At 42.3% G+C, this 144,179-nt stretch overlaps 1 protein-coding gene across 2 annotated transcripts; it reads right to left on the bottom strand.

Moving 5' to 3' along the window:
- Positions 1-25,886: 25,886 nt before the first annotated feature.
- On the bottom strand, positions 25,887-136,430 carry fat4 (FAT atypical cadherin 4). 2 transcript variants are annotated; one of them, XM_079671912.1, is made up of 17 exons: positions 130,836-136,429; positions 81,191-81,322; positions 73,546-73,807; positions 72,572-72,922; positions 69,002-69,924; positions 68,554-68,728; positions 54,577-54,757; positions 51,973-52,223; positions 47,331-51,680; positions 45,691-45,795; positions 44,994-45,301; positions 41,196-41,281; positions 40,032-40,211; positions 39,463-39,587; positions 37,115-37,332; positions 30,831-31,092; positions 25,887-28,944 (listed from the first exon to the last, which is right to left on the bottom strand). In XM_079671912.1, the coding sequence occupies exons 1-17, from the start codon at positions 135,936-135,938 to the stop codon at positions 27,038-27,040; spliced, it is 14,919 nt and encodes a 4,972-aa protein (XP_079528038.1). In that variant the 5' UTR covers positions 135,939-136,429; the 3' UTR covers positions 25,887-27,037. The 2 variants fall into 2 exon arrangements, with proteins under 2 accessions (XP_079528038.1, XP_079528039.1); XM_079671913.1 differs by lacking the exon at positions 45,691-45,795 and having other exon boundaries at positions 130,836-136,430.
- Between the last annotated feature and the right edge of the window lie 7,749 nt (positions 136,431-144,179).

The following is a 144,179-nucleotide window of genomic DNA, read 5'->3' as shown; positions in this document are numbered from 1 at the left end:
CGGACAGCCAACTAGCCATAAGAGATTATGCAAGTTATGTTGTTTAACAGCATTGACATTTGTTTTTGGGCCTCAAACCTTGTCATTTCCCACAAAGAAATGCCAAACTCAGCACAGCAAAGAATGGGAAGTGATGATATTAGTTCATTATTGTAGATTGAGACCAACTGTCTGGAATAGCTGTGGGTTCAATTGATTCGTTTTTTGGAAAATACATTTCCCGAACCAGAATAGTCAATTCTCTTAATTTGCTGCTCAAGTCTGCTATTAAGAAGTTCTTTTTGAGAGAGGGGGGGCTAATCCACAATGCAGGATTCTGCTACTTTGGCTATCTATCAAAGCTTCCTTTTTGCCTCCATGTTGACTTGGTGAGTGATTTGGTCATTAAAGAACGCATGGAAAATTGGCTTTTTCACCAGCTTTAAAACGATGCCTGACAAATGACTCTTGATTAGACTGATAATTGTTTGCCAAACATGGGTATCAGCAAATACACTGCAAAAACCAATACAACGGAAAAAAATATGATATTTTAATCTCTGAGAATTGTTAGAAAGCGTACCAAAAAAGCCCCGTTTATGAAGTTTTATCCCAGCAAAAACTATTTCATAACTTGTGTTCAGCGTTTCAATTACTTTTCCATCCTCCCAAGAACAAAATGATTGAGGAAACAATGATTCGCCAGAACTTTTAGGCAAGTTTATGGCAACAATTATACAGAAATTGGGCACAGATTAAAATATGTGGCCTCTTCAAACTGGAAATATCAAGTGTATCATCTTTCAAAAGCCATGGGTTGAATATTTACTCGGCCTGGCCTGAATGTACAACGTTTCTGGCACTCTTTTCTATTTATTTTGATTATTGAAGATGGAAGTTGGAAAAGGACAAGAGTGAGCACATAAGTCCTATTGGCTGATGGCATGAAGGCCTTGCTGACTGAGTTGTGCCACTATTTCAGCTTCCTTAGTGGCAGCACTTCCTGCTATTGTGCGCCAGGAAAACCAAGGCCCTCTTGGGTGATCCCAAATACTCTGCCTTCCTTATCCAGACTGAAACTCCACACAAACGTGGAAGAGAATCACAGAAATACAGACCAACACAACCACACACACTCACACTGAGCTCTCTTGGTAAAGTGCCTCTTACCACTAACTAGATTTGTGAAGAGGGCTCTTGCCTGGACACAGCTAACAAAAGTTCTTTCTCAAGTTGATAAAAACTGACGTTGAAAAGCTTCAAATCAACCCAGTGGCCAAAGGTCGTCGACCAGGAAAGGTTCAGGTTCTCCGAAAGCCACGTGAGACTGTAATTTGGGATCGGAAAGTTTTTCAATTGGGAAAACTCCTGGCTCTGGATATCAGAAGACAGGCAGTGCTGTCGGACACACAAAGGAGGAAGCATTTCATTGCTGCACCTCATCAATGAGTGCGGTTTACAGATTCAGACTCCAGGTTTCTCTCTTTTTCAGCTTTGTTCACATCTCATCCATCTGTTTGAATGGCAGCACAGACTCCTTTTGTCTTTGACGCCAATGACCCGGAGTCGGGAAAATCATAAGGACATTGTAAATCATCTTCGGGGCCGGAGTGTCAGCCAAAGTATCCTCAATTATTCGACCACATCTCTGAGGATAACAGTTGTGGTGGACCTCTGACTGTACACGTCTTTCAACATGTCTCTCATCTATAAGTGGAAGGTTAGGCCTCTTAGCTGGAAAATGTGTTTGTTTTTGGAGATGATCTAATGACTTTCTCAGACAGCTGATACAGACTGCAGAGTGATGAGCCGTAAGGCCTCAGATGACCAGGGAGAGTTTGTTGGTGTTGCTTGAGAATTAACTCAAAATCTACAAGACGAGGAAAGTACAGCTCAAACAAATAGTGAATTGTTGATGACTTCATCAACCGAAAAAATAATCTGAAAATCCTTTAGATAATTGATTATTAATGTTAATCAAAAAATGCCAAACACTCTTTAGTTTGAGCTTCTCAGTGCTTTTTGTCTTTGTCTTAAGGGATGGAATAGTTGATGAATGGAAATGGAATGGGACCGATGGTTGGACAAACATTAGAGCATGTCTCATTGGGCATTAGGGGATTGTGATGGACATGATTCACTATTTTCTGGAATTCCATAGACCAAACTTTAATAAAAAGTGGAGAAATAAGATTTATCAATAAGGAAAATAATCAGCTGCAGCCCCGAGACAAAACAATGGGCCAGTCTCTCAATGTTCTCAAGACACATTTCTCTAAAAACCTTTGAGCAGAGAATGTAAAGAACGAAATAGATTTGGATGTCTCGGTGAAAAAGAGCTCCAGTTTGAGCAACTAGAAATCTTTTTCATTTTTATTTATTCCGTTTATTTTGTCTGGATAAATTGATGACATTAAATACAGAAAAAATGCCCATTATTATTTTATTTAATGTTGATCAACTATTCAATAATCAATTATTCAATATTCAATAATCAAGCTCCCAGTCAAATGTCAACTTATTTTCCAAGTTTTCAATCCGCTGTACAGTAGTTACCATTTCATGTACCTTGGTTGCAAAAAACTGCCTTTGCGATTGATGTAAATACATTAAAATTAATTCATTATTTTAGTTACCGGGTTATTTCCAGAGCTGCACATTGCCATGTTACTGCCGACTATGACACCAGTCCATGCTCAATGCATAAATACTGTAAGTATAGTTGTACAACTTTGGAGTGTCAGTTAAGTATGCATAAAATGTCCTACTATATGAAATTACACATGCGCTTTTGGCTTATCAATTAAACTTGCTAAAGCTGCAAAAATCTTTACTATGCTAAGATAAAGCCACAGAATGCTGGTATGTCAAGTATGGCAACCAGAATCCACCTCAACAAATGTCAAAAATGTAGCATTTAAAGAAAAAAAACGTTTTAGACCGAGGGACTAGAACATTTGAACACAGTGCTGTTTAAGGGGTCAAACAAAGCAAATCCCAAGAGTCTGCAGTTATTCAGCGAACTTGTGGAGTATAATAAGTGTGGATATCTAAAGAGTTGATATTTTGCATCTCAAGCATATCGAGATTGGAGCAGAGATTGGAGATGTGAGATTGCACATTAGAATAAACTTCTCTCCATAAAACCCCAGAACATACAAAGACAGACGCCAACTATTATGTAAAATATACTACAGTATGTGTGGGAGCCAGCGCCAACCACAACCTGACCATTCCCCTGGTAGACAAAGAGACCACAAAGAGCATACACAGTACAGTATTGTCATGTGAGAGTCAAGCCTCCCTGTGGCCAATCCCCAACAACTGCAATCTGAAGAGTATTCATCTTAGAAATCATGGTAATTTGCTTTTATAAGCATGATTACCATTGATTATGAACATAGGAACATCGGTACACTGATATAAAATTAAATTGACAATGAGTGAAGCATCGTGTAGCGGCAGTATAAATATATTAAAAGGCATTTTGGATGCAATTAAAGCAAAGTGAAACATATTAATCTTGTGTTTTACTGGATTTGGTAAATGTCAACAAGATAATATCACATTCTCTGTAGCCTACAACATTAACCTCCACTAGAGACTTTCTTTGAATTTAGCTAATACAAACTCTCCAAAACAAGAACAACAATATTCTACAGACAGTTAACCCATGACACACACAACATTTAAGACAAACATATATATTTCACCATCACTTAACTAAAATCATCATGAAAGCACCCCTCGTAGCATGAGGAAATTAGCTCAACCACATCAGAGCCAGACACAGCTCACACAATGCTAAAATATTACACACAACAAAGAACAGTAGCATAAAAGCCAACAGGCCATACTCACATTAAATGGAGACTATTTACGCTTTAGTAGCCACATTAGTAACATTTCAGCCACGCACATGAACACCAACTGAACACAGCCACTCACAACACGCCTGTTAGCATAACTAGCTAACTTACCTTTATGAAGTGAAGCAGCATTTCAACATCTGAGGAGAAAATAGTCGTGAGCTGCCAACATGGCCACCGGAAACTCCTCCATCTTCTGGGTGTTTTTGAGGTTATTTTAACCAGCAGCATATCCCTCAGCAAAGTGTCCTCTAGCTACATGTCCACACTGTGAACATGAGCAGTTCAGCGTTGCAGGAAACTAGAAGGAAGACAGGGGGGCACTGATGTCCATGTTACTGCACAGGTGCGTTTGATTTGTGTAATAGGTAGTCCAGTCTGTCATGTGGGGGTGAAGCAGCAAGGACAAGTTATCTAAGAAAAATATATAAAAAGTGTGAGCGATGAGACAGAGGGAAGCTAAATTAATTTTGATTTAAAAAAAGAAGCAACAATAAAATGCAGGCATCCATCTTTTTGCTATAGGCCTTAACTATATAAAACAAACATAGCCTATGTCAATAGATATAGGCCTATCACAAAATATTTGGATTACATTATATAGTTTTGAGAAATGTCCCCCTTTTATAAATACATTCTATGGGTTCATCAATATTTTTAAATTGCCAGTTCTTACATAATCTTGAGGCATTTTTACATTTGGAGTTTGTTCGTTTCACCCATAGGACTGATATTGGACATTACATCTATTTCATTTTATTGTATTATTCAGAGTATTTTGTCATAGTTTTCTTCTGTAACTGTGTTTATGTATGCACCATATACACCAAGGAAACTTATTTGTATCTGTAAACCAACTTGGCAATAAACCTGTTTTGATTCTGATATGTAAATCTTCTTTCAACAAAAAAAAAAAATTGGCATAGTCTATCACCTGGAAAGACTAAAATATGTTAATGGTTGACAGTATAGCCTACTCTACATCATAGTATAGTTCTTCCTAACATGTCAAATGATTTAAACTGACCTAAAAAGGGGGGAATGTTATTGATGGGGAGAGCCTGTCATATGTTCAGCCTGTGTTGGGGTTTCCACAGATGGCTAAATTTAAATATATCTACCAGCAGGCCCATGAGTTTTCCTGTGAGATGAAAATATTGTTTGCCTCTGAGGACCTAAACCATAGGACGTCTATTGAATGATTTCTTATCCACTCCTGCTTTTAATAGACAGTAAAGTCTACCAAGGTTGGTTTTATGGAAAACGGTGAAACAGGGTCCAGGTTGGAAATAGATGGATGTAGAAGTCTTGGTGAATAAGGGAGGGTAGTGCATGCTAAGCGAACCCTTTTTACTGGATCATTGAAGATTATGGCTAGAAAAGTTCAGTGTTCTGCAAAACTTGAGGCAGTAATGCTGACACTGGCATCTTCTGTGTCCAACTTTGATTACTTTAATATCTTTTTGTCTCTGATGAACTATTTTGTTTTTGCCAGAAAAAGTAGCTTTCCATGCTTGTAGCCAGAAGAGAGTTTTGAAGAGCAGTAAACCTGTCACTAGTCATTATATGCCCTCAGTCAAGATAATGGCACGAAGTACAAGGAATTTATTGCTTTCTAATAACCTCAGAGCCACCTCCGTTTGCTAAGTCATAAAAACCTAAATGTAGACCATCCTGACTGTGGGACGGATGGAAATTCAGGCGTGTGTGGGTTTCTGCATCTAAGGCATATATCTGATCAGATAATATGTTTGCTGACGCAGTTCAGCAGAGAACCAAGTGAGTCCTTTGAACCATCTCATAAAAATACCTGAACGCAGTCCAAGATCGACTTGTTCAAGTAGTGGGTACAAAGGAAAGATTTAATAGATCCCATAATTGTTGCTATATGTACAGACTGCATGGATTTCTGTTTCATTCAGAACTCTTTTGACAGTCCACACCCTGCTGCCAAATCCCAATAAATCTATTTTCCAAATGGCTCAGAAGGCCGTCCCTCCACCCCAGCTCACCATCCCCAAAGACAGTCTTTAAGCATCAGCAAATATTTTATATCTCAAAGAGCTGAAATCAAATAAGAGGAAGATGCGGTGTCCAAAGAAAGCAGATTGTGAGGATGGAATACAAACCAGGTGCAGAGTTTGGAGCGTCTTCACAAGGCTCTCACCACTGAATTTAATCTCCTGGAAATATCCAGGCAAAGCCCTTTTAGCTGACCTGCCGACATCTCAGATGCTGCCTCTCACTCTATTCTCAGAGCACTTATGGGCCTACTTGACATGCATTTTGTACAGTAGGATATAATTATACTATCATTATGCCTGGATGTTTGTGCAGGTAATTTTAAATCAATCACTGAACACATATGTGCGGCTGCTGGAAAAGAAACAATGTGTTCTGTTTTGTTTTCAGATGGTAATAACTGCCCATCATACGAACTGGAGCTGGAAATGACCTTCAGCTCTGCACACATGCACAGAGAATTCTCAGTTTATGGGCCAATATGTTAGTAATCAAATGTTCTATTCACGAAATTCCTTGTGTCTTGATTTATTACCTTTCTTGCTGCACTTCTTATTCCACATTTTGTATTCCCGCTGCTTTTGTAACTAAATGATTTCTATCTATCTACAGTATATATATATATCTATCTATCCATCTACTGTATCTACCTACCTATCTACCTACCTACCTACCTACCTATCTATCCATCTATCTATCTATCTATCTATCTGCCTACCTACCTACCTACCTACCTACCTACCTACCTACCTACCTACCTACCTACCTATCTACCTACCTATCTATCTATCTATCTATCTACAGTATATATATATCTACTGTATCTACCTACCTACCTACCTACCTACCTACCTACCTACCTACCTACCTACCTATCTACCTACCTATCTATCTATCTATCTATCTACAGTATATATATATCTACTGTATCTACCTACCTACCTACCTACCTACCTACCTACCTACCTACCTACCTACCTACCTACATACCTACCTACCTACCTATCTATCTACAGTATATATATATCTACTGTATCTACCTACCTACCTACCTACCTACCTACCTACCTACCTATCTACAGTATATATCTATCTACTGTATCTACCTACCTACCTACCTACCTACCTACCTACCTACCTACCTACCTATCTATCTATCTATCTATCTATGTAGCACACTAGCCTCATTAGACAAACCTTTAAGCCAATTACCTTTTACCATCTCCTCCAAGTCTGAATGACTAAGGCAGATCAGTATATTGCTACTTGGAGCACAGACCTCCACTCAAAGGTAAGGAACTTTTAAAAAATAAAATAGAAGGAAAAAATATATCATTCTATAACTCGAGACCATTTTGGGAATGATTAAATCAGATGAAAAGTGAACACGGGCCTGGGGCTAATTGACCATTCGCAACTCCTACGCCCTACTTCCTACACCTTTGTTCGGACCTGGCCTAATTGGCCCAGAGCCTTAACAGGGTGGGACAGTGGCCTCTTTTGCACCCTTGCTTGGACCATTCATGTCGTCTAAATCAACCTTTGTTTTGATCTCTAATAAACTCTTTAACCTTTGAGGCTGATTCCTTCGAAGTTGCAAAATCCGTCCTCATCCAGACCGACCGAAATGTGCACACCTGGCAAAACACCCATTATGGCTTCTGTGGTAGTTCTCGTTACTGGAAGTGTCTTCAGGAGCACAACTGACCATGAACACACACACACACACACACACACACACACACACACACACACACACACACACACACACACACACACACACACACACTCACACTCACACTCACACTCACACTCACACTCACACTCACACTCACACACAGACACAGACACAGACACATCTATCTTTCTCTTTCATTTCCCAACAGCTCCGGTTCGCATTTACCTGATGTGAGATGTTGGCCTCCAGGTTTGTAATGAAACATCTCAGAGCTCAACAAATATGTCATGTTAAACTCTGATTACAGCGCTGTATCACATCCTAATTTTGTTTACAGCCCATCTGAATGACTGTGATGACTCCTACGTGTGGACGCATCCTGTGATTATAACTTTACTCCTGAACTTTTGATTTACGAGTTGCTGAACTTTTGGCGGATGAGAAGTATCCAATTGCAGGATTTACAGGAGACTGATACCTTCTTTCAAACTGTAAAACGTGTATTATGGAGCCACGGAGAGATAGGCGGAGAGGGAGGCTTTTATTCCGTGTCATTTTATAGAACTTTCCCAAAGCTTCTCCGCTGTAGGAGTTTAGAGGAGTGAGCTTCCCCAGCTGGAGATATATAGGGCTCAATCCAGCAGGACCTGCAGTATTTCAGCTAAATCTGTTGTGGCAAACTGTGTGGGCTCCATGCTCAGCGGAGGTGAGCGTATCAGCGGAAAACCTGGGTGGTACGCTAAGAGGGAAGAGGAGTGCTTGTTTAGCATGAATTCCATTAGTTATTGACTCTTCCCTCTCTTGAAGTATCACATGCAGGATAGCATTATCATCCCATGCATAAATAAGAGACTGAAAGCGAACCTCCAAGAGGCATCTGCTTACATTGGCAGTGACTGTGAGACGGAGAGGAGAGGTTCAGGGGCAGGTCAGCCATGATAGGAGCTTTTTGGAGAGCAGGCGAAACCTCAGCATCTGTCCAGAGCGCAGATTGTTTTCCCTTTTATGCATGATTTCATGGTGGCTGATGAGAATGGAAAGCAGTGTTTGGTTTTCTTTGATTGATCAACATTGAGATGTGGTCTGGATTCAGTGTCCTGGACAAAGACACACAACTGACCTCCACACAAACTCGCAGTGAAGGAAGGAAGCAGACAAAGACAACTCTCTTTCTTTACTAATAGTATGAAGAAGATGAGTTCTTTAATACTGACTGGTTAAAGAGGCCCTGTTATGCTCATGTCTAGGTTCATATCAGTATGTAGTGTCTCTACTGGGACATGTGTCCATGCTTTAATGTTCAAAAAGCTCTTTATTTTTCTCATACTGCCTGTGCTGCAGCACCTCTTTTCACCCTCTGTCTAAAACCAGAGCCCAGTCTGCTCTGATCGGTTAGCTGGCCGGCTCTGTTAGTTAACCGTTTAGAGATGTCCCGCCCCTTAGCCTGTCATGTACGTGTTGGAGCGCTAGCGTAACATAGTGATGTCACTATTTTGTGAAGGTAAACAAAGGAGTCCAATGGAGGCATTTCAGGCAGGGGGGGGGGAGTGCTCCTTCTGAACTCTTTGAGATGTTATCCTTTGCAGACCAAAGAGAGGCGAAGTCCCACGCATCTACTTCGGACCCATGGGACCTTATTTCGAAAAAAGATTGTATTGAAGTCAATGTGGAGATAAAGATTATCTCTCCATCCCGTTTCAATTGTGCCACGAATTACACATGGTGTTTGTTAATCTTAAAAAATAATTTCCATGTCAAAAAAGTCACAGTTTGTCGTAAAACTGTTGAAATAGAAGACTATGTAAAATACGCAACTAGAAAGACTACAAATCCCAGAATCCCGGTCCCGCATGCTGGCTCTTACGGAGCCGACTAACTCCCCTTGTGTGTATGTACAGCTCTCAACATGCCCACACTTGGAGTGATTTTCACCTCGTTTAATACTTTTCGCCTCATTCTGAAAGAAAGAAGTGAAATGTGCCAACGTGACGGCCATCTTGGTGTGTGGTGCGAGACGGGAGATGTAGCTCATTGAGCGGTTTCACACAAAAAAAAGTTTTTTTTCTTCCAAATTATTTTTTAAGATTGACAAACATCATGTGTAATTCGTGGCACAATTCAAACGGAATCGAAAGATAATCTTTCTCTCCACATTGACTTCAATACATAATTTTTCCGAAATAAGGTCCCATGGAGCTCCCCTATATAACACACTACAGGAAAGGGCCCCTTTAAGAGAATGTATAAAAGTTTCTAAATATGAAAAAAAAGAAGAAAGTTGTTTTTGCATGTTTAATTTCATTATGGTTTTCTATTTGCACTAATTTATGAAGACACATATTGGAAATCAGCATGCTTTCCCTCCACAACTTGGATGTTCATTACAATTAAGTCATTTTTTGGCATTTTAACGGCCGAATGACATTAACAGTGACCAAGGAAAACAATCGAACTCGAGAGAAGTTATGGTTTATTATCGTAACCTTCTGCGCCTCCAACTCAATTATAAATTGGAAATAGATGAATCCGAGCGTGTAGTATATACTAAACTGAAAACCTCAAGAGAACAAAAGATGTCTTAAAAGTCAAATGGCAGGCCGATCCTCCGGCCGACGTGTTGAAAGTGTGTGGGAGAAGAGAGGCGAGTATCACTGGGTGCTTTTTTAACCCAGAGGCGGCAAAGATGGAAAGCTAGTTTTTACATTTGCGTAAGAATGCCATCTTTAAACCTCATTATAATCATGGTCTGCTGGTCGAGATGATATTATAATCAATCAGCACAGATTCAACTCCCAGCAGACAGTGCACTAAATTCCCAGACATACAGATACAATGAAGCTGTCTTAACGTAGACTAAGATTAAATGGTGGAAAAATGTGTATATTGGATTTTGTTTTCTTTTATGCGTATCCTGGTTTGTCTGATTAAAATCAATGTTTCATAGTACGCTCGGAAAGAACTGTGATTTATGATCAAGTGAAATATTACAAATGTGGCCCTGTTATGATCATTTTCAGGTTCATTAGTATGTAGCGTCTCTACTGGGACATGTCTCCATGCTTTAATGTTCAAAAAGATCTTTATTTTTCTCTTACTGCCTGTGCTGCAGCACCTCTTTTCACCCTCTGTCTGAAACCAGAGCCCAGTCTGCTCTGATTGGTTAGCTGGCCGGCTCTGTTGAGATTGGTCAACCGCTTAGAGATGTCCCGCCCCTTAGTGTAGTATGTACAATCTGTTGGAGGGAACACAGGGATTTTAGCCTTTACAAACAATTTACATGCACAAGAAGGTATATAAAAGACACTACAGGAAAGGGAAAACCCCAAAAAGCATAATAGGGCCTCTTTAAAAGTGAATTCATGATCCAAACCAGGCCGAGCGCCATCTTGGAGGATGCCTGGAAAACAAAAAACTTTCAGGCCGTCGTGTGAAACTGATTCTGTCAGCTGTTCCAGGGCTTTCCCTAACTCTGTTTCTAATTTTTTTTTAAATCAATTGAGCTCTAATTTAATTGCTAACTACAAGTCAAAAACAAATGTTAGCAATTAAATATACGCTGCCATTGAAGACTGTGACATTAGAGGTTAACTAAAGTTTGAAACATCGCAGACGCTGCATTGACAGTTTTGTGATATAGATCAAAAACAATCGGTGGTTATTTAGCGTCGGCTCATTTGTGAGATAACATGAAAAATCATTTTTTATTTCCAAACAAAAACACATGTGGACTCAAAAAGCAAATATTCATCCAGGAGTTTTAATTAGCTCTGCAATTTCTCTAATAAATTAAGCATCTCTCTCATAACTCAAACCCTCCAACACAAGCCTGTACACACACAAATATCCACAGAAATGCAAAGAAGAAATGAGGTAAAAATAGCAACAATGTGGGAGCAATTTATGCTAATTAGGCTTTTATTTATGGTCCAATAATTAGGCGCATTTGAATTGTTGATGAAGTTTTTTCTGCTTATTTTTCTCCCCCTGTGTTCCCCCATCGCTCCCCCTCTCAGGGAAGATCAAAGCCCGTGCACTTGAATAGATGTTAATGGTGCATGCCTGTCATTGAGATCTCTCCAGCGAAAGAAAAACAGCCAATTTGGGCTCTACGTGAACACAATTAGCACAACTTATGTGTTCCTTTCACTGCGGTACTCCCGTTTAACCTGCGAGAGGGGCCCCGCATTCATGCCGTAAGTATGATTTTCATAACCTTCACCTCCTTTTTGCCTTTTTCGCTGCGTCTGAGAACTATACATCAAACTGTTGGCAGACGCCGGAGCAGGCCCTGAATTGAAAGTGAAGCTAATTCAAAAATAACGTGTATGATTCGGTAGCGCGGCTGCATGACATGATGAGCTGTGTGATAAATGTTGGCATGAAGGAACTTGTAGCTGAGAAATGACGTTTAGTCTAACACAACAGCAATCACACGCAACTCATCCTTCATAATGTCCTGCTGGTCGGCCCACCCACAGAAAACAGGAAAGCAAATCATTTTTTCCCCCCTGCTTTCTGGTAGTTGCCTCGCATGGCCGCAGCCCGAGGCCTTGCTTTCCTGAATGCGAATGAGACTGAGATGGTGCAGCCCAGACTGAGCGGAGGAAACAAGGTGCATTATGTAGGTGGGAGGTAACCGTGCCATTGAGAGACAATTAGCATGAAGCCCAGACCTTTGGAAATAGCGCGGAGGCTGCCGAGAGCGAGCCTGACAGAATGAAAAGATTAAGACTTGAGAAAAGATAGCAGGGCATGGGAAAATCCAAAGGGAACCGGGCGACTGAAGTAGCCAATGAGCAGAGGGGGAACAATGAGGCAATGAAGGTTTTTTCTTTCTTTTCCTTGTCAAAATTAATGTGCTCCTATTAGCTGCCAAGTGTGCACGCATTCCTCCATACCTAAAAAGTGCCATTGCTTTGTATGTGACTTTTGTTTCCCACTGCATATACACGCGAGGCTGTCAGGAGGCTGAAAGACGCGCAAAGTGGAGGCTATTGCGAACTATTCAACTACAAAAAATTCCACCAGGTGTTAGGAAAAACCCGGGGATCTGTTATGGGATTGCAGCTAAACGGCTGTCATGTGCCAACGAGAAGCCCATATTGTGCTAATGGTTTTAATGAGCCGTCCATTCAGATGTTTCGCTGTTTTGTTTCTGGAATTCCAGTTTGGTGGGGCAGATAAATTCAATCTGCATAGGTCTGTATAATAACAGGCACAGCTCCATCACAACGCTTCCAACTCCCCAAGCCGCCCGGCACATCCAATTTTAAATGTAGGAAACAGATTATCCACCCTGCTGTTGTGGATTGTGACATTTAGCCTTTGCCATTTCCTACAGGCATCATAACTAATAACCATCCACAGTTATGGCGTGGAAAGCAGCACATGAGAGGCAAAAGAGAGGTCAAAAGGAGCGGCTACAGCTGTTTGTGTGCAGTGTATATGTGCAAACACCTGTGTGTGTGAGTTTATGTACGTGCTATACACACACTCACACTCTGGCAGCAGCACGCAGACGAGAACACTAGGGTTTCATAAACATCACAACAGGCAGGCTGCACAGAAATATGTGGTAATTACATACAGTGCAGAGCAGCTGTTTCTGTGTTTCATAATACGGTCGCTGAGAGAAGACATCAGCGTTACATTAGTGCGGCTTGTTGTGCCCGGGCTGTAAAATAAGTGGGGAAAGACACAGTGTGTTCAACGATAACAGAATGTGAAGCTCGAGCTGGTGTCTTTAGAAAGAGGTAGACTTCTTGTTTCGACTGTGCCTTTGTTTTTGCACCATGTATCCCAGTTTGAAATAGAACATCATGGGACAAGAGGTTAGAGTTTGAGCTGACTTTGACCTCAGGGTGAACTGGCAAAGACTTTATTCGATGAGCCCGAAGTTGCAGGTTAGATTGTTGGATCCATCAGCATAACACCATTTCAACAATGGTTGAAAGCTCACTTCCTAACTTTGTTTTGTTCCCACGTTGCCAGAAGATAAGTCCAAAACTGACACAGCGGACATTAAGCACAAATAAATAAAGCTTTACTTGGGTTTGACAGCTATTAGGTGCTGCAATGCTTTTAAGGTCAATGCTAAAATCCCAAAAGTAAAACTGAAGCTGATGGCACTGATTGGTTTTTCCAGATATTTCTCATTAACCAATGTGAAAAAAATGACCTGATTATGGTGCTTCATAGGATTTGGAGGGTCACCAAATGTATTACAAATCATCTTGTGAGGTACATGATTGACTTAACTTGAGCCACAAATCCCTTCAATAGATATCACGGTTTGTAACTCAAAGGGTTTTAAAGTTTTAATATCAACCTCATGATGTTCAAAAGTCAGAGGATAAACAAAGTCTTGAGGGTTCGTCCACTAAGAGCCGGAGATATCCGTATTTCATGGAAATCCATCCAATTGTCCTATTATAGACCGTGCTAATACAATGGCTAAAACTTCACAATACAACAAGTAATATCTGACATTGTTTGCTGTTTGCAATTATTAATGGGATTATCTTTGATAAAAACTATTTCTGGACAGCAGTTTTTTATTTAATCCAATCTGTTTTTGGTCCCAAAGCAACAATGTTAAGTATTTACATAATTTCTAGCTTCCAATTTAAGATGATATGTTCCGTTCTGCGGTTTTTAATGCGACATTACCACCACCAGATGAGTCACCATGCACCATGAGGGCAGCACATCAAGAAATAACAGGATGAATATGAATCTGTAAGCCAGTTTTAACGACGCAGGATTCAAAACATCTTTAATCATTAAAAAGCGTTGCAAATGTTCGATCAGATCGGAAATGGATCAAGGTCTTTGTTCAGCATGAAGGGAACACAGTGTGTGGTTAAGTGAGGAACTTTTGAAGTTGTTTGTTTACAGCGAAAACTCCACTGGGTACCTTTAACAAACATTCGAGTCCCTCCTCGCTGCTGCTGCTTGTGTCTGCACTCTGATGCTCTCAATTTCAATTCGTCTGCATTGTCCCTGAGGGGAAATTCTCCTTGTAGTCAGATGCATTAAAGCTTATAACACAAAAACAGAGCCTAATGCACGACTCAGGAGTGGAACAATTCCGTGTACTTCATCCATAACGCTGCACTGAAGTACAAAAGTATTACCAATGTTCTTTTGTTGTTAAGAAAATAATCCCTGACACAGTTAAAGTTGTCGGAGGAAGGAGAAGGAACAAGAAAGCTTGGTAAGAACACACTGTCTGTTTATAGTGTGTGTAACATGACAGTTACCTTTTGATATGATGTACATTTGGGGGAAGGTATCCCTGCTACATCTGCACAAAAAAGACACTTTTTTCCTTCTGCTGTTGATGGTTTTCTGATTGTGGTTTGGACTGAACAATAACAACCACCTTGAGTTCATCACATATGTTTGTTATGCCGGAGTAAGAACCTGGCAGGAGGACCAGCATTGTTTTCAGTTCTCGGTCGTCTTCTCCCTAACTCAGCACAATAAAATAAATGCTACCGTCCTGACCAAAAATGTGGGACACGAGTCCACAGTAAGCCACAGAAATCCACCGGAAATGTGTGTGTCTTTAGATGGAAACACACAGCTCACCTTTAAAGGGGCCATATTCATTTTCAGAGTTCATATTTGTATGTTGTGTCTCGACTGTGTGCTTTAATGGGAACCTATTATGCAATATCCACTTCTTCATGTCTCTTCTACATCAACATGTGTCCCCTCTTCTTCATGTCTTTTCTACATCAACATGTGTCCCCTCTTCTCCATGTCTCTACTACGTCAACATGTGTCCCCTCTTCTTCATGTCTATTCTACATCAACATGTGTCCCCTCTTCTCCATGTCTCTTCTACATCAACATGTGTCCCCTCTTCTTCATGTCTCTTCTACATCAACATGTGTCCCCTCTTCTTCATGTCTCTTCTACATCAACATGTGTCCCCTCTTCTTCATGTCTCTTCTACTCAACATGTTTCCCCTCTTCTTCATGTCTCTTCTACATCAACATGTGTCCCCTCTTCTTCATGTCTCTTCTACTCAACATGTGTCCCCTCTGTGGAAAGAGACTCTGAAAGTTTCAGGAACAAAGATACTCTCTCTTTTTGATCCATTTCTATAAAAACCTGTCTGAAAATGAGCTGATCAGATTTTGGCCACTTGATGATGTCATAACGATGTTTTGGCTTGTTTAACCATTAGCCAATCAGCAACCAAGGTACCCCCCCCCCCCCCCTTATCACCTGAATCTCCTCCTAGAGCACCATTGTGTTCTTTGTAACCAAATCTCTCTCAGAGGGGCATGGGGAGGGGCTCCTTATTTTCATCTAAAGTAACAGACAGAGAATCAGCACTTTGGAAAGATTACATGTAAGTCACTTTTATCCAAAGCGACTTCCATACTCAATACTGTGGGCAATCCCCACAGGAGCAATTTGGGGTGAATTGTCTCAGGGACACAACGACATGCTGACTGCAGTGGGGTTTGAACCTGTGCACCCCTGATTCCAACACAAACGCACTAGTCCACTGCGCCACACACCTCCTAGAAAGAAACAGGGCTGAAACAGAGGGGATTATGGGATGCTGCAATGATCTGTTTGGTGTTTTGAGCCAAACACTTCAGAGACATGTTATGTATCTGAGACCTTTAATATATTGATGAAAAACAGTATAACAGGGAACCTTTAATGTTCAAAAAGCTATTCATTTTTTTGTGTGGGAGAGAAACTCTCTCTGGAGGGAACTTTGGGATTGTAGCCTTTGCAGACCATTTACATGCACAACAAACTATACAACACACTAAAGGAAAAGGAAAACCCCCCCAAAAAGTATTGAAGGACCCCTTTAATGTAGAAAATAAGAGTTTATCAAAGTGGGTCATAAATGGCGCAAACTTTATTTTTTCGTCATCAAAAGCTACACAATTATTGAAGCATTTATTTTAATGTCCTGCGTTACCACTGCAGTTGAAAACAATCAAAATGTTGATGCAAGTTGCAGAAGTGCAATTAAATAATCCACTTCCTCAATCAAAGACCAATCTGGACTAATCATGGTTACAATATCTCGCACTGCAATCAGGATTATAAACCTTTCAACGAAAAGCTTTAAACATAATTGCTTACCCTCATGGTTTTTAAATTAACTTTCATACATTGTAAAAAAAACGATGTCACTCTTTATTCTTCATTAAACTGCAGCTGAGGTCTTCAAAGTGGCCGTTCCAGCAAAGCAATGGCAGCAGGAACAGTAAACATTTAGAGAGCCAGTCCTCCCACACCAGGCATATTTGGCCACATGGAGGCTTCTGTGTGTGTGTGTGTGTGTGTGTGTGTGTGTGTGTGTGTGTGTGTGTGTGTGTGTGTGTGTGTGTGTGTGTGTGTGTGTTTTTATATTCTGGTCTTGGGGTTTTGGCCCTGCCTGTGTGATTTGCTTGTTGACCATCATTTATGCACTGTTTTTGTCTGCAAAGCCGCGGATCATGAGTAACTCGTAGCAGACCCCTCTTGAAGACGGCTGCATGGAGCTGTGGTCCAAACTGAACTCCAGTGTGATTAAAGAATCGCTGTCACAGAGTTTAAAGGATGAATCCAAATGTCCACCCTCCAGATGTATGAGCTGGACACTGCATGGACAGTATATACATGCTGTGATGTGCCTCAAGTGCCTCTCCATTTTCCTGTCGAGTCAGCTAAAGAGTTGTGTTAAGTGGGGGAAATGCACTTCAAGAAATAATTCCAATCCAAAATCTGACTTTCAAATCAGGTAACAGATAACAGATGTTGCCAAAATAGTGAATTTAGGAGTTAGGACAAGTCCATATTTAGTTTCTGGGGTTTTTGTTTTAAGGGCATTTCCAGAGGAGTTCACAAAAATGCTCAGGGTGCGTGATGATTCAAGAAACCTACACAGGAATGAGGACTCAAATGAGGCAAAAATACACTAATGCGGCAGCTCAAGGGCCAACAACAATGTTTCCCTTGTTCAAAAATAAGATAACAAAAAAACAGGCAAGCAATCATACTTTATATGGCAGAAAGCAGAACACACACAAGGCTGGGAAAGCGGGGCGAAATAAGTATTTCCTCGCTCGGCCGTGTATAAACACAGAGGCTGATGTTGTGACAGGTGAGTGTTCAGGTGATGCTAGAGCAGGAAATACAGCTCACTGAGGACAACCGGTGGCCAGGTGAGGTAAAGCAGGGTTTAAAATGAGAAGAAAGGTTAGTGAAAGTGTGATCAGAAGAATTAAACGCAGATAAAGAGGAATCTGGTGAAACTAAGATAAGGTGGGTCGGATCTAAAGGATTTAAGATGTTTTTATATGAAATCAGGTGTCAATTTTATTTCCAATTGTGTATCTTAAAGCAGGGGTGTCACACTCAAACACACAGTGGGCCAAAATAAAAAAATCGGCACGAGTCGAGGGCCGGACTGGTTCAATGTTTATTGCAAAACGTATTGAAATGAACTTATTGCACATATTAAACCTGGAACTAACAAAGCTTAAATGATTGCCTATAAAAACAACATTAAATAATCAGTTGCTTTCATTTCTTATGGCTCTATCTGCAGCTTTTCCAGAGTCATTTCTTATGATTACATTTTTCCACAGGCCAACAACAGCTTCAAAAAAACTATTTCCATCAAAGAACAAACCAAACATGCCCTGTTGACGTGAGAGAAAAGTGCAGAAGGAAACATCCATTAAACTCAGTGTGCTGCTCTGTGATGCTAGTTCAAATACTTGGCATCTCATCTTGGGTGCAAGGTCATCAATGTTTGGGCTCAGGCTCTGAGCTGAGGAGACCCTCAGGATGGAGTGAAGGTGTGCGTGCAATATACCGGCGGGCCAGATCTAATAGTAATTAGAAATTATCCAGCGGGCCGAAATTAAATCCACCAAGGACCTGATTTGGCCCCCGGGCCTTGAGTTTGACACATGTGATTTAAGCTGTCTTAACATAACAAATTGATTTTTAGACATTGAACATATTTATGTTTAAATGTTTTTTTGTTGTTGGTCACAACCCTATCTTCAGCCATCATCACTGTATAAAGTTCTTTAAGCTCTGTTTCAGGCTTTGCAGACTCTGAGGAAGGCCTCAGGATATTGAGCTGCTAAAGTCGTTGGTATTAGTAAAGTTAGCTTCTAGCTCTAAACCAGCTGGTAGCTAACTTGGCTCTTCCACACTCTAGTGCTGTGCAGGTAAAGTGTACTTGTGGTTATTAGAACATTTCTGGAAAAAGACAGGGTCGATGAGAGCAATGACACTGAAACAGATCACAAAAGTATCAAGCTGCCGTATAATACCAAAACATTGAGCTAAAAGATGCTAAAATGCCCCCGGGTGTTTATTTCCATTAGTTTGTTGCCCCAAGCTACCCCGTACACATTACACGTCATCATTTGATCTGTTGAAATCAGTCTATGGTTGAAATGTGCAGCATTACAGTTTTGTTTTAACACAATTGTGATGAAGAACATGCTCAGAGCCTTAGATTCTGTTTAGCATAATCCACCTATAAGCTAGCTCTTCTGCAAACGTTGCATGCAGGTTATCAAATTCATCCCACTGCATTTTAATTTTCAACGCAGACAATAACAAGATCTGCTTTGTCAACGCAAAAGAAACCAGTGGGATCAACTGGAGAATCCCCTCTTTCCCAGGATAGACACCGTTCTGCTAGTTGCCAAACTCCCAGTGAGCTAACAAGCTCTTTAGTCAGCAGCATCTCCCCAAATTAGAAAACAAAACAAAAGTCAGAAATCGCTGAAGCAGCAGAATGCCACACGTGGGATCAGAACCAGATGTGTTGCCTGACAGAGCGACTCCTTGGGTGACACTCGAGCCAGGGGTCTCATGATGACGCTGTTGTCTGTTTAGCATCCATCATACACTTCTATAAATGTTCTGCTGCTTGTGGCAACCAGAGCCTCGCTTTAACCCGAGCCCCTCCACGCTGGAATAAAAACCGCAGAGTTTAACGTTCGAAGACCAAGAAAGGCGCCTTCCAAAGATGGGACAGCAATCTTTATACACACACACACACACGCACGCACGCACGCACGCACGCACGCACGCACGCACGCACACACACACACACACACACACACACACACACACACACACACACACACACACACACACACACACACACACACACACACACACACACACACACACACAGACACATCTATCTTTCTCTTTCATTTCCCAACAGCTCCGGTTCGCTGAAGCTTTCATGTGCGTTGAAAGGCACCGGCTGGCTGCAGTACACACAGCATTAAGGAACACTTATCGAGGACGAGGCTCGCAGCTTTAATGCAGATGTGAAAATTGAGAGCAGGGTGATAACTTGTGGAGCGTTAATGTTGATTCAAGTGTAAGCCCTCAGACGATGAACTGGCTATTCGTCCATCAAGCTGCAGAGCAATAAGACTTTTCTAATGAGGGGAGACACACTGAAGAGATATACTGCACAGTGGGGAGAGGTGTGAATACTGTGACCCCTGACATCTTAAAAAAAGGGATGTGGGCCATTTGATTTTATGTTCAGAGTGCTGCAAGGTATATGACTGTATGGACGATGACTGTAAGTTGATATTTGTAAAAGGATTGAACGATACTTGAAAGCTTTAGCATTGTCTTTAAGGTCCTCTTGTTGCTTTTATGATTTGAATGGGAAACAGCTGTAAAAGAGAACCCTATTTTATGGATTGAGAATGTTCCATTTATCATTTAAAGGTAAGATGACAAATAAACACAATAAAGTGTGTTGAACATGTAAAGTGACAGAAAATGAACAATACTTTATGTCAAAAAGATGAGCAAACAATCTCCACAAAGGTCTACTAACATCAAAGAGACGTTTTTATTGGCAAAAGCACAAGAAAAAGAGAGCAGTGGACCTTGAGTTGGGATTGTTTTGTAAGGATCTCTGTTACTAAAGGTAAAGAAAGGTCATTTACCAAACTAAAATGCCAAATGTTTATTGGTTGTCAGATTTACTGGGTACCTGTCTAACAATCTTTTTTAAGTCACTTGTTATGTCACATTTTTGAAAAGGCAATAACAGGGTGACAGAGCAAAAGCACATACAAAAGACCTAACTTAATATCTCATAGAAAACTTCCAAAACAAATATAAAAGCTACCACAACTCACCTACTGTCCACAGTCTGCCTCCATATACGTTTGTAAGTTATTCTTAACAAGTGGCATAAGATCTTCTAAACAGTGTTTCAGATACAAAAGAAAAAACAAGTTAATTAGGTGTTGACATTTTTTAACCCTCCTATTGTCTTTGTTTCCCCCCCTTACTTTGGTGTTCGCGGTCAAATTTGACCGGTCCCGTTTTAACTGCTATTACATTAACACAAAAAACATTAATCATCACCACATTTCATTTAACACCCTTTCAAACTGTACATATTGTATCAGACTACTGGCATACATGAAAAACTGCAGTAAATATACAAAGAATAGACACTGAACATGTATTGGGTGTGCCAGGTGTGATCCATGTGGGGGGATGGGCACGTAAGAGCGGGAAATGTGTCAAATTGTTCTGTTTGTGTGTGTGTGTGTGTGTGTGTGTGTGTGTGTGTGTGTGTGTGTGTGTGTGTCAGGTGTGATTCACATGGGGGGATGGGCACATAAGGGGGGGGGGGGGGAAACACACATCTAGAGCTGCCTATGTCTGTGGGTGGGTGTGTGTGTTTGTGTGTTTTATCTTATCCGGATGGCTACTAATTCCTTTTCTTTATGGTGGACCATGGGTGTTACAAAGTTGACTAAATCATCCAAAATTCAATGAAAGTGGTGATCAACAATTTAATATGTTCAAATGTCCACTGTGAAGGATATCATAAAGCCTTCAAACCTCTTAAGCCCCAAGCCTGTTTTTCAGGTTTCAGGCTCGAAAATGACATTCCCAGAACAAATGACTATATCTTCCCTTCTAAGAGGGTTAAATTAATAATATTTTTCTCAAAGTAATGATAAGCCTGTGAGTTGGATGTAGAAAAGTCAGAATCAATATAGATGTTTTTTATTTTAAAGAAAATTCAGATTGAACATGGTAAAAAACTGTAAATTATAGTGTCCGTCCAAAGAATATGTTGTACTTATAGTGAAAACCAGTGGCGAGCCGTGACTTTTATACCTAGGCCCTCTGACCCTCCCTTCCCTCTTAAAAACAAGAGATATTACGTCACAGTGTATACTTCAGCTGAATATCAAAACAGCGGCCCAGGGTGCAAAACGCATCAATGACAGCGACCCTCTACCACACAAAAACAACACCATTTATATAAACACCTATCATGACAGGGCACCCACAGCCAAGTACAAATTACAAATTAATTAAGTCGGCACGGCGGCCCACATTGAAAGTGACTTAGGCCTACCTTTGATGATCAAAAGTTCATCCTCCTGTCCTTTTGGATGAAGCACTTGCGGGTCATTCATCTGATCCTTTGCCACTCCAGTTTATCATTGTAACTCAATCTTGAAAATGACTCGGTTAATAATTTCGCAACGATGTCATCACTATCACTAAAGTGAGCCATCATGAACGAACTTATGCTAATCATAAATCTATCGATCATAAATCTATCAATTAGATTTATGATTAGAAAATAATAAGAGTAGGGTAGACATGTGGATATTATCCGGCTGAACAAAACGTGCATTTATCTAACAGGTTCGTTTTCCACAGACCTTATTTCGAGCTATTTTCCAAAATCCTATGGAGAAATCCCATTAGGGCGACTGTGGCTGTGAGGGAGTGTGGTCGTCTTTCAACCAGAAGGTTGTGGGTTCGATCCCAGCCCATGCGGTCAACATGTCGATGTATCCTTGGGCAAGATACTTAACCCTGAGTTGCTCCCAATGGCATGGCCAACGGTGTGTGAATGTGTGTGAATGTTAGGTCCTAGAGTAAGGTACACTGCTCTGTATGAATGGGTGTGAATGGGTGAATGACATGTAGTATGTAAAGCGCTTTGAGGGGTCTTAAAGACTGGATAAAGCGCTATATAAGTACAGTCCATTTACCATTTACCATTGCTTTCTGTCGAGGGAATCCGGGCGCAGCTTACTTCCGGGTTTAAGGACGCGTCACTGCACCACTTGCATAGACCTCACAGCGGGCGGAACTTGTCATAAAGTCCGCGAAAATAAAGCCCGCCCATTTAGAGGGAAGATATGATTGGTCAATTGTACTGTCATTTGAAATTACTCTCTCATTGAGTTACTATAGCTGGCCCTCTGTGAATGTAGAGAGGGACCAACAAGCTCTTCCGTCTTCACAGTAACTCAGAGAGACGGCATTTAACCCTTCACATTCCAACAGAAACTGAACAGGCAGATTCGAAGGATTTATTTCTTTGGAAATGTTATTTTAAATACAATTAAATCAAGTAATTTTGGTAAAACTAATAAAAAATAATATTTCCTTTTTTTTTTATGTTTTCAAATATTATTTTTTAAAATATATCTTAGGCCCTCACAGAGGGCCCTGACGGCTCGCCACTAAAAACTAACCTTGGATGATAGGTTAGTGGACTAAAAGCTTTAGGAATCCAAAGTACAACATATAATAAGTACCCTGTATCAAGATTGATGCAAACAAGTGATATTTGACCTTTTTAGACAGATTTAGCAAAAAAAACTCTTCTGGGGCCATTTGGGTGGATTTTCCATATCTCTGGCCCCCCTTCTTCGATTTTGACATTTGACATCTCTTTCTGACCGTTAGAGCCAATATACTCGAAGGGAAATCGTCCCGCACACACTCATGTTAAAAAAAAAGATGGCGTCTCTGCGCATTCAATGAAGCTACAGAGCCTAGGAATGGCCTGCTCTACTTTTTTAAAACTGAATTGCAGTTTTATTGCTTATAGATGATCAGAACACTTCAAAGGGGACACAGCCACATTGGATATTAACATATGGATTAACTACATCATCGTTGTTATCATTTTAATGCCATTGAAGACCAGTTTAGACCAGACAAAGACGAAGGTAAGCCATATTAGCGTTGTGGGATACCTAGCGCCACTTGTTTTGATGTACGTTTTTGTTGATAACGTCGCGAGTTTGTATCTTTCAGTGTTGAGGTGGGCACCGTTAGATTCTGTGTCTTTACGATCATACACGATATGTTGGATGTGCAGCTAGGATAAGTAATAAGGGAGCTAGGAGTGATTTTCGGTGCAGTAATAGGTTAACATTTTTCGCTCTGGGCTAATTCAGAGGCTCACTGTTAGCATTGTGTGGTTTTTTTGAAAAGAAAAATGAAAAAGATCAGTTAAATGAGTTTTTTCCCGTTATATGTATATTAAATATTCATAGTTTATTAAATATTAAGGTTCCTTAGACGTTGTTTCCTGCAAATGACGCGATTTCGGCCCCAAGAGGCAATCAAATGTGAAACAAAAAAGTTATGATTGATGAAAGTAGTAAATCGGTCAGATTTGACCCGAATGCAACATGAGGGTTAAGGGTTAAGGTCCCTGACTGATGATTGGCCAGCTCAATGTCTGAAGGAACCAATGAGCAGCATTACAGGACAGGTGGAAACCAGTCCTCTCGTTAGCACCTGAAGAGAAAACAGGGGAGGGAGAGAGAAAGAAAATCAGGAAGTGGCGCCAGGGAAGCCCATCTGTTCAAGCTGAGTTTTGCCCTAAAATCTTATAAAAAACACAGTTTTTGTTTAGAATATCTGGAGTTCATAGTGTTTTTTTAAATTAGTTTCGAAATTTTGATGAAGTTCACTCTGACTGGCTTTTACACACGTGCACCATCAAAAGTCACTTAACACCAACACATGAGAGTAAGAGTGAAACATGATCTTTGTTCCTGGGATGAATGTTTTAATTATGAGTCATTTAAGTGAGACTCGGGGAGGCGCTGCAGCTGTACGAGGACACCGAGGCTCAGAATAATCAATCTCTATAAACAAGCTTTTCAGGAGGATTTTTGTGGGAGGAACTCTCTGTTTCAAGGAAGTCACTCACAGCTCAGTGCCACATCCTTTTATAAATAGTGGGGAAACTCGTAAGTCAACAGGGAAATCATCTTAATGGGAATTATGTTTTGATGACATTTGTGGACCCGGAGGGGAACACGTCAGTGGGAGCTCCATGGGAAAACCAGCGCTGCTTTTTTCACACCTTCATTCAAGATGAATGCATTCAGTGTGTAGATCTGCAGAACACATTATGGCTGACTTATTGGCATCTAACTTTTGGAAATCACTTTGCAAACATCTCCGCGACTTTATGAAGCACACACATGATTACTTTGCTGCAGCATTAGCCGTTTCTTTTGTCATTGCTCACTGAAACAGCACCATTTGCATCGACAGGAATAACACAAGTTGTATTTTTCTAAAGGCCATGTCCTATAATTTAACATGCAGCGTTCGCACTTAAGCTAAACACTGCCATTAATCCTTAAACACATCATAAGCTCCTCTGCCATTCGGTGAAGTCCAGCAGCCGTCTGGACAAGATCCAAAAACAGCACTTGTGGGAAAAAAAGAAACCCTGCCCAGATGAAAATCAGGAAGACAGATTCATGTCAGTCCTCATGAGTGTTTTACATCCTACCCTGATGTAGAACAATGTCCTCTTTATGTATACAAGCCTCTCCTGCTTACCTATAGGGAAGTTGACTGATACTTTTCAGTCACAGCAGACGAGATGCTGTGAGGTTTATTTGAATCCATCTCCTATTTACTCGCCCAACCACCCACACACACTCTCATTATCATTGCTGGTGTTATTATTATCCCAGCATCAGCGTGGTGCGGCCTTCCCAAAGAGGCTCTGGTCAACAGAGCTCTCTGCATGAGCGAGCCCCTCCGCGAGTCCCGACTTAATTTAACCAGATTCGGGCTGTCACTCTGCGCCGGGTTCACGGCTCCCTGCGTTTTCTCTCGTGGCCCCTCTCCCCCCGATGACAGAGAAGATAAGCATGTTGCATACCGAATCACTGAGCTATGACAAAAAAGAGGTTCTGCTCAATAAGCCAGATGTAAATAATTGTTGAAAGCAATATAGGGCCCTGCGTCTCGCAGTCCGCTTGATGTTTAGCTTGGCCGAGACAGAGATGTCTCAGTTTCATTCGGGTCCTGAAATGCCTTGTTTTGCTCAGACCCGGTTTTATTTAAAGACGGCACAGAGTGAGCCTTGAATATTAAATACCTTAGCACCCAAAAGATTAAGGATGGGATATATTCTGAGCCGACCATTTTTAGAAACTGCCAACGCTGACATGCATCTAAATCAGTTGCATACGACTGCAGGAAAGAAAAAGTTAAAAACACGTTTTAAATAAATACTTTTTTTATTCTGTTATTGGCTTTTTACAGGTACAAAGCATACAGCATGTTATAGTTTTATCAAAAGTGGAAAATACTGATGTTACATATGTAACACATGTAAAAAATAAGTCTTCAATCTTACTTTCCCCGAAAGTAAGAACATACATTTCAGCATATGAAAATATCCATAAAAACACAGCTTAAGTAATTTAAGTTAATAAACAGTACAAAAATGTAGAAACCATACATGTCAAAAATAATGGACAACAACAAATGACTCCATGATTTCTCATGAATAAAAAAAAAATGTACACAAGTTCATAGTGTTTTAGTTGGGGTCATGTTTATAGGATTCATACATCATCATTAAACGCTTGGCTGTTCAGAAAATGACAAACACTATCTCGCCAAAATCTCCTCTCCTGAACTCAGGCCAGAAAAACAGAAGAGGAAAAGTCTGAACTGAAATCCTCAAATGTCTGTAAGGCAGGCGACTTTATTAATCCTCACTCTTGGAGTGTTTAGCCAGTCTTCTGTGAGAAAACACACCAGGGCAAAGAGAAAAGGGATCATATATGGAGGGGTCTGCCATACCGTGCGAGCTAACTTACACACCGAGGGCCGTGTCCTGTCACAGGTGCAGTCGGATCAAACACACATGCTTCCTTTTAAGTAAATTAAAAATTGACCGCTGGAATTTTCTTCCCGTGAGTGTTAATATTATCTACCGTCTTATCCCTCAGGTGCGAATGTGACAGACATTTTAGGAAAGGAGAGGCAATGTCGGTAATAAAAAACAGAAATGTTTGATCAAGATAATGTGAACGGAGCTTTGCAGTCACTAAATTGAATTCAGGCATGGGTTTCTTTTTTTTTGAGCCATTCAGGGTCAATGGATACGTTGTAATGAGGTCACAGAGACATGAATGCACAGTTGACTTTGGACCTAGAAAAGACTGGTAAACTAAACCAAGGTGGCTGAAGACAAAATCTGTCATGTTACAGGTGCCATTTTTCTGCCTTACTGCATTGAAAGTCGTCTTGTAATTGTGAATAAAAAAAAAGTAGTCCAATGTTCTCTTGAAATATACAGTCTTCCTTTTTTTTCTTGAATGGAGAACATCACCATATTCTACAACATCGTAATAAATAGTCTCATACATATTGCTCAGCTTCTCCTTCGTTTAGAATGGTCACCGAGCCGTCCCCACTGTTCATCTCAATGTCTCTCGCTGACGCGTTCTCAGGAAGCAAGGCTAAGTCCTTGAACACGTCCACATAATGTCCAAAGCCGGGACCCCAGTTCAACAGATTGTCCCAGTTGAAGCCCCCTGGCTGCTGGCCCAGTCTGTGGGGCAGTGTGTAATGCTGCTCCGTCGGAGGCATCTGGGGAATCCCCGGCCCTCCTTCTGCCCTCCGACTCGAGTACCGCCGCTGCTTCAGCCTCCCGCCGTAGTCCTCGTCGTCAGCGTCGGACTCGTTGACTTGCGAGAGCTTGGGAACTCGGGAGTTGTAAGTCACCGGCTTCTCCCGGTCGTACTCCATCTCCGAGCAGGTGAAGGAGTCGTGTGAGTCGCTCTCTGAAGACGTCTCCGGGGCAGGGATGCCGTCGGCGGGGTTGCGGACCCTCGACAGCGGTCTGCGGCAGTCCTCTTCCGAGCTGGAGCGCCCGTGGTCCGCACTGCAGATGCTGGGGTTACGCGGGCGAGGCGTGTTCAGCCGCTCCACTTCCTCGATGGACAGCCCCACAGGAGGCCCCGTCTCCAGAGGGATCTGCTCAATCGGCTGCTTGAGCCGACTGCCGGGCCTGGAGGTGTGGCCGTGGCCGGCCATGGTCTGCGGACTCTTGCTGCGCCTCCCCAGCCGGGTGGCGTAGTTGAACATGGGCGGGGGCTGGCACATGTCGTTGTGCATGTCCATCGGACTGCCCTCACGCCGGGCCAGGTTGAGCTCTCTGGTCGGGGTGTTCCGGTAAAAGGAGGAGGGCTTGTTGAATGGGGCTGGGGAGTGCCTGGAGAGAGGGTTGGGGGTGGGGCAGGCTGAGTGGGAGTGGCTGAGCGGGGTGGACCTTAGTGCTTGGGTGTACTGAGGCTGGTAGTTGTAGCTCGTGGCTCCGAGGGGTAACGGAGACTGTCTGGCGAAGCCCAGTGGGCTGTGTCTCTGGATGGAGAACTTGGGCGTGTGGCTGCGGAACTGCTTGTAGTGCTGGATGATGTCGGCGTCCGACGGGGCGATGCTGCTGGCGTTGTCTATGTCGTAGTGTTCAATATCTGCCTCTGGGCCGCTACAGGGGGCGCAGGGAGCACTGGGGACGGTCTCATTGTTGTGGGGAATGTCTGTTTCATCATAGATCAGATAGGGGTTCTCCCTCTCAATGATGTCCGGTTTGGGGTTCCCTTCTGGTTGTTTCCGTACCGTCATGTCGTCACCATATGGTGGGATGTTATCCGGGTCATCGAATGCTACGTTCTCGCTGCCCTTCTTCTTTTTCTTCTTCTTCTCCTTGGGTTTCTTCTCCTTGGGTTCCTTTGGCACTTTGGTCTTGTTGCGGCCCCGGCAGTGGTTGCACAGGATCAGACTGAGCACCACCATGGCGAGGACGGTGGCACAGCTGCCAACGATAGCAGGCACCGCCCAGATGGGAAGGACCATCGTCTCCGCGGTGGGGTTAGCGCTGCAGACATACCCTCCGTTGTTGGCTGACTTGCAGACGTTACCCTGAGGGCACTGGACGCCCAGACACGCCACCAGGGTCTCACACATCTTGCCCGTGTAGAACTCGGAGCAGACGCAGGTGAATCCTGAACGGGGGTCCGGCACACAGCTGCCCTGGTTCTGGCAGGGGTTCGAGCTGCAGTCGCCGGGCGGGACACACTGGTAGGTGTACCATTGGTTGACGCACATCAAGCCGTCCCAGCACGGGCTGCTCTCACACAGGTTGGGACCCCTGCAGCCTATCTTAACAGAAGAACTGGTCTTGGTTAAGGTCACCAGGTTGTGATCTCCGGTATACGGCAGGTTCTCCCCATTGTACTTCACATAGGCCATGCAACCGTCGAAACCTGCGAATGAAAGAGGGAAAAAGTTCAGATAACAAGAAGCAGACACCAGCAGCTGAAAAGGACATAACATTGGCCTGGAGGGAGTCATTTCCGATTGCCACCAGACTAATTTTCAAAATGTCTGCCAGAGCTGGATCGCTTCCTCGTAAATAGGAACTGGGAGCTATAATCAGAGCTAAAGCAATTCTGTTTAGTCGGGTAATTGGTTCAAGCTTAGGACAAAAAAAATGCATATTCAAACAATCGATAGCTGGCCAATTTGAAAATAATAAAAAATATTTTCTTGCATCGTCTGAGCTTTGTATTGCTTCGAGACACACATCTGGGTTGGATGAACGTCTGTGTGTCTAATTCAATCTTTTTCTTCGTGTGATGCCCAACAGCACTGCCTCACCGATGTAAATAGATATTTTTATTGAATTTATCCCGGTGCAGATTAAATCCAGTTGTGCCTTTTCATTATCTCTTGAAAAATGTATACAAGACACAACAGTTCAGACACACTGACGTAACGCCACAGATCTGCAGAACCACAGTATTTAATGTATGCCCAGGTCTCTATGGTAAACAATTACCTTTTTTTTATTACATTTGAGCATAGTATTAGTTGAGTGTTCCCTTCCGTGACATCTCTAAAGTGGACTGTGTTTCATTACCTCCCTCTGGAAAGCCTCTCTTTCACCTTTTCCAAACTGTTTCCAGCTCAGGCTCGAGGATATCTGATCTGTGATTTAGGTCTAAACTAAAATAAGAAGTCCGTGGAAATGGGACAAAAAAAGGGCGGGTGTTCCAAGACAAAGTCAAATTAAATCAATTTTGGTCATTTTGTCCATGATATTCTGATAAAGAAACATTTACGTAACTAATGTAAATGCATAGCAGGTAAATCTCAGCAGCGTGGAGAGAAACAGATTTCAGGCCAGGTTTTTTGTTGGACCGCCACCAAATATGGTCTGCAGTTTGAGAAGCACACTATAAATTCATTTGGGGAAAAAATACGGTGTGTCCTGGATTTATAAGCCTGAAACGCTTCTCCGTCACACACTAGTACAGTATGTGCATGTGTACACACTTTAAGATATGTTGAAGAGGTTTCCATACCATATGCTGCTGCATTAGTAATATACAGAAGGTAAGGGGTGGGTGACTTGGTCAAACGCCAGTTTTATGTAAGCTTCGGTATTTGTTTTGACATAGCACGTAAATACACATGTACATTCACACACATACATGTAAATAAGATGTGCAGGTGCAAGTGTTTGACTATCATGGATAGTTTTGAAGAGGGCCACATCTAAACTGTGATTCATTTTTAGGGAACATCATAATATTTTTTTTCACAAGGATCATAATGTATGATAATTCTCATAGTCGTAATACATTATAATCTTTTTATTACGCAGTATACTAACTGTTTTGATACATTATAATATGAGTCATTTTTTAAAAAGATATGTCACCGTCCAGCTTTAAAGAAGTATAATAACACTTGACCATTTTACATGTTGATGAGTGCTTATAACCATACTTATACAGTGCTATAAGCATATTTTAATGATTTTAACCAATAACTCTTATAAAATCTGTAAGGACAATTATTTTGTTCCACTTATTTATCATTAACATACTTAAATATACAAATATGGTAAAAGAAAGTAAGAGGTTAGAATTCATAGTTTGTAAAAAAGGAAATAGCCCTACTGTGTGTCCAATTACATATTTAGGGGCAAAATAACACATACAATTGTTTAGTAGCCACTGCCTCTCTGGGATCAAACTGGCAATCAGGAACAAGTGTCTCAGCACTCAATAATAGAAAAAAAAGACTTGAACCCATGACCTTCTACACTTCTAATCCCCATCCCAGACACATAATGAATCCTCACCTGCTGCAGTCTTCTGCTGCGCGGGTCCGGGTGGGATTCCTCCGAGGGCAAAGGTCAGGACGCCGAGGCCCCCGAAGTCCTGCGTGGGGTGCTGGATGACCCGGGAGTGCGCTCCGTCCACCAGCAGCAGCGTGGCCGAGCCGTTCTTCAGCAGCTGGAGCGTGTGCCACTGACCGTCCGACAGCACGGCGTCGCCCACCGTCCGCTCCACCTTTCCCCCGACGCCCGCATCCGAGATGTAGTGGATGTTCCCGTTCCTCAGCTGGGAGAAGAAGAAACAGATCCATATTAAAGGTCTCCTATTATGCAAAATGAACTTGTTCATGTCTTCTATACATAAACATGTGACCCCTATGTGTAAAGAGAATCTGAACGTTTCAGGAAAAAAACTTTGCTCACATTTTGTCCTGATCCATTTATATAAAAACCTGTCTGAAAATGAGCTAATCAGATTTTGGCCACTTTATGATGTCACACCTTATCACCTGAATCTCCTCCTAGAGCACCATTTTGTTTTGAAAAATAAACAAAAAATAAAACTAGGGATGTCCCGATCACCTTTTTTTGCTCCCGATCCGATTCCGATCATTTGATTTTGACAATTTGCCGATACCGATTTTTCCTGATCCGATCTTTATGCAATGCATTAAGAGAACAAAAGCATTCAAGTTGTCCCTTAAGGTTATGTTTTTATTTAAATTGGATATTCTATCCAACATGGATATAGCTTCTTTTTTTCACAGCAGCATTGGATCAGTTCAGTTGTGCAGCATTGGATCAAAACAAAATAAAGCTTATCAGTACTCGTTAGCTTACTGCTACTATTAGACACTGCGCCCTGCCCACTCTGTTGCCAGATTTGAGAGAAATAAGCAACCAGGTCTATGAAAACAAGCCCCAAAGAAGCAACACATACATGATGTTGTGTCATTTGAAACCAAAACTAAGGCCTCAGGATGACTTTAAGACTTGATCATGGTCATTTTTGTTTTGTAACATTGAATACAAAATAAAAAAAAAAAGTATTTAAACTTTTTTTTTTTTTTAAAAAGAAATCCCGATCCCCGATTTTTTTCTCCCGACTCCGATCTTTTGAAAATCACGTGATCGGCTCCGATCCCCGATCAAGTGATCGGATCGGGACATCTCTAAATAAAACAAATCTCTCTCAGAGGGGCGTGGGGAGGGGCTCCTTATTTTCATCTAAAGTAACAGACAGAGAATCAGCACTTTTGAAACAGGGCTGAAACAGAGGGGTTTATGGGTAATGCTGCAATGATCTGTTTGGTGTTTGGCGCCAAACAGATCAGAGACATGTTTCGTATATATCTGAGACCTATAATATATTGATGAAAAACAGTATGATAGGGGACCTTTAATATCCACTTTAAACTGCACATCATGGCTTAGAGAAGACAGACTGGATAAGACGGTTGATGAATCTGCAGTTTCTTATAAATAATTGCAAGCGTTTGATAGATACATTTCTCTGAGGAGAGACACAGGGTTAAAAATGCAGTGTTTTAATGCAATGACTTATCATGTCAGCACGAATCACGAGCGATGAGAGGAAGCCTTCTCCCTGCAGAACTACAACCACTCTGCGTTCACAATCTGATGCCGAGGTCAGGGATCGAAAACAAAAATGCAGCTTGACGCTCATAAATCTTCCTCCCGGCGGGACGCGCTGCACTAAATCATGTTCTCACAACTCGTGTGCAGCTAATGTTATTCAGCCAGATGATGACCAGAAGCTCACTGACAACAAATTCAGAGGAAACACGCTCATTCAAAACGCCCACTGGTGAAGCCTCTTTCCTGAAGAGTGGACAAGAGAGCGCCTTTAAAAGAAATTAATCAAGCTCACTTTGGCACGGTCAACAAATTTGCGGTTTACCGTGCGTATGGTAATCTCATATGTGTACTCCCCATTCGATGGAAAAGTAATCCCACTCTACTCCCTTTTCAAAGACCCAAAAAATCAGCAATGATAAGTAGCTTCCGGAAGAATTGATTTAAAATGGAAAAGCGGAAAGTCCCCAAAGCCAAAGAAAACCTGCACTAAAGCTGGAAAACCAATCATCAAGTTTATCTATTAAACATCTTTAAACACGGTTGTTTTTTTAATATATCAGTATATATAATCCAGACTCTCGACAAACGTACATTGAGAGTACGTTTTCCCCCGCGTCCCCGCTTTTTTTAGGCGTCATGGTACTTATAATACTTCCTCAGATTGTTTAGGAAGCTGTGATGGAGATTCAGGCTCCGGAAAACAAATTCATAAGAGAGAAAGGCTGATGCTAAAGTGGGAAGGGGTCGCTGGTGATGAGGGCAGAGAGGGTCAAAAAAGAAAAATGTAAGAGGATGAATGAGCGCTTAGGCCTCTTTGGGCAGCTGCCCAAAATGGGTGAGAGGGAAGGGGGGTGAACAGGATGAGAGAAGAAAAAAGAGCCCCACAGAGTTTACGGGTTAGACAGAGTGTGGGTGATAACTGCTGTGATTAAAGGGGTACTAATATGCTCATTTTCCGAGTTCTTATCAGTATGTGTTTACTCTCCTGTGACATGTCTCCATGCTTTAATGTTCAAAAAGCTCTTTATTTTTCTCATACTGCCTGTGCTGCAAACCAGAGCCCAGTCTGCTCTGATTGGTTAGCTGGCTGGCTCTGTTGTGATTGGTCAAAAGCTTACAGATGTCCCGCCCCTTAGCCCATCACGTACAATGTGTTGTATTGCTAGACAGTGTTACATACTGATGTCACTTTGTTCCAGAAGTAAACAAAGGAGGTCAATGGAGTTATTTCAGGCATTGAAATTGAACTGCTCCAGAAGTAAACAAATGCCTAAAAACCTATATAACACACTACAGGAAAGAAGAAACCCCAAAAAGCATTATAGGGCCCCTTTAAAAGTAAGGAGAGTTGAAAACATGCACAGACACATGGGCGGTGGTGGCGAAGTCCATAGAGACTTGGCTTGGCAACTGGAAGGTCACCAGCTCAAGTCCCGGAAAGACCAAGTGCTACCTAGGTGTCCCTGAGCAAGGCACCGTTCCCTACACTGCTCCCTGGGCGCCGTACATAATGGCAGCCCACTGCTCCTAACACTACGATGGGTCAAATGCAGAGAAACAATTTTGTTACATAGTACCTGTACTACGTAATGACAATAAGTTCAATCTTCTTCAAGCAAGGATTCGTTATATTAGTATCAGCTTACTGTATGTTTGCACACAACACACTTTTAAATGCCTTTGGTGATACAACAAATCATCTGGCAGCCATATTGCAGAGCCTCTGCTGTGTAACTTGAAACAAATGGATGAGCCAGAGATGATTTGTGTCCTGGCACCAGAGGCTAATCATGAACTAATTATAGCTCACAAATTCACTAATGAGTCTTTCCAAGTCTGCTAGTACGGCTGCTGGCGAACGCTTACATAAACAGTTGTTGCTCTGGTAAATTAGCGGGCCAATTAGCTGATGCCAAACTAAGCTGAATCTTAATCATGATGTTTTTAATTTAGGGAAATACCACTATCTGCACATGGGGACGTGTGTGGCTGAGTTTGTTTGTGGAGGAATGTTACTTTGGTGTTTTAAAGTGAACGTTTGGATTCACCAAAGTCACACAATAACACAAACAAACCAACTGATGGATGCAAAAGTAAACCAGCAACTCCTGTCTTCTGCCAGGAAACATGATTTATTTTGTCAATGGAGTCTGGTGATTTTGGGCTTTTAAGTTTCCTGATTGAAAAGGCTGTCTCACAGTAAAATAAAGCTGTGAAAACATCCTAAATAAAGCGAGAACTTTAACACAAATTAACTTTTTCCGGTGTCTTAAAAAGGTTTTGCTGCTATTTTTCAGACTTTTTCTCCAAAATCGGGGCAATACTGTAGGTATCACAGTGACTCTGGTTAAATACAAACTCATTTAAAAAAGTCCAAACTATTACTTTAACAGCTAACATATTATTTGTGCTGATTCTCCAAATTAAATAGTTGAAAATGGTTGTGGTTGGATGTGCATGTGAAGTGTTTTTAGGGGCTTCAGTTGTATATCTGGAGGAAAATGGTCTTTTGCTTCACACAACATAAAAAATACTACTATAAAACTATTGGGGTCAAACAGCAGGAACACTGTCAGTCGTTGGCAGGATTGACTTCAACCGAAATAATCTTTATTTATCGTTTAAGTGTATTTTAATGTTTCAGGAGGAAGACTCCCCATTCTTTCATCTGCTCCGGTTGGCTATATTAACTTGCTGTTGTGTGCAGATAATGCAAACTCCAGACTTCCTCCCATGAACACTTGCAACAGTTCAGCGACGTTTACTTCCCTCAAAGGCTTTTATAGTGAAACTACTACCTGGGGTGATGCCTTTCATAATTTAGAGGTATTCACAGCAGTGCTTCTGTTCAAAAAAGGAAGGGTATGGAAATATTGGAAAGTACATAATGATGAAGTAAACATGTGCGATTAAAGCGCAGTACACTCTGTATACTGTTCATCTCAAGTGTCATGGCCATTTCCACTGATCATAATTCCATTGTTGAGTTCTACTAGAATAGATTTATATTGTGCAATTTTCCAAACTCACATTGGTTTCTCAAACAGCATCTCTGTAAACTACGTGTATTCACTGAATTTCACTCTCTGCCTTTAACGGCTCGTTGTAGCTCCAGTAGCTCCAGCCCCCACCCTCCCTGTGAGCACAGTGTGCTCTGATTGGTCGGGACGTTGTGAATCGCGCTGAGCTCCGTGGAGGTGTTGTTTCCTTGTTTAGCGATACACAGCGAAACACAGCCAAACTCACCCTGAGCACACACAAAGTCACAGCCGAAGTAAAAACAATAAGTGTGGCTTGATATTGAGTAAAAAAAAAGTTTGATAAACGCTATGAGAATGGGTCTGCAGAGAGAATGGGTCTGCAGAGAGAATTTCGTCGCGATCCCAACTGTCTGTTATCAGCCTGCAGCCAGGGAGGAGAGATCAGCAGAGCTGCCTGCACTGAGTGTGTGTGTGAGGAAGTCCGTGGATTGGTCAATTCGGACCAATCAGCTGGGGCTTAACGTAACGGCTCCGCGGACGTAACGTAACGGCTCCACGGATTGGTCCATTTCGTTCCGGGTGCGGTTGACATCATGCGTCCCCGGAAGAATCAATGGACAGTGACGTATCTCCAACGAGGCGTTTTGGGTTTTACTCGCTACAGGGTGTACTTTGAGGGTTTTGACTCTGCAGACCATTTACATGCATAAAAACCTTCATAACACAGAAGGGGACGGGTAATAACCGGAAAAGAATGATATGGGACCTTTAAGTTAAAAAAGGAGGTACTTGTACTTTACTTAATTATTTTCAAATTTAGATAATTTATACTTTTACTCCACTACATTTTGTAGGCAATTGTTGTACTTTTTACATTTATTTTACATATTCAGTGACTAATTACTTTGCAGATTTAGATTATAATTAAGCAATAGCTCACGACCGGCCGTGGTATATGCTCATTATATCACAGCTAAGGGGCGTGGTTCGGCCCGACGCGAAGTGTTTCCCCTCCCATCTTGTCTGTTTCTGCTGATTGTGTGCACCTGGTGCCCCGGTGTTGTCTCCTCCCCTCTCACCTGTGTCTTGTTCAGTTGATTAGTTTGTGTGCATTTAGGTTCTGGTTTTTCTGTTGGTCTTTGTGGGATTATTGATGTTGTTAGAAGGTGTTTGTGTTTTGCCATGCCTGATTTTACTTTGTTGCTCGTTCCGCAATAAAAGTATTTGGATTTGGATAGTCTGCATTTGGGTCCTGTGTACCTTGCCCTCCAGCCGTGACAATGACATATACATTACTAAAGGCTAAGTAAAACTAGCCAGTGTGTGTACCAATAGCTTTACCAAGTGCAACATTTAAGTTATGAACACTATATGGTGCTTATTTGTTCCATTCATCACGACCAGTAATTTAACTTTTGGTACTAAAAATATAATTTGATGCGAATACTTTTGTACTTTTACACTGTAGTATCGCTTCTTTTACATACTTGCTGACGTTTTGTTTTTGCAAGGATCATAGTGTATTATAACTCTCATAGTAATATTACCTTATCATCTTTCCATTATGCATTTAAATCACTGTTTTGATTCACATTATAGTGAGTTATTCTTCTAAACAAAATGTCAGTTTCCAGCATTAATGGATCTGATTACTTCCATCACCACTGCTATTCAAACAGGCAGCAATATTTAAATCCTTTGAACATGTCTAACTCTTCCTCCCCTCACCTTCACAGTGGTGTAGTTGCTGCTCTCCTGAACGTGCAGCAGAGTGCCGCTCTTGCTCCGCGTCCTGAACTTGACCTCCAGGCTGCTGGGCCCGGCGGGGTCAGAGGTCGCGCCCTGCAGGGCCTGCTTCAGGAGGACGTCCCGTTTAGGGCCCTGCTTCAGGGAGTAGTCCAGGCGCCCGGTGCCATCCAGGGACAGGGCGGTGTCCGCTGTCATGTCTGCGGGACAGAAAGATGGAGAGTAAACGTAATCCTTTTTCACAGCCGACTGTAAAACTGACATTTTTCCTCTTAAGGCGCAATTTATTTTCCTAGTCCGAGTGCCATAACCACTAACTGGTCCTTACATTCTCACAAGTGGTTGCAAATGTCTTCCCTAAGTGGAAGAGACAATGAAACTACACTCGCTTCAGAGTTTCATATTATTAGTTTAAGTGGAAATGTAATCCAACACATTTCTGGTCATTGCTCGATGAAAATAAGTTTTATACATCTTGGAAGTCACATTCAATCACTCTTTTTCCCCTATTCACAATATCTCTACGAAAATGGTTGTATGGAAATAAAGGCTCTTTTGGTACCAACTCCCAATACAAAATATTTCCCAAATGACCCAATGCACCATCCCTGAAGTGGGCGTAATCATTTTCCAATTGTTTTATTTTTAGGCCATTTATCCCCCCCCCCCTAGCTCTAGACAAATATACTATGAACGGTGCGTATCTATGACCACAATATACAACTCCTGATGGCAAACAGGAAGTGAACTACTTATCAGATTAAATTCAGCCACAAGTTTTTATTTAAGATATTATACAGTACTGTCGATAAATAGTGTATCCAGAAAACAGTCCTTAGAATGTGTCTTTCATATGATGTCAGATTAACCCTAACGAGTATGACATTGGCAGCCATTAAAAATATAAATGAAGAAATAAAACAATTGTATTTTTGAAATGTGAAGACCAGGGGAGAGTCTCAATCAAAAGAGCAGAGCAACTCCCCCTTCAAAGTTGATTTAAATACTCAATTAAAATGAAAATATACGTGTTTTGTTTTTGTAATAATGTAAAATGCTCAATTGAATGTAACTGATGTTAATGAATGCCAGTCTCCTTCTCCCTCCCTTATAATTTCTTGAATAAACGGCACACAGCAGTATAAAGCGAAATCGTACGGTCACTGAGTTTGCGGCTGGTTTCAAGATGACGCCACACCAGCTTTGAAAATGTCAAAGTTCTGTGGCAAAATCTGTTTGGTGAATCAGGGGGTTTTTACATCTGTGGGAATACTTTGGTGGACATCGACACACACATTTGTGCTGCTGAGTATGAGCTTCATATTTGGACAAAACACATTTAAACAGCGCTAATGTGTAAGTATAGGCAGTTCACAAAATGGACCTTTCTGGTGAAGATCCATTTTGGTTGTAGTTTGATTGAGATAGTACTTAACCAACCAGCCCTCCAGAAAGCTGCCAGGCTTCTAGCAGCACACGTTTTGCTGTAATGCAGGGATAAGCTCAGCTAAGACACTGACTGATGGGTAAGATTTACAACATATACTGTAACCACAACATGAAGATGGCTGGTAGGATCTGAGGCACGGCACTGGCTTAACATTTTTTACATTTCTCTAAGACCTCATTGCTTCCTTCTGTGGAGAGGATGTTCCTACTTGTCATTCCCTGCTCTCTTCTTCCCGGTTATATTTTTTCTTTTCTGGAGATGAAACACAAGACTGAGAGAGTACGCTTCAGTTTTGTGAAAGGAAAAGTTCTGTGATCGTCTTTCGTGAGGCAAATCAAACGGTTCACCACAAGCTCAAACCCGATGGTGAACAGAGACAAATGAAGTGCAGAGGTAACCAGACTTACCGGTAATAATAAGGTTTCAACATAAGTGTGGTATTGATGATATGCAACGTTGCTTAACCTAATGTAACACCTACACAGTAGCGTACTTAGATTAGTGTAAGTTCTCTGATGTAGAGTATTTATACATTTATTAAATATATATTTCTTTTTTTTGCTTTTGGATTAAAGGCATACAATAACGCATATTTCTTTGTCTTGTTTTTTTACACTGTAAGTCAAAAAACGTTTGTATTTTGAGCAAAGTACATGTATGGTCCAGTGAACTCATTCAATAATTAAAAAAGTAGAAAACAATTTGTAGTGGTTACAAAAGGAAATACACAAATATTTAAATAAAGCTGCAGTGATGTGGTCTATATTATGCTAAATGGTGCAGTTTGATGACTCATGAGGGAAGGATCATAAATAATCATGATATAATATTCCTTAGTAAGTGCAGACTCAGCAGTAAAACTTCAAAGGGATGTACTTACATTTCTCACAGAATTTGCCGGTGAAGCCATCCACGCACTGGCACTGCTGCCAGGACCAGCGATCCAAGCAGGTTCCCCCGTGTCTGCAGGGGCTGGCGGTGCAGGCTCCTTCCAGTCTCGGACATCTGCACACACAACGACACACACAACGTCAGTTTGACAAGTCAGACGCTCAGTCTGCAGCCGGGGGGTCCGCCGAAAGAAGAAGCTCAGAAAGAGAAACGGGGCAGATGAGCTTTGATTTCTCTCCCTGTGCGGCAAAACATAAAGAACCCCGGGGTAATTTGCATATTAAAAGATCTGTTCTCGCCTCAGTATTCACCAGCGGGACAGAAAAGAAGAAAAAAGAAATCTCCGGAATTCTGCAATTGGTTTCCCCCGTCAAAAATGTGCATTATGAAAAAAAACGTTTTAAAAACTCTTGAGAGGGTTTGGGAGTGTGAACAGATGTCCCACAGCGAGAGTCGACAAGGTTAGAGAAGACGGACAGATGGGAAGAAGAGGGGGATGATGGAGGGGGTGAACGGGAGTAAAAGGGCGGGGGGGGGGGGGGGGGGGGTTATGCCGACCTGTCAAGGATGCCCTGCGATGCCAGCGCCTGACTGGGTTCCAGCGGGCGGCCGTTGACGTTGAACTCCATGATGCAGCCCACAAAGTCGTGGGTGGCGACTTGACCGCGCCGATGAAGGACGGGCTCTATTGACCTGACGCCTCCAACAGAGAGCCGGTTGGGCTGCACGTCCAGGATCCTGCACACACACACACACACACACACACACACACACACACACACACACACACACACACACACACACACATGAACAGAGGTACAGAGACTTAAATGCACGCAGACACAAAATTACGTATGCACAAGAATCCAATGCATTCAAGTATGCACGCACGCACACTAACAGACACACACACACTTCCACAGAAAGACACTGTGGGTCAGCGAGTTTCACCGTCTGTAGACCTCTGTGCCCTTTCTTCATCTGCCAAATCTCTCTTTCTCTCACACACACGCACGCACCCATATACACGCAAAACACATGTACAGCGTTTCAGAGTAGAGAGTGTAGAAGCATTGATCTTCCAGTCATTTATTGAACGTTTACAACATAAATGGATCAAGATATGAATCAGTGGGGCAGCCAGATGATTACCGGTATAGTACAGAATTTTTGTATAACTAAATAGTTTGACCTTTACAAGCCCCCAAAATGTTCATATAAAAGCTTATCTTTTCTCAACATTTCGACTTTGTGCTTGACACTTCAATTTCATTCTCGAAATGCAAAATAGAAACAACTCTTCCTCCTCTCATTTTCTGCTCTACTTGCCTTACTTCTCTTCCATTAACATTGTCTTATGCTACAACATGGGGTAAACTAAAACCACATCTTCAACAGAAAAACAATTGTTTCTGTCATACTTTCCATTATTTTGCCAGACACGGACAATTTCATTATGCATTGACTTTTCCAAGCCTAGGACCTTAAACTGTCAACGCTCTTTCAATGTATACATTAGGATCCTAGAGACAGAACATCTGTGTCATGCATGCGGTGTGTGTGTGTGTGTGTGTGTGTGTGTGTGTGTGTGTGTGTGTGTGTGTGTGTGTGTGTGTGTGTGTGTGTGTGTGTGTGTGTGTGTGTGTGTGTGTGTGTGTGTGTGTGTGTGTGTGTGTGTGTGTGTGTGTGTGTGTGTGTGTGTGTGTGTGTTTGAATTCTTACCAGTCCGTGTGCACTGCCACATTGCTCACAGCACAGTAGCCTGGTTCCTGGTCATCACCACACTGGTCCACAGTCAGCGATGCAGCCTATATGATGATAGAAACACACACGCATGTCACATGTCAGAAAAACAGCTGTGAAGTCACAATGCTTCAGTCAATTACTCCTTTTTAAAACAACTATTTCTGGTAGACTGTGGTTGACAGTCTCTCTGTTTCTCCATCTTTATAATCAGGTGCATGTGTGTGTGTGTGTGTGTCACTTGTGCTGGTTTAGTTCAAACATTGTCATGGTAGCCTACTACTCCAGATGTTCCCTAGAAAATAGTATAACTGGAAAGTCAATACTTTTGAGGAATGATGTAGAACATGCTCATTAATCAAAGCAAAGAAAAACACCCACATCTAACGGTGTAGGTGGGTGGGTTTAGTTACTGTTGGTATTAGCTATGCTAGCTGTTTCCCCCTGTTTCCAGTCTTTGTGCTAAGCTAAGTTAGCTGTGACTGCTAGAATCAGCGTACAGACATGAGAGTGGTAGTAAAGCAAAGAAGAACCAATATATCTAACAGTGATGGTCGCTGGAGTTTGTTATCTTTGAATGAAACCATGCTAGCTGTTCCCCCTTGCATCCGCTCTTTGGGCCAAGCTAAGTTAGCTGCTAGTGGTAGCTTTGTACTTAGCATAAAACATGAGAGTGATATCAATCTTCTAATGTTACTCTGCCAGAAAAGCAAATGCGGATCGCTCAAAAAATATTGAAATGTTCCATAAACATTGAAAACGGTCTGGAAAAGACAACAAAGCGTGCATTTAGCCACATTCTGTAAATGTCACAATGAATGACGGTCACAGGATTTGCACACATGTTCATGTCAATGCTTATTTTGCTGAGGTTGTGACAGCAAGACTAGATTTAAAAATCCTTTGAAAAATGTTTTGTTTTTTGTGTGCACATCTTTTATGACTGAAAACCTTTTTCCAGACTGAACATCTTCGTATGCACGGCAGCATGACTCTCACTCCAGGGTTCGGCTTCAGCCCAGTAGGGGCTACTTTAACCGCTACAATTATTTCTCCCTGAGAATGTGTGTAACTAAGCCCTTTTGTTAGCTTGAGCCTAGCCCACCAAACGGCAAGTAGGCCAATTATATTTCACCAATTCATAACAGGGGTTGATGGGAGAATGGCATAAGAAAATGCCATACACTACAGCAAAACATTTCCCATTTCCCGTTAATGGCACAAAGCTTTTGTCCAGATGTGGGTTATTCTCTTGCTCCCTCTGTGCTCTGAGAGGGAACGACCCTACGAGGAAGAAAATAAATGGGCTGGTGAGGAAAAAGTCCGGAGAAGTGTGTGAAAGTGTTGAAAAACCGGGGCAATCATGCTCAACCTCTCCTGGATCTTAAGTAAACACGGACCACACCAGCCCGGATCTCCAACACAAATCATCCAGGGGAGCACGACCCCACCAAGCACACACAGACACACACACACACTTTCCCTCACAGTACACTTGAGTCACACTTGAATCAGACACATGGACACGTCTACAGAAAAAGAATAAAGCACATACTGTGACAAAAGCAAGGCGAGGAACAACCAGACATATTTGCTTTAAACACTGGAGGATTTTGAAAGTGCCATAAAGAACGTCACATCCACATAAACATCTTATTAATGTCTCTCCCTGTGATCAAAGGGACTCCATCCACAACTTAAATACAGTGCAGTTACTGTCAAGTGTCTCACTGTTGTGGAGAAAACATGAATCTCAAGGATTCCTCTTGGAAATGAATACGAATGTACGAAAAGATGAGGAGCGTGCTTTTGTGCTTGGCTAACATCTGAGGAAATATGAAGAAAGCGCCACTGGATTGTTTTCGCCATGACTAATATCATGGACAGACCATAGCATTGCTCTTTGTTGTGGTGCAGGCATTGAGTAATGACTTTAAGGCATTAGTTTTCAGCTTGTTTCTGGGAAGAATAATAAAAAGGGTTGATGATTAGCTGCCAATGCTAATAAGCTACGCCGAGTCCTAATCTGTCAAACTACATTTCACAAACTTCATTCAAAGAAGAGGTTGTTGTTTGTTCCTCCTTAACACGGATTTAAAATCAACAAGCAGCTGTGTTCTTGCTTGTAAGTTCTCATCTGTGATCTTTTCCAGTCCGTTACTGTCACATGTTTGTTGTTACTCTACCACTAATTGATGTTAATCTAATTTCGCACAAATGTCATTTACAGTACTCCTCTCTTTCTCTCCTCTCCAGCTTTGCAGAGTAGACATCTTGAGGCTTCTGCCTTTTTTATGTTATTTACAGTCTTGCTTTATTCTGCACGTATTTCTATCTTGAGATAATACCTTATTATGTATGATGTATATATACATGTATTTAGCAGATGGGGATGAAATTGTAGTTTACTTTGAGTCGTGTTGAACCAATGAAATTCCAATATTCACCATCGTTTTTGCTCAGTTTTGGTCTCCACCACCGACTAACGTAAAGTGCTATTTAAAGAGTTTATTTTCCATTTCAGTCATTTGTATCTTGAGATAATATTATTTCAAGATACAAATGATACAAAGGTCATCCCCATCTGTTAAATATAGACAACTGTTTGCTTACAAAATCATCATATCAACTTCTCTAATGCGATCAATGGTGCTGCTTTACTCCTGAATTCATCCAGGTTCAAATCGAAAACGGATTTTTTTGCATTAAAACCAGGAATGATGTCACAATGTTATTGGCATTCATATCAGTCTACATATTGAACCCATCCATTATTTGATACTTTGGCAAACTGCTTTATTATTCCTACTGCTGTGAAACTCATTGTGCCGAGGAAAATTGTGTGTCATTTATTGCATTTGACAATTAAACGGATTTGGACGCTGATTATAATTCCAATTGTAACAGTATCTGTTAACTTTTCTGCTCCCTCTGATTACTTGGAGCCTTCGCAGTGAAGCAGTGCATGACCGTGTCTGTGGTTTCTGTCTGCTTTTGACATTGGCTCAGAATTCAGGAGTCAGGAACTGAGAGCAGACCTCAAGCCTGACCACCGAAATGACCCACAGCACCTTCTGCAAACACAGTGATCAGGTTCACTTACAACGCCTGAGGGACTCGCCACTTGAGTCGACTCGCGACACACTCACATTTCTGTCTCGCTCTTCAAGAGCCCTTACATGCCCACCACTGCGTTTGATTTGCAGGGCAATAGACGCAGACAGTCTCCGCGTTTGCTGTATTCCTTTCCATCCCGTCACTCTGCACCTTCTCAAAGCTGACAATTTAACGATTTTACCAGCTTCCTATGAAAGCCTCGGTGCATGGTGGGAAATGACAGATTTGAAGTCCAGCAGGAGAGTTACATTATAGAAGCTTTGACAGGGTCTGCTTGGATTTTTTCCCCCTCTTTGCTTGCCACTGCATTGCTGGCAGGACGAAGCCTCTCATTCAGAGCACAGGAGACAGAGTTTCAACCTTCAGGGCCATTTTGGATCCTCGAATTGTAAATCACAACGAGCAATAAAATTTAATTACAAACCTTGAAAACCATAAGCTGAGCTACCCACGGTTTGGGGGAAGTTTAATTATCATCTGATGGTGTAAAAGAGAATTTAAGGCCAAATGTCGATGCAGGTTTTTAGCAATAAAACACAGGACATAAATGCTATAGATAGTGCAGCACACGTTGTCAGTCCATACCATGTGGTGTTTTTTCAAGAATGCACGATTAAAAACCTGTAAGCTAATATCTACCATAAAAATAGACGTTCTTACCATCCCAGCTCTCCTGGCGATGACTGTGTGGAACTGCCCATCCGAAACTTTTATCATAGTCATCAGTTTATAAGTTCCACTTCCCAAGTTGAAGGAGAAGCGCATCCGTCCCTCGAAGATCTCCAGAGCCAGGAACTCCGCCTTGTCTCCGGTCTGGTTATCGTGGTTGTACATAAGCAGCGCGTTGCTCTTCAGGGTAGCAAACTTGATATATATGTAGTTATTGTTGGGATCCAGAGACGGAAATTCCATGTAGGAGAGCTCCTCAAAGCCGTAGCTGTTAAGTTCACAGTGTTTGCCGAAAACCCCTGAGGACAGAAACCAAAAGAGGAATCAGAGAGGAAGCCAATGAATGATTTACGGTGAGATGAAAATATCTACACATAAAACAGAATCTTTATCGAGCGATAATATTAAGGTTTGTATTTAGTAGTACCAAAGCAGATATCATTGATGTTGGATCATAATCTTGCATCCTTACATTTTTTTTTTTGCCCATATTGGAGGCTTATGATGACAGAAGAAATAATAATCATGACAAATGGAGACACAAAACGAAATGACAGTAGCCCCTTTTAAGTAATGGGATTATTATAGCATGACTTTTGGAGCACGGGAGATTGCTTGTCTTAAACATCTTGCTTTTCAATTTACCCAGGCTCGCTAATACCCTAAAAAGTTTCCTACTATTACTTACCAAATGGACAATGACAGAGATATTCATCCACCAGATTCTGACAGGACCCGCCATTAAAACACGGGTTACACTCACAGTGATTGATGATGGAATCACACGTTTTGCCTGGGTTCACAGAACAACACAAATTAAAATGGATGGGGTGGCAGACAACACAGGAAAACCTCGAGGGGAACTCAGTTCACTTTCATGCAGGCCTTTCATCACATCACAGATGAGAAATGCACTGCAAAAAAAAGGAAGAATCTGGGCTCCAACACTTCATTTAGAGTTGTAGCGAGTCTTAAAATCAAATGTTTGTCGGAACAACCATAAAATACATAATTAGAAGATGTAATTTCATCTGTTTTAGTGAAGTTTCACTCTATCCAAACTTCAGAGATGCTATTGAGGAATACACATTGCTTGTCCAAGATGACATCACTTGATCCAAAACATCTTGAAACTTTCTTTGGAAAAAAAACATGATCTCACTCAATTGGCGGATTATTCTCACTAAGAATAATCAGATTTTCAAATTACATTTGGAAAAGGCTTTTTTTTGCAGTGCAGAAAGAGAAACAGTCGCAAATGTACATAAATCACTGTCACATATATATGTCAACATGAAAATGAGTTGGTGCAACTGTACATCATGATAAGAAATGTGACACGGATAATAAAAATAAAGGGGCAAGGCAATATATGGTCCAGACATGGCACAATACAAAAACACTGACATTCTGCAAATATATTTTAGTCTGTAAATCCCGACACAAGCTGCTTAATGGAGATTGATTCCAGTGCCAAAAACCAGGCGGTGAAAACAGGAAGTTGAGAGTTCACTGTGAAGGCATGCAAACTACTGTAAGTCAATAGGTGCATTTATTCACAAGGGTAATTCATCTTGATGAAACGTTAGAGATTTGTGGTAATATTTTATCGTCATAATAAAAAGGGGCAGTAATGACTTGACTTGAGGTTAATAGCCTGCTTTGAAAATGTATTTCAGATGCAGTCAGCGGCAGGACAACATGCAGAACTCAAATGACTTTTCGAAGTAAATCCACTTAAAATCTACTCCCCTCGTATCAAGGGGTAATGATTCAGTGTTTTCATTAAGTTCCCAAATCAAAAGGCCTGATCGGATTTGTTATAAAGCTTCTCATTTATCAAACAACTCAAAACTGAGGTAAATGTGTGAAATGTTGATTATAAAATCCATCTGTGTACAGTTAGATCAGGAGTGTATCTGTGTGTGGTCATAGCTGCAAGCACATGAAGGCACACAATGAAAAGTGATACTGGTGAAATGTGTAAGGAGACTAAACTCAAGTCTTCACTAGGGCCAACTTCGCATCATCCTTTTTATTAAAGAAAACATGGCAGGCTGATACGCATCACAGCTGATACCCCCCAACTAGTAATCCAAAAAACAAACTGTTTTTGGCAGACATGATTGACCGCTATGGCTAAAACACTGCTTGGAAACATTCAGAAGCAAATATTTTCATTGGACACAAAGCACATGCCTGAGTACATTATTGTGTGAGTGTCAATGTGCGTGTGTGTGTGTGTGTGTGTCCACATGTGTTTTTTCCAAGCCTAACATGATTGACTGTGTAGGCAGATGTAAAATGTGACTCCTGCGTGTATAGTACCTGCAAAGCCGGATTTGCAGAGGCAGTTGAAGCCGCCTGGGAAGTTCTGGCACAGCGCCCCGTTCTTGCAGGGATTGGAAAGGCATTCGTTGACATCCCTCTCACAGGCCATCCCGGTGAAACCTTCTGGACAGGTGCAGGAGAAACCTCCCACCAGATTGTGGCAGGTGCCGCCATTGTGGCAGGGCGATGGCTGGCACTCGTTTATGTCTGTCTCACACAGAGCTCCTGCGTATCCTGGCCTGCAGCTGCAAGCGTAGGGCTGCAGCGGGTGGTTGGAAACAAGGATCACTGGGACACTTTCTTCTGTCTTCATATCAGGCCCGACACTGAGACGCCTCTTGCAGCTGCCTCCATTCTGGCACGGGTTACGTGTGCATGGATCATGGTCCACCGCATCTATTTGCACCCCGCTCTGTCTATATAAAATGTCTTTGATACTCTGGAAGAATGTGGCCACACCGCTGGGGTTAACATATTGTCCGTGGCCTCGTTTCACAGCTGCCATGAGGAAAGTCTGATTGTTGAGTTCAAATGCTCCATAAAGCAGCACCCCGGTGCCTAGGCCTGCAAGCTGAGAGTTGGCAATACGTAGAAAGCTGAGGTAGTGGTTGGTAAGGAAGCTTTTGACTCCTTGAGAGTTGAGTCGAATTAATATGCTATTGTCCACTGTGGCATTCGTGAAAGCCATGAAGAGGACTCGAGCTGTATTGCTGACTGACCCGTGGACGCCGTCACTGCTACGGACAGTTAATTCAAAAGTTCCATCTGTTGAGCGAGATTTTGAGTTGAGGTTGCACGTTCCAGTCGGGATATTAAACAGACCGGAGGACGGGGGAATAAGGGAGCAGTGGAACCTATCCTGAATGTCAGGGTCTTGAGGTTTGACATCTCCCAAAGATCCACCAGGAAACATGTTCCCGAAGTAGTGGACAAAGATTTCGACAGACCTCGGCTCTGAAGGATTGTCATTCTGATCGTTTATTTTGACGTGAATTGTTCCTGTGGAGGACATCTGAGGCACACCAGAGTCCTTGATCACAACAGAGAGGTAGAAGTCGCTAATCTGCTCCCTGTCAATCTCACGACTGGTGGTTAGCACTCCAGCTGGACTAAGGTTGAAGTAGCTTTTGGCAGAACCAGAACTGAGAAGGCTGTATAGGAAAGGGCCTTGGTTTGGTGCTAGATCTGCGTCTGTCGCTGAAAGCGTCGTAACTTCAACGCCTGCTCTCTGATTTTCCATCACCTCAGCATAAGCAGTTGTCAAAGTTGGACCGTTATCATTGATATCTTCCAGGTTCACAATCACTGTGGTACTTCCAGTTGCAGGGGGGGTGCCAGTATCCACAGCAAGAACTGTTAGATTATACACAGGAGTTTTTTCTCTGTCTAGCTCTGCAGCCACAGACACTTGGCCAGATTTTGGGTTTATCGTGAACACATTTTTATCAAATTCAAGAGCAATGGAGTACGAAAACCTGCTCCAACTTGGGACCGAGTCTGAGTCCTCAGCACTCACGAAGGTTACAAGACCTCCAGGTGAAAGACCTTCGCTGATCTGCACATCATAAAGTTCTTGGGTGAAAACAGGAGGATCGTTGGCATCAAGGATGGTGATGTTCACAAACACCTCGTCAATATCAGCCCCACGGATGCTTCCCGCGTTCTTTGCCAACACCTTCAGTGAAATCTTTTCATCTTTCTCACGGTCTAGACTACCTGTGACATAAATCTGGCCTGTTTTCTTGTTAATGCCAAAGCCTTTCTTTCTGCTCCTCCCAAAAATGAGGTAGTAAACCACTCCATCATCTCCTTGGTCTCGATCACTGGCGAACACTTCTCCGACCACTGTGCCTTTTGGAGCGGCTTCAGAGATTTCAAAGTAGTACTGTTTTGAAACAAAGCGGGGTACGTATTCATTGGCACCCTTAAGTTGAATGTTGACATTGGCGAAGCTGCACCGCTCTTCGTCTGGGACATTGAAAGCTTTCACTGTTAAATGGTAGACCTGCTTAGCCTCGTAATCCAAGAAGCCCTGGGTGGTGATGGTCCCGGTGTTCGGGTCAATAACAAAGAGGTCACTGTCTGATGACTGTATCACATAAGCCATGACTGCATTAGCTCCCGAATCACGGTCTGTGGCATTCAGCTTGACCACAGTGGTGCCACTGGGAACATTCTCCTGAACAATGGGGAAGTACTCCTCAGGATCAAACACAGGGGGGTTATCGTTCACATCAGTGACATGCACTGTAACAGTGACATAGCTTGTTTTTGAGATCCAACCACCGTCAGTGGCTGAAACCCTGAGCTCGTGGTGTTGCTTCTCTTCGAAGTCCAGAGGCTGAGCTAGGGATAAAAGTCCAGTTTTACTATTAAGTGAAAACAGACCCTTGTCGTTGCCTGAAGTAATACTGTACGTGATAAGGCCATTCATTTCTTTGTCTTTGTCTCTGGCAGACAGGGTCCTTATTGCCGATCCCACAACAAGGCTTTCAGATACAGACGCTGAGATTTGGCTTTGTGAGAACTCAGGGGTGTGGTGGTTTTCCTCGGTGACTGCAATGCGTACTGTAGTTCGCGCCGACAAAGGAGGATTCCCTCTGTCACTCGCTGTGATGGCAATGAGGAAAACTTTATTCATATCAGATGTAAGGGAGGAGGCCACAGTAATCCATCCACCTGTTTTATCTAGCTTGAATTTACTAGAGCTGTTTCCTCCTGTTATTAAGTACTCAACAACTGAATTAAGGCCAAAGTCTTTTTCATCATGAGCGACAACCCGAATCAGTCTGGTGCCAACCTTGACACTTTTAGTGACAGGAGTAAAATAGCTGGGTAAATCAAACTCAGGGGGATTATCATTGCTGTCTACAATGTTTACAATCACTGTCGTCTCACTCATCAGAGGTTTCACTGCCCGGTCTGAAGCTGTGACAATGAAGCTGTGGCGATTTATATTTATACTACTGGCACCTGTCGAGTTCTGATATCTTAACTGCTGCTTCACAAATATCTCTCCGGTGCTGGAGTTAATTCTGAAGAACTCTGACTGGGACCGAATGAAATAGAAGATTTTGCCGTTAAAACCTTCGTCCGGATCTGTTGCGGACACCTGTGTGACCAGGGAGCCCACTTCAGTGAGCTCTGGGTGGTCCAGATAGTAAGAGGGACGACTAAATCTGGGGGCATTATCATTAATATCCGTTATAAATACGGTTACATCTGTGCTAACTGTCCAGCCAGAGTCATGGGCTGACACTTTGACAATATAATGATCCGTGTCTTCTCTATTAAGCGGTCTACTTATTGTTATGTCTCCTGTGTTTGGATTTATATTGAATGGAAGACTGCTATCTGTAATTGAATATTTGCTAATGGCATTTGAGCCAGCGTCCTCATCTGTGGTGGTGACTCTGGTGACTGTGTAACCCACCGGGGCATTTTCAGCCACTGTAGCACTGAAAATCTTGGAAAACCGTGGAGCATTGTCATTTACATCCAGGACGTTAATAATCACTTTGACTGCTGAGTTTTTGGATGGCAACCCCCGGTCAGTGGCTTTCACTTTCAAAGCGTACTGAGCCACTTTCTCCCGGTCCAAAGGCCTCGTGGATCGTATTTCACCAGTTGCTCTATTTATGTTGAAACTGTTCTCCTTGTTGCCGTCAATAATGGCGTATTCAAGCTGTCCATTAGGCCCGCTGTCCAGATCAACGGCAGAGACGATTAACACCCTCTGAGGTGAAAGGCTCTCCAGTATCTCAGCATGGAAGGGATCCTTATCAAACACTGGGTGATTGTCATTCACGTCCAGCACTGTTATTTCCACTTTCTCATAAGTGGAATACGGTGGGAAGCCTTGATCTCTGGCTTCAATCCAGAGAACGTACTTCTGAATGTGTTCATAATCTAGCGGATGTCTGATGGACACCTCGCCTGATTGCTGATCAATATGGAAGGCATTGTCCAGGTTTCCACTTGAAATGTAATACGACAAAGGACCACCCCTCATAGATGATCCAGTGACTGTTGTAACAACGTGATTGGTCGCCTGGCTCTCAGGGAACGTAAAGGCATGCTCCTTCAGTTTGATGACGGGGAAGTTTCCTCCGGTAACAAAGCGGACTGTCACGGTGGTCGTGTCCGTTTTGGGGTTAGTTCCTCCGTCTTTTACTCGAACTGTGAGGGTAACTTCGGTGTTTCCAGTTAGCTTTTCAATGGCAGTGATGGCACCTCGGACGGGGTCGATCTTGAACTTCTCAGAGTTTCGTCCAATGAGGGAGTAGTGCAGCTGGGCGTTGGAACTAGAGTCCTCGTCAGTGACAGTAACAGCAAAGACCAGAGACCCTGAAGACACAAAGGACATGTATTTAAAGAAAGCATTTGATGCATAAACATGGACATATTTAAATAATGTATATACTGGGAGAAAGAATCATTGAAAGTGAAAAAAAGGAAAATGTACTTTAATTATAAAACCTCATTTAAATATAATATATATCTAAAAAAGACTGTTGTTGCACTGTTTGAAAAAAAGCTAAATTCCTGTATTTTGCAATAGTCAAAGGACAAATAACGTGATCCTGGTCTGAGAGCACAGTTACAGTATGAACAGGTTCCTTTAAAGACGTGTACTGACCTGCTGCAGTGGAGGCGGGGATGTGGGTGACGTAGGGGTGGTGGTGGAAGCGAGGAGGGTTATCGTTGATGTCGGACACCGTCACAGACACGGTGGCAGAGCTGGACAAGCCCTCAGGCTGCCCTCCATCTGTTGCCACCACCAGCAGCTGGTAATTGGCTCTGTCTTCTCGATCCAACAGGGAGCTGGTGATAATCTGTCCTGTAGCCGGGTTGATGGAGAACTGGCCGTGTCCTCCGGTCAGGCTGTAGCTGTAGGAAAGATAAGGTAGGAAGAAGTTTCAAGATTACGTTGGACTATTTGCGATAACATGAATAAATTCTGACAGTAAATGCTGATAAATGTCCTGAACCTACCAAAACAAGGTGATTAGATTTAACAGATTTCCATTTGATTGCTTTTACTCCTCACTATCATCAGTCCTGTCTAATTCCTTATGTTTAGTGCACATCAATCTTCTCTGTTTTTGCCTATGACATTTTTATTAAAGAGGCAGAGAACTACTTCTAGAAAAATAAAATAAAGAAAAGTCAAGCACCTGCAAATAGTTAAATGTTTTATATGTTCCAAATAATTACATTTTGAATGGACACTAAAAAGTATACAATTCCACATAATGACTATTTCAGCCTTTCCAATTTCCATAATTACTTCTCACTTGCTCTTGAGCTACTTCAATTTCAGTAATATGAGCACATCTTATGTTACAGTGAGGTAATTGTGTTATTACAGGTGTTTCTAATGTTAAAACTGACCGCCAGGTGTTACATACATAAGCCCTTCTCTGGACACAGCTTCTACAAATTGTTTGCTGCACTGCGACTGACTGAATGCTTCAATATTGTTTGAAGTGTCCGTCTATAGAGGGCACTGTTTCAAGCTTCATTAAAAGCACATTTAACAGAAGAGTATGCCCTTTAATGGTCCCCACATTGTACTGGCTTGACATCAGAGCATCTAACTGATTGAGCATCCAGAAACTGATTATATCAAACACAGCCACTGTTTCCTGCTACACTGCTCACAGAGCCACTACAGTTCAGGCAGGTTACACAAATCCAGAATCATTCAGTGGATTTAGCTTTTCTATGAGGAAGATGATATTTACATTTTTAAAAAGTACAAAGTACATGCATGCAGAACACCACATAACATACAAGTCTGAGGGCCACAGTCTTAGGCTTTCAAACTAATATCATGTTTCACCAGAAGGATCCAGACGTAAATGTAAACTGACACATACATGTACACACCAGTGCATATTTTGAAAAGGCTTTTTGAAAAAATCCCCCTCCAGAGATGGGACGACAAATTACAGAAAGACTTGTGAAAACAGACAGGATGGAAAGATTATTTGGACATCGTCAACAATATAAACAGATCTGAACAGACACAAATCCAAGTTTGGGACTTTAATTTGCTATGAGAATCAAAACTAATAACTGAAGGTAAGCAGTTTTGGGCTCCATTAAGGGGCCTCTAACCCCCCAGGACCCCTGATGGGCACAACTCATACTGTCATGGGCAATTAACATCCTCATTACCATGTTTTGGGAAACTGGAGCGCACTGCGGTACCCCCCCCAATATGCACCCAGTGGGGTTACTGAGGAGAGAGGAGGGGCTGGACTCGAGTCAGTGTCCGGCTGAGAGAGACGGGCCAGAAGCTTTTACAAGCCCCCCCGTGGAGGGGGGCTGTGAGTGTGAAAAAGCTGTCGTCCAGCTTGAGAATGGCGGCCCGAACAATGATTCGAGTGATGACTAAAACTATACACTCGCCTAAACTCCTGTCAACAATTGCAGCATCGGCCTGGAATCTCACAAAGCTGGTGATGAGGTAAAATGATTCTCTGAAGGCGAGAGGAAAGCCAAACCCAGCCCTGTGTAGAGCTGAGAGGGTATTCTCCCTCCAGGGAATCAAAGAAGACTACAGCGACTTGATAATGCACAGAATTTCAGGAACTAAATAGATCTCTTCTCGATGTAAAAAAAGAAAATGTTTTATTTGTCTCATGCACACAAAATATTTAATTTCTGTGTTTCCTTAAGGTGTCCCTGGAAAATGAACTAACCAAACTACGGTTTTAAGTTATTTCTATAATGTGTTATTTGGGAATGATTTCTTTTTCTTAATGAAATAACAAGATTAAATGCAATTCTAGTAAAAACATTTCCTCTTGCTTTGTCTATCGAATAAATTGCATAATTTCTTATCTTTATTTTGAAACCCCTTTTCAAAAAGGACTGTAGTCCCTAGATCAGTCAAAACTACTTTTCTGTATAAATTGGATTAAAAGAGCTCGACAGCGCAGAAGAGATCTCAAGGTTCATGAACCCGAATGTCACCAGTTTGAGCTTGGCCCGAAATATGTTTTGGATTTACTTACACATTTCAGTTTTAACTTGACATTGCAACCAGGGAAAAACGAAAACTTTAGATTTCAAAAGATTTTCAGGGGGTCAAAGGGTAAAATAGTATGAAGGAAAATTCTCCAAACTAAAAACATTTCAGCTGTTGGATTTTCAAAAGTAAAGCACAAAAAAAGATCCCCTAAAAAATATAAAAACAGAACATAAGTGTCAGGTTATAAGACATAAGACCAACCTTATAACACCGTTGACGCCCACATCTGCATCGGAGCTGTTGACCAATAGCACATCCGCCCCTGTGGGAGCGTTCTCCATGATGGTGGTGTGGAAGGCGGAGGCGGTGAAAACAGGGACGTTATCGTTCACGTCGTCCACCATAACGGTCACCGTCCCCGTCCCGCTCAGAGACGGATTACCTGGAGACAAACAGAGAAAAGCCAAAGCTGTTAGAGACAACAGCAGTTTGATTTTCTTTCAGTGGAAACGTTAAGGAGAAGAAAACCATCAGGGACAGAAGCAGCTCATTAAACTCCCCACTCAAATGATGGACCTCAACATGGAGAGTTTTCTAACCCACAGAATAAGGGCGTCATTAGGACATTCTGACTTTAGACACATGGGGATTTATTGTACATGGCTTGTCATTTGCAGCTAGATCCACACTGAACCAATTCATACTCCTGTGAGGGTTCAGCCACAATATTCCTGCTGCATTTAATGCAAGCAAATTCCTCTGGCTGCAGTTTTGGGTTTCCATCAGCAGTACTGCCACATCAACACAGCGCAGAACACATCAAAAGGGCTCAATGTCTCTGAAACCAAATCTTTCAGGCGTCCTTCCTGGGGTCTTGGACACTGAAAGATTTAATTTCCACAGCGAGGTATCTATTTTAAGGTGCATGGCACTGAGCGAGTTAGTCTGTGGAATCTGAGAGAAGGAGAAGTGCTATTTACAGCAAAAATCTAACCGTGTTCTCCCAGAGCGGGTGACGAAACGGGGCTCGCTTGCCCCCGGGGCTGGATTTAAATCAATAGCAGATGAAAATGAGCCGCATTGCAGAAACACCTGAACAAAAAAAAAGGATCAGACATCTGCCTCGCCTGAGCTGGGCTTCATAATCCATCCTTAAATAGCCCGCTGCACAAGTTCAGCTTTATTACTGAAAGTCACAGTTTGGGATTTGGGGACATCTTTAAAAGGCTTGAAGTTATTTTAAACTGCTAATGATTTGCATAAGTTGTTTATAGGGAATGAGAGCGCCAGAGGATTGAGAGAAGCTGAGATGTGCAGGCTGAGGGAGGCACTTTTCCCACCTCTAATTTGTAGTTGTTCTCTCCTGCAGCTCTCTTCAGGAATCCATGAGAATGCGTAAACTATAATACACCCAAATCAAAACAAGTACAATCCCGAGCTTGTGTGTCCTGTGCCTGTGTGTACTCAGCTGTGGAAAACATCAGATGCTTGAACTTGCGTACCGTAGGGGCCTGGATTAATAAGAGATAATAAAAAACACTTGGACGACGGCCACCAAAATTCTCTATTAATGCGGAGCAGCGCGAAATCAAAACACAAGGAGTCTGAGAAAAGAGCGTGTTGAGGGTCAGAAGACAAGCCGAAGGGACACTGGCTCTGTTTCTCAGCCAGCACGGATTATCCCATACATTATGAGTTTGACATTTGAGCCAATTCTTCTTGTTTTGGTCAGATGAATTATTCGATGATACTGCTGGTAAAATGACTCCTTTCTGTCGTACTGCACGTCACTAAAAGCTGTGGAGACAAAGGAAGTCCAATGTTATGTTATGCATGGGGTTGTTGTTGTTGTGTTTTACTTGTTGTTTGCTCCTTTTACCCCTCACTACTCTGTCTCTCCGCCTCTGCAGGGCTGGTGTGTGACAGGGGGCGTGGCTGGTATACTCCTGGCTGCAGATGAGGCACACCTGTCCCCACTCAAGTGATCAACCTGTTCTTTAAGAGCCTGGCCCTCACCTCACTTCTCTGCCAGAGAGTGACATGCTGTCCCATGGTCCGGAGTGCCTTTCTGCAGCCTGGAGTCTGTTCTGTTCACTTCACAGTTTTTTGAGTTTTTGTCGGGAACGTTTTCCCTCTGCTTTGTTTTTGGACTTACTGCAGCCAGCCAGCTCCCTGTCGTCAGTACCTGCCTTGGACTACCTTCCTTTATTAAACACATTGAAACTTTATTTTTGTCAGTCTCTGCTTTGGGGTCCAAGTAGTATCCAAACGTCACATCCAATCGAGAAGGCATTGTGACTTATAGTTCAGAGTCTACGTTTTGCATATTAGGTATTTTCAATTATCAGTACATTTACTCAATTACTCTACTTAAATACTATTTTGAGGTACTTAACCAAGGAGTATTTCCACATAACTACATTTTGGAGGCCAATATTATACTTTTTACTTCCCTACATTTATCTGACAGATTAATTTACTATTTAAGTTCACATGATTAATAGAAAAATATATAAATCAAATGATAGATTACAATGTAGTATGATAAAAAGTTTACCTTTAAAAACTGCAAAATTAAAATGATGTAGACATTAATGGGTCTAATCATAATCCAGGGATATAATATACACACACACACACTATTACAAAAATGGACCTTCTGCATAATAGATACTTATAGTTTTGGTACTTTATGTACATTTTGATGCTAACACTTTTGTACTTTAACTTAAGTCGATTGTTAATACAGGACTTTTAGTTGTATCAGAGTAATACACTGCGGTATTACTACTTTCTACTTAAAGGTGACCTATCATGCCAAATGCACTTTTGTACGTCTTTTATATATGTGTCCCCGGTGTTCCAGGGAACTCACCAAGTGTCAGAAAACACAACCCTCTCTATTTTCCTCCATACCCAAATCTCTTAAAAAGGGGCTGCAACGGATCTGATACAGACTGATCCAGATTTGAACACTTCTATGACGTCACAGAAGTGACTCTACGGCTATTGGGCCAACTCCACCAATCAGGAGGAGAGAGCCACGGACATTGCCGTTGGAAAGCTCTGGAGACGCTGTAGTACATATGCCAGGCCTGTAGATGGTGCTGTTCTCACAGAATCAGCCCATGCAAAGACAGTGTTGAATTGAGCGAAATGAGGAATGGCTAAAATGCATGATCTGTTTGGTATTTTGAAAAATAAAATGTATAAATATGCCTTATATAGGTATGGTCCTACACTATATTATTCAAATATAGCATGATAGGTCCACTTTAAGTAAAGGATCTGAGTACTTCTTCCACCTCAGCATTTCACTCATAATACATTTGTACTTTTTCTAAAGTAAAATTGCAAATTCAGGATGTTTACTTGTAATTTTAAGAACATAGTCATTTAACTTTACTTAGTGCTAACTTAGAGTGATTTGTCTACCTCTGGGTATTTCAGCAAAGCTAACGTCATAGCTCTATGGATGGAAACGGCTAATCCAACATTTAGCTTCAGACTAAAATGACTCACTATTAAATGGAATGCTGTAAACTTTAGAACAAATATCCATCTCCCCAGAGGATGAATCCTATTATTTGGTGATGCTTAGACTTGTGTCCAAAACTAAAGTACATGTTTTGGTTTGTAGCAAATAAAATACTGAGGAATATCGACATACATTACATGTCATTTGTTAACAAACATTCAATACTGTGGACAATCCCCACAGGAGCATTTTAGGGTGAAGTGTCTCAGGGACACAACGACATGCTGACTGCAGTGGGACTTGAACTTGCTACCCCCTGATTTGAAGTCCAGCACACTACCCACTGAGCCACAGCCTCCAAATAGAGACGAATAGTGTCCTTGGGAAATAATTGAAATTCCCTTTGAGCTCTGCGGCTGCTGGTAAATTGCTGACACTAAACTGTGACCTCCCTGTGGGCAGAGAAGAGCTTTTCCTTAAGAACACCAACAAATGTGAACATTGTTGTGGGGTTTGGAGACCACCGCAGCTTCTTTCGGGAGGGCAGGGGATTCCTCGCAAAATGAGATTTGAGATGGTTTACTGTAACATCACTTCACTGCCCGGCTTTGAGATAATAAACAGACATCCGACCTAAGGCTCGTTATGGATGCAGGTTTCCTGGTCAGAACAGAAGTGACCAACATGCGCGTTTAGAATAAGCAGAGCTGGAGAAAAATAAATGACACAAACAGAAGTAACAGTAAACAATTTCTATCCCGAAAGAGGCCCGGAAACCCTAACACTAATCATTTCTGAATCGTTACCAAAATGAGTCATGTCCTCTGCAGTTCAGTCTTTCAGTTTGTAAGAATTATGACCAAATATAGGCAGTGTTGAATTTTGAGGTGCTTATGCATTTCCACCTTTACAAATATTTGCGATGAAGAGAATCCTGCTTATAAATAAAAGACTGCAGAATCATCGGCAGTTTATACAGAAGACGGCTGACGAAGAGGTTGGTGTCAAATGCAAAGAACTAACGGCCGAGGAAACACAATCCAAGTGGAAAATGTAAATTGTGGTATGCAATTGAGGTAGCATGGAGTCCATACTGCATAAACACGGAGCTGTTATGTAATCAAGGCACCACAACATGGAGCTGAGTGCCCAAACACACAGTCAGCAGGATTACTTAATCAACAGCGTACTCCATGCCGCTGTCTAATCCTCCCGCGCCTGCGGTGTCACACGTTCGCCGTGATTGGATCGACCCGAGTCATGATTCAGCAGGTTGTCATGGCAACAGATTAAAGCAGATCCTCTTCACTGGATCCTCTTAATTGAAGAGCAATCCAAGGTGCAAGATGTCTGTATCTCTTTAAGTCCACCGTTGCGGGGACGTTTCTGAGAGGCAAAGTGTGTTTGACAGTCAGTGACTCACTAAGACTGTTGTTGATCAAAGATGTTCGAGTTAAGCTGATGGTTTGTAAGTGGCTCAGGGAGCGAAATGGATTTACAAAAACCATTAGCTCCAAACGAGAGACTGAAGAAACACATTTGTTTTTGAACACCAAGCCAACTGCTACGGCATATTTCTCTAAACTTAAAGGTCCTTTAATGCTTTTTTGAGTTTTCCCTTTCCTATAGGTTGTTGTGCATGTAAGTGGTCAGCAAAGGCTAAAATCCCAAAGACCCCTCCAGGGAGTTTCTCTCCCACGCACTCAAGGATGAACTGATTAGAGTTATTAAAGGTCACTGCCCCCCTGCCCCCCTGCCCCCCTGCCTGAAACGCCTCCATTGGACTCCTTTGTTTACTTCTGGAACATAGTGACATCAATATGTAATACTGGCGCTTCTATTGGATAGCAATCCAACACATTGTAACTGATAGGCTAAGGGGCGGGACATCTCTAAGTGGTTGACCAATCACAACAGAGCTGGCCAGCTAACCAATCAGAGCAGACTGGGCTCTGGTTTCAGACAGAGGGTGAACAGAGGTGCTGCAGCACAGGCAGTATGAGAAAAATAAAGAGCTTTTTGAACATTAAAGCATGGAGACATGTCCCAGGAGAGACACTACATGTATGAACCTGAGAATGATTGCCTCCTGTTATACAGACTGTGTGGTTGTTGCATTTCAATAGCATTGTTTCCTCACTAAGAGCGGAAGCAGGCCAAGCTAGGTTATTTCAGTGTGTGTGTGTGTGTGTGTGTGTGTGTGTGTGTGTGTGTGTGTGTGTGTGTGTGTGTGTGTGTGTGTGTGTGTGTGTGTGTGTGTGTGTGTGTGTGTGTGTGTGTGTGTGTGTGTGTGTGTGTGTGTGTGTGTGTGTGTGTGTGTGTGTGTGTGTGTTTATGCTGAGTACACTGCCCTCCTTCCAGGCGTTTCACTTTTTGCACAGGATGTGATGTCACAACCTGTTTACTGCCTTGGAAGAATGAACAACCTGCTCCACCGCCGCCACCACTTGCTTGACCTTTGACCTGCATTAGGTCTGTCACCGAGCGCATCAGGGACTCCGAGGCACAGGACCCAGTCACCCCAGCTAATCCTTAGTAAGCATAGAGCAAAACACCACCAACCCCCCTTTTAGTGAAGACCTCGATTGCGTTCAAAAGCCCCCTGACGCTCCTCTCTCTGACCCTGAACCTGCGCTGACCCCGGAGGCGTCGTCAGGCGTTCGTTCAAACTGGGGTTATTTTCTGTGTCTTTCTTTAGTATCTCACTCCGAACAGCATCATGTGCAGCCTCAGGACGTGCCTTCTCAGCCTCCCGGGGCTCACTGATATCACATAACCCCTGGCAGCTGTTTCCCCCAAAACCTGCTGTCCAAAGTGTAAATAGTTCAGATCGATCATGTTACATCGCGTGGGCTGACGGATTTAGTCATCAAGGGAACACTATATCTTGGAAGGTATGCAAATGTATGTAAATGACAGTTGTTTCAAATACTTATGGAAAGGGCGAGACATTCTTAAGAATCATAAGACGGCGGCTGCTTAATAACCGGGTCAACATCGCAGCTGAGTATGCCCACTGTTTCCGATTCTTACATTTTTTACCAAATACCGAAATAGTAAGAGAAGAAAACCCAGAATAGTTTTTGTTATGTAGGAAATAACTTCTATCCCCTTATTCTTTTCTGAAGAGGGAGTGACTCAATAGGGGAGGAATGCTCTCCAAGAGGGCTGAGAAATGCCAGCATCTTTTCCAAACAGTCTTACTGGAATCTGGCAAAGCCCCTGCAGCGGTGTCAGGGTCGATGATTCGGTCTCCTGTTGCTTCGTGGCACAAGAAGAGGAACAGGGGTTCAGGGGCATCGGTGGTGGATATGGCGAGGAAATATTCTTAATCTGGCCCAACACTATATGACAAATGATTTCATTTTGCCATGGAAAAAGAGCTGGTGGAAATCTGCAGCGGGAAGTCAGCTGCCAACCAATGGCTGCCAACCACTGTGGTCAAAAAATGAATTTTTCCATTGGCAAATCCTGTCCCCTGAATTCTTTGTCTTATTTCAATACAAATGGAGCTAGTTATATTTTCTGACGTGTTAAAGAGGACATTTTGAGCTCATCTTAAGGTTCATATGTGTAGCCTTCTGTGTGTCTCTACTCTGATATGTTTACATGCTATAATGGTCATACAGTGCTTTATTTTTCCAAGTCCAATAGAGGCGTTTGAGGTGGTGTGTGGGAGAAACTCGTTCTGGCATGAACTTCTTCGGGGGATTTTAGCCTTTGCAGACCATTTACATGCACGGAAACCTATATAACACACTACAGGAAAGGACAAAACACAAGAAGCAGGGCAGGTGCAGCACGAAGGAGGAAATCAAATAAATGCAAATACATGTTAATTCAAAACTACACAGTTCATTAAAGAGATCTCTGAATGAGATTAAAACAAGATATCCAGGTCACTGCTTGTGCATGATTGACAGTAGAAACCATTAGAAACTTGTTTGCATTCTAACTACCATTATGTTAAACACCTTTAATTTGTAAATCACATGTCGGCCAAAACAGATAAGGCAATGAAGGCAATACCTCTCGTCTGTGTCAAGATTGTGCCATGAGCATAATCTTATTTCAGGGGTTAATCTTGGGTTACTTATGAAAGCAAACCGCCATGACCCGACACTGCTCTGCTGGTGATTACACACTCACACCATCGGTAATTACCTCACGCCAAGAATGTATCAATGTCATCGCTTTAACATCAAGACCAACTATGTTCTTTTAGAAATGTTGCTTTGACTAGAACATTAAGCAAATACCACCCGGCGCTTACTCTCATGTGTGTATATTCAATCCAAATGATCTGGGTTATTATTGCACATGAGAAAATGGGGTTTAGATCCAAAGAAGCATGCTCCCTCAATCAGTAAAGAAAATGTTTCCGTGAGTTGGCTTTGCCCTAGAGAGCTGTGATGCAGTCACTGAGCTCTGAAGTGGTGTGGATACCATAAAGGATAAGTCCTGATGATAACCCTGTCTCCAACACTGGGGACAGTGATGGAAACACATCACACTGATGGTATTCAGATAACACTTTATTTCTAATCCTTTGAGCAGCCATTACACTACGGCACATGTGTCAAATCAGGCCCGTGGTGGATTTCATTTCGGCCCGCAGGATAATTTCTGATTACGATTAGATCTGGCCCGCCGGTATATTGCACGCACACCTTCACTCCATCCTGAGGGTCTCCTCCACTCAGAGCCTGAGCCCAAACATTGATGACCTCGCACCCAAGATGAGATGCCAAGTATCTGAACTAGCATCACAGAGCAGCAACCTGAGTTTAATGGATGTTTCCTTCTGCACTTTCTCTCTCACGACAACAGGGCATGTTTGGTTTGTTCTTTGAGGGAAATATTTTTGTTGAAGCTGTTGTTGGCCTGTGGGAAAATGTAATCATAAGAAATGACTCTGGAGAAGCTGCAGATAGAGCCATAAGAAATGAATGCAACTGATTATTTAATGTTTAATGTTGTTTTTATAGGCAATAATTTAAGCTTTGTTAGTTCCAGGTTTAATATGTGCAATAAGTTCATTTCAATAACTTTTGCAATAAACATTGAACCAATCCGGTACTCGACTAGCACCCATTTTTTTATTTTGGCCCACTGTGTATTTGAGTTTGACACCCCTGCACTACGGGACAAAGTAAAAAAAGACGCTGGCGTCAGTGCACCTCGTCTTCACACAAAGCGACTGAATCTGTCGGGGAGCTCAAAGCGCTGCAGCCACATGAGGATTCCTCCCCGCTTTAATTGAATCTTGAAATACCATTACAATTTAATCAAATGCAGCACATTCCCCTCAGATCTGGGAATGACACAGTTGGGACAGTGACAAGCAAAACACAGCCCTCTGTTTGATATTTCAGCATAATCCCAAAGAACTCAAAGTGCTTGTTAAACCGGCGGTGGGAATGACATTTAATTTGTGTGTGCTTATATTTCACTGCTGAATCTGAGCTCAGATCTAAGAGGATTGTTTCGGCGAGGATCACGTTTGGAGAAAATAGGAGAACCCAGAATAACCCCAGAAGAACTCGCGTCCAAAATAACAAGCTTTCAGGACCCGGAGACTAAACTAGACCATCTGACCATCTGTTGGCTCCTAAAGACCCACAGACAGTTTTCCCTATAAGCCTCTCAACCCAGAAAGTATTGTCTAGCATAAACATATGGCAGGGTCTAAGCACCTTATTAGTGTACATTACCACCGAACAAATCACATTAACCTCCAAGAAGGTGGCGTGGCCATACTTTCTGAACCGGAGGGGGTAGAAATACATGTGTTAATGACGATTAAGTGATCGGTTTTTTGACCGCCACAGCTGTTACGAGGACGCTCACCGCTGAGAGAGCCTCGCGGGGGGCTGATCTGAAGGAAACAGCAGCACCCACCTCCTGGGAAAGGCTGCGAGTTGCCCTGAGTTGCTCAGTCTAAGCCGCGCTAAGTAGCAGGTTTGAGTGTCTCTGCTGGCACAAGAGATAATCTCTTCCTATATATGATTGACTGATGTTTTATCAAAAAATCAGACAAACAAGGTCTAAAGCTGGGATGTCCAAACAACCGGATTCATTAAAGTGGGAAGTCCAGGACAGGTTGACTTAAGGAAGACGGATGAATGTGTAAATGTATGAGACAGCCCATCTCGGCTGAAGCTTAAGGCTAAACGGTTAATTACGGTTTATGGACTGCGGCTAGATTGTGCTCTTAAGGGACAGCGTAAATAAAACACATCATTACTCAGGGGAGAGAGAATTGGCCGCTATCAAGGCAAAATTGACATTTTTCTGCCTCTGAGAACCTGTTGCTTTGCAACAAAGCTTCTTTTAATGCGACCCCGTCCAGCACCCATGAATAGCCTCGGTGGAGCTGTGTGCAGGGTGTGAGCTGTCCCAATGCTCAGTTTGCCAAACATAACAGAGTAAACAGAGGTTTTCTCACACTTAACAAGCAAGGGAGTGAAAGGGATATCTGAGTAGAACACTCAAAGCAGCCACTCGGTTTTAGAGGGAGAGAATATTTCTAATAATACGCCAATCTCAGAGGCATTCGTCAAATTAAACCTAATGTTACACAGCTCGCCTGTTATTTATGGAGTGCTACGTCTGACTGCTTTTGCATAATTTCTTCCCCATATGTTACGGATAGGGGTTTGGCGGTTTGTATGCAGGCAAAGAAAGCATATCGGTAGACAAGAAGTGCTGCCATTTCTCATATTTTAGGGCCTGTGGTGACATTTTATGAAGTGAGTTGCCTTTTGTTTTTTGTTTTATTACAATGGTGCTTTTATTTGCTCTGTTGTTGAATATTTGGAAATCCCGATTTAGCAGTGCATCAGTGGAACATTCTCTGACTGCTTTCCATTTTACGGTGACACGGCTACACCAGCAGATCATAACCAGTGTGGGGAACATATACTGGCAGTAGAACTCCTCATAATACAACTCTATAATGTTCATACGTGGCCTACATAAAAACTGAAATATGACTTTGGAAAAAAGGGCAAAAAATGAAAGCATGCAAACGTATTCACACACACATCCAACGCTGCAATGTGTTTCAAAAGGAAAGCAAGCCATGAACGGCAACAACGAGATTTAATAAAATGAGCTTTGAGAGAACTTGGTGTGCTAACCTCACAAAAACACAGCAAATAAACATCATTAAAAAGTGCATTCTGCCAGGCTAATCATCCAACCGAAACCCCTTTAAAAAATAAACTCACCAAAGCTGTTAACACAAACACTCCGATCGACTTATTGTGGAAGTTTACCAGCGAGTGGAAAACAGGCGATAGGAAAAACTCACATTGAAAAAGCCACACCACATTGTGAGAGCTAATCCACAATTTAACTGCTCCGTAAAAGTTCATTTGAGGAACCTGATATTTTATTTGGCTATGTCTTGTATTGCCACAAGACTGCAGACTGAGTGAAGCCTTCATAAATTAACCATATTAAAAAGGGCCCAATTCTGCTCATTTTCAGGTTCATATTTGTATTGCTTCCTCTACTGTGACATGTCTTCATGCTTTAATGTTATTATTTGCGAAAGAGAAACTCACTCTGGAGGGAACGTTGGAATTTTCGCCTTTGCAGACCATTGACATGCACAACAACCTATTTTGCACACTACAGGAAAAGGGAAAACCCGAAAAAGCAGAATAGGGCCGCTTTAAGGCCCAGGTTAAGTTTTCTTTGTTGTTCTTGTTCAACACTTGATGACAGGAGATTGACAGATCATTATTCAAAGAATGAAGTCAATGAGAAAAAAACTCAAGAAGACTGAAGGGTTTCTACACCAGATGCATGGGAGCCATTTAACAGCATAAAAGATCCTGTTTTGGGGTAGGAATGGTCATTAAAATTCTTTATCTGCTAAGCGGTCGTTTAGCCCCCCCAAAACTGCCCCTCACCCAGCAGCTAAAAGGCCATATACAAACAGCGTGGCAGTATGGGGCGATGTGCTGGAGGGATGTGAAAGACATGGGATTTCTATGAGGCCACGTCCGCCATAATAGACATAGGCCAAGGGATTTAGTGTGCCTTCCCTTTAATAAATGTGACCAAACATCGTGCATGTCAATGCAGCCCGAGGACGCTCTCACCACCACACACAGGCGCTGAGGCAACAGACAGAAAACACAAATACAAATGGGTGTAGTGACATGAAAAGCAGGGAATACAAGCATTACTGTGAAGACACAAACACAAGTTCTCTTAAAGGGGCCCTATTATGCTTTTTGGGGGTTTCCCTTTCCGGTAGTGTGTTAAATAGGTTTTTGATAAAGTGACCCAAAAATCTCTTTCCACTAAAGTTCCCTTTTCCTTTCCAAGACTGTTCCATTTTAGAAATCTAATACAAAAGCGTCTGGCAACTTTATTTACTTATTGTGAAATCAGTCAAGTGAACCAAGTGACTCCATATGGTGGAAATTCATTAAAAGTATTAAAAATGAAAAGAAGATAATTGTTTAGAGAATGAAAAGAATGCTTTCTAATTTCTTTCTGGGACTCATAAATGCTAATCGGTTGTAAAAACACACTTTAGAAGCTGCCAGATACATAAAAAACATATTTCCTTCAACCTCAGATGCCCGTTTAAATCAATTCAGCAAACACAAAGTATGTTACTGTGTGGCTCCGAATGCAAATCGTATTGTTTCACATTCTTCCCCAGGGGCGGAACTAGCAATGCTAAACAGTGGCTTACTAATCTGATCTTCCTGCAGCTGATCCCAGATGTTGGCCCGGCGTTAGGGTCCACCTCGGACCCCGCAGCCCCCCGATGTTTCCCCGCTATCTAGCACAACTTGTAACTCAGAAACGCTGCAAAGAACTTTCCATAAACAAGGGGAGAGAGAGGGAGAAAAACAGAATATCCTCTCAACAAGAGGCCTTGTAAAACACCTTTAAGCAGCTTGTGTGGATGCCACATTTTGGGGCTGTGCACAGATTTTCAAATAATGGTAAACGTTTGCCAAATTTGTCTGCTTTACTGAGCCAGAACCTATTATGGGAACCAGCACGCGGTGAGCTCTTTTGTTTCCATCCTTTTCACGACAGATTTCGGTCGGCACAGCAGGCGGAGAAGCTCTGCTCAATGACTTTACCTTCAATGAGATGACTGGAAGCGTCCCAGGAGGATGGCGCACTGTTAGCACGATACCCAGGCACATAGCTCTGGGTACGTGGACGTCTATGATTCATTCACAGAACAGGTTTTAAAGAAATGCTGCAAACTGATCGTAAATCTTGTTGCTCTTGGGTAAAACACAAAATTATCTCTTCTGCTCGTGATGAAGTGTTTGCAGGGCATAGAGGCTACTACTACTCGTCCTTGGCTGTTGCAAATTTGACAATACAATTTATTTCCTGAGCAGCAGATAGTTTAGGACCTCGTCTGACAGAATAATACTTTTGAAGTCTGAAGTTTAAGGGTAATAAATCCTTTTTTCTCTCTCGATTACACAGCATTTTGAAGTCAAACTAGTCTTATATGGTAGTACAGGAAGATAAAGGCAGGCGTCGGGATGTTAAGATGAATGTCTGTGGTTGAAAATGGGTCATGGTAGAAAGCAGACTTGGAAACATGTCTGCAACCGTCCACCTTCAACACTCCCTGCCAGATAGCGGCTGCATGGGAGAAGCATTCCCCCCCCCCCACCGTCTCAGCCCAGGCCTAAAAAATGTGAGAAAATGCTGCCGAGTAATTTGGCCTGTACTATGATTATGGGCTTTTTGATATTTTGATATTCTACACCAAATCCTTCTTTCTGCCTCGTACCAACATTGTACTGAAAAGCGCTGTCAAAATATTTTGGAATTGTTGTCAGGGCTCTAAATATGGACTCCTCTTGAAGCGTACTAAAAGGGATCGAATCCTAATTAGTATGTTGGGAAACTTTGTCCATGTGGCACAAAGCTCTGTATGAAGCAAGGACATATCAACAATACATGAAGAGAATACACTCTTTCTTTGAAAAGGTTTGATTAATATACTTAAAAGTAACCAAAATAATGTAACTTCCTCCCCCTGGAAATGTAGAAATTATTCACTGATTATGAAGTGGAAACTCACTCAGAAGTGTGTTTACATACTGCAGGAGTATCTAACATTTTTCATGCAACATTGTCCCAATTCTCACCAAAGCCTGAGCAGTGTCAAAAATACACAGCGTTATGAATGGTCACATGGTCAGTCCAGGAATGAAACAGAACCACCCTCAGACCATGACGGCCGTGCCAGAGCAGCTCGGGGAAACATATACTTAACTGTGAACCATGTGATTTGGCTGCAACGGGGATACGCACGTACTCCTTTAACTGCACATTAACTGGCCTCCATGCAATAACAAGTTAACCTTTTATCTGGCTATAACAAGCTATGCCGCCATGTCCAAATAAACAGAGGATGCTGTTCAATCGAACCCGCTGAAAGGACTTCTAGAGAATGGGTCAAAAAAAAAAAACACTGTTTTGTTAAGCTAAAAACTCCGGGATTGTTTAGCTTATTGTACCACACGAAAAGGGGACTGCACACAATATGAAATCAAAATGCTGTTTGTTGACATTGCTGTTAGTTTAGGAAAATATTGTTTTTCAGCTTGTTTTTGTTGGATGATTACAAAAATATGTATCTAGCTTTGCTTGAAAAAATAAACAATGTCGATGTCAGGACATATTACACAGTGCAAAAACGAATCTTTGCCAAAAACGTCAAACATTTGGAGATGGTATCACTGTGGTCTTACCTGAGTCAGTGGCTGTAATCAGCAGAATGTATTTCCCCTGAGCCTCGCGGTCCAGAGTCTGGGTGAGTCTCAGCTGACCGCTGGACGACAGACTGAACGCGCCCTCGTCATTCCCACCACTTAGCATGTAGCTTAGCTGGCCATTGGCACTTTGGTCGTCGTCTCTGGCAACGACCTGGAAAACCCAAAAACAGGTTCTTTAGAGATTGTGTGCTTCAGTCCTAGAAGAACAGACTTTGGTAAATAAAGAGGGCAGATTGGGAAAACTCCAAAAAGCATGAAATGGCCTCTTTAATAGAAGAGTTGGAAAGTCAAAGCATGGCAGCAGTGGCAGAAGAAACATGCATACTAGTTTAGTACAGTTTGACGTATTACTTCTCTATTTCAAAAAGTAACCCTTACACAGACCAAAACTATGTAGCCTTAGTTTGAGAAAAAAAAAACTGACCTGCAGAATTTTCTGGGGCAAGTTCTCAGAGTTCTCCAGAACATTGACGGTGTAAGGAGAGAGCTCAAACACAGGGGAGCAATCGTTGACGTCCAACAGAACGATGTTGACGGTCGCTCGGTCCACCCTCGGGCTGCTGCCTCGATCGGCGGCCTGGACCACCAGCGAATACGATGAACGCACCTCGCGGTCCAGCTGCTTGGCCACAGAAATCCCCCCTGTAACCGAATCAATCCTGAAGTCAGAGTTGGTGTTGCCTCCTGAGATGGAAAATCGGATCTGCCCGTTGGTTCCCTCGTCTGAGTCGCTGGCGAACACCTGGATGACATCAGTCCCAGTCAAGGTGTTCTCCTCAATCTCGATGTCGTAGATATTCTGCGAGAAGCTCGGCGTGTTGTCGTTGACGTCCAGAACCATCATAGTGACATCCATTGTTGAAGACAGAGCAGGTTCGCCTTTGTCTGTAGCTACAACTGTGAGGGTGTAGTTAGAAAGCTCCTCGCGGTCCAGTTCCCCAACCAACCTGACGTCTCCGTCGATCGTGCCGATGCTGAACTTGTTCCCGAAAGGTCCTTTCATGGAGTACTCGACGTAGCTGTTGGGTCCACTGTCAGCGTCCGTGGCCTTGGCAGTGAACACCACCGTATCCACCGGCGTGTTCTCCTGGATGTAAGTCTTCCTCTGAGAGGTGAAGGTGGGCGGGCAGTCGTTGATGTCCAGTAGGATGATGGACACCTGGGCGGTGCTTGTGAAGCGGGTCATTGGGGGAGGGGCCAGGTCGTTGACTGTGACCACCAGGTTGTAGAAGGATTGGGTTTCTCGGTCCAAGGCCTTCTGGATTTGGAGGACTCCTTCCTTGCTGATGACAAAGTGGCTCTGGGGATCACCAGAAGCTATTCTGTACAGGAGCTGAGCATTTGGGCCTGGAAAAGAAGCAGAAAGTTACAAGACGATCATAAAGATACATAAACATTTTGTCAATAACAGCAGCCACACATTTGGTAGGTAAGATACTAATTTTGTTTTCATTGTTGACTAAGTCCCTAATAGTTTTATTGATTAACCTATTGATCATTTTGTCAATGAAATTTTAGGAAATAGCAAAAAAAGACTTTAAAGGTCAAAAACAGGTCCATTTCTATTCATGTATGATTACAAATTGTCAAATTAATTTATTTGAGAAGCTTAATCCAGAAGAGTTAATAATTTGATTATAAAAACAGATTCATTTTCTGTTTGTCTGTAGTAAACTAAACACAGCAAATTCACCACTGTCAGTCCAAAGTGCTTCATACCAGAGGATACCGAAACACAAACAACACAGACAACAAATCTACTCTCTGTTATTTTAAATTACATTTTTATTTGTCTCCAAAGGTTAAACACATTACTCTCCCTGGCTGGAGAGTAAATAAAACCTGGAAACAACATTTTATTTTGGCAGATAAGATGTGGGGTATTTTCAGGCTGAGAGTTTGGATGCATTATTTACTACAAACCTTGTCTTGTCACACACAGTGCCAAAAACAAATTAATCTCCAAGAGTACTACCTAGAATAAAATAATAGCCAGATAACAAATAGACAGGAGGATGTAGTGAAGGTTGAATGTTGATATAGCCATCCATTGTTCGAGATGTGATTGATCAATATTCTGTATGCGTATGAATAAGGCACTTATATGCGTTATCAAACAAGCATTTCCACATATTGTGCATGCAGTAGCGAGAGCTCTGGCTGCTACTACTCTTGTCCTCCAAGTACACGATCCATTCATGTAGCATGACAGATGGCTATCAATAGAGAAACACCACGGCTAACCACTTCCTAAACTGATAGTGTGGTTGTGACGTTTTGAAAACATGTATTTAAATTTGAAAGCTACAATTTGACCGAGTACATGGGTGCAGTAATATATCTATCCTTGAAATCAGGGGTAATCTGCAGCCCTCCCCCTGGAAGTGGGGGTTAAAATGGGGTTACAATGAGTCTGTAATTGAGCGTCTGTAATTCAACTCAACAGGGTATTCATGTGGAAAGCGCCGGCACCTTCCCACACTCCAGATTGTATTTACAGTATACAAGCAATCCGTTATCAAAAGCTTGAGTGCTGCTTCCATCCGAGTCGAGGCTCTAGAGTCTGGGGGTCGGGGGTCAGGGCTTTGGGAAGTGCTAACAATGGCGGCGTTTTATTTTGACAGTGGAAAGCGGCAAGTATGTATCTGACAGGATGATGTGGTCAGATTATGTGGACAGTGGAGAAAGAAGCCAGACTCTGGTGGAGAGCTAGGCAGCGTATTTCCCAGGAATGTAGGTCACAATAACCACATTAGGTCTGGGTGAAGCGGTAATTACAGCGGAGGAGAGTAGCGGTGACTGTTCAAATACCACACGGCACTTCACAAACACAAAAACCCCACCACCTGAGACGCGGGAATAACTCAGGCCACTTAATCACACGGTGAAGATGTATTTCATCAAGTCACTCATGCAGGGCGCAAAATAAAAACGAAAAATAAAATGTAGGTTTGTGTAACCGACCGTCATAAAAAAAATGACAGGCAGATAAATACATCTGCTTTGGTTCACTAACCATTGATTTATGCAGTTTGGGAATACATTACTGCTTCTAACATCCTCAAAGAACTGTTTTCTTTAAGTGTCCGGACATCTCCAGGATACTTGACGACACTTGATTTATCTGGGATCTAAGTACACATTAAAGTATTTGTTGCCAACTGTTTCTGGTTCTAGTTTATATTTTAAAAAACATTTGTTATTGGTGGTTAAATCACAAGAAAAATTCATCTGAAAACTTGTATGGAGTCAAAACAGTGCCAAAATGTGGTGATTTGTTTTAGAGTTTGATTTGTAACGGGTAACCATTGTCAAGTTGTCAAATTAGGAAATAAAACAGAAACATATTTATTATAAACTTAAGTTGCACATTTTAAGAAAAATAAGAAAATAAGCCATGAGAAATTCAAAAGTGGAAAATTGCCTCTTCTATTTATTTTCTGAGATTCTTTTTACGTATAATTAAAAATTTTTTTTACAAAGAATGCATTTTCCAAAAATATAGTTTTCTGTTATTTGTAGTAATTAAAAAAAAAAACAGCTTTCTTGAAATCCCTTACCTTGAAATATTATCACTCCTCATAGCAACACTTTAAATGTGTATTTATTTTTATATAGCCGCAACATAATTTTTTATCTTGGATCTGTTATTATTAATATTTTATAATTGGGTACGTACTGGTTTTATTAATATGTTATTCTACTTATTTTATGTTGCCTTTTATCTGCACTGTCCCCTTTGCTGTAAGACTCAAAATGTGCCCCGCTGTGGCACGGAAAAAAAGGAGTAATCGTAAAGTAAGTATTGTTTTCATTCCAGTCTTTGAATTGAAAATAAGTTACAAAATAACTAATCGCCCTATTTAATAATAATAATAATAATAGATTACATTTGTATAGGGCATTTCAAGGGACCCAAGGCTGCTTTCCATGGGGAACAAACAAACAAACAAACAAAAGGGGCAAATAATAAAGTCAAATGTAATGTACTCACCATCATCATCATCGCTGGCCCCCACAGTGACGATGCTGGATCCGGGCGGCAGACTCTCGGAGACAGACGAGCTGTAAGAGCTCGTGTTGAATACGGGCGGGTTGTCATTCACATCCAGGACGTTGAAATACACCCTGACCGTGCTGGCCTGCCCCCCGCCGTCCCGAGCCTTTGCCGTCAGGATATAGAACCGCTGGGTCTCGTAGTCCAGCGGACGCGTCACGTTGAAGACTCCGGTCACCGGGTTCAGGCAGAAAGTCTCGTCTTCGTCGTCATCTTCCAGCGAGTAGGTGACCTCCCCGTTCACCCCTGAGTCAGAGTCGCTGGCCAGAATAGCCGCCACAATGGAGCCTGCGAGAGTTGTACCACAGAGGCGAGAAGTTACACTTTATTGAAGAAAAGAATTTAATATATCTACAGGGGACTTTATTATTGCAACTGTTTTGCTTTTTCACTGAACCATTGATCGTTATTAAACTGATGGCCTTTAAACATGATGCAATAACAGCCATGATTAGGTGTTTTTTAGTATTACTGGTACATATATCGTAATTAAGTCCTCACTTGAACTCCTGTTGGATTTTCCAAACATACTTTTACTCTTTCTTGTGATTTAAGTGGTGCCAGGAAGTTGTCAGTATTATTGTAAATGCTGCTGGTCGCTGATAGATTTCCATATAAATGAAATATCAGTTACTGTCCCTTTGACCTAATAAACTCTTAATTTTACCCTCAAGGAAGATAAAGAGGATTTGGGAGAGCTACCACTGTCATATAAAACATTCGTATAAAACATTGTTCTTATAAACCTCTACTCAGAAGCTGCTCAGATGATTTGAGTTCTTGATGACCTTAACAGAGCTATCTAAGTTCACTCTAAGGACTTTTGCAGAAGACGAAACATTGCCTGTCTACGTTATTCGATTCTGGTTTGTTTGACTTACTAACAAGAGGCTACTTTGAATGACACTCACCTGACGCCATGTCTTCTGGGATATCAAAAGAATACGTTGCGCGGGAGAACTTGGGCGTGTGGTCGTTGAGGTCCTTCACCGTGATGTTCAGCCTCATGTCGGACGACTGTTTCCCATCGTCAGCCCGAACCAGAAGGGAATACTCAGAGCGGCGTTCCCGATCCAGCTTCTTTGTGGCGATCAGGTCTCCGGACTCAGGGTCAATCCGAAAGCTGTCGTCCGCCCCGCTGATGATGGTGTACGTCACAAGAGCATTGGGACCCTGAGGTTAGGAAGACAAAGTACGATTATAGTTTGAAACTGCAAATAAAGTAACCTCGATTCGAGTCAATCTGCATATTTATTCTGCCTGTTTACGGCACCAAACCTCACATTTTGGAATCAACATTCGTGTTTACGCGGTCATTGTTCGAATGGATTAGCTCATCGTAATCAAAAACCGAGACCAAATGTTAGGTCAATATTTGCTGAACTTTTTCCCAGGGTTTAGAGTGAGAAAAGGGGCCAGTAAGTTTGTTGCACTCTTCTGAACCCTGGCTGCAGAGAGGAAGAGCATAGTGATTATAGGTATCAAAGGAACTCTATCTGGAAGGAAATCACGTTAGCACAGATGTTAGCGTGTCATGTCTTCAGATCAGACCACCTTCTGTACTTCTCTAGCATGAATGAAACCCTTCGTCAAGGAGACACTACATACATACAAGCGTGACAGGAGAGGAAAGAGAAAACGGATGAACAAACATGAAACCAACTCACAACTTTATGATTGTCTAATATTAAAAAGAGAACATTCTAATTGTAATGTATTTCCGCTTTATTCCGGGGTTTTGATGTGAAGGTGGGGATGCAACTGGTGGTTTGTTTTATTCTTTGAAAAATACATGTATACAGTAGTTTGTAACATGTTGAACATTTTACGTAGGATATTCAAACCATCACCTACTATTTTCTGTATATTGTTATACAGAAAAGAGTCCATTTCAATTATGAACACATACAATTGAAAAAAAACTCTGTTTCCACATAAAAATTGAAAATACTTGTGTCAATGTATTTTTGAAAGAAGGTCATATATAGAAAGATATATATTGGATTTCACAGTATTCTTAAACACATTGTATTTGCACGGGACAGAGGCTGAGAGTGTTTTTCTATTTAATTTTTTTTAAACCTTTATTCAACCAGGTGAAAATCCCATCGAGATCAACGATCTCTTTTTCAAATGAGACCTGCAAAGTGTGTCAGTAAATTGGAAGATAACTTCACTTGCTTTCATAAAATATGACTTCTGGCAGTCAATGAGGCAGCACATTCTTGATATAATGGAGATGTTAGCAGAGCAGCCACTGTGCTTTTACTTGAAGCACATAATCTGTAATAACATGCTTCCTCCAAATCAAAAAGAGGTCGGGTCGCACCAGCCAGAGAAATAAAAGCGGCGGTTGAATGGCGACGTTCTGGTGAGTCTTTGAACTTCTGTGAGCTATAGTGTTCCTCTATAAATGCAACTAATAGATCCCCTGTTCCCTCAGACAACTACAAGCGCCGTGACACATGTGATGGCTATAGCGAGAGGCTTTGGAATAGGAGAGCGGGACTGAATGGGATATGACAACTGAATGAATCTGACGACAGCGCTTGACATTTATATTTGTGCCAGGGACAATAAGAGATCAGACAACTGTCTCACTCTGTGTCTTCAGCCAAAAAGAAAAGGCAACATCAAAAAGCTACTGCTATTCAGTGCGATGGCGCTCTGGTTACAGCTGGCTAAGCTAAAAGAGACCCTTTCAGCCATGCCTGGTGTTTGTGTGATGCTTTTTGATCCTGCCAGGACAATGGGAAGCTTATATGGGGAGGCGCTGCATTAAGCTAATGCTTTATCTACATCGGCACATTTACTGCCTCGTAGACAATGGTGGTCATATAACAAGCTATATTTTACATTAACTACATGCATGCAGCAATGTTGGATGGCAACATTAGCTGTCACTCAATTTAATCTCTAGCTCTAAGGCATGCAGTGGTAACACTCACCATGCAATTTACACAATCAACCTCTCGTTAACAATTGCACAATTTTCTATGGAAAGACACTATTTTTAGCATATTAGCATGAAATTCCAGTTTGTCATGCTGTATTAAAGTCCCTGTCGTTGCGCTGCTAGTCACTAATTAGCCTCTTTGCACTTCTGATGCTAGCGCCTCCTCGTGTAAAGTGTTTCAATTAAATCTGTCAGCTTATTTTTATGATGTACACTGTAGACATCTGGATTATTATAGAAAGAAAGGAAGATGTACTTTTATCAATCCTTGAGGGGAGATTCAATATTTCACTCGGTGTATTTATTGTATACACACATAGGTCAGAATACACACACGAACCAATGCTTGGTAGTGCCCAGAAGGTGAACTCAGGGTGTTTCTCAATGTCGAGGAAGGCTGCTCCAGAGCCACTATTTGAAGCATACTACGTCATCGAGTGCCGCCGAAGGACTGTTCCAATGTCCAGCATACTTGGAATTCTAACGAGTCCGGCGTACTTCGTAGCGAGAAATTTTGATTCGTGTAGAATCCGCGGTCTTAAAATCCCGACAATGCTTTGCGCACGGACCAATTTCCAAGTCTTTGGCGGAAATCGCGCTCCATTTAAGGCGGGGCCTCGCATATGATGCACACCTGTTAGCCTGTTCCACAATTCTTTGTTTTCCGAGGAAGGATTCTTGCCTCGCTTCTGAAGCAAGTGACTCGGAAGACATGTGCTACCAAGCAAGCGTCCTCGACATTGAGAAACACCCTCAGTCTGTATTTAGTCTGACTGGGACTTGAACTGGCGACCCCTTTGGTTCCCAAGTCAAGTCCCTGGACTGAGCTACAAATATGACCCCAAATATACCAAAGCAGTACTTGTTGTCAGAAATGTTGTCTTATTGAAGGAAAACCGGAATTGCCGGTTCATATAACTTTTGATTGCGTTAACAATCATTGAACGTTCTACATGCTGCTAGATAAAAGGTGACAAACAAGTTAGATATTTTTCATTATTAGACTTGATTTGATGATGTAACAGACCGGAATCAAGTTAAATTCTGTCTGTCACAAAGCTACCTTTTTTCCTCCTCCATGTTCAACAGACCTGTTGCATACTTTAAATGTTCATGCGCCAACATGTCTAGACACAGAGTTCGCTCGTCAAAAACTTTAGTAGAAGTCAATATCGAAAGGCTCAGTTCATGCTGGCTCTTATCTCTTTCCCGAGGCTTGTTTTTACGACGGATAAAACCTCCGTCTCCTTGCCCCGGCCTCTCATTGCATTACCAGAGACCCGGTCAGACATCCAGGCCCAGTAAAAAAAAAAGGACGAGGAGGACGTTGCGAGGCACCGCTCATCTAAAGATCCTGCTGTCATCAATCAGTAGCTCCAGATCTGGCAATCCCATCAGCCACCTGGGCCGAAGTCCGGAAACCAACACCCGCAGTTTGCCAATTAATTTTCTGATAGGGTTCAAAGGCTGAGCAAAGTGAGGAGGGAGAGCAGGAGGTCCAGCTCGGCCACAGTCCAACACACACACTTGTACATGCATTAAAGGTCACCTATTATGCAAAATCCACTTCCTCATGTCTCTCCTACATCAACATGTGTCCCCTCTTCTTCATGTCTCTTCTACATCACCATGTGTCCCCTCTTCTTCATGTCTCTTCTACATCACCATGTGTCCCCTCTTCTTCATGTCTCTTCTACATCAACATGTGTCCCCTCTTCTTCATGTCTCTTCTACATCAACATGTGTCCCCTCTTCTTCATGTCTCTTCTACATCAACATGTGTCCCCTCTTCTTCATGTCTCTTCTACATCAACATGTGTCCCCTCTTCTTCATGTCTCTTCTACATCAACATGTGTCCCCTCTTCTTCATGTCTCTTCTACATCAACATGTGTCCCCTCTTCTTCATGTCTCTTCTACATCAACATGTGTCCCCTCTTCTTCATGTCTCTTCTACATCAACATGTGTCCCCTCTGTGTAAAGAGACTCTGAAAGTTTCAGGAACAAAGATTCTCTCTCTTTTTGTCCTGATCCATTTCTATAAAAACCTGTCTGAAAATGAGCTGATCAGATGTTGGCCACTTTATGATGTCATAACGATGTGTTGTCTTGTGTAACCATTAGCCAATCAGCAACCAAGGTAACCCCCCCCCCCCCCCTTATCACCTGAATCTCCTCCTAGAGCACCATTGAGTTCTTTGTAACCAAATCTCTCTCAGAGGGGCGTGGGGAGGGGCTCCTTATTTTCATCTTAAGTAACAGACAGAGAATCAGCACTTTTGAAACAGGGCTGAAACAGAAGGGATTATGGGTAATGCTGCAATGATCTGCTTGGTGTTTCAGCCAATCAGAGACAGGCTCTGTATATATCTGAGACCTATATATTGATGAAAAACAGTATGATAGGGGACCTTTAAGATCTCTCAAACGCATACACTTGCACACTGGTTGCCCTCTTGACCTTGACTGAAGGGTTTGACTACTTTACAGCTTTGGTTGTTTGGGAAGGGGGGGCCGACCAATTAAACAGCAGCAGCGTCCCAGGGAGCATCGTACCAGACGGGAGCAGGAGGAAACTCATTTAGCAGATGAGTGGTTTTTGGGAGCAAGCAGTGAGAAGTGAGAGGTGCGAAGCAGACAGCGCCGGCGGGGATAGTGAGCTTCCTGTATGCAACAGTACCGAGAAGTCAGGCCAATCATAATACAGACAAGCTGAAAAACAAGCAACGTGTTGTCACTGAGAGCTCAGATAGAAAGCCTTTAAAAGGGTTAGATGGACCGACCGGACGCACTGCTGCTTCGCAAATCTGTTTTCAACGCGTTAAAAACTGCGAAAAATATACTCGCAGTGGTTGTGCAAGCCTCTGGAACACATTACTGTTCATTTGAGAATAAGCTGACTTTCAGAGACCACTCCTAAAACAACCATTGTTGCACTTCTCTTTATGAAGAAGGTTTTTTTTCACCTGTGACATATTTTCCACATTAGGTCAGAATTCTAATAAAACAACAAAGTCTTTCCAAAGGCAGATTTTTTTCCTCAAACGAGGTGAGAAACATTTGCAGAGAGGCCTCGCTGCATCAGACAAACGTATTTTATCGATTTTCTTTCAACCCTACTGAACTCTCTTTCTTCTTTTCGGGGTGGGAATGGGCATAGCGGAAAAAAACGGATGCGTAAGAAACAGCATTTTAATACCCTCACACATGAATCCCACATGTAGCACTGTTAAATTGGGAGGGATCATTATGATGTCTGAATTCAGCCGTCAGCTGGCCAACAGCTTGCACTCTTGGCTACTCTGCACAGGCTCACACATGTGGCTTTCTCAACGAGGGCTCCAGTGCGTTCTGTGCGCTTAGTGTCAGCGCAACTTAAGTTTCCTGCGTTAGGATGTGGGCAAAGACTTGGCTGGCCTCGTATCTGGCTCCCAGTGAGAGCTGGAATCAAGCACAGGCTTCTATTTAGCAGCCTATTCATGGCAGATCTGGAGTTTGGAGTAAACATCTCTAGAATCTGTAGGCTGCAAAAGGCTCCTCTGCAAGTGTCTTTTTCATTTGAATCTCTGCCTTGTAAGCAAAATGCGGATTCTCTTGAAGATCTTGATCATTTGAAAAGATATGCGTGCGTGTGATTGAAGGAATAAATGCTTATTTCTCTACACATTACAAAAAGCTTAAAGGTGGGGTAGGTCATTTAGGAGAATTTGAAAATACACAACCGGAGAAAATCTGCCACTTCCTTACAGAGCCCCTCCTCCAACACACACGAACGCGCACATGACCAATGAGGGCACGAGATAAGTTTGTGCACGGGATGGAAGGCTGACAGGCAGGTAGGCCATCCAGTTACTTTAGCCGGGCCGGCACAGATGATTGGTCGTGCTTTTTACAGCGCCACGGCTTCCACAGACAACTTTTTGTGATGGATTTTTTGTCAAAGCACTTCAGATATTCATTGCTATCAGGATGTTAAGAGCATTCCATGGAATATAACAAAAGGTGTAGCTCGAGCCGGTTCCTCAAACGTACCTACCCCACCTTTAAGTTACAGATCACAGCTCAAGCTAACACTAAGGAAAAATGGAACAACAGTGCATCCGCTTTTAACATCGAAACTGTGAATAGTTGGCGCTAAAAAAAGAAAATAATCAAATAACGTCCTTAGGTTTACGGTCAAAATAGTATTCCAACAAAAGAAAAATGACCAGAAGTGAGACTTTGTAAAACTTTTCTCACAATCGGAGCTGAGAGACGGGGGTGAGGGTAACAGCTGTGCAATAAAAGACGTGCTGCCTCATAGGTTAAACATCACATTTGAGTTCATTCTCACTCTTTGTAATCTCTCTCCCCTCGATGACCTGACTTTTTCCATTCTCTTCCACTGTGTCCTTTGGCTTGGGTGAGGCACCGCAGACCTCGGAGATGCCGACTGGGCCCGCGTTTGACTCACTGCTGGATTTAATGTCCATATCCTGCCCAACGCAGCTAAAGATGGAGCCTTTAACTAATCGAGAGTGATCCCGGTGATGTAATATGAACTATGGAGGCCGCAGAGGGAATATCAGAGCGGCTGGACGCAAAATCAATCGCTGTCCGCTCTCCTTCGGGCTGTGTGACACCAGTGGCCTCGACGTGTCTCAGATAACGTCAACACGAGACAGAAAAGGACAATTCTGTGTGTGTGAGTGAGTCCATAAAAGAAAAATGCATGACGACAGATTGCTTTCGAAGAGGTTTTTTTGTTTGTGTTGCTCTGTAAGCCTGTCTGTCTCGGCCACTTTGTGTCACTGGGTGTTGGTAGGAAAAGTAAAGTAGTGTTTTCTGAATAATTTATGAACTGTTAAGTCTGAAAAGTGTGATGCCTGACATTTCCCAGAGTCCAAGGCGACGTCTGTAATTGCAAAGACCATTGGCAAAAAACAGTAGGTGTGTTTGCTTTGGCAAATAGGCTCTAATGGATTATCAAAACTGTTGATTATTTTCCCACCATCAATTAATTCATGAATTCAACTATTATTTCACTCCTACTCTGTATGTGTTTTTCGCAATATGTTTGTCTTAGCACTTCTAAACACCTCTTAATTAAAAACCCACAATGTACCGCTTGTAAATGTCATTCTCTTTCACCATTTGTACTGGTTTAATTTGTGTTATGTCCTATATATATTCATGTTGCACTGCTGGAGGAGCCTGTGACTTAAGTGTTTCATTGCCATATCTACACTGAAGCCACACACATGGCAATAAAGCCTTGAATTTTGAATCTAATGTTCATATGCGCTAAATTCCCATTATCCCTAGAATGCTCTCAATGTTGTTTCAATCTGCCCTGAGTAGCTACAACTCCTTCGGCATCAATGTGGTCCAACGTAAAGATATTAAATGTTGACCAAGCATCATTTCATTATTGACAGCTGCGTTGGCCGTAAAATTCCATTCGAAGCTATAGCGGTTTCGACACTGTCGGAAAAAATGTAGAGCTTATTTTCTATTTGAGTCACTCCCGGGATATCTATTCAGAAGGCAGTGGAGTGGAAAACGGGCACAGCAAAGTAAAAAACACTGTCAGACAGAAAAGAAACGGAGGGAGCCATTACCTTGTCTGCATCCGTGGCTGTTAGCTGCATTATCTTGAAGCCATCTCCAACGTTCTCCTCAATGGTCACATCGAGAATGTCATTAGGGAAAACAGGAGGGTTGTCATTGACGTCCTGGAGCGTGATCTCCACCTGCAGAGCAAGAACAAACAACCACAGTTTCCGTCAAAGCTCTTACAAACTCGGCCTGCTACAGCTGTTAAGATTGCTGCAAAGAAAAACAAAAAACGTGTCCATCTTGGATTTCAAATGATGAAGAAGAAGCTGCACAAGAAGTTATAATTCTCAGACTCCAGAGAGGCTGGAGAGGGAAAGCTGTGAAATAATGAAGTGTGGTATATTGACTTGAAGGGTCAAAAACTGAAGGGACTGAAACATTACTTTTCCCTAAGTTCATTTATTTGGATTCAATAGGCTAGTAGTCTGCATTTCAAAGCTATAACACAGTACATGTATTGTTTGATTGATGTATTGATGTGTCTACGTTTTTTGCCGTATCATTTTGGTCAAAGTCAAAATAGCAATTGCAAGAAAAGAGAGTTAGAAACTAAACTGCAGTGATTAGCCAAAGCTAATTACCCTATTTTCCAGTTTCCTGTCATTACAAAAATAAATGTAGCTGCCTTAAAAACCTTAGTCATTGAGTCTGTTAAACCATAAAGGCTGCAGCTAAAAGTAAAAGTAATTTTGCTAAAGTTAACAATGCTCATTTTGTCATTGCAGCCTCTGGGTGTTTCTCAATGTCGAGTACGCTTGCTTGGTAGCACATGCTTCAGAACCGAGGCAAGAACACTTCCTGGCATTCGGAAAACGAAGAGTGGAACAGGCTAACAGGTGTGCAGGTGTGTGTCATATGAGAGGCCCCGCCTTACATTTTCCGCCACAGATTTGGGGAAATTGGTCCGTGCGCAAAGCATTGTGGGGATTTTAAGAACGCGGAGTCTACACATGTGCAGCCTCGAAATTTCTCATTACGAAGTACGCCGGCCTCGGTATAATTCCAAGTATGCTGGACATCGGCTGAGCTAGCTAGTCAGGAAGCTAATTTATCCACTTCTTCCTACCTGTTTTCTTAGAATTGAATAATCAGTGTCGATGCTCAAATTCCTGAGTAATTGAGTTTGTTTAACTACCGAAATCAGGAAGTAGCTAAATGTAATACAAATTGAGTAAAAGAAACACCTGACCATCTTAAAGATAAGCCTAGCAGTCACTGCTATCTCTGTCCAAACTCTATTGCATGCATGTGACTGGAGGTTATAAGCTGCCTTTTAAACACATATCTAAACTAATTTAGTTTAAGATAAATGCAATAAAGAAAAAAGCTGAGAAACAGGATATTTTGTTTGTCGGTAGTACAGTAGTATAAAAGGAGCATTAGTACCGCTCCGTATACAAAGCAAACATAAACCAACATAAACTAACATATCTAGACAAATGCATGACGGGTCTATGATGGAACTCATCTACCCTCGCCACTGGAGCTCATGGAGAATTTACAATTTACAAATTCACTTGAGGCTCCTTCCGTAGAGATCTACAGTAAGCGTAACAGGAGAGCAAACTAACTGCAGCTCAGGGATTTTCACTTTCATGTCTTAGAGGGAAAAATAAACACGCATTACTGTCGACCACAGACCCCCCATGTGGATACACTTTGTGCCATATAGTGAGACTTGTTCTGATAACCTAAATGTAAGAGAGACGCAAGGGCGGTCAGAGTCAAACCTATGATTAGATACATTGTTTATATGAATTATGTCATTTCAGTAAATCAAAGTGACATTTAACTTTTCCTCATTTTTACAAAAAAGACCATGTGAGCCACCTCAAAGATCCCCAACGGTTTTTCCACAACACTTGGAGAGCCGTTCATCACCAGCATAGCTTCAGGGAAATACTACAAGCTTTTACTACATGGTCAAAAGTATTTGGAAAGCCTTTTCTGTTGTTCATAATTGTAGGACCCATAGTTCAATTGAAGGAAATGTTAATACTACAGCATCACTTGTTTAGACAATAGAGAGTTTCCAGCCTTGTGGGACCAAATTGGGGAAGGCCATTTCACCAGGACAATGCCCCGATGCAGCAACGCAAGGTCTTTATGAGAAGTGTGACTGGCTTTATCCCCTCTTACTAGGAGAGCATTAGCTTTAAACAAAGTGCAATCATTTGTACATCAAATATATGTACTTTTACGGTCTCAAATGGACTCAGAGAAACCGACCACAAGCATCCACCTACAGTAAAGGAGGACAGTTCATCAGTAACACAAGCTCAGCTATGCAAATGTCTGACGGAAAGTGGAAACCCTGGAGACAGTGAGAGTGAGACATTTACGGTTTCAGATGTTCTCTGTCTAGAGTGGCAATATTACATTTCCAATCATATCCCATAACTTAAACTGCAGTCCCCTCCACCTCATCCTCTGACCCAAATATGCATTTCAAAGCCAGTAAACATGGCTCACTTTTGAATCATAACAGACATTTTGCTGCGCGTTCTCTGTTTATTGACTCTATAAATATGGAAAAGCCGTGTTTAAATTCTCCAGCGATAGGATCTCCATTAATGTTGACAGTGATTATGGTAATTCTTGTGTCGGCATTACAAGATGCTTCAACCTCCCTTTCACAAACCACTGAAACCCGCACAGATGAAGCTACGTGTTAGTGAGATGAGATAGGAAATGGGAAAAGAACAGTTATCAAAAGTGTACAATGGGTGCAGCTTTTGGAGGCAACAAAAGTTTCCCAGCGGGCATTTATAGAGCAGACAATAGGCCTCAAGGCTGTACGAGCACCAAGGTGGGGGGTCAGATACAGCGGCCTATTCATACCCGGCCATTGACAGGAAAAGCAGACTTTGCATGTCGCCACAAACAGTAGCAGGAAACTATCCGTAACAGCTGCCACAGACCCCTTTTTTTCCGAAAAGCTCTGTTCGTTAAAGATGACCCAGAACAAAAAGCTTGAGGGAGACGCAGCTGAAATGGTGTCAGAGTCTGGCTGAATAAAAGATGCTCCTCGCTGTGTACAGCTATGACACCGACGGCAGAGGGGCAAGTTTCCGTATGGCCGCAATTAGAACAAATCATCACAGAACACTCGTCTGTTCTGCTGGTGCCAGGACGAGGATGTTGTCCACTTATTAAAGTGACTCCGAGTTAGTGTCTGCATGAGCGGAGATAATTACAGAAGAACAAACCGGATTATGTCCTGGGCACCAACGATGCAAGAGGCTCATAAACAAGCCACAGTGACAGCGGCTCGCGACTCAACTTGAGCCGAGGGACCGGGGCAAAGTCAACAAACAATGAATATTTATCTCCCGCCCTGTGTGGCCCCTTGATGTGTAAATAATGCAAGGCCCATTTCTGAGGAGAGAACTAATTAGGGTAGAAGTGCAGTTTTGAGAAATAATTACGCCTCACGATTCCAGTTTGCATTACCCAGGCTCCCACGGGACACAAATATATCAAAGGGCTTTGGTGAAAAACATTCAGTGGAGGAAGAGGAAGCAAGGTCAGGGGGGGGGAGGCTGAGAGAAGAAGGAAGAGAGGTTTTGTTCGCTCTACCTGTCTGTGGCCGACCCAGATGCCCCGGCAGAGGCAGGTGAAACACATTAGTTTACAAGGTAAAAGATTGTGTTTCATGAACTACTGTTTCAAGTTGCAGGTGCTGCTAACTGGCTGCCAGGGTTTTATTATTTATGGGCAGGTATGAATGATTCACGCGTCAAGTGGTTCCTGAACGCTGACGATTATGAGACCTTAAGTGATGGAAGGTATTTGTCCATGAGTTTGAGACTGGACCTCGAACCCAGCAGCGATAATTCATCTTGTCACAAAATTCCCAGGGCATATATGATAAACGCAGGACTGACAGGTGGGATAACTTAGATATCTGATGCAATCATGTAGGCATTTCACTCATATAATTCAAATTTAAAGACTCACTTCAGCCATATAACTAGAAAATATTTTTTTTCGTAGTATTTAGCCATGCACACAATTTTGTAGTAATGTTCCGAAGTCTTGAGATATCTTCTGCTTCTGCTATGACCCCAATATAAATGAGTAGAATGTTTTTTATTTGTGTTGTGCTCAAAGCATACACTTGAAAAAATCAGCAGAAACTTGTCTTCTGGTAAAATTGCCCCAGTTTGAAGGGATTTTTCCCTGACTTCACTTCCCACTAAGAAATAGTCAATTTGAAAACTGTTAAAGGTGGGGTATGTAATTTTGGAGAAAGCAGCTCGAGTGCGCTAGAATTTGAAAATACACAACCAGAAATAATCTGCCACTTCCTTTCAGAGCCCCTCCTCCGACACACACGAACGCACACATGACCAATGAGGGCACGAGATAAGTTTGTGCACAGATGGAAGGCTGACAGGCAGGTAGGCCATCCAGTTACTTTAGCCGGGCCGGCTCAGATGATTGGTCGTGCGTTTTACAGCGCCACGGCTTCCACAGATGACGTTTCTTTATGGATTTTTTGTCAAAGCACTTCAGATATTCATTGCTATCGGGATGTTAAGAGCATTCCATGGAATATAACAAAAAGTGTATCTCGAGCCGGTTTCTCAAACTTACCTACCCCACCTTTAAGGAAGAGGATTATGACCAAAAGGTAACCAAAACATCGATTCTGAAAAGATATGCTGCTTTTAAGTTTCTTTAAAGTCATTTGTATTGCTGTGAGGGTCATAGGAAATCACGTTAACCTCCACTGAATGGGGGTGGAAGCAGGAGTATTGGCAGATGACACCAAAAGTATCTGTGTGGCTAGGGCTGGTTATAAAAACCCAGTATGTTTTTGTAATTTGGGTAAACTGACCTTTAAAAAGTCTTGCCGCACCCTTCCCACGTTGTATTACTAACATGCTACATTTAGCCATCTCCATCTTTAGAAAGACTTGCTTGTGGAAGCAAAGCAGACATCAAAGAGACATTTAACTCAAAAGTAACAGAATATACCAAAAATGATTCTTTCATCCCACAACATTTTAATATCTGGAGTTAGAAACAGAAGCAGTTCTGGTTACAACTGAAGGTAAAAGCATTACCTGCGTCCCTGAGAAAAAAATTGTTTCCCCAAAATCTAAAAAGTGGAAGTAGCACGGGTTTTCATGTTTCCCAATAAAACTTTTCATACGTTCTGCCAAAAACTCAGACGTAGTCAGACAGATAGATGGAAGAAAAGTTGCAGCAGAAGCAAGAGACCTTTTATTTGAGGACAATCCCATGTAGCCTGTGCACATATTCTGTCAGTTACCCAATCACTTATTTCTAATAACCGGTAGAAAGTGGGATTAATGAAGAGAGGAATGGTTTGCATTACAGATGAGTAATACGGTGCCTGCTTGCTCCATTGAACACAGTTATAGTCTGAGGGCAAAGGCTGAAACTCACATCATTAGCTCTAAACATTTCTTCCAAAGCAGAAATAAATGTGAACTCTGAGTGCAACCGATGCACAGTTGGCCTGTAAAATGTTGAGCTCATCTGTTCGTAAAAACGAGAGCAGGGTGCGCCCATAGCAGGAAACAATCATTTCAAAAATGATTAAATGTCTCATTAGATGCTGTTGACGACTTGGGGTCAAGGGTTGGGGGAAGCACCGACTTCCAGCTCTCGTTACAGTCGGCCTCTGAGATTGAACAATTCCACTTCATCCATTTTTCACCGATGAGCACATGAGCCCGTTGGAACAAATGTGTCAAAAAAAGAAACTGGGATCAGAAGCCTATTCCAAATATAACACCTTTCCATGAAGCCAAAGGCATAATCGTGTGCTGTTAAAAGGAGTTACTCAGGCTTTGGCACAGTATAAACAACATAATGGCACGTAGGAATTTTTGCAATGCCATAAAACAGAGTCAACACTGAAAGCCTTTAAAACTACATATGAATAATATACAACCAAATCTAATCCAATCAGAGGTATGATGTGCTGTTTGTTTACAAAGACATGATGGTCATCTAAGGTTACATTGGTCCGATGCTCAGCTGGGGTCTTGTGTAACGTGAGGACCTTGACCGAGTTGAAGGTTGGTAGCAGAGTATTCTAACAGAAGCAGAAAAACACACTGCTGTGCTTCTCTGAAGGGAACAGGGGAGTCCTTCTTAGACGCAGATGGAGAGGTTTCATCTCTTCCAACCGCGAGACATTTGAAGAACCGCTCCCTAGCAGATCAGAAAGGACGTCCAAACTCATTCCCTTTGGACCGCTTCAACAAAGAAATAAACTCCCAGCGGCTTCTGACTACATCCCTGCACATCGGAAAATCCTACTATGCGGAAAAGTGCTGTATTGTACTGAGAAATCTGTCATCCTCTCAACTTTGAAAATGGATTACTGCCTGTCTAGAAAAAGCCCAGACCCATGACTGCGTTTGCCTTGCTTAATCGAAAAACCGTATGGTTCGATTCACACACGTCTGTGTAAGAGAAAAAGTGGGTGACAAAATGCCACATTCAATAAAAGGAATTTCCTGCAACTCTCAAGACATGCAGACAAAGACTTTTGCTATTTAACTTAATCCCAACTTCCTTCTCTACCTCTCCTTGTGGTTGTTTCAAATGTTTAGATATAACATCATAGACACTTGGTTCCAGATGTATGGGGAGCTGAAGAACTGATAGGTTCAGCCGGTCAAAGACGATGCAAGCTCTGCTCTGTCTTTACACAACAAAAGGAAACAAAAAAAATGAAGGAAAGGTCAAAGTGATCTCAGCAGTAAGGTTATTTTAACACGTGTACATTTGCAACCGGCTCCATCTGTCAAACAAACGCCTGCAGAGTAATTCATCTTCCAACCGCAGTCATCAGACCCGGCAAAGTGCATGCGCTCTGGAGACAGGAATTTGAGCGTGCCGGAGATGGGAATGTGCCCGGGAAAAAGCAGACAAAGCTGGACGCCAGCCAAACCTCAATGCACTGTGCGAGAGAGAAGTAAGGATACGATCATATCCCCCCCCCCAAAATCAGATGCAGTCCCATGGAAAGAAAAAAACAGAGAGAGATAGAGTCAGACAAAAACAAAACAGCAGGGCCTGCAAACCATCACAAAGCACCTTGGCCTCACGTAACCAACAAGGGGAGAGAGAGGACAGACAATGCTGGACAAGTGGTTTTAATAAAGGGGATCACTGTCCTCTCTGCGGTCCACTTCACCAACTGTTAAGAGATTGTTTGTCCACAGCAAAACCTCTTCGAGCCCCCGGCGAATTCTTGCCAAGCGCGGTTCCCTCTGAGCATTTCTGATGGGATATATTATCCAAAATAACGCATGACCCACCAGGTCATCAGGACCAGGCTTTTGTTTCACAGAGATTCTGGGCTCTCTGACATCTCCGCACACAGGAGAGTGGAAACAAATCGTGATTGATTGCCGTTTATAAATGGCGCCATATCCGGACATGAGTAGTGCAAACTGGGTTTTTTCTTTACTATAAACATCCATAACTCTCTCGCTCTCCTTGCTACCTGAGTGAGTTAGATGGAAAGTCGAATTAGACCTTGTGCAAGATCAGAGTGGAGATAATGGCGGCTGAAGATTTCCTTGAAGCTGGAGAACAATTCAAAGCCATCACTGAAATTACCATAGCCTATTAAAGGTGGCGTGTTCTGTGTCCCTGGATTAAGAGGTTAGGAGAACATCAAAACAAGCATTTTCTGCTTCTTGTCAGATGAAAGGTAAAAAAATAAATAATAATTAGCCTATTTGTCAAAAGTATGCTTTGAAGATGTAAGGAAAGAAATGTATTTTTTTTTTATCAGTTATCTGTCTGTGTTTTAAGGACTTCTTGAAAAATGGAAGGAGACCATGACTGGAGTCCGTGTTGGAGCCACTGACTCTGCGTGAGTCTACGCTCTAATCACATGCGCTTTCTCCACTATTACCTACAATTATGGCATTTGAACCATGCAAAGGAGATCAACTAAGAAACAAAACACTTTGAAGTGTCTAAAAGAAATCTCAAAATACATTAAAAACACAAAGGTTTTTCTGATATTAACCATTCCTGGAACTGATTACCAGATCTGACACAGATTTGATGGGTATGACCATGTTTGGATACTATATATTTGAGTATGAATGGTTGTACTTCTGATGCCGTGGTCGCCCCTTTGCTGAACATAACGATGTATTCAACACAAGATAAGCTTATTTGCAGTTCTTTTTGTTAGATTTTAAGTAGCCGCCCCGTGCTAAACTTGATGTCGATGCATTTTCACAAAGGATAAGAGGTAAGAAAATATTTCCATCCAGTAAAGGACCATGTAATCCTTTAACTGATATCAAGGGAGGGAAATCCCCAGAACTAGAGATACAGCTTTCACCCGACAGCCCAAACATGAATAATTGCTACAGCTTTTACTCTCCAGGTGTATAATGAAGTTGTCAGACTCAGCAAGACATGGACCACTTACAAAATATAGCTTACAAGTTAATATATCAATCATTTCGCACACAAAAAAGGGAGTATTTATATATTACACTGTTCGTTTCTACTTGCAAAGGAGTATTTTCCAATGTGGTTGATACGTCTCTAAATGAGAGATTTTAGAACCACTAGTGAAGTCCAAAAAATAATAGAATTGTCGTCTTTGATTCAAATTTGATCTGATTTGTCCGGAGCCAGAATAAATATACATAAGACATGCTGATTGTTCCAGATGGCCCTGTATGTTCTGCTCTTAGCATTTACATCAGTGATGTTTTAGCAGACGAATGCTGAATCAAACATCTTCCTCTGAAGCCAGCGTTTCTTTCCAAGACTTCTAGGTGATATGCGAGAGCTTTAAAAGACTATTATGGCATCCGTTTCATAGTTGCTGTCAACCAGTGATAAATGCATGAGATTTACAGGAGCTGGAGGGGGGGGGGGGGGGGGGGGGTAAAGATGCATTAGCATAGCATTTCAGTCTGGATTCGACCTCATTACCATCAAGTCAAGTCTGTGGTGACATTCCCCCCCTGCAGTAAGCTAATTGTTAAAGCTAGAGATCTAGGTTAAATAATTAGCCTACTGTAATGATGTTTGTGACTGATTTGATTATCAATTCATTAGATCTGGTTTCCATCAGGCCCAGCCTTTGGTTGGGAGTTCAGACGGTATCAAAGGAAATGTTGTTCCCAGACTATTTCCCGTCTACTTGTTTGTTTGTGACTGGGGTTTGATCGAGGAAATGTGTCCCCATTTAGTTCCAGCAAGACAAAACACAAACATTTGTCTTTGAGGGATTGCAGTGATAATATATTAGAACATGTCCAATACAGAAGACAGTGCTGTAAGAAGAATGCCAGATTGTATGTCACAGAGTTCAGTTTTATAATGAACTGTTCACCTTAAGTTGAACTGAACAGGATGGCAGAGTTCTGTATGAAAGAAAATGGTGAGGTGAGTATAGAAAGAAAATGATACTTAACTGCTGTTTACTTCATTTACAAGTGAAGGAGTGAAAGACAGCTAGTCAGAAACAGGAATGTAAGTGCGTGTATGTGTGTGTGTGTGTGTGTGTGTGTGTGTGTGTGTGTGTGTGTGTGTGTGTGTGTGTGTGTGTGTGTGTGTGTGTGTGTGTGTGTGTGTGTGTGTGTGTGTGTGTGTGTGTGTGTGTGTATGTGATCAGCGATGTGGAAACCAGCTTTAATTTAAAACAGGACTGGGATTGTTGTGTGAACAGCTCCAGGCACCCCCAGTAGCCCCTGTTGATGTGAAAAAACCCTGAAAACATTAATGTTGGGAGGAGCAACATGGTGGGGGTGGGTAGGGTATATGTGTGTGTGTGTGTGTGTGTGTGTGTGTGTGTGTGTGTGTGTGTGTGTGTGTGTGTGTGTGTGTGTGTGTGTGTGTGTGTGTGTGTGTGTGTGTGTGTGTGTGTGTGTGTGTGTGTGTGTGTGTGTGTGTGTGTGTGTGTGTGTGTGTGTGTGTGTGTGTGTGTGTGTGTGTGTGCGTGTGTGTGTGTGTGTGTGTGTGTGTGAACGGAGGGCAATGCAGTAGTTGAACTTGTGGCTGACCTGCGCTCCAGAAGAAGCCCAACAACCATCCTAAGCTTCTGCTGATTAGGCTAGAAATAAGATAGTAGTTTGAATGATAGTTTGGAACAATGGACATTTTGAGAATGGCCAATTCTGTAAGCACTTATCAGGGTTAGGGGCTAGGGTCAGAGGGCTGGTTTGCCATTTTGAGAAATATGCTTGTTGTTGCTCTTGGTGAGAGTTAGATAAGAAATATAGAACATAGCTATGTCTGTTGCGTGTGGAGTGAGAGCAGGGCAGTTTAGCATAAAAACTGAAAAGACAAACAGAAATGTGGAATCAACAATTTTGGGTTCTAGGAGAGTTATGTGTTGAAACTACTTCTGACCAAAAACAGTTGATACATCCAGCTGTTTTTTCTCACCGTATGTTAGATTACAAGTGCAAAGCGGCAGATAAGTAAAGTCAGCTAACGATATTTTTCTCAGGAGATGGAGTAGAACTAGAAGAGATTAAGAACTGCACTCACATTCATCAAGTGTAACACCACTCCAAAAGAATGACGATGTTTGTTGGCCAATACATTAGCACTAACATTTGTTATTTATAGGGCAAGCCTCTGTCTAACTTGTTCTATCCCTCGTGACCAAATTGATTAATACGCCCTAATCAACCCCTACAAATTCTGCTACACATCACATACGTCTGCTTGGTCATTCCTGATCCAAGAAACAACCTTCTTCTTTTTCTTTGTACTTCTTCGCCACGAAAGCTAATTCTCTTGTTGGCGCACCATACATCTGCGGCGGCCATTTAGTCCTCAGCAGGAACCAATTTGGCAAAAAAACCTGATCTGAAGACTTTCTGAGGGGCAACAGAAGAAAAAAAAAATGAAGGAGAAATGTTGATGAATTTAACATGAGGTAGCGTAAAAAAGACTTCTGCCAAATGACTTGACAATGAGGGACAGTTTCCCCCTGCTGAGGCCATTCACGGAAACAGACTGAAGGCCCTGAGATAGCTCTGCCTCCCTTTTCTCTTTCTCACACACAAATGGATGAAAATGCAAACCTATCACACGGTAGCCTGTATGACATGCTCATTCATACATGTGTGATGGTGAGACGACGCCTCCCCCCGCCACACATACCTCCACACGCACTTCCTCGAGCTCTTAAAAGGCTTCACATGTTTAACTCTCTTATTATCAAGAAGATGGGTCCTTTAGAAGTACCATCCATCTTAATTAACAAGCCGTTTGTATGCACTTCAGCCCGCAAGAGAAAATAGCATGGGAAGAAATCCTGTGGCCAAAGACCAACGCTAGAGCTCTAAAACGTCATTAGTGGATTAAAAAAACTAACTTCAATGGCCATGTTTCCTGAACATTTCATTATCTCCTTGTTCATGGCAATTCCAAGCTTCTTCCTTTACGCATCCAACATTTTCTCCCATTCCTTTAGAGCTCCACATAATTTGAGGCACTCTCTTGATGATTCACGGCCTTAACGTCAATGCCTCACTGTCTGTAAAGCAGCGACTGACGTATAGCATCTCGTTATGTGGCTACTGAAATCGGTGAATATCATTTAAAGAGCAAACAAACAAATGCCAGCTTCAATATGATCCGTTGTCCAGTAGCAAAATAAGCTGTTACAATTGAATTTTTTTAGTGGGTCTATTTTGGCAGATTTCTGGTTGTCGAAACGGTCACTTCAGTGGATAGTGTGTCTGATACCTCATTCACACCAACGGTGTTTCAGGGCCGTTCCCATTCGGAGCTGGAGCTTGAAAAGCACTGGGTTTTCCTGTTCACACCGCAGCGGAGCAGCCTCTTAGCTCCGGAATCCGGTTCATTTCGAGCACCAAAAAATTGTCCGGCCAGAGCAAAAGCACCACATACGTCACGCTTACGTCGAGGCAGGGGCAGGGGCAGGGGCAGGATCAACTCCTGAACAACAACAAAAGTTTGTACACAACGATGGAGAAACTTAACAAGCAGCAGTGGTCCACTGAAGAGACCAGCTACCTACTGGGAATCTGGTCTTCCGAAGAGGTACAGAGGAAGCTGGAGCATAATCGGCCATTGTTGTTGTTGCAGGTGTGAGCTGTGAGGGGTTTCCGCGCGGTTTGGCTTTATGAAGCAGGCACGCAAACGGTTACGTCATGACGCAAACGATGACGCAATGACGCAGCACCAGTCGGACTCTGGGCGGTGTGAACAGAGCCGGAGCTAAACCGAAGAACCGGTTCTGAACCTGAAAAGCTCTAGCACGGAGCTTGAACCGGAGTTGCGTTGGTGTGAATGAGGTATGAGTGTGTGTGAGTGCACAAAAGTGAAGGGGGGGTCTTCCCATAGGGCCTGTATCTCCAAAACAAAAAGGAAATGTTTCAAAAACAGCATTATGGGTAATTCGCCTTCACAGCCATCGCTTTTTCTTTTCTTTCTCTCTTTTTGTTTGGCGGCACGCTTGAACGCAGCTGAATAGCCAAGAGACAATTCGTCTCAATTCCCTATTCAGGAAACCCACAGACTATTAATTGTCAACTCATAAAGGCCCCATAGACGCCGCATAAGAGAGAGGAAGACTTTTTTTTTCTCACTCCCCTCCTCCTTCCTCACAGCCTCCACTATCATCCGTAACACCTTTAGGTTTCTCTCCAGGGTTTAGAGGGTCAGCGCACGAGGTCAGAAGGTGGTGATTAATTTCTAGGAGGAGTTGCATTCTGGGAGTCCTTGGTTACTCTGGGGTCAAAACCCCAGTTTAACACAAGGGTGTCATTTGTTAGTTGACCTCTTCTGCAGATCTGACATGCACTTTGTGGAAAGCATAAACAAGAGCCGACTTCTCTGCTTCATTTTCATAACTTCTTGTTTGAATAAATCAACCAGACTTCACCCAAAAGAAAGAGAGAGGCTGCCAAGACAAAAAAGACTTGTGGGCATTTGGGAATTTGACAAAAAGAAATACTCAGACAACAAAAGAGCAATGCTGTCCTGCCTTGGGAAGTGAAACCAGCAATCAGCGATCACTCAAACAAAGGGCTTCTTAAAACGGTGAACACCAAAGTCCTACAAAGTTGGTGTTTACTAGCGAGGAAATTGTTTAGTCTTGCAGCAGAAGAAACAACAAAAAAACCTGGTGTCATTATCAATATCTGTGGAGATGAAACAAAAGATATACAGTGCAGCTCAAAGTCACTCCACAGCCGGGCTGACACACAAACAGAGCCCTCACAAAGGGACATATTAATTCAACATTTACACAACATTTTAAACAATGCATCCAGGAAAAGGCGGATTGTGTTCGGGAACTAAAATCTTTATGAGATATTTTTGGACTGAACAAAACAAATACACACATTTCTTGTAAGTCAACCAGCTACGGGGAAACATCTTATCCTGAGTGTGTGCAACGTTGTAAAAATCTAATCAGCTTTTATTTCCCTGTTTGTGTTTGGGACAGCTTTAAACGTCAAACGGCGAGTCTCTCGAAATTAAAACAATATTTGTCCTCAACTAATCAGAACCATTTTCAGGACTTTTTGCGGATCCGGGGAAAAACCTTGGTATGACCACAAACCGTGTCAGTATCAGTACCATACGGCGTTCGTGGACGCTAAGAGCAAAATCAAAACATTGGTTTGACGGTTGCACGTCATCCAGAGCAAGAGGGGAAACAAAAGCTTCGAATGTCTGAGCCGGAGGACGTCTGGCCACCGTCACTCAGTTCAGAGGAGAAGAGGATTTAAGTAGGGCCGCGCAGGGGTAAAAGGGCTTACAGTGTCACATATGATCTAGCCACCGACAGAAACAGTCACCACCTCTACCTCCACCCGCACTGCCCCCCCCCCCCCCTCCCCCCACCCCACCACAACGGCACGGTATGCATGGATGAAACCAACCAGCTTGGCACAACGGGACAAAGAGAGAAGGGGAGGGTGGGAGAGTGAAAATGGGGAATGAGGGCAGCAATTGAGAGACAAGAAAAAGACAAGTGAGGCCCTAAAGTCAATTGGGCCTCTTGTCTCCCCTCTCCGCTTCTTTTCTCTCTGTACTCCTCCTTCCTCTTATCCTTCACTCTTTTTCTCCTCAACCCCCCACCTCCACACTCTTTTTGAGTCCCTCTCTCTGCTGTCTTTTCTCTCAACAGTGTCCCAAAGTGGTAGACTGATATGTAGGACCGATATTGGCTGTGATGTTGCTGACATAATGGATATCATTTCTCAAAGTCTGTTGGATTCCTGTACCAAATGTAATGGTAATCTATCATACCTCAAAGTTGTTGTTGGCTCTTTCCTGCCTTTGATCACATTTGCTTGTTTATTTATAGACAGATCCCTCATTGTATTATGTCCTGTCTGCACGTTATGTCCAAACAAGAACACATTTCATAAGGGGGTAATAGTATTTACTTTCAATGCTTGAATCTCTGCTAGTATCAGCCCTTAATATCTGTCTGTTAAAATAAAAGCCCCCGTCCAATCCAGTCACTACGTAGACACAAACATCACGTCATTCTTTGGGTCTTAATTCCTGTTTCTATTTTTCCACCATAGCCCTTCTTTCATATGACTTCAGATTTCACGTAAGTCCAGCATTGTTTGATAATACCTGTTTGAACAATAGTCGAAGCGTTAAGAAAAATAATGAGATATTTCTAACTAAATAAATGCAACTGTATGTCTGCATTCCGTGAAATGTGGCACACCAGACTGTCACACAGCGAGAGGTTTATTTTCCATTACGGTGATATCATTTCCATCTGACACGAAATTGGGTTTGTCAGTAGACCATTGAATTCTCATCTTTCTACCCAGGGAACGCTTTTGCTGAGCAGACATTCAAGTAGTCTGCTTCACATTCAGACAGTTACACACATTCACACCTGGGAGCTCTGTCAGCGCAAGCAAAGCCATCTACTGTTGGCAACTAGGCGCTCCATGTGAGCCGTTGTGGCTTGAATAAGTGGGTAAGTGCCTTTCTCAAGGGCACCTGAATATATTTTATTGAAGAGGTGTTTCTTATTCAAGTTCTCATGGTTTTTTTTCCCCATCGTGTCTAGGGATTCAAGATGTGAACCTTCTAGTTGTAGTTATATAAGAAAACCTTTTGAACTGTTCTCATAGCATTAGCAACTGTCCATTTTTGTAAACACTTAATATAAGCATTTTGGGTACCACTTTACAATAAGACTACCCTTACAAAGGATTCATAAAGGGTTTATAATTAGGTTATTAATGAGGTTGTGAACACTTTATTAATCATTAAGAACCATTTGTAAACCAGTTCTAACATAGTTTTCATACATCAACACAGGCTCACTATTTGGCAAGATGACAAAGCCTTATATTGGCTACCTAGCGTACTTCGTCTTCTTCATCAGCCAGCATCCTTGGTATCTGTTGTTCACTGATTTGATTCCCCCCCCCCCTTCCAGCTTGATGTTTCTTGGCATCTCTTTATGACCATTTATTTATGAGTTACTAACATTTATAATAAGGCTTAGCAGTACAGATAAATGTGGGCTCACTATTTGGCAAGCAGCCAGTCACAGTTGCCCTGTTTATCTCATGTCTTGTAAAAGCTTATTAATGATTTATAAAGTGTTCACAACCTAATTAATAAATAAATTACACACTATTGGTAAACCATTTATAAGGGTAGTCTTATTGTAAAGTGCTACCGTATTTGGTAACTCACTCATAACCATCTAATGAGATTACAAGCAAGATAAATACCAAGTTTACCAAGACAGCTGCTAAAAAGACTTGTTTGATTTTTGAAAGTTATTTAGCTTGCCAGTTTTTTTTTATTAGCTTAAAAAAAACTAGCTAAAAACAGTGCTATCTCTGCTCTCTACTACACTCTATCTTTTCAAAGAGAACATGATTTATCCAGTGTAAAACGGTTCTTTGTCTCAATCCATAAACCTTTAACTCGAGGAGAAAAAAAGTTATAAGGAATGTTTTCATAGTTAAGACTTCAAACTGCCTTTCAGAGAGTCTCTCTGACTCTTTAGCTACCGCGTCTCTGTATGTCTCCACATTGTCTAGGAATGCTTTTGCAAAGCACGGTAGACCTAAGACTCGGTAGGCCAAAAAAAATCTCTCCAGGCCAGATGGTTTGGCTGGACAGGAGAGGCAGTCCGTGGAGGAAACACAGAAGCTGGAGCTTTTTCTGTTTTGCTACAAGCTCCATGCAGTGCTTTGTAATGCCGTGATTCAAACTCATTGGGCTGCGTGAAGTTTAATCGAACCACAAGATGTTAATCCAAGGAAAGAAATCAACTAATCCAGATTAAGGTCAGTCAGACGGGGAATGGAATTGTGAAAAGAACTTCATCGGCCTGCTGGGTACCTTTTTAAAGATCGGCTCATTACTAGAAAGCCAAACATGATCACGTGACACAAACATCCAATGGACTGAACGGGTTTTGTCACGGCGTGAGAAGATTTTGACATAATCCCACACCAATGACTGCTTGTTTGTTTGTTTTCTGCTTTACTTAAGATCCAAATCAGGAAGAGATCAGTGTGAGAAACGTGTGAAGGGACTGATCCATGAGTGGCATTTTAACAAGAGTCCGAGCAGACGTAGGGTTATTTGATATCGTCAGCAGATGATGGTTTCGCTGTCTTATCTATTTAAAATACAGAAACATACTCTTTCACTCGCACACACATCCAGACGTCTACATTGAACCCTCTTTCTTTCATCGACACTCTTATCTTCTAGAAATGACCGGGCCAACAGCGTTTCTTTATGAACGCAGTGTTGACAGGCAAAATTCGCAAATCGTTTTCTGTTGCCCTGGTGACAATCCCATTGGAGGATAAAATTCAAACATTATGTAATTTCTATTCGACACATCAATGCAACAGCGGGACATTTGGTTCAGGCTCACACAGCGCTCCCTGGATAACTAAGTGTGTGAATGTATAAAAAAGTGAATGCATAAATACAGCTTAAAAACATAAAGGGAAAGAATCGGCTTTAAAAAGTAAAGGAAATCCACAAAATGTGATAATTGTGTGTGTCAAAAATTATCAACACTGTATATTATGCTGCCTTAATCTGCATATTTAAGCAGTTAATGCTACTGTTATTAATAAACAAACTAGCAGACAGTCGTATTATGTCAATCTGAATCAATGTGGTCCATTGTAGTTCAGTTATTAGGGCATATCATGCACACTGCCAGATTTATAAACGTCCCGTGGCGCTGTGAGGTGCTTTGGATTAATCTGTTGAACAATGACAAATGGCGTCAAGCGCTGTACTCTAATTAGTTTGTGAGTTGGCCCGTTCTGGTGTGCAGTAAGAACCACAGAATGTAAAATATTTGGAGGAAAAGCCACATTAACGTAATATAGAGGGATTTTATAGCAAAAGTACATTTGAAAGGAGGTCAGCTTACATCGGACGTTGTGGTGCTGGTACACATACTTTAATAATAAGACCTAAAATAAAAGCTATAACCGTTTGCATAAAATCATTTATTTAGCAGACAGGACTCTACATGTTTCCACATCTCTCTCAAAATATGGTTTTACGGCTTCAACGCAACAGATGGTACGACTGCTTGATAATTTACAGCTGAGGACGGCGGACATGGATAATGCATCCCCCACTGTATCCCATACAGCACTTCTCCATACGCCATTGAGTGATTTCAGGTGGGACTGGACTGTAACATGTATCCACAATGTCTTCGTTTTTCTTGGGAGGAAGCAGTGAGGATGGGGGGGGGAAAGAAATTACTTGAATCTGACTTGGCAGCTGTGTTTGGGAAAGGAAACTATTTATCAAAAACGAGGAGTGATATATGCTAGCCTTTCGGCGCTAACCCCGATTCTGCAATTGACGTCTCATCTGCGAATGGTCTCGTCTGCAAATGTTGTCAGAGATCCATCACGGCCTCAAAGACAGATTTGCTGCGCTCGGAGGCCTCTGCAATTAGTGCATCAACAGCTGGGGAGACCATTAGACACTCCTGGGTGTTTGCTTCATCTCCTTTGTTTAGAGAAGGCTGAACAGCGCGGACAAATACAGCACACTAATGAATGGTGTCTGTCACTGTGAGTGGGGACGCCTGGGTGGGAACCGAGGAACGTTTTTTAAGGGCACGATGTGAATTCTGGGACAAAAAGGGCAGGGACGGGGCCTGAAGTGACGTCAAAGCAACCGTGCATGGAGTAGCGTTTGGAAAATCTTATTAAGACATGTAATATTTGCAGATGTTCATTATACTTTGGCAAGGTTAAGAAAATGAGTACAGTCATGCCATTTGTCCTTGGAGAATAGATCGTTGGCAGAAGTCTTGAGCTATTTGAGGCCATTGTAGCAAGGCACTCTAACTCAAATGTGGACGTTATGCTGGCCCGATGAATCCAGTGTACTCACTCAATGGGTCACGGTACTGTGTGTGTGGGCGCTTACAACACTTCAGAGCCCAATTATCTCCATTAATACAAAATTCCCGTCGCCAACAGTATTCACTTTCAGACTACAGGTGGGATCCAAGTCGGTGACCGCGGTGAAATAGTGAGAGTGTGGGAGTCTGAGAACTGTCCACCTTATCTTCCAGAATTAAGATAAACCAGGAGTGAATCACTCAACGTGGCCTAAAGTTAATCTAAGCCCCGGCTGACGTATTCTGCATTATCTCACCTACACTCACACACACTCTCACACACACGTATGAAAACAAACACAGATTACAGATGCCATTTATCCTCCATAAGTCAAACTGAGGGCACGGTACAGTGTATGCTCGGATGATAAAACCTTTAACCCAAATGTGGTTAGGTCTGCTTTTAGGAGATGAGATAGTGTTTGCACCGTGCTGCCATGGCTCCCAAAAGAGTGACAGAGATCCTTTTTTTCTTGGGTGGAGTTCAACAAAGATCGTAAATGTAATCCATCCAAGAAGGAGTGCACTCCCCTCGATGTTGTTACTGGCAAGCGCCCTGGAGCTGGCAATCGAAAAGAGTAATGCTTCTTTCTGTGAAACATGCTTTATTTTTCTTTTAGTCTCCCTTCTCATCTATTCTTGAAATGTTATACAGTATATATGTTGATTCTTTGGTCAAGTGTGGGCTTAAAATCGAAGGCCTGTAATCAGTTTTCCAAACCTCTCCGCCTTCGCTCGGCCAGGCTGTTTATTTCTATCTCCATGACATTGTCCAAAGTTGGTTCAAGCTTAAGTATGAAACGTCAGGAGCTCCAAATCCACGCTTCTGTATTATGGTTCCAAACTGTCAGAACAGGCCTGCTTTTTGTTAAATATTAAGCAGCATAAATACTGAGAATAAAAATGACTTTTCCCTTTCAGAAATTATCAAGATCTATTCGCTGTCAAATTTAAGGGGGAATTCATCTTGGTCAGTTTCCATACATTTCATAAGTGTATTTAATGCCGCCCATAACCTATGACATGCAAACTAATGGCATAATTAAACCACTATTGACACTAATTAAACATTCTCCAAAATACAGATTTAGAAGATAAACAGAGCTGAGCCAGATTTAGTTCAAACTGTAATTGACTGAGGCCATCATGTCTGTAAATCAGCTTTTACAACCAGTGTGTGAGATTTACTGCCAAACCAATGCTACTCACGACTGAACGCTACAGAAGCCATGCTTTATGTGTGAAGATTAACAGCAGAGAATAAGAGGTTTAATGCCCCGATTTCAGACATGATTTTTAAAGAAAAATATTATTTGGCAAGTTTGGAGACAACAGCCGGCTTCATTGTCAATCTGAGGACTGTTTATAACAGACAGACAAACCTAATAACTCATCCGTTGACTCAGTGTCCAGAGTCATTTAGACAAAGGGAACGTGACGGTTTTCTCCATTTCAGAACAACATGCTTCAAAGAAAGGAAAGCTTTTAGCAGACCACTTGTACAAATGACTTGGATGGATTCTGCATGGAAAATAAAACTCAAGTAAAGGAAGAGCTGAGAGGGCACCGAGAGTTTCCAAACTCTACCGTCATACTTCTGCAATAGGAATAAAAAGCACAGAAAAAAAAAAACCCTGACAAAGAGCAGCTGAGGCTAAACCATTAACCCTGCAACAGTCCAGATCACATATGGTTTCTCTCCACTCCATTGCCTCTTATATAATAAGAATTGTGTACATGGACTCTTGCAACACTTTTCCTCCATTGGTCTTTGATACTGGCGAACACTGGACGCACAAACAATCCCTGAATCACAATGTGATCGACACAATATCCAGTGGGCATGCTCCATGTCAAACCGTTTCAGGCCTAACCTGACCAAGGCAACACAAGGCTTAAAGAGGGCGTACATTTAAGTTAGAGAGAATAAGAGAAGGATCTACAGACTAAGCACAATGAACCATTAACCCTGCAACAGTCCAGAACACATACAGTATATGGTTTCTCTCTATCCCATTGCCTCTTATATTATAAGAGCTTATGAACGTTCGCCAAATGACCCGTTCCAATACTTTTACGTTAATGGTCTTTGGGTCGAAATATGGCAAACTCTGGACAAACAAACAATTCCTGAGTGATTGACACAATACCCAAGTGCCCTGCTACCATGTTAGTCCAGAGCTGACCAAGGGAACAGAAATCTAAAGAAGGTCTTAAAGTTAACTCAGTGAGAATAAGGGAAGAAACGAAACAACACGCATTAGTCCAGAACACATATATGGTTTCTCTGTATTCCATTACCTCTTATATTATAAGAACTTGTGCGTCAACTGACCCCTTCAAATACTATACGCTAATAATCTTAGCTTCTAAATAAGTCAAAGACTGGACAAACAAACAATCCCTGAGTCACAATGTGATCGAAACAATACCCAGTGGCCCTGCTTCGTGTCATACCACTTCAGGCCAAACGTGACCGAGGCTACGCGAGGTCGTAAAGTTAAGTCAGCGAGAATAAGGGAAGGAACGAAACACAAGGGTGGGGATTGTTGGAATTCTCACAGCGCAGCCAGCCTAGCTTCCTGTTATTTGTTTTGTAGTAAATGCTGATTCTCGGGGGATATGAGTGGCCGTGCTGCCGGACACAAGTCGCAGTCTGTCCTCTGACCGCTGCTGTATGCATGGCTTGGATTGTGAATGCATGGGTACCAATGAGAGTGTTTAAGATGTTTCACGTGTCTGCATGTATCTCACGTTTCTGAGTTGTTTGTGCTGTTTTTCACAATAAAAACTCAACTTTGATGCTGTTCACAAAGACATGATACTGAATTGAATTTGTTCCAAAGTTATTTGTATTTGATGCTTGTGATCTAAGGTGTCTTTCTTTTGTTCTTTTCTAGCTCCTGTTATCTCACAGACAGCACAGTTTGAGACGTACATTATGAGCACCTTCAAACATGTACTGCTATTTATTATTCATTAAAAAACAAAAAGCATATTCCACAGAGCAGATCAGAGTAAACATGGTTTCATGACACTTCCTCAATTATACCTCTGTGTTTGAATATCTCCAGAAAGCATTTGTTTTCTAATAATGTGAGACTAACTTTAACAATATAGTGTTCGCTGCAGAAGAACAGGGCGAACCGGCAACCTGCATTATTTCTGTCAGCATGCTAATATGCTTACCAACGGACTGATTTATTTAACAGCATTACAGAGAGTCAGCTGCCTTCCTTTAATGGGAACTTTCCTCGCTACATTATCTGCTTCTGCTATCTGCTTAATAATTGGCCCCCTTTACATTGAGTAAGATAAATTAGGAGGGATCACATAAGAATAACTTGGAAAAGGTATAGGGAGGGAATTTGAGTACAACAGTAGGAAGGGGTGCAAAGAAGGACTGATGAGATGAATATAAGCAATAGCAAACACAGAATTTGTTTCCTTTTGTAGTCCATTTCCTGTTGTTTGTCTTGTCTTACCCCGGCTGATACTTCACTAAATCCACTGTTTTAATTGTTCCCTATATTGCCCCTATGCCCTTGGGTGTTATGAAAGGCGCCCCCCAAAATAAATGTATTATTATTATTATTATTGACAAGCCTAGAAGGAGAGAAAACTGTAGAATGCAAGAGAAGATGATGGAATAGAAATCGGTACGAGATAATATCAAGAGTGACAAAGAAAACCTATGAAAAGACAGAAAGAAAGACGAGAAAAACAAGGACAAAGTGAGAGCCGGCAGTGGAGGAGTGAGCAGACTCCACGGCGTGAGTTTTATTGTCTAACTACTTAATTGTAAATAACAGGCCTCGGCGATGTGAACGACCATTCATTCGCCCAGACAGAGTGATTAATCCATGCTGGGCTTTGGGAGAGTGTGCAATGTGTGTGAGTATGTGTTGGTGAAAGAAAGAGCCAGGGAAAAATAGAAGGGGTCTTTCTTCCCCTTTCTTGTCTCTATCTCACTGCCCTGCAGGTCCTAATTGGTTAATTTCATAAACTTTTCAAAGGGGCGCTCACTGAGGCCCTTCTTGCCTTTTATTGAGAAAAACAGGACTGGGTTTTAACGTCGCTACCTGCAGCTCCTCTGGTCTTTGTTGCAGAGTGGGGGGGGTGAGAGTCAGACGGTGACCGCGGGGGTTCCTTCACAGGGAAATACACCCGGGAGATAAAGGCCTCGTCGGACAAGGAGGGCTCTCTGCATGAAGCCGGACACTTCGCAGTGTTTTGTCCATGGGAAGAGTCTATGACCTGCTCATTATTTCCTTCTGGGGTGCTGCCGTGATATCATAGCTAACAAGCTGGCCGGGGACTTGAGCAAATCAGATGTGGAGCCTTACGAGGTGCTTTTGGACGCCGCGCTGTGTATTTCGTTTCATGCATATTTTGTCTTAACGCAAGTGCAAGGAGCCAGTTGTGAAACTTGGCCTAGTTACTTACGTAAGTATTAGTTTCACATCACTGAATCAAAACGGGTTGAACCTCATATGACTTTAACTATGTGTTCATACACAACTGCCACCACAATAAATGATTTGTCTGTCTCTTTCACTTAAAGTAAATCCAAATAAAATGTTGGCCCGACTACATTACATCAAGCAAAGGGACTCATTTGGGGCCGTGCACAAAAGCTTGAGCGTTGTTGTTCCTTCTTCATGAGCCTGACAATAGATTGGATTCGCTTGAAATAACATTAAATGAATGAACCATAATTGTGCATTACCAACAACAGCCAACTATAATCACTCAATAATACCGGCATTAAATTGCCGCCTTCAAAATTGGTGCGGCCAGACATTGAAACGTCTACATCAGTTACTCAAATGCTGCTCTTTCAGACGAAAGGCATTATGGAAACCCTTCCTATCAAAGCTCAGGATCAGGCTCTTTAAAGTGTTTTGCCCTGAAAACGAGCAAGCGGGCTGAGACTCTGAGGCCATGTTTAGACCCTGGATGATGTCCGGACCAGGAAGGAGATACGATCAAATGTTTTTGAGTTGCACGCGATTGCCGTGTTGCTGCCGTTCCTTCCACCTTAGCTGATTATTCCTTTCATATATATATTTACGTGGTTTTTATGCCGCGGTATCAAGCTTTTTACGAGATGAATTCCAGCCTTTGTACCGTGGAGGGCCCTTCACCGGCAGATAAAACTCAAAGTATAAACACGCTCCCATTAGAGAACTGGCGGCCAACCAGCCTCTACCTCAAAGGGATCTGCGCTATCTGCACAGCGGCCTCGGTCTGCGTCCGAGTGATTCACTGCAGGGACTGCTTCACAGGCATTTGAGAAGAGCCAGGTCTAGGTGAAGCCGCAGCCTAAAGGCCAATCCGTCTCCATAAAATGAACTCGTTCACTCGAAATGAAAGTACAACGAGTGTCGGCGCGCTCGGACCCGCGAGTATCTTCTGTCAAGAGCCGTTCTAAACTTGCTATTTGTGAGCATTAAATCAACACGTATGAGCCTCGTGGATCATAAAGAGTGCCGTGTTCTCATGAAACAGCAAGACACATGCCTAGAAATACTGACTTTCCCTCTGGTGGCATTCTTTAAGCTGTTTCACTTAACGGTTGATAAATATTGTCCTGGGTTTTGGTACTGAAGGGGATTTTAAATTGACCCCTCTGTGGTCCTGTGCAACACTAGACGTAGTGTACTGCGGCTGCCATCCATCAGCATCAGCAGAGCAGTTTACTGTTCTATTAAAGTGTTGCTGTGTCTTTGCCTATCTGTAAATCAGGTGTGTGGAAGACTGACATCATACGTAACATAAGACTAATAAAGCAGCAACTAAATCCCATGCAGTTTCATATATAATGTTTATTAAGAAGTTAGGGTGGCAATAAAAATGGAGACGGGTGCGCCATGGGAATACTGTCCTCCTGCTGAGGCAATTCTGTATTCCTTGAGAAGTTTTATGAAACAGTATTTTTTAAGATTTCTGTTAGATTCATAAGTATGAGGTTAAAATTAAGTACCAGACGAAAAAGTCCAAAAACAACTTTCTTTTTTTGATCTTAACTTCCCTTGCCGTTAGCCACTGTTCACATTTGCATTAACACATACAGCTCTGCAGAAGATATTTTATTTTTTAACTTATTGGGGCCGCTTATCAGTCGCTGTTCCCAACCCGGCATACATCCCGAGGATTAAAGGACTTCAAAAAAGGACGTTTTTGAGGGTGGGTGAAAAAAAATGGGGGTTTCGGAGGGAGGGGGAAGAAGCCGACAGGATGAAAAGAAGTTGGGGGCCCATAGAAATGCTAAGGAAGTGGCCCTCTTTTTTTTCCCCCCACAAGTCGCTCAGGGGTAGGAAGTTCCCAGCTCCGCCACTTCATTAATTCATGCTATTTAACAAGCGGGATTGTGGTGGGGCTTCTTCGGCCCCCTTCACACTGAAACCAACAACAGTGCCATCAGTAACTGACAACCCCCCGGGCGGAGGGGCTATGGCCTCCGGGGTCCGCGCTGCAAACAGAGCCACGGGAAGCAGAACCTTGCCATTCAAGAGTTCAGCTTTTATTTGTCATCCCTGGTTTCTCCCCACCATACACATCCCCAATCACGGGCCTCCGGGGGTGGACGGCCGATTGGAGGATGAATCTCCCCTGTTTCCTATTAGGACAGAATAGAGGAAGGGGGGGTGGGGGGACTCGCTCATCAGAGGAATCAGTATGCTCATCCATAACGTCTTAACGTTCGCTGACTACAGGGTTTGTGAGACGAGGAGGACGAGAGCCGAGGAGGCAAAAAAAAAAAAAAAATGAAAATCATCCAAACTTTTGTGGCTCATTTAGCTTCTTTGGGTAAATGATTCACGGGGTGTTTTCTGTCTTCCAGGAGAAATTAAACAACCAGATCTCAGTTCAAAGGAAATGTACAGTGGGAGAAATGCACCAGCACGAGCTCATTTACACAATTCTCCACGGACAGAGCCGAGGCATTTATCAAACTAGAAACAATGCAATATTGGCTACTGAACTTTGTATTACTTAAATGTAAGGTTGTGAATATGTTGACAGAGATTCAATAGCCTGAGGCTTTCGGAGCTAAGAGCAAGGCAAGGCAAGTTTATTTATATAGCACTTTTCTGTATGCAACAATTCAAAGTGCTCTACAAAACAAATTAAAATACTTTTTAGGAATAAATACAAAAAAGAGTAGGGACCCACCAAGGGGTCACACATTTAATTTAGCAGCAGACACAAATCTATTAATATGAAAAAACAGAATTGTCCGGCGAAATTATATACTTTCTGTAACCTCTTTTTTAGTTTGATAATACTATGCAAATCAACAATCTTTCAAGCTGTAGTTCATATTCAAGTGCCTCAAGAGGAAGGCTTTATTGCCAAAGTTATGAATAAAAATTGCACAAAAAGAAATGTCACTCAGATTTATGGAAGATCAAGTGATTTATTTCATTAACAGACGGATTAGCCGTTGGGCTTAAATTAAATGGGACGATGAAGCCTTTCAAATTATGCCAAATAGTTAACGTAAAAAACATGAATGCATGTAAACTGAAGATGTGCACCAGCGTTAAAAAGTCCAGTATATGAAATTACTAAAGTTAAAATGGTTAACTATAGGCATATGTTTTTAAAGCTATTATTGTGCCACTTACAATTGAACATTTGGAGAGCAAGCTGAGACAAAGAAAAGGTAAAATGTCTAATCAGGCTATAAAGGAATACCATGGTGGAAAAAACAGACATGATAAGGATTTTAAAGTAGAGAGTGCCTTATTTTAAATTATCTAAATATGTACTGCATACACACTCTGAAATAACAGTGCCCATAATACGCTGTACATGTGGGTTTGATCCATCAACAGCTTCATGCAAACATGCTGAAACCCCCAGGGAAGCTTTAGAGAGACGTAAGCTAAAATATCACCGCGGTCGCTCGGGGAGGCTTGTAATTTACCCCAAAGAAACCTCCATGTGCGCTTTCCTATGATTATGGAATAAAAGCTGGGTTATCCTCTCTGTGAATTATTCAAAATTAAACTATGTCAATGCCTATTTAAAAGTATGTTACCCAGAATCCTTCAGGAGATCCTGGCTGGGCCGCACATCACTCACAGTGCCTGAAGGTGTTGAAATTGAGGGTTAAATTCCCATATCTGTAACCTTAACCTCGAAATTTCTCGTGGCCTCAGCTGTTCCGTGATCTGCTCGTTTGTTATCTTACACAACCGTCGAGGGGACGGCGACTGAAAATAAACAGTGCGCATGGTGTTATATTGTCAAATGACATTATCTTGAGTCTGTTATCTATTATGGTGAGACCATAATGAAGGAGGGTTAAGGAGAACATGGATGATGTCTTCTCACAGCCCATTAAGCCCGGCCACAAGCCAATGAGACGGAGAAGACGGGTCGATCTGCGAGGGCGGCTGCAGGCTCAGATTGCAGCTTCGGCCTCGTCTCTTAATTGCTAATACAGTTATTACGGGAGGCCAGTGGGGAGACCACCAGGGTGGGATTGTCCCTGAATGATCACAGTTGCCTTTCAGGGCCGTGGAAATCCTCTAAAGGCCGACGATTCAGTGTCACACAAGGCTTTTATCGTAGTCCCACTGGGGCCCATGAGGATCCCCACTAAGACCTACAAAGCGCCACACCAACCTCACACACACACACACACACACACACACACACACACACACACACACACACACACACACACACACACACACACACACACACACACACACACACACACACACACACACACACACACACACACACACACACACACACACACACACACACACACACACACACACACACACACACACACACACACACACACACACACACACACACACAGAATAATCCACATACGAGATATGGTGATTGCTTTGTAACAGGAAACACTAGCGCCAATATCTTTCTCTGTCTCCCAACGTCTTACATTTATTCACACAAAGGTTTTGAATATGTAGTTTGTTAAGAGATACAATGCTTCGCTGATTCATTTAAAATCTGAAAGGAAGACTAATCAATAGCTGTTTATTACTTTAGTAAATTCTCAAACAAAATCGTAAATCTTTTTCTACTTTGTGCTTCTTTTCTATGATCTTTTCTTTCTATTTCAAACTGGATATATTTGGTGACAGTAATTACATTGGGCTTTGGTGAAATGCAATTAAAAAATATTCAATTTTATTTATTAGACCAAACTAATAATTAAACTAACTGATAAAACAATAATGAAAATAAATCTTAGTAGTCCATTGCAGTAGATTCACTAGTGAAATAAAGACACAGTTAAGTATACATCAAGAAAATACTATGAAAATCAGGTACATATTCTTCACAATAAGATTCAATACAACCTCTCTCCGAATCGGCCATAGGATAGGGATGGTTAGCTGGGAACATAATTGCGTCAGACATCCAGAACTTTCTAAAATAACAAACTATCAAAGCTTCATCCAAACTAAAACTTTTGTACGCATTTGAAGGAGACAGCTGAAATTAATGGCGCAATGTCATTGAGTGTTCGTCTCTTAGCTGAGAAAGATCTGAGCATGTTTATTCTCCATATGTACACATAACCAAATGGAAATGTTCACAATTAATACACGTCTCCTCCTTGAGTAAACTTTATTCCCATTAGTAGGAGTTAAATGCATTGTGACAGATGTAAAAAAGAATTTAGATGGAAAGACTCTTCTCTCAAGCCTTTTTTCTGCGTTTTTTAGGACATTTCCCAGGATGCATGGGACACATCTTTTCTGAATGAAGTAATGAACATTAAGGAGGCTCTTGCTCAAATTGACCTCAATTTTCAGGGGTTTATTTTTAGTGTGTTTTCCAACTGGCTGATGACTTTAACATACACAGATGGGTAGAATGGGTAGACGCTTCTTTTTCCCCCTTAGCCAAACAAGGGGAAATGCCTGGGAATTACCTGTTGGACCCGAGAGATCTTTGCAAACCCCATGCCAGGGCAGGAGGGCCGCAGTGAAAACACTCACTTTAACAAACAAAGACAGAGGCAGCTCAGGTCTCGAGGGCAAAATTCGCTCATTAATTCCACTTAGCTCAATTTTGCACGGTTTCCACTGAGCGCTGACAGACAGTTTCCTACAAAGACAGCATTGAGACATCTTCACGTCTGTGGTGGGAATCGTTAAAGTTTGATAAGACTACTGTCACGCTTCTGAAGCAGAGAAACTGACACTTTGACCACCAATTTGGCAGCGAGAAAGTTTCCGATCCGCCTCCCCTCATAACAACTAAGGCTCAAAGAAAAGACCCTTTAACACGCTTTTTCCAAATTAAACGCAATATGGCGTTACATCTGATTGCTGGTGTGGGATTCGCTCAGCTGGGTTTAGTTTACCATACAAACGGTTCACTGCTTTTTAATGTAACTGTGTTGCCAGGATGAACAGCAGAGCTCAATTAATTGTGAAAGGGAAACAGGACATCCTGAGTTTCTAGGACAGTTCTGTCGTTAGGCTGTAAAGTTGAATGGAAAAAGAAAAGAAGAACCATTTGGCTGAACTGACGTGTCACAGTTCATGGCTGCTCTACCCTAATTCTGTATTGTTTCATCTGAGTCACTGCGATAACTAATGGTGGAAAAGACTGACCAGGCGTCCCTTTGAAGGCAACAAAAGCCCCCCGGGCGTGTGACATCTCGGCCTGGTAACACGTAATCTCAGCGGTCCCAGGCTGTGCCACTGTTAGCGTGGCAGCAGCGGTGCGCAGAGAGCCGGCCGGCCTCTGCACTTGCACAAACCTCGGCTAAATCTGTCTGATTCTCATCAAACACCAAGGGGGGGAGAGACCCTGGGGGAGAAAAAAACTCAAGCCTAGACTCAATACAGACACTGCACCACACAACTCGCCTGGCAGGCAAAGCTGTCACCATTCAGTTTACTCCAGTCCTGCTAAGAGACAAGCCAGCTACGAAAACAGTCTGGAGTTATGGTACGGAGAGGGGAGAGACAGGGGTGAGGTAATCTCAACTTCATGGAATATGATAAGGAAAAAGTGTCTTTACCAAAACAAGTCAAGATGACAATTGCAAGGCTGTGTTTAATCAACTTTTGTAAGGGTGGAGGCCCTGGCAGCAGTGGGTAAGATGAATCCTTGACGTCCGTGTCTGCAAAGTTTCACTTCTTTTCAAGTGGGACAAGATGTTTTTTCCATCTTTTGTGTGACCCACTTTACCACCTCTATCAGGCCACTAGGCTCGCTCCGACTGCTTTTGTATTCCTCCCCCCACCCCTCCTCTCCAAGGGTTTAACCCCGGGTCACCGCCGACTTCTTAATCAGTTCAGCACATGACCATTCTTTTCAATCCCCACATACCAGGAGAGGAGCACTCCCTGATACAGTAAATTACGATAAAGAGCTCACGACCAAAAATCAAGGGACCATATCCCCGTATGAAAGCAGGGTCCCTGATACATCAATAGGCAGATTTGGGTGTGGGGCGGCGGGGAGGGGCGAAGCACTTCTCCAGAAAATCCACACTTCAAAAGGAGGGAGTATTAGATGAGGGTAAGGGGGCTCGGGGATTGGGTGTGTGGGACGTAAGGAGGAAAGAGTCCCTCTACTAAGTCTGCCATGCCGATCCACTGTGGTCACCAAGAGAAAAGAAAGAAAGGAAAAAATGTGAAGGGAACCAAGATGTTAATGTGTGTGTTCATGAAATTCTTTGAAGTATATGGGTCTGAGTTAAAAAAAAAAAAAAAAAAAAAAGCCTAATGGTTTCCAGTTGGCTTATTGTCATTCTGATGTCTTGAAACAAAAATGCTTAGACTGTGATCTCCTCCTGTCAACACTTTATGATATCTTAAGTTTGGACTCTCCATTATGTTCGTGTTATGGCTCTTTTAGAAAACGTCAGATAGATGGTACTAATGGCAGCTTTGAATTGCTGTCAAAAGGGGCCGGGGTGATTTCCTGGGTTAGCAAAAAGACCTTAAGGTTAGAGGTCAAAAAGTGTTCGGAAAGGTTGTAAGCCCAGTCATGAGGGGTTAGAGTTCAGCCTGGGCAGTTGTATTTCTTTTTCCTGGTCATAAACCCACAGGGTCAACCCCCCCTGTTCTGCTAAAAACACTAACAGAAAAAACTAGCGGGATCACTTTTCTTTTAATCTGTTTGCAAGGCCTAAAGACTCAACCATGAAAGGGGATGAGATAAATAGGCCTGATGTCCAATGTCAGACCTCAGGATTACGTCATGCTGAAGAACAAATTAAAATAAGTAGGAGTTATGTATCTGTTGGGTTGAAAAACAGCAACATGATGTCGCTCTGAGGTAAAAACTATTTACCAAATTGGACCAACAACACAGCACTGCATTCCACCGCCTCAAATCAGGTCGAAACTGTTTCTGGCAATATTCGGCAATATATTAGTGATGATTTGGACCACATTGGAAAATACTCTACCAGAAATGATTCCATCCTTCACACTTCTTGGACGTCTGCCCAGAGTAAGCCCACATACAGTATTTATCAGGAAGGAAACAGAGCCTGGGCTTACTTCAAACAGACGCTCTGATAAGACTGACCCGATAACCTTCAACCTAGTCTAGTGTACTACACACTCTCACAAGTGGGACATGAACTCTAACAAAGCAAGTACTTGAGAACTGGACTTGACCAGTATTGATCTGTGTTTTATGCAAAGTATTTTTGGAATATCGGCTGCTCCACAAAAGTATTGTCAGCCATTATTTAAAATGTATCCCATTGACTATTTCAAATTCTATAACACATAGTTTTGAGCAAGCTCTCTGATTGGTCAATAGGCGTGTTTGATTCCATGATCAAACAACGATCAAATAGAACGTGCCTAATCACAAAGTATCCAGTGGCCTAAACACGCCACTAGCCTACCGAAACTACTTCCATGAGCCTACATCGTGTGGTTTCCATAGCAACGTTTAGCGACACACAGCCATTACACTGTTATACATTGTCTCTCGTTGGAAATCGGTAGCTACAAAATGTCAGATTTTAAAGTTAATTTTGATTTGTTAGGGGTCTCAGTATTGATGAATGGTTGGACATGGACACAGACCACAAAACCAACGAAAGATTTGCGGCTGTTTCAACTAACGAGTTGAGTGCGTTGGAAAAAAGGCTATCGTTACCATGGGAACTACTTTCTAGGAACTACTTTCTGACGGAGATTAACTCAAGCAGAAAGCGTAGGTTTGGGAGCAAATTAGCCCACATTATGAAATTATTTTTACGATATTGTTGATTACAATGATAGTTTGTGTAATAGAATCGCAATCATACACTTGAGGCCTTTCTTGAACGTCATTATTGGTACCACAGGACTGCGGCAGGCGCCGAGGTCCGTACGCCTGTACAAGAAGGCCTCTCGTGTATGATTGCTTAATTGACACATGTGATTAAAGTCCTAGGTATTGGTATTTAATAGCAGTTTGTATTACCCCCTACTAGGTGGTAAAACCAGTATCAGAAGAGAACATCAGTATTAGTGTATCCTTTGTTTTATCACAGTAAACGGCAGAAATCAGCCCAAAGTCCTGACTTGAGAACACCAGCAAGGCCCACGACAGATACAAGTGAAGAGCAGCGTCTCCCTCTACAAATACAGATGATAAACAACATCTGCACCCAGAGGCGATGGGACTCAGAGGGAGGGTGTCAGGAGTCAGAGGAGGAAACGGCAACACCTCTGCAGCCACTTGACAGCATGAAAAAAGAGCGGGAGCCGGGGGGTGGCGGGGTGTTTGAGAGAGGGTGGGAGTAGCACTTGAGGCCAGAATGGAAGACACAAGCCTCCCAGCAGCAGCAGTCAGAAGCAAGGGGACACAGGGGCTACTGTTCCCATTGAGCCCTTTGTCTCCAAGGCGCTCTCTTGTTTTTCCTCAGCAAACCGTGGGTACAATGAAGGCGGCATGCTCCCCTCCCCTCCCGCAAAAGGCTGTCAATACTGGACCTATCAGACCCTGAATGGCCGAATCAGCCTTCCCATGAAAATCAAGTCAATGACCTGCTTCCCCTGGCTCTCCTCCTTGTGAAGTGGGTGACAGCTATAATTTCAATAAGTAAAACAGAAGGAGAAAGAGAGTGAGAGAACCGGTAGAGAGTAATGGAGAGAGAGTTTTCTCACATGTTGCTGAGGGGACTTTGCCTCATTCTCGGCATCCTCATATAAAATGCATTAATTCCTTCGCTGTTAGCTCACCGTAAATGATTTGATTGTGAACGATTCGACATAGTTTTTTCGAGCTTCCCCGAGCGCCATAAAAAGCAGAAAGAGAAAACATGATGCTGGGAATGCTAAGACAATTTCCAACCAAACATTTAACTTCAGCCTTCTGACCCAATCAAGTGGAAGAGAAGACAGGCTTTGTCCACCTTGGCCCATCCAAGAGAAGTTAGCCAAAGGGGGGGGGGGGGGGGGGGGGGGGGAGGAAGGAGGAAAAGAAATGTAAAGATTGTGCCAAGCTTTTGTCACGCCTTAAGGACTGGCTTAGTCAATTGCTGTCAGATCAAGAAGACAGAAAGGAAAACAGCCGTGGTTGCCTTATATAAAAAAACACTTTCTCTCGCAGCCAAGTCGGGAGAGTCCCCATAGACAGAATTACACAGTTACTTTTAAAGGATTTGCATTTAAAAGATTGCGGCGAAGCTTGAATGAGGGTCGTTTTTCCCCGTGACCATAGAAACACTAGAAAAGGTGGAAAATTCAGTCCGCTGAACTTTAAACGACTTTATTAAAGTGTCACTAATCAGACGTGAAAGACACAAGGTTTTAGTGTTTGGGCAAACTTACAGAAAAACAAAAAAAAAGCTTAATGACCTGTTAAGAGCATTACTTTGAAAAGCCTTGTTGATGTCCCATTTCATAATAAAGAAGGGACAATGGCTCATGTCAGGAAAAATGAATACCTCAAATATTTAAAGAATTTGACTTAAGCATGCGGAGAAATTATGAAATCAGGCGAACACATTCCCGTTAATTCCTGCTTCTTGTGTCATAACTGTCATAATACAGTTGTTCCTTACATTAAGCTCAATATGCTTTTACATTTAAATACATGATATCCTCAATTTAAACAATTATATTTGGTTCCAGACGACAATTGAGGGTCATCCAAAGAGTCACGGGTCGTGGACATGAAATATCTTTACAAATGACTGAAGATTAATACTTGATTGAAAAACATTCTGGCATGTATTTCCCTGCAGAAAAAGACAAATTCCTAAGCAGAAAATTGCAACCATTATAGCGTAATGGGATAACAACCCAAAGAATAATCCCTCGCTAACAATGGGGAGGTTTGAAAAGAGTCCTGTGAGTCCTGTTCGGTGTCTGCCAGGGGAGAGCTGCATTTTACAGCCACCGACCGACGATGTAATCTCCCCCCTCAATGGAGACCTGGAGAGAGAGAGCCTCGGCACCGGGGTCTCTATCCCCTCTAACCATACATCCATTGATCTATCCATCCCATCCCTAAAGAAATGCTAGACCTAATTTCCATTCGGCACCAACTGTGCGAAGGCGTTGGGGGTCTTATGATCGGAAAGAATAAAACCGCAACAAGACAGGATTGAGAGAAAGAGGGAAGGGGAGGGGGGCGGAGGGGTTGGTAGATGAATTAGCATTGGTGCTCCAGATTAAAAACAGCCTCTGATCTTCCAGGCTGGTCCTAATCATATACACTCTAAATGAATCATCCCGGGACCTCTCCCAAGTTAATTTCAGTGCAAGAATTAATTAACACGAGAGCGAGTTGATGTATGCAGAGCAGCAGAACAACAACAATGTAAACAACAGCAACAATGGGGTAAGGATTGCAGAGGGCTAATTTGTCTCGTAATGATATGTATTTGATTTCGTGAACTGAGCAGGAATAATGAGGGGAAAATATTTTGAAGATGAGAGGTTTTCACATGGTATGGAAGGGGTGTCTGTACTCCTTTCTTCTTCTTGGCATACATCCTGAATAATGTGCTCAAGATTGTGCAAGAGGTGCAAGAATTCAGCATTTTGCTACTGGGAACCCCAACTTCGGTATGCTTCATATCTCAAATATCCTGTCATGTTTTGATATTTTTGATTTATCTGTCGTACTATTTCAGTTACTTCTGTACAGTATAACATGTAATTAGCAGACGAATCTAATCTAATCAACCCTCAAGTTGGGTGAACAGTTCTTACATGACCCTAACCCTAACCCTATAATGCTGATTGATTGCATTGACTGTCACTTTGACAAAATAATTATGCAAACTTGATGTTTTTTCTGTAATGGATTAACTCTTTTTCAAATCCACTGATATATTTACATGTAATTTGAATGGAAACCATGGTTCCCTGAAATGATTAGCTATGATGAGTTATGATTTGTAGTAAATTAGCTAAAGATACAAAACCAATGGGACTGTTCTTATATTAATACTTCACACAGAAGGGTCACAATATTGACATTATTGTACCACTAGCACCCTCAGTTCCAAAGACCCAGCCCTTAGCATTACCGCTAAACACTGCATTTCCCAGAGATCGCTTGTTAACAATGAATAAGAGAAACAGCAAGCTTAACTGTCTTTAGGTCAAACTGTGTTTAAATTAAATCAATAAAACAAATATCTAAATGTATTGTATTTGTATGAGCATGCTGCCTAACACTGATGCATAATTCTTGCAGCTCTCATCTTAAAACCATCTTAAAACGTCTCATCTTAAAAGAAAGAAGTGTTTCCCTAGTTATTCCTGCTCGGTTGACAAAACCAAGCAGCAGAAGTCTTCTACAGTGAATTCCAGAAGTTTAAATTCAGAATATAAACCTGGCGTCAGTGTCAAACCCACTTCATATTTCAACATTTGGCCTCGTAGTCATCCGACCCCACGGTGGGGAATAAAGAGGCAGACATACAATCCCAACTCTTCAGAGAGACTGGAGCCGTTGTTGTGTTAATACCAAACAGCACCATGTCCACGCAGCCTCCGTATGAATCTGAACACAGAGGGCAGAAGGGGCATTCAGGATCAAACTGATTCCATATGACCACAGCTGGCATCACTCCAGGCCTGGGGCAACCACGACTTCCTTACAGCCCGAGAAGAGGGATCGTGCAAACCCCACAGCGGGGGCCGCGGTATAAAGCCTGAGAATAAATATTGGATTTCAAAGACGATTGGAAATATGATGCCCATGCCCCATTACTGATTGATTTCCATGTGGAGAGGGTTTCAATTCCCAAAGAGGGTACTCAGGATTCCAAAGGAAAAACGTCTTACTGTAAAATACCTTTCAATCAAAACTTGGGAGTGAAAAACAATACCACTGTCCCAAGACATAAAAGAAGGTGTTTCCATCATTGACGGGATAATCTGCTGAGATCACACATCAGGCTGGAGAACAGTTTTTGTGAATGAGGTCCCGTGAGTGTGTCGGTATGTTTCTCAAGAGTCAATACGCTTCATAAAAAAGCAGCAAAGTGGTCTCAACAGGCCGCCGTTGAGGGACAAAGAGAATACACCGCACTGTTTTACGGCCCGGCCTGCAGCGAGGCATGATGGGAAGTAATAACCACATCATTACCAACAGCGCCTAAGCCTTGTCAGACGTCAGAGGAATAAAGGAAGCATGCAGAGTTCACACTCGAGCTGCCAGTCTGCAGCACTGTCGGACCCTGTCACTCATTTATGCTCACGCTTACTTATACACTAACATTTATCGGCCTGATGAAACACTTCCTAAAAGAGTGTATTCACACACACACACAGCTGGTTGTTTAGCTGCCAATACGACAGGCAGTGCTTCCGCTCAAGTCCTGCCAACTCAGGTCAGAGGTCACATGATTCACTGGGAAGTGGCTGAGAGTGTTTCTTTCCTGTTGGATCCCCTCATTATTAAATAACTGCATCGAATGGCACGACGCCTCTGCAGGATCATGTGTAACTGTCTAGGAGGAGGGATTAGCGGTGAGGCAGCTGGGCGATGGGTGTCTGCAGAGGTCTTAGAGGGAGATGCAAACACACTCACAGTATTCACAAGCACATGGCTGCTGTCTCGCGAATGCACACGTCTGGGGTTTCTCCTCTGCTACTGCCTCTTTGGCTTTCTGCAATCCGTCAGTTGAAAAAAATGAAGTTTCCAAACAAAAGCCTTGATAACCCTGATTACATCACTTGTCACTGCTTTTTCCCAGTCTTGGTAAAGCTACTCTAGAGCCACAGCAAAAACATAATGACATCAAACTCAACTGTTTTTATAGGTTTTCTTTAAAACATCATTTTCGGAGAGAGAGAGAGAAATCAGCCAGTTTAGATATCCAACAACATTTCCAATAAACATGATCATGTTTCAGTATTGCCTTAAAGAACATATTTTGTTTTAGTTCAGCTACTTTGTTATGCTGTCAAGACTGATCATTTCTATAAAAAGGTAATTTATATTGGAGAAAGGGTCTCAATATTCCTAATGCATTGGAGGATTTTCAATTCCAAAGATAACTTCATTTATCATTCATCATTTGAAGTGTTGTAAAGCCTGCTAAGGTTGATTTGAGTGAGATCAGTATACGTTTCATGTTGTTGTGTGCACCCCCCTCTCTCCCACACACACCCACAGGCTTTTGCACTCAGCCAGCGGACTTTACTGCAAGAAAGCCTCACAAGCAGCAGCCCCCGTGTAGGACCCCGAGACACAATGTAATATCTGATCACCCTCCATGTAATACTATAAGAACACAATGTCCTGGGAGGCAGACTTCATTACGATCTGTCCGTCAGCAGCAGGCCCCGGCCAAGTTTAGACAAAGTTTTGGAAGATTCGTTTTTCGGTGGGTTGTTTTTTTTCCTTCTCCATCCCGGGGAGCTACGTGTCAGTGCCAGAGACGCAAAGCCTGATAACTGCAGAAAATAAGGAGAGGGCGCCAAGATTTGGTAGATTGTGCAAAAAGTATGCAAGAACAGCACTGTTTAAGTCTGGAAGCATGCACTGTTATAACAGCCGCACACACACAAACACAAGCATCGTCAGAATAGAACAGTGTTTGAAAGAAAATACCGTAACATCAACTTTCAGAACAGCACTTTGTTAAATTACACCTCGACATCCACACACAATAGCGCCTGCTGAAATTAGGCCACTTCATCCACTTTCATAGGAAAATCATAGTGTATAAAAGACAAGTAAAAATAGCACATTGTCCACGTGTGTAATCGGAACCAGGGCTGCAGCAGAGAGCTCAAAACAGTCACACTTTCCTTTTGTATGCAGCTTGAGATATCACCAATAAAAACATAACTTTTGTCTGACGACAGCGCCTGGGGGCTCAGGTACCCCGATTGTGAGCGAGAGTCTGAGTCATGACTGGACGCGCACATCGCTGCCCAGATCTCTCCCCAGCTGGTTTCAATTAAACAGGCGAGGAGAGAGGAAGGCCACATCCACCAAAACGGCTAGCTATTTGAGGCCAGGAGTTCTTTCTGCTCTCCGTTTCTGACAGCAGATCAGTTGTTCGCAATTTGTGTAAACACAGTTGTGTTTGCCATCGAAGGGCCAGCTCTTGCTAGCGTCCATGCTAGGGCCAAACAGTATACTAGATGAAAAATATGTCATATTTGACTGAAAAAAGATGCTTTAGGATTATTGCTTTGGAGGCCGCGCCAGCACCGAGCCACCTCTGATCCAAGCATCTCCTCGAAGGAGATAATAATCCCCCAAAGTGAGGCTCACGCTCTGCAGTTATTGTCTTGGTGACCACAAGCTATTTCTTTTTCAGAGACGTTCCACTCGGCTACGTGCTCAGAAGACCGCAGCCTTTCTCTGCAAAAAGACCCATGGGAGGATGATGTGTACGGGCAACTTAACGAGGAGGGAAGCTAGGAGGTTTTAAAGGAGAATAGTGCTGCACAGAAACACCTGATAAGAAGCACCTGTTAGTTCAATAAAAGCTTAAAGGTGGGGTAGGTAAGTTTGAGGAACCGGCTCGAGATACACTTTTTGTTATATTCAGTGGAATGCTCTTAACATCCCGATAGCAATGAATATCTGAAGTGCTTTGACAAAAAATCCATAAACAAACGTCATCTGTGGAAGCCGTGGCGCTGTAAAAAGCACGACCAATCATCTGAGCCGGCCCGGCTAAAATAACTGGATGGCCTACCTGCCTGTCAGCCTTCCATCTGTGCACAAACTTATCTCGTGCCCTCATTGGTCATGTGTGCGTTCGTGTTTGTTGGAGGAGGGGCTCTGTAAGGAAGTGGCAGATTATTTCCAGTTGTGTATTTTCAAATTCTAGCGCACTCGAGCTGCTTTCTCCAAAATGACCTACCCCACCTTTAAAGGGTCATTTCACCTAAATGGCACAAACACATATCATCTCATTTATAATCTGCATCGTGAAATAGCGCTGCATTCATTGGCCAGTTGTTTTAGAGATGTGTCTCCCTTAAAAAGGAATTGAATAGATAAATATAAGAGACAGAACTATATATTAAAGTTAATGACAATAGTCTTTTATTTAATTTAAGTAAACTGACCATTTAACCTTAGGTTTTCATTTTTATTCACACCTAAATAACTTTAGACAGTATCACATATAGTCTGTCAAACTGGTTCCAACTTTTCAATGAAGATGTATGATGTTTACACTGAGTGACACAGTCAAACCCAAGATGGCTGCATTACTGCAATACATGGGAATGTTGTAGGTGATGAGGACATCCTTTTATACACGTTTTCCTTCTATTGTGCCTCATGGATTTGAACAATCTTTGGCTGCACGGCAGGACTTTCAAATGAATTGAAGACCGCTGGGTTGATGGGGTGTTAGAGGTGAATACAAATACACCGTTTCTACCGTTTCACAAAAGAAGGGTATGTAAATTTGCAAACAAATTGTTAAAAAACAAACCCATAAAGCTCCATTAGATCTCACCACATGCCTTCCCAAGGACCAAGACAATATCAACAAGCTGTCAAATTATTAAGAAAAAGGAATTAACACCAACACTCGTGCATCATTTTAGAAATCTAACAACTTGCATAGATTTGAATGCTGCAGGGTAATTTAGAAAGCTGAAATATTTCAATTCCAAAATTGAAAGCAGCTGCAGATCGACTGTGGCTTGGCTTGTGTTTAGAGTTCAGAACTGCACAGCGGAGAAAGCAAGGAAAGATTTTTTGAAAGCTTGAAAGTAGCAATCACAACAACTCATTGAGACAACATAAAAAAAAAGCTTCATACAAATGCTAAATCACAATATGGTTAGCCTCTTAATAAAGTGGACGCGTGAGCTGCACACAGGGCAGGAGCTCCTGATGGAAAACTCATAAAATAAGACGGGAGATAACAATAACACGGCCTCTCGCTCTCTGGTGCCAGTCTATCTTTGCTTGTCTTCTGCCTCCGACACTAAAGCCTTACTCCAGCCTCCCTCCCCTGCTCCCTGCTCAACCCTCACTGCCCTCCCTCCCTCTTTTCCCTCCCATCTTGCTCCTAAATTATCCGTCCAGTCTGTGGGAGATACCCCTTCCTGGCCGGGTTCGCTCGTCCTATACCCCAAGCTGTGACGATATGGAGTGTGTGCGTGTGTGTGTGTGTGTGTGTGTGTGTGTGTGTGTGTGTGTGTGTGTGTGTGTGTGTGTGTGTGTGTGTGTGTGTGTGTGTGTGTGTGTGTGTGTGTGTGTGTGTGTGTTAGGGCTGCTCGATTGTGGCAAAAATCATAATCTCGATTATTTGGGTCAATAATTGATATCACGATTATTAAAAAACGATTATCCATTTACTTTGAAAACATCAGTTTACTCGAGAAAAAACTTTGAACAGTATGTTTTTAACAGTTGATTACCCTGAACTTTAAGTATAATTTAACTGAAAAACCAATATTTTTTTTTTTATAAAAGTAAAAAATTAATAATAATAATAAAGAAATATTTGTTTTATTTCGATGACGTTGTTTTCGTAATCGTTGCAAGCCATAATCGTAATTGCGATTAAAATATGAGTAATTGAGCAGCCCTAGTGTGTGTGTGTGTGTGTGTGTGTGTGTGTGTGTGTGTGTGTGTGTGTGTGTGTGTGTGTGTGTGTGTGTGTGTGTGTGTGTGTGTGTGTGTGTGTGTGTGTGTGTGTGTGTGTGTGTGTGTGTGTGTGTGTGTGTGTGTGTGTGTGTGTGTGTGTGTGAGAATAGTTCCTCAGATGCAGAAACACACATCCTCTCTGCTTCTTGTTTGATGTCTCTGGAGGCGGGAGGATCTGTGAAGGAGGTGACCTCACTAAATGTCACTGGAGGTGCCGCTGATGGACGGTCAGCAGGAAGTGAGATGTGTAAAAAGGCAGGATCTCTTTTTCAGTCTTTTTTTAAAGACAGAAAGCAGAGAGACAGGTCAAAGAGGCAGCATAGTGAGGTTTGATCTCTGAAAACAATGGAAATTCGCCGTGTGTATTCCTGCATTTGGATGTGTTGGAGTGTTTGTTGATGCTAGAGAGCTCGGTAAGTCACGTGGTAGAACAAATCATTCTGTAGCTGGGATCCATTATTACCACAGGGAGCATGTGCCAAAATCCACCCTCCACTCTCTTTCTTTCTACCTCCCTTCGTTTTACAAGAGAAAGTAGTGGAACATTATTTTTTTTCTCAAAGCTGGACAGACTTGGGCATTTTTTATAGTCCCCTCACAGTCAGAGCAGCACAAAGAGAAGTGATGAAGAAATGGCTGGGATGTAGTCATACTCAGTCAAAGATGTATTTCCCCGTGTAGAAAAATGAACAACCCAAATCATAGCTATACCTGATCATTCACACTTGAACAATTCCCAATCAACCTTGCCGCGGTTGAGTGAGTTTAAAGCTTGGAAACTTTAGATCGGCTTCTGACGAACCTGTCTGATTGCACTTAAAGAAACCCCTCCTTGACGGTACACAACGGTAAACGTCCCCCTTTCGATCGCGCCTGGTTCTGCGCGCCACAGGAGAAAGGCATTTGGTCCAAGCATGTGCGCTTAAAGACGGACGAGTGACCCCTCCCAAATGAGGCGTGACAATCAAAGTCCCAGAACAAGAGAAATGTATCTCTGATGTGTAAATAAACCTGATGATGCTAAACTCTGCGGAGCATGCACAGCTCTGGTCACATTCATTTATTATTCTAACCCAAGGTCTTGCATCGACTTTGCATGAGGCCGAAAAAAGGGGGTGAAAAATGAATGCTGCCTGTGGAGAGTCAACCACACGACTTTTCTTTTAATACACATGTGCATTCCTTTTATAAACATAATCTAGTGGCAAACCAAGTTTAAAAATAGAGTGTGTGAATAATTTTTGCTTTAACCTGTTTAGAGAAGCAGCTGGGTGGAGTTACCACACCAGGACAATTCAGTTGGCCACAGAGGACAATACAATGAGTTCTACAAAGTCAAGACAATGTGGGTGAAAGCTCAAAGGTAATTTGGTGTACTTTTCCTGTAGTTTACTTCACTAGACCCAACTAAACACTATCTTAAGATTCTGCTGACCCCAAATCAGGGGCTGTGTGTTAAACTTGGAGAGGAATGTGTCCACAGCAGCATGAAAACCTGCCAAGTACCAACACCTGGGATTATATGGTCAGAGGTTCTTATTTACACTTTTGATCCAATAGTTCCTGGTTTGAAACACATTTTTACGATGTTATACTATTTTACTAACGCTCATGCTATTGGGTTGAAGTGGTCACAAACAAAAAGGTTGTTTGTTCATGTTAGAAATCAACAAATGTCAGAAAAAACATTTTGGTATTTATGATTGTGGCTGTAGCTATATTGTTTTTTTGGAACAACAGTGATAATATGTGGGTGGAGCTAAGTAAAAAATACATTTTTAGTCAACTAATTTCCTTTCATAACCTTAAAAAACACTTAGAAGCTTAAAGTACTAAGACCAAAACATGGAAAACACCCAAACCAGAAAACACATGTTTACATTAATCACAAAGGGAACATAATATACAAAATGAACATATTGATGTACGGTATTGAAGAAGACTCATAAATACTGATTGAGGTTATAAACTCCACAGGAAGACATTTACAGAGGTACAAATTCAAGTTAGGATATACAGTCATTTTTTCATAGACTTCAATACAACCAGACTTATTTTGCAATCAGTGGAGTCGACCCCTGTTGGCCATTAGAAATATTGCAAGTTTAAGGCTTTGTCACTTAACGAAACATCTTTCAAAAATAAATTCCCCTTTGTCTTGTATCGGTTTTTACGAGGCCTCATGCAGGTTCATGTATAAACTCTGTTAATGTATTTTTAATTTTTTGACTGCATTTGACATCGCTCTGCAAGAAATGATGTCATACACTTTAAAATGTTGGATTTTTAGCAAGTTAAAACAATTGATGAAGTCACCTAAAGTGACCTCATACTGGTGAGAAACACTGCCGTGGGTAATGAAGACGTCTCCTCGGTCACTTGGACAGGTAACCAGCCATGTACAAAGAAGTTAATCTCTTCTCTTTTTTAAATCCGAAGCTGACTGGTGAATTGTTGGATTTAAGTACGTTTTTCTATTTCATTACCTTCGTGACACTTGGCTCAACTTTAAAGAACCTGGCAGAGCAAAACTACACGACCCCGTTCCTGACCTTTCAGACCCGAGTTGACATACGTGTACCGTGAGCTGTGCCAGTCACTGATTTCTGACGAGAAAAAAAAGTTCAACATGGTGAAATGTGAGACGGCGTGTTATACAACTACAGTTCAAATGTAAGGGAAGGCTTAAGAAAGAGCGTTACAGAGAAACACCATCACTTTAATATCCATCTGACACGGTCTAATGGGCTGGAGAGCAGCCTTCACTCATTGCACTTCCAAACAATGTTAAACTGTGCCACAAAATAAATGGAACATGACAAAAACTAACAAACAGTCTCGCAATAAACGAGGACAAAAACGGCTGCTTCCACGAAGGCTCAGTTGGAATCTGCCGTTTAAAAGTATCCCAACGATCTGATTTGACAGGACACAATCCCAATAATCTAAAGGAAACTGAATTATTTTGACTGGGGCTTCCATTTAAAGTTTTCCTGCACTTGAGGGGGAGTTGAGCTAGTGGTCAGTGTGTGCGTGTGTGTTTTTCTGGCAGCATTTGCTTGCATGCATCTATGCCTGGGTGAATGTTTATTCAACTTTTATGGCGATTGTCTCGTAAAAGCGGACAGGCGCTCAGGGACGACCTGCGCTCCTCGGCACCAGCGCACCCACAGGTTCACCCGGAGCGACCACCTACCAGGACGCCCAGCAGATGCTCACCTCCTCGATGACCATTTCTAAAAGTGCGTGTCCAGACAGATTACTGAGTGAATTATTACCGTGGCTACGGCCGGACTATAGCCTGTTCCCAAGCACATGTGAATGCACACTGAGACACACTCAGAAAAACACAATTAGAGCATGAAATACAATACACAAGAGGTACTTTGTTCTGCATCATTCCTCTTCCAGTTGTTGTAAAACGTCTCTTATGAGGAACATGAAATTGTAATACTGAGCTTGTGCATGACTCTTCTTTTCAGTTTGATTTGACAAAGAACATTAAATGTAGCGCTCGGGGGATATCAGTATCACTGTTCAACCTTTCTAGGGAACTGTAATCATCAATATTTCCCTTTGTGTTAATACTCTCACATAAGTACACACAAAAGTATCATCCGTGTTCAATTGTCTAGACCAGTGGTTCTCAACTGGTGGGTCGCGGACCCGTTTCAAGTGGGTCGCGGATGTGTGACTGAAGAGAAAAAGATTGAATTGAATTTTTTTTTTTTTTTGATAAAAAAGTCAAACTTTTATTTTGAAGGCCCGATCTTCTAACGCTGTGCATGCAGTAGGCGTTGGACTGGAAGTACCGGAGACCATAAACGGTTTTGAAAACGTCTGTCAAGTAGTGATCATCTCCTCAATATAACATCTTTCCTGATGTTTTTCGAGTCTTCTGGCCAATCAGAATCAAGATTGTTGCCGGAAGTCCCCACGGAGAATAACTTTGCGGTATAACTCTTCTTTATACATCCATGGGTACAAATTCAGATACAAATGAACACATAATGAAATATGACCCCCGGTTTGATGATTGACAGGTCACAGAACAATGGGGGCTATCTACCCTTACCCACAATTTAAAGTAAGTCACACAGACTATCTCCTCGTTACTCTTCTCGCAGCAAGAACAAAGTGAAAAACAAACAATAGCATAAAATATTATTAAAATGTCGGGTATTAATAGATTTATTAATTTTCTTCTCAGAGTGTACCAGAATGCATAGTTTATGTTAGTATTTCTAAAAATCTCCTGGGGGAGAATCCCCCCAGACCCCCCTGCTGGGGATGGGTTTTCAGCATGTGTGCCTTTTTATACAGTTCAGCTTTGATTCCATCATCTCATAAACCTTTTTTAAAGCATACTTTAGTTCTGTGAGGGGATATATGCACTGTACTTCACTTGAATTAATATTTTATGCTGAAAAGCGTATATATTACAGCACGATTTTTTGTTGAATATTTGAGTGCTTAAAAATGTTGGGTCGCGATGTATTGACTAAGTAAAAAGTGGGTCCCGAGGCCTGACCAGTTGAGAACCACTGTTCTAGACCTTCTTCTCCCTGCCTTGTTGACCTGTCTGGCTTTGACGGATTGTATCTCATCTTCTATCTTCTCAACGACTTCAATGCCGCCTCTGATGTCCTAATCACATTACCCTTCATGGTGGAGGAGGTTTCAGCATCAGACAAACAGAGAGAAAGCAGAAAGAGGGAATGAAAGAGAGGCAGAAAGAAAAGCAAACTTTGAAGTTGCTTGCCAGTGAGATTTATGAATCAGACTGATCCACAACACAGAGAGGGACACAAACAGATTCCCAGAGACACAAAGCAGACATAAAAGACACGCGAAGACACAGAGATATACAACTTAACAAAGGGGACGATGAGTATAACAGAGATCAAGACAGTCATAGCAACAGAAATCAACCCTGGTTTCTATATATGCCTCAACCATCTGCAATCCCTGTGATCTCCCAAAGCTCTGGACAGGAAGAATGAGTGCCCTTGCTACCTGCTTAGGACATGATCAAGAGCCCTGCCCTTGCCTCTTGCTTCCCATAGTTCCTTGCAACTCCGGCTGTGTCTGGCCCTCCTGAAAGAGACTCCCTCCACCCCTCCTCTTCCTTCATTCCCACAACTCCCAATAACACCGTCTGACGTGTCCAGAACCCTCCCCAGCCATTTCTTTCCTCAATCAACTCCAAACACTTCTGCCGTACGTTCCTCTCTGGTGAGGAGAGGGGAGGAAAGCTGGCTGACAGGGGCATCCATACACACTCCTAAATCTGCCAAGGCAAGACGCTGGCATAGACAAAAAAATAACAAAAAGCCCCCCGATCCACGGCCGGGGCAGCGCAACACTTTATCTGCGAAGGCAAAACAAAGGAAGGCCTGTTGAACACTCCGACTGTGTTTACTTTCTAGCAGGGGAACAATGCCTTTAAGAGGAGGGGGCAAGGACTGATGTGGCACTTGAGGGCCTCTCCGCAAAATAACAGCACTTCATTTTGATTCACAGTGAGTGTAAGAAAACAGTGGTAGCAGTCCATAGGGGCCGCGGCCGGGGTTTGAATGTGAGGCGGCATATCAAGAGGACAAGAAAGTCAAGCTTCTTTCTTCTACGTGTCCTCTGTGATGTATTTCTTATCACAGGGTTGTATTTCTTTCTCTCGTTCTTTCCGCTATGAACCATCTTTTGGATAGAAAACAGGTTTTGAAATGTGGCACTTAAACATTTGGCAGCAATTACTTTCACTTTTGTACATAGATTAAAACACAAGCCATAAACATATACTGACATCTAAATTGTGCTGCTCTTTAGATCTCAAGAAACCAAACATAAAAAGAAATGCCTTTACGTATTTTTTGGCAAAAATATGTGTCTGATACAAACTGAGGCTATGAAAACTATTGGTATAAATATTGGATATATATATAACTGTTAAAATCGTTCCTAGAGTCACCATGTTTCGGTTTTGTTCTCAAATGCAGTTTTTCTTGTGAGAAATGCTTTTAGGACTTCCATATCATACAAAAGCTGTCTCACTTTAAGCTTTGCAAATGCTTTTCTAGTAACATTGGCAACTAAAGACCATTCCTCATGGAAATCAATGCAACTCTATAGTAGGCTAATAGCTTTTCTAGCACATTGCCCTTCTGTTCATAATCACTGCTGTGCAGGTGTTTGTCCTTAAACAGCTGATTGGAAAAACCTGCCTTCACATCGCTGATGAAGCTGGGGCCAGAAAAAAGTAACTGATACTGAAAATGTCAGCTCGTGGAGAGGCTCCTGTCGTAGGTGATTCAGTGTGGATTTATTCTGTGTGATATACGGAGGGCAATGCTTCTCCCACCTCTAAACGTCGACATTGGAAGATGTGCTGCTTCAAAACTTGGAGTGAAATAAAAAAAACATCCTCCTGAACACAATGAATGGAATCTGGATTCCCCAACAATGGATGCATTTGCTGCCAAGAGACTTTTTTTTCTCAGCATCTTTGTCTGTATCAGCTATTAAGAGGAAGAAACACAAAGATTTCTGGGTAATGACGTCATTTGCACGACATACCAAACTGACACTTGAAGTGAACAGCCAAATATGATTATGTAAACTTCTGTAAGGCTAAGCAGGACCACTGGTTTGCTAAAATAATTGCCCATTGCACATCTTGCTGTACACAGTATGACCCAGATGTGAGGCAAATGTCCTTTACAGTGAAGGCAGTAAAAAGGCACAGCTCTCGGCGCTCTGGTGCTGCACTTCTCAGAGGCGGAGTTACACGTCCCGCTGCCACCTGATGCTGCAGCCATTTCATCAAGTGAAGGAGGTTTTCCTTCTATAAAACAGCAGTGGGCAGCAGATACTGTGAGAGTCCCGGACGTTAATTCATAGATCAAGGCAGACTGGTTAACAGACTCTTCTCTTTTGCCAATTTTTATATATTTATAATTCTGCAAATATTACGATAAACTCTTCCGCGGCCCAGCAGTAACACCTCCATGGCCCGGGGGTTGAGAACCCCTGCTTGACAGCACTGCAATGACAGATCTAATAAACAATCACTGACAATGAAACTTTCTGAGAAGCCAGGCTCAGGAAAAAAAAAACTCTTTCCACTATTTCCACTGCAGGCCCAGCAGGGTCTTGAATTGTTTAAGATCAGGACCGTCGATAAACCATGTCCAACCAAATTCTCTTTGTTTTAGTGTTTCTAAAATATCACACATGGCACATAGAAGAAGAAAAAATGCCAACTTTCCCCTCATGCATCCAATCAATGGGGAGAATGGGAAATGGAGAATGGGAAAGGGTCACAACCCCAGGGGTGAAAATAATCCCCCAGTTGCTACCGGGTATCTGGTGTGTAAACACTGCACTGGAAAAACATTAGTCTAAGTCTGAAGGTTTACACTATTCTACCACACAGTCCTTTGAGATCTCATTGACAGAGGACATACAAATAGTATGAATATAACTTGCTCATTTACTACTCCTAAAACAACAGCCACTACATTGAAAACTAAAATAGAAACTATATTAAAAAAAAAAACTGGCTGTTGCATTTCAGCATAAAAAAAACAGCCCACACTTCCAAACGTGGAAGGTCATTTGAATTCCTCCAAGTTATTAGATCTCACGCTTCTCAAACTGGAGGGACTGAATACTCAGCCAGGTGGTGTGGTAAAGTCATCTCTCCGAGGGGTGAGAAAGTTCAAGCTTAGCACGAAACCAATCTTAAATTTAAGGTTTGGGAACGGAGCACTGAAGCACTGTATTCTCTCATTAGCCCAACAGTAGAGTCTGCAGGGAAACAGATTGCCATCTTTGCTGCAGGCAGAGTGAGAGAACATTTGATATTCCCATTTGGCCCAAGCAAACCTTAAAGTTAACTTAGCTAACACGATTTTGCCAAGTAATCCTCAATTTCAATAATGTGTGAGTTGTCTCCAGATGACCGATTGCCGTATTACATTTAAGTAAAAAAAAAAGGCCTCACTAACAACCGCCAAAGATATCTTAAACTTTTAAAAACGAGATGCTGTAACAGAAACACATTTCAGGTAAGGACAAACATCTAAAATCTATTATTTTTCATTCATAAAAGTCTAATTTACATGCATTGTGTGTGTCATAAAGTTTGTTTTAAACACATTTAAATTCCTGGCTAATATTTCCAAGACATATATCTCACATTTGTTTTTCATTTGACTGGCGGCTAGGCCTTAACCACCCAAAACTGGATCTATGTTTCCTGCATTACACTTCAGAGAATTTAACTCAAGGAAAGCCTAAAAAAAGTGCATCACATAATACAAACTCAGTGGACAGCTTAAGTTTCACTCTCTCTGCCCTCAGCGTCTTTTCACAGAGTCTTAAGAGGTCACCCAATTGTAATGGTCACTTATTGCCTGTGGAGCAGTTCCCGGTGGTATAAAGGTACCCCAAGACCACCCGAGTGCCACAACAGCCCCAGGCTCAAGGGCTCAAAGTAATATTGGCACTGTTGAGGCATACCTGCACCCACAGACCTTATGAATTACTCTTCTTTTCATTTCCATTTCAGACACTGGGGAGCCCATCGTGGGCCTTGAACCTGAAACAGCAGATCTGAATAATTGATGTCTACAGTGGGGAAATTAAATAATGGTCCTTTCTTTGATTTGAGCAGTTAAAATCCGCTGATAAGAACATTTCAGTTCATGAGAGCTAGAGAGGCGCTTGTGTAGAAGACATGCAACACTCCCTTTCCTCTCCAAGACTTCTCAAATATTAAAAGAGACACACTCAAGATGAATTGTAAAGGCTAGTATGTTTTTTGGAAAAGGGACAACACATTTATCGTGCCAAAGAACAAGGCCTTCTTACTCACGTCCAAGAAAATTAAGATTTAATATAATGCAGAGACATGCATACAAAAGGAATTTCATTAATGAGGAGACAAATGCAATAGGTGGCTCGGTTTTATGTGTGACTTGGAAAGTTTCCCTCCCAATTTTTTCCGCTTTAAACCTTGATCTCATTTAACTTATTCCATCCAAATGTCTATAACAAATGCCAGTAAGTGAGTTCATGCCCTCTCGCTGCCAAACAGATCAAATAGACCAATATAGCAACATATAAGGTGGCTTTCCAGTACCTGTAGAGAATAGAAAAGTCAGCAGTGTACTAACCTCAGCACGCTGTGTTCTGGGCTGGCTGGCGTCAGTCTCGATGGCGTACACATCCACCATGTAGAGGTCGGAGCCTTGTTCTCGGTCCAGCTCTGCAGCCGTCTGTATCACTCCAGTGTGGCGGCCGATGGTGAAAAGGCGTCCCACTGCTTTTCCTTCACTACGAACTGCCACTATGAAATACTCCACTTTGGTCGCTGATCCACGAGGACTTGAGGCGCCCAGGGAGATGACGTTGGTGCCCGGCGGCTGGCCCTCTTTCAGGATAGTGATGTATTTGGGCTGGGAGAAAACAGGCCCATCCAGCCCCTGAAGGATGATGGTCAGATCAGTTCTGGAGGTCTTGCGGCTGCTGCCATGGTCGGTGGCCGACACTGTGAGGATGTACATGAGTCGGGACTGTACCAGCTGGGAGGCCAGGCGAATATCTCCACTGTACCTGTCCATGATGAAAGTGTCAGAGTCCCCTTCCAAGAGCTCGTACTCCACCTCTCCGTTTGACCCTTCATCGGGGTCAAAGGCCAAAACGGTTGTAAGGATGGATCCAGTAACGATATTGGGCTCTGCCACGAGAGCATTCTGCGATATGAAAGTTGGAATGTTATCGTTTAAGTCTGTGACCCATATGGTGACATTTTTCAGGGCAAAGCGGCGGAATTCAACTGGAACTGCTTTGTCGGTGGCTTTGATGGTGAGCTCAAACAGATTTGAGAACTCCCTGTCGATTTCTCGGCTGGTGTATATGAGCCCGGTGTTCGAATCAATCCTGAAGTGGCCTCCCCGGGGAATCTGCTGAACAATGGAGTATTCCAGCTCGCCGTTTATGTCCGCGTCCGTGTCATGAGCTGCTATTGTCATGACTGAGGCTGAGAGCGGAAGATTTTCAGCGATTGATTTGAAAATGTCACCAGGGGTAAATACGGGAGGGTTGTCGTTAAAATCCCGTACTTGAATGACCACAGGAATGGATGAAGAGCGGGGAGGTCTGCCATTGTCCTTTGCTGTGATGTTGAGTTTGTAAAATGACTGAGTTTCAAAGTCCAGCTTTTTAACTAAAAAGATGCTGCCAGTGTTGGGGCTGATGCTGAAAGTGCCATGGTTGTTTGTGGCTGTGATGGTGTAAGTTATGTCTGCATTTTGACCAGAATCTGCATCAGTGGCGGTCACTGAGGCCACCAGCTCCCCAATTCTCATGTTCTCCAGGACGTCCACAGACACGGAGGATTTAGGGAAGGAGGGGGAGTTGTCATTCTCATCCAGGATGCTGATACTGAGCATACAAGAAGAGGACAGAGGCACAGCTCCATCATCAACAGCCATAATTTTCAATGAATAGGAAAAAGTAGATTCATAGTCCAGCTTCCCTATTAAAGTGACCTGTCCAGTGCTGCTATCAATAGTAAACTGTCCTTCCTCGTTACCCTCAGAGATGTAATAATGAACCAGTCCATTCTTGTTCTCATCTACATCGGAGGCCGAGACCCGCAGCAGTTGTGTCATGTTCGGGGCTGACTCTGAGATGGAGGCCTGGTAAATGTCTTTGGTGAATTTAGGCGGGTTGTCGTTGATGTCTTGAATGTAAACTTGCACTTTGGCCTGGTCTCTGAGGGGCTTTGGGAGACCCTGGTCTGATGAGACGACCACAAAGCTGAAAACTGCGGCGCCTCTTTGCCTCATGAGCAACTCACGATCAAACTGCAAAGTGCTGGTCAACTCCCCTGTGATGGCGTTCAGCTCAAAGTTGGGCTGCGGAGTCTCAAATGTATATCTGACCTCACTGTTGGGGCCATAGTCTTTATCCTCGGCGAAAACATGCCCAGCAAGCGACCCCCTCTTCTGCTCTTCCTCAAAATGAAACACATAATTAGTGCTGTTAAAAAGCGGACGGTTATCGTTTACATCATCGAGAATGATGCTGACATTCACAGTAGCACTTAGCGGCTCCACAGCCCGGTCTTTGGCCAACACCACTAAGTTATATCTGTCCTGTATCTCTCTGTCCAGCTCTGCTTTGATGTACAGCTGCCCGTCTGGAAAAATGCCAAACACATCACCTGTGTTGCCACCGGCGATGTCATACATAATCTCCCCATTTAGTCCAGAGTCTTTGTCGGTGGCCTCCACTTTGAAAAAGCGGCTGTTGACAGGCTCAGACTCCAGGATGATGACCTCATATGAAAGCTGGTCAAACACAGGCGAGTTGTCGTTGACGTCATAAACGCTGACGATGAGGATGAGGCTGGAGGTGTGCTGGGGGACCCCTATGTCTGAGGCGATGACCTCGACCTCGTAAGAGCTTGTGGTGACCTCCAGCGGCCCGGTCAGCGTGATGAGGCCGTGCTTCTCATGAATATGAAACAGGCCTTTGGGGTTTTGTTTGAGGCTGTAAGCCACCACGCCGTTCGTGCCTTCATCAGGATCTGAAGCTTTGGCCTGGAATATGACATGACCTGTGCTCCAGTTTTCCACCGCACTCACATGCTCCACGGCGTGAATAAAATGAGGGGCATTATCATTTAAGTCCTTCACGGTGATGTTAACAAAGGCCTCTCCTGTGATCTCCCCAGCTCTGGCTACAACTTTAAGCTGATAGAAACCCTGCTCCTCTCTGTCTATCTGGCTCGAAGCTGTGATCTGACCTGCACTGTTTACAGCAAAAAGCCCCCTCTGGTCCCCTGAGGTGATTAAATATGAAATGTTTGTGTTTAAATCCACAGTGGTGGCTGACACGGTCCCTATAACTGTCCCAATGCCAACATTTTCAAACATGACAAAACTATACACGTTCTGACTAAAGACTGGTGGGTTATCCTGTGTGTCGATGACAGTAACAGTGACTATGGCCTGAGTGTCTGAGCGCAGGCCGCTACCATCTGCAGCTGTCACCTGCAGCTGGTATGCCGTTTTCTCCTCTCTATCCAGGGACACAAGGGTGCTAATTTTTCCCGTGTTGCTATTAATACGGAATTTGGAAGCATCTCCAGCTGAAATGATATATTTGAGCGTGCCATTTCGACCCAAATCGGGGTCTGTGGCTAAAACGGTGGTCACAAAAGAACCCGAGGGCTCGTTCTCTTTCACATTGGCAAAATACTGCACGGGGTAGAAAACTGGCCTATTGTCATTGATATCCCTCAGCGTGATATTGACCCTTCCTAAAGAGTGCAGAGGAGGGCTGCCTGCGTCTGCTGCGTGGATGTGGAGTAAGTACGAGGCCTTATCTTCCCTGTCTAGCTCAGCGGCTGTGCTTAATCGCCCTGACACGGCATCCAGGCGAAACAGCTCCTGGACACTGGCTGGAGTCTCTGCATCAAATGAGAACCGGATAGTTCCATTAGCCCCGACGTCGTCATCTGATGCAGACAGCACCACCAGCTCAGTGCCGGCAGGAGCGTGCTCCACCAGGGAGACGTGATATGTGCTCTGTGTAAATGTGGGCACTTGGTCATTCACATCAGTGATGTTGACTATGAGTTTAGTGTATGACATTTTGGGCTGTAGCCCCTGGTCTTTGGCACTAATGTTGAGCACAATTTCAGATGCTATTTCCCTATCCAACAAAGCGGCACTGGTAACCAGACCACTGTTTTCACTGATGGAGAACCAGCCCAAAGCGTTTCCAGACACCAGGGAGTAGCGCAGGTTGGCATTCTGCCCAGAGTCACCATCTGTTGCAGAAACCCCTTTAATGTAGCTCCCTTTTGGTATGTCTTCACTGATATCTACTCTATACAGCGTTTCCTGGAATATAGGGGGGTGATCGTTGATATCATTCACAAAAATAACCAGACTTGCAAAAGAGGAGCGAGCAATAGGCCTGCCATTGTCCGACACAGACACAGTCAGGTTGTATGAGGAAATTCTCTCTCTGTCTAACACACTGGCCACTTTGATCAGACTTAAATTGGGCACAGGAGACGTGTGCACTTCAAAGTGTCTCTGCTCGTTGCCTCCTAAGATTGAAACAGATATGTTGCCATTAGCTGTGGGGGAGTCGGAATCTGAAACAGTGAGCAAAGCAACAACTGTGCCAATCTGTGCATTTTCATCAACGGAGGCAAATTTAGAAGTTGTGGGAAAATACCTAAACTTCACCACTGGGTCATTATCATTTACATCTACAAGTTTAATAGTGGCTTCTGTCCTGCCTGACAGAGAGGGCACACCGTTGTCAACTGCATGGATAGTGAGGGAGTACTCTTTCTTACTCTCATAATTCAAACTCTCTTTTATAATAATAGTACCAGCTTTGGGGTCAATTTGAAAAGGTGTCCCTTCATCTAAAAAGTACCTGATTTCAGAATTAGCTCCCTCATCCTGATCTGATGCTGTAATCTGCAGGACACTAGAACCTACTGCTGCATCCTCATAGACACTGGTTTGATACTGATCTTGATCAAAAATAGGGGGGTTGTCATTTATATCTTGAATAGTGACGTTTACTTGCAGGTAACCAAACTTTTTTGGGTCTCCTTTGTCCTCCACTTCAACCAGGAGCTGGTAGAAGGGAGAAACTTCCCTGTCCAAGCCTCCAGTGGAAACCAGGTGCAAGAATGCTCCCTCTCCACTAGGATTGACTGTAATATCCAGGCGGAATTTCCTCTGCTCGTTGCCTTTCACTATTTTGTACGTGGTGTGATCAACTCCGTTACTTCCAATGTCTGAGTCTGTAGCAGTGTCCAGGATCACTTGTCTGCCACTGCTGGCGTCCTCCTTAAAAGACACCACAATAGACTCGTCTGGAAACACAGGGGAGTTGTCATTAATATCCACAACTACTATCCTGACCTCAGTGGGGTAGGTGGGCTGACTGGACAGCACCACGACGTTGATGACATCACTTTGCAAAATCTCCCTGTCAATCACCGAGGAGGTGTAAATGACTCCGGTGGTTCCGTTAATTGCAAAAAGTTTGTGGTTCTCGCTGAAGCGGTACGTGAAGCTGGGCTTGGTCTCTATCGTGCCCACGTAGGTGCCGATGGGCTGCTCCTCCAGGACCTGGAACTCTTGTCGGACTTGGCTGGATACTGAGTACTGCGAGAGAGTCCATAACAGGAGTAAAATCAAATGGAACCGGCCAAATCCCCTACCTGTGAGCGCCATGGTCAGAGAGGCAGTCCACCTTTCTCAGACAGAGTCCATGCCTATGATGCATCAACTTTACCGAGGAGTCACAAAGGCATTTATATTCCAGCAAACGTGAAAGAAAACTCAATGGGAAACACAGCAGCGACTCCTTCCACAGTGTTCCAAAGTACTCCAGAAGTGTTGTTTTATCCAATGCAACAAAACCCTCTGAATGGGGAGAGAATGATTCCTGCAGATCAGGGAAGTTTCAATTCAACTCCGCAAAAAAAAGCATTTTCAAAACGGAATCTGACTATTCCCTTGAAAGACAAAACAAAACATAAGTTCCTGGCTCCTTGGAAATGCGTGGAAAAAAGTGTATCCAGAGTTAGGGCGCAAGTGAGCGGCTGAGCCTACGCACCGTCCCGTGGAATAACGGTGCAGGCGCTTCAGTCATATTGTGCTCAGGAGTCCCAGTAAGTTAGGACAAAGCTGGAGTTCCTCGAACTCCCTCCCATCCCTGATCCCATTGGATAGCGCAGCTCCTCCCGCCCCCTCACCGCCTTCCCCTCCATTGTGCAGGCAACCCGTTATCCCCTATGTAGGAGAGGGTGTCAATCAAAACAGACAGGTAACGATGCCCCGAGCCTTACAGTCCCTTTACTATAATAATGTGAGTTACAATTGTGTTAATGAATTCAGGATATGGAAGTTTCTCTGAGAAAAAATAGGTAAATGCAGATTGTATGATATATTATTATACTAAGCATAAAATGAGGATATATTTGTATAAACTGTGAAAGGTTGCTTTGAAAATAATGTTTGAGTACCATGTTAACCTTACAATATCATACATTATGATTAAGTCTACAAAAAAACTAATTAAATATTTACTTAATTATTTGTGCTACAATTTCCTGTAGAAATAACAATTTATTTAATTAACATGGTCTAATTTTGGGGGGTAATCTGATTTGATATGCATTGTAGATTGTACACTGAAGCTTATTGTCTTCTGTTTAAGACACGTATATATCTCTTTTGTGATTTAGGAGCCAAATGCTGTTATAAGACACATTTATGAATCATAATTAGGTGTCTAATAAGCTTAATTGTATTTGCAGAGTTCATAGCCAGAGAGATAATTGCATAATGGAAGAGGCAGTGAGCTTCGTATGTATGGGTATGTAGCTCCATCTAGTGGCCAAACGATGGGACTTCAAGCCATAATACACTGAAATTTGTATTGAACAGGGGGCAGACATTTAAACTTATTTAGGAGCCATTGACCATGTAAACATTTACAAGGATGGTAAAAAAAAGTTATGAGACAAGACTAACTGTGTCTTTATTGACAGTAGCCTATGATCTTTCTGTTAGTATTGTTTCTACAGACAAAACTAAACTAAACCTCACTTCAAATGGGGATGGTAAACATAACTGCAAATAATAAAATCGAGATATAACCAGATCTACCTTTATATCCCAGAGAGTATCACTGTTTTCTCTGCACAAACATCATAGCCTTGACTTGGTTAACATGGCAGAATAACATAAAATGACCACTCTAAATATGAAAGCTAATTCATTCATTGTCTTACCACACAAGTGCAATTTTAATACACAGCACAGTTATTTGCAGGAACTAAATCAAGTGTTGGGAAGATACAAATACCAAATTGGTAAGAAAAAAAAATGTATTTACACTGTAAGTTTTGTACAACAAATCTAGTCATGCAAACTCTTGAATTTATTAAAAATAGCTTCCATAATGTAAATGTTTTTACTTATCTAAACGCATTAATATCATCCATTCCTGCCTCATGCACAGAGATGTTGAGCTGCATACTCTTATTATTTTAAAAAACAAAAAAACTTTAATTTTAGCAATATGCTTACATGTGAGTCTTAATCTGTGTTCATTGATTACAACGTGATGAAAGGCTTGATCATGTGGAATTCAAGGCATCAACAATTTCCACAAACATAAGGGATAACGTTGGTCAAAAGAGTTCATTGCAAAGTCTAATTGCAGAATGAGGAAATGTTTGAATTTCCACGTCGATGATCTGGGAAGTGAACTCCGTCCGTCCTGTGAAATAACATTACAAGGCATAATTACAACCCTGCCAGTTTTGAGGGACATAAATGTTTATTCAGTTTTGCTATTTGACAATTTGTGGCTTCCATAATCAGGCCGTTGGCTGCCTGGACGTTAAGTAGGACATGAGTCAACTAAAGTAATTGAATTAGAGAGCGGGCAGGAACGGAGCAGTCTGACGCAGACTCAATGTTTGGGAAGCAGACAGGGCATCAGAGCAGATTACTGCCCAACAGGAGATGCTTTGCTAACCTGATTACACCGGCTAAGCCACAAGTTCTCAGGATGCTTTTGATATAAATATCCAGTTGTTGTTCTGTTTGAGGTAATTCCCTTATGCTGACTGATGCTCTCACGTGCTGTCACTGATACCAGCTTTAATTCTGACGTGGACGAGATGTTGATCTGATTATGGGCCAAATTAAGTGTCAGATTGAACTGAAATCGAATTATGTCAGTTCAAATTTGAATTGCTCAATTTAAGGAATGACATTAAATAAAGAAAAGGAAATGCTTGAATTGAATTTGAATTGTTTGCATTGTAATAATATCACTATATAAGGAGATGAAAGATGGGTATGGACTAGAAACTACATTTTCTATAAAAGACACAGATTTGTCTGGGTCAGATAACATTGGCAGGAAGATAAGGCACTTTCTTCTGACAGAATTGCAGGTTCATGATTAACACAGCTACCATTCTCAGGCTATTAATAACGTTGCCAGCATTATTTGTAAAATCCCATCCAGCTACATGATACTTTTATTTCTCTTGTATGTTAGTTCCAGATCCAAGAAGTGAAATGGTTTGTTTTCTGTCAGGAGACACCACAAAGGAAAGTATCATCAATCACTGGATTACAGAGATCATAATAAACCAGAATCATTTGATATCACCTGTTTTATTTTGAGCCTTTTGAAGTATGCTGAGGAAGTGTTTTGAGGATACGATATACCAAAAGAAAGCGGTGTAATCAAAATAGGTTTGTGTGAAGTAATGAGCCAGATATAACAATACAAACATTTAAATGCCACCATGATGAATTTGTGATATTTTAAAGTGCAGTTTCATGCTCCCAAGAGGATATACCATCTCTCTTCTAGGAGCTTTCCCTTTGGTTCCCCATCTTGCTGATAAGTCAACTACTGTATACACAGACATGTCCTTTCTTTATGTGTGCCTATGTTTAAAGGGGCCCTATTATGATCATCTTCAGGTGTTTATCAGAATGTAGTGTCTCTACTTTAAAGAGTCCTCTCCTGCTGATGTTCAGGTGTATATCAGTATGTAGTGTCTCTGCTTTAAAGAGTCCTCTCCTGCTGATGTTCAGGTGTATATCAGTATGTAGTTTCTATACTTTAAAGAGTCCTCTCCTGCTGATGTTCAGGTGTATATCAGTATGTAGTGTCTCTACTTTAAAGAGTCCTCTCCTGCTGATGTTCAGGTGTATATCAGTATGTAGTGTCTCTACTTTAAAGAGTTCTCTCCTGCTGATGTTTAGGTGTATATCAGTATGTAGTTTCTCTACTGTAAAGAGTCCTCTCCTGCTGATGTTCAGGTGTATATCAGTATGTAGTTTCTCTACTTTAAAGAGTCCTCTCCTGCTGATGTTCAGGTGTATATCAGTATGTAGTGTCTCTACTTTAAAGAGTCCTCTCCTGCTGATGTTCAGGTGTATATCAGTATGTAGTGTCTCTACTTTAAAGAGTTCTCTCTTGCTGATGTTCAGGTGTATATCAGTATGTAGTGTCTCTACTTTAAAGAGTCCTCTCCTGCTGATGTTCAGGTGTATATCAGTATGTAGTGTCTCTACTTTAAAGAGTCCTCTCCTGCTGATGTTCAGGTGTATATCAGTATGTAGTGTCTCTACTTTAAAGAGTTCTCTCCTGCTGATGTTCAGGTGTATATCAGTATGTAGTGTCTCTACTTTAAATAGTCCTCTCCTGCTGATGTTCAGGTGTATATCAGTATGTAGTGTCTCTACTTTAGAGAGTCCTCTCCTGCTGATGTTCAGGTGTATATCAGTATGTAGTGTCTCTACTTTAAAGAGTCCTCTCCTGCTGATGTTCAGGTGTATATCAGTATGTAGTGTCTCTACTTTAGAGAGTCCTCTCCAGCTGATGTTCAGGTGTATATCAGTATGTAGTGTCTCTACTTTAAAGAGTCCTCTCCTGCTGATGTTCAGGTGTATATCAGTATGTAGTGTCTCTACTTTAAAGAGTCCTCTCCTGCTGATGTTCAGGTGTATATCAGTATGTAGTGTCTCTACTTTAAAGAGTTCTCTCCTGCTGATGTTCAGGTGTATATCAGTATGTAGTGTCTCTACTTTAAAGAGTCCTCTCCTGCTGATGTTCAGGTGTATATCAGTATGTAGTGTCTCTACTTTAAAGAGTCCTCTCCTGCTGATGTTCAGGTGTATATCAGTATGTAGTGTCTCTACTTTAAAGAGTCCTCTCCTGCTGATGTTCAGGTGTATATCAGTATGTAGTGTCTCTGCTTTAAAGAGTCCTCTCCTGCTGATGTTCAGGTGTATATCAGTATGTAGTGTCTCTACTTTAGAGAGTCCTCTCCTGCTGATGTGCAGGTGTATATCAGTATGTAGTGTCTCTACTTTAGAGAGTCCTCTCCTGCTGATGTTCAGGTGTATATCAGTATGTAGTGTCTCTACTTTAAAGAGTCCTCTCCTGCTGATGTTCAGGTGTATATCAGTATGTAGTGTCTCTACTTTAAAGAGTCCTCTCCTGCTGGTGTTCAGGTGTATATCAGTATGTAGTTGTTCTACTTTAAAGAGTCCTCTCCTGCTGATGTTCAGGTGTATATCAGTATGTAGTTTCTCTACTTTAAAGAGTCCTCTCCTGCTGATGTTCAGCTGTATATCAGTATGTAGTGTCTCTACTTTAAAGAGTCCTCTCCTGCTGATGTTCAGGTGTATATCAGTATGTAGTGTCTCTACTTTAAAGAGTTCTCTCTTGCTGATGTTCAGGTGTATATCAGTATGTAGTGTCTCTACTTTAAAGAGTCCTCTCCTGCTGATGTTCAGGTGTATATCAGTATGTAGTGTCTCTACTTTAAAGAGTCCTCTACTGCTGATGTTCAGGTGTATATCAGCATGTAGTGTCTCCACTTTAAAGAGTCCTCTCCTGCTGATGTTCAGGTGTATATCAGTATGTAGTGTCTCTACTTTAAAGAGTTCTCTCCTGCTGATGTGCAGGTGTATATCAGTATGTAGTGTCTCTACTTTAAAGAGTTCTCTCCTGCTGATGTGCAGGTGTATATCAGTATGTAGTGTCTCTACTTTAAAGAGTCCTCTCCTGCTGATGTTCAGGTGTATATCAGTATGTAGTGTCTCTACTTTAAAGAGTCCTCTCCTGCTGATGTTCAGGTGTATATCAGTATGTATTGTCTCTACTTTAAAGAGTCCTCTCCTGCTGATGTTCAGGTGTATATCAGTATGTAGTTTCTCTACTTTAAAGAGTCCTCTCCTGCTGATGTTCAGGTGTATATCAGTATGTAGTGTCTCTACTTTAAAGAGTCCTCTCCTGCTGATGTTCAGGTGTATATCAGTATGTAGTGTCTCTACTTTAAAGAGTCCTCTCCTGCTGATGTTCAGGTGTATATCAGTATGTAGTGTCTCTACTTTAAAGAGTCCTCTCCTGCTGATGTTCAGGTGTATATCAGTATGTAGTGTCTCTACTTTAAAGAGTCCTCTCCTGCTGATGTTCAGGTGTATATCAGTATGTAGTGTCTCTACTTTAAAGAGTCCTCTCCTGCTGATGTTCAGGTGTATATCAGTATGTAGTGTCTCTACTGGGACATGTCTCCATGGTTCAATGTTCAAAAAGCTCTTTATTGTTCTCATACTGCCTGTGCTGCAGCACCTCTTTTCAGCATCTGTCTGAAACCAGAGCTCAGTCTGCTCTGATTGGTTAGCTGGCCGGTTCTGTTGTGATTGGTCAACCGCTTAGAGATGTCCCGCCCCTTAACCCAATCACTTACACTGTGTTGGATTGCTAGCCAATTGAAGCGTGAGTTTTACACAGTGATGTCACTATGTTCCTGAAGTTAACAAAGGAGTCCAATGGTTTGTTTGTTTCTAACTACCATAAATGTACTTTGAAATGCTCTCTTATAGAGATATCATTATCAAAACTGCAAAAGAGAACTAGTCAGTAACTACAGTGAAAGCAAGTTGCAAACAGAAGAGTTATTTTTACCACAACTTTATGATCAAATATATGATGTGTTTGGATTTATAGGAAGAAGTGTTGAGACTGCACTGTGTTGTAAATCCATCTTGCATCAACTGAGTAGTTTTTCTGTAATTAATGTTTGCCTGGAAGTCACTCCTCTGAAGCTTTGCAGAGGGCTGCATGCAAAACAACTTTATGAGGACAATAAAATGATAACCGAGCGAGGGCCAGGCAGGCAGATGTCAGATAGAAATGTGAAATCCCCTCAATAAGATCAGACCATCAAAGTCTGTTTCCTCACAACTCAGTGCAAGAACGCAGAGCCTACTCGTAAAATCTATCAACATATTGTAAAGTCGAAGCTCGGCCGTAAAGATCAAATGCAGGAGTCAATGAGGAGATGAAGGGCTGCAGTAATCCAAAGCAGCCAGGTTCATCTCCTGCGATGTGCACACAACTGGTCTGACCTTAATGAACTGCAGCTGAGAAGATCAGGTACCAACTTGAGTTAATTAAATATGGAGCGATAATGAGATGCAAATTATCGGCTTTTATTAGTGTGGCACTTGAGCGTAGATGCAAGGGGTCCTCTCTCATTTGTCAGGGGTCATGCAGGAACAATGTTTCAAGAGGAGGGTAAATTGGTTCTTTTTTTTTACAAGCGAGTTTCAGTCTCAGGCAACAAGAGTTGAGTTGAATAGGCTTTTAAAAAGTGAGCTACAAAAAGGTTATTGTATGCCCCGGGGAAGTGAGAGAAACAACACGGCCCTCTTTTCTAATAACCAGTTTGTGAATTGGCGAGCTCTAATGCCGACAGTGAATCTATTGCATGTCTGTATTTGTTTAACATGGGTTTTAAATTGTCGTCCTGGTTCTGCTGCAGATTTTTCCCAGCGTCCTCTTGTTGAGTCTAATGTGAGGGCCTGCTGTTCCCTCGCGTGCTCGCCTTCTCCCAGTTTCCATCTCCTTCGTCTGCTCACGCTGAGCAAATCTCGGCGCGGGGAAATAAATATCAATCAGTAAACTCACTGTTGGGTACTTTACATGGGCGTTGCATGAGATATCGCTCGCGCCGCCATTTGCCAAACAAACCAAACAGTCATTCGCTTTTTCTGGGGTGGAGAGCCAGATACTGCGGCCATGGTGAAATGTAGAATTACAGAATACAAATCTTTTTGGTGAAACATACAGGAGGTATTTCAGTGTTTTCTCACTGGAGTGAGTCGGGAGGGGAAAGAGTGATGAAAACAAGATGGAGTGCTTAACCCATCCTGGCACTTCGGAGCCTTTTCACTTAAGAAGCTGCCAGTACAGTATGATCCAATGTCTGGTAACTATATTCACTGTGTGACAGTTGTGGTGGATAGATATATCATAAAGCTAAATGTCTGTGGACACCTCAGTCTGTTGAAAATCTGCTTCTCCCAGTTAGGTGTGGAAAAACATGACAGAGGCCTGACTTCATCACTGTCCAACGTATTAGTGTCCAACCTCTTTATTGCTGTTCTCATGACTAAAAGGTTCTAGGAACAACTCCGGGACACATTTCTCTGTCTTTAAAGCAATCTTTCTTAAACCAGTCAGGGAGAAAAACAACAAAGCTTATCTTGGTTTTTAAGATGAATTAACCAGGATAAATGTCCACCCTTCGTCCCAATGGAATATTGAATTAATAACACCTGAAATAAAGACTTGTTGAATTTCCATTAGGTTAAACTGAGCCCTTCACATCAGAGACGGCTATGTTTCTACAGTAGCTCAGAAGGGACAAACAAAACCCAAAGCTTTTTTGCTTAACCTGAAGGCCACTGTACTTTAGTTCTCTTACACACTAGTACATCTGCATTAACACCAGCCGCACGAATGCTGTGTCACAATGTAGGTTATGATAGAGATTCCTTTGCGTTACCAACGTTTTTTGAGGCGCTCGTTACGTCATTTTCGTAAAGGGAGGGGTGAACGGGGGTATTTAGTCGACTTTAATC

This window comes from Notothenia rossii, assembly GCF_949606895.1.
Source record: "Notothenia rossii genome assembly, chromosome: 3".
Taxonomy (NCBI): Eukaryota; Metazoa; Chordata; class Actinopteri; order Perciformes; family Nototheniidae; genus Notothenia; species Notothenia rossii.
This window is presented reverse-complemented; position numbering and strand designations above follow the sequence as displayed.

Excerpts from the sequence above, each read along its gene's own strand:
- fat4 (XM_079671912.1), bottom strand. The coding sequence starts at position 135,938 with ATGGCGCTCACAGGTAGGGGATTTGGCCGGTTCCATTTGATTTTACTC. Across the intron at positions 81,323-130,835 it reads CCAGAACACAGCGTGCTGAG|GTGGAGATCACGCTCCAGGA; the intron begins GTTAGTACACTG and ends CTTGCTCTGCAG. Across the intron at positions 28,945-30,830 it reads GCAGCAGAAGACTGCAGCAG|GTTTCGACGGTTGCATGGCC; the intron begins GTGAGGATTCAT and ends TTTCATTCGCAG.